We start from the raw sequence: 139,083 nt of genomic DNA on the forward strand, positions 1-139,083 counted from the left end.
ATGGCTAGTGATAATGAACATTTTTTCAAGTGTCTGATAGCCATTTGTATGTCTTCATTGGAGAAGTGTCTGTTCATATCTTCTGCCCATTTTTTGATTTGATTATCTGTTTTGTGTGTGTTGAGTTTGAGAAGTTCTTTATAGATCCTGGATATCAACCTTTTGTCTGTACTGTCATTTGCAAATATCTTCTCCCATTCCGTGGGTTGCCTTTTTGTGTTGTTGACTGTTTCCTTTGCTGTGCAGAAGCTTTTGATCTTGATGAAGTCCCAAAAGTTCATTTTTGCTTTTGTTTCCTTGGCCTTTGGAGACATATCTTGAAAGAAGTTGCTGTGGCTGATATCGAAGAGGTTACTGCCTATGTTCTCCTCTAGGATTCTGATAGATTCCTGTCTCACGTTGAGGTCTTTTATCCATCTCGAGTTTATCTTTGTGTACGGTGTAAGAGAATGGTCGAGTTTCATTCTTCTACATATCGCTGTCCAGTTTTCCCAGCACCATTTATTGAAGAGACTGTCTTTCTTCCATTGAATATTTTTTCCTGTTTTGTCGAAGATTATTTGACCATAGAGTTGAGGGTCCATATCTGGGCTCTCCACTCTGTTCCACTGGTCTATGTGTCTATGCATACAGAATTTAACCTTCAACAAGGAAGACAAAGTAAAGACATTTTGGATAACCGAACACTAAGGGAATGATCCCAGTAGATGCACAGTTAAAAAAAAACAATACTCACTATTCATGCGAAAGGATGGTGAGCTCAGATGGAAGCACGAGGACACAGGAAGGAAGAACAACAAGCAGGGTCCTGCTTCGAAGGGGCAAAAGCTTCGGATCAAATGGAAGCTGTATTCTCCACCTGAAAATCTTGCTATTTTAGGACAGAGGTTCTCAAAGTGAGGTTTGGGCGGTCCCAAGGACCCTGGGGATCAAAACTATTTTCATAACAATGGTTAAATTTGGTGATTTGTCTTCTTTGCCAGAATTATCTCACAAGTGTTCTGTGGAGTTCTCCAGAGGCCAACTTGTGACGTCACAACAGAATGAATACAGAAACAGATATGGGAATCCAGCTATCTGCCATGAAGGCAGACATTTAGAGATCTACAAAAATGTCAGAGTGTCACTCTTTGCACACATATAGTGACTTTTCATCGAAATATTCCCTTTAACACCAAATGGGTTTATTATTGTTATTTTAAAATGAATAAGTGTCTCAGCTGTAATTCCTAATAAAGTAGATGCAACTGACATGAACAAAAGCTCTCTAGGGGCTTCGGAGTGTAATGGGTCCTGAGATAAAGACCTGGTTTCTGAGCCACTGTCTTGGGAAAGAATGTTTGAGACTTATAATATGGTCGGAAACTGATGATGACGACAAGCATTTTAGGAACAACTTGGGAATATCATCATCATCTATGCTACCAAAGGTTTTGAACTTCAAACTCTGCTTGAGATCAACAGAATTTTCATGTTTTTTGTTGCAAAGCCAAAACACCCTATGAAAAATACATCTTCAAAGGAAACATTTGAAGACAGGGCTGCCCCAGATTTATGCCGAGTGCAGAATTCCACATTTTGCAGCTGAAAAGGTCAGAGAAGACATGAAGGTTCTTGGACACAGCTCCTCCCACTTTGTCAAGAGTGCTGCTTGCGGGCACCAGCATCATTTGTCCTTGTCTGAGCTGCTTGTTTTCCCTTTGGGTCTGTGACTCAAGCCGTTCTGCAGACGCCAATATGCAAAACCTTCACCAAGGCTCATGGCTTCCTCTGTGCTAGGGTCTATACATCTACAAGCCGACTGAGAACTGTCAGACTGTCTCCTTCGACTTTGGGCAGGAATGCAAGATGAGCTGTGCTGAGTATGAAGCACTGAGAACTACCATTCAGACGAAGGGGGTCAAAGCTATTCTCTGTGATGACACAGAATGTTAGCTACTACTCAGGAAAATGGCAATGAAATGAGAACAAGTTTTGAAACTGAAGCATCAGGTCAGTCTTCTTGTACCGCAGTTAAAAACTCAAGACTCCAGACTGAAGGCTATAGTAACCTGAAAGGTTCAAAGAACACAGGAAGAGCCTTCCAATCACCTTACACGGGTTACAACGACTAAAATAAAAAAAGACAAGAAGTCAGTGTTGGCAAGAGAAACACTTGGGAGAAAAAGGAACCCTTGAACGCTGTGGGTGAGAATGTAAATAGGTGCAACCACCATGGAAAACAGTATGGGGGTTCCTCAAGAAAGTAAAAATAGAAATAGGATAGGATCCAATAATTCCAATATTGAATATTGACCCAAAGAAAACAAAAACACTAATTTGAAAAGATAATGTTCCCCTATGTTCATTGCAGCACTATTTGTGATAACCAAGAAATGGAAACAGCTCAGGTGTCCACTGATAGACAAATGGATAAGGAAAACACACGTACACACACACACACAGGGCTATTACTCAGCCATGAAAAAGGGCGAAATTGTGCCATTTGCAACAACGTGGATAGACCTAGAGAGTATTGTGCTAAAATAAATAAGTCAGAGAAAGGAAAATACTGTATGATTTCATTTATATGTGGAATCTAAAAAAATGAATAAAGCAACAAGCAGAAATCCACCTGTAACTACAGAGAACAAGGTGATGGCTGCCAGAGGGAAGGAAGATTGGGTGAAATGAGTGACGGGGAGTGGGAGGTGCAGGTTGCCAGGAATGGAATGAATAAGTCATGGGAGTAAAAGGCACAGTGCAGGGAATATAGTCGATGATGCTGTCATAGTGTCATGTGGTGACAGACGGCAGCTGCACGTGTGGTGGGAATGGCGTCACATCTAGACGTGGAATCACTGTGTCACACACCTGAAACTACTGTAACATTGTGCATCAACTATGCTCCAATAAGAACAGAACAGGCCCCCTGGAAAGTCTCGGGAAAGGAGAACTCTTTAAAGAGTTCTGACAAGGGATGATGCGGTATGGAGTGTTAGGGCCAATTTAATATTAAAACCTGTTTAACCATTAGGGCCTGCTTAGCCAGAGTGACTCCATATTGCCTGGGTAGCCATATTGTTGTTTATATCCGCAGACTTCATTTCGGGAATAAACGCCCCCATAGTTCCTGGTATGGTTCCGGGTATCGATTCCGGGAGTAAACGCCTTAACAATAGACGCCACGTACCTTGGGTCTGTGGTTATGCCCTATAAAACCAGCCTGTGAGATCGGGAGGCGGTCACTCTCTTCAGAGGCGGCCCTGGCCGGTCAGTCTGACTTCTAATGCTTAGCATAGAATAAGGCTTTGCATAACTTTCACTTTGTCTCAGTCCCGTTCCTTTGATAATGACCCCAACATGGAGACACAAATGTGAGTTTTGTAGTTGTCTGAAGTGGTTTTGATGTATTTTGGGACATTTAGAACACGTGCTGTCCTTCAAAGTATCAGGTTACAGTGTATGACCTGATACAGTGTATCAGGTTACAGACGAATGACATGCCGAGAGTCTCCGGGACTTGATGATCATTTTCGTGACTCGATGATCATATTTTCATTTATTGCAGAACAGGTTACTTCCCATCGCCAAAAGGATGTAGGTGTGAGGGACACTTCTGTAGGCTGCGGTGTTCGGACAAGTCAGAGCAAGAGGGTCAGAGTCTGTGATAGAAACTAGAGATGTGGTCAGGCTCGGGACCTGGGACCCCTGGCCCCGAACCGGGCTGGGCTCATTTTTCTGTGAAACACGGAGAACACTCCAACCCCCTGGCCCGGGCCCAGGCTGCCTTCTGTCCACGCTGTCCTGAAGTTGACCTCTTGCTTGCCACTCTCCAGCATTTTCCAGTCCCTAGCCAGACTTCCCGAGGTAGGTCAGCGCCACACTCAGATCCTTCCCGCACTCTTTCACAGTCTTTCCAGCGTCCACGTGGTGCCAGGCTCGGCGCTGACAGTAGCCAGGCGACTCTCCTGGCTCTCCCTGCTGTCCTCCTTCCTTTGCGTGTCCTGGCCGCATTCCTCCACCCCCGCCTCATCTTCCAGCCTCTTTCCTGCGGTTCTGCCCTCCGCCTTCACTCTTCTGGAGCTCAGCCTGTGCCGTTTCAGCTGCCGTCAGGGTCTTACCACCTTCCATTCGCCCACGACCACCCAATCCGTGCCTCTCGCCACCGCCTTCCCTCTAGCGGCGTGGAGGGCGCTGCCCGTCCCATGCGGACTTAGGGGAGAAGATGAATTCCATTTACTCATGCCGCGGCCCCACGGCATTCCAGGCTCAGTCCCGGCCTTCGTCCGTGGCGTACCCTCCCCTGGGAGTCGTTCCCGCCGGTCGCCCCTGGCTGCCTCGTTCCTGGTTACCCCGCCCGCGTCCACGTTCACGTGCTTCTCTCCCACAAGTCTTTTCTGACCTTCTGGCTCCTGCCCCCAGGTCAGGTGCGAGGTGACCCAAGGCAGCAGCCAGCTGCACACCTCGACAGTACGCACGCAGACCCACTCCCCGCCGTGCCTTCCGTCTCCCGCACCGGGGAACCGCAGCAGGCGCCCCGGCAGCTCCGCACCGGGGCTGGCACACCGCAGGTGTTCAGAGTCCGTCCCTTGTCGGCCTGCAGCGCGATGCCGCGGACTCGAACCTAGAGGGACAGGTGGAGAGCGAGCCCGGACTTAGTTCTTCCACCCCCTGGGGGCTGGGGCCGGGGCCCCCAGAGTGTGCAGCGGGCTGACTCTGGGGTGGCAGCGGGGGCGCAGGCCTGCCCCGCGCGGAGGGGCGGGGCTGGCTGCACGAGGTCCTGGCTGCGTGGGTGCCTGCGTGTTCCGATTGGACGGCTCGGGCGGGGCGGGGCCGGAGGCACAAGACTCGTGGCGCGTGGGCGCTGGCGCGTTCTGATTGGAGAGCCCGGGCGGGGCGGGGCGGGCAGCACGAGGTCCTGGCCGCGTGGGCGCCGGCGCGTTCTGATTGGAGGGCCTGGGCGGGGCGGGTCGGGTCCGGAGGCACGAGACTCGCGGCACATGGGCGCCGGCGCATTCTGATTGGAGGGCCCGGGCGGGGCGGGGCTGCGCTCCCGCCGTCGCCACGTTGCGCAGTCGCATTCAGGCCGACATCTGCTCCGGCAGCTCCGCGGGGCCGTTGAGGCGGCGTCGACTCGGCGGGCGACATGCTGCGCAAGCTCACGGTCGACCAGATCAACGACTGGTTCACGATCGGCAAGGCCGTGGCGGATGTGGAGCTGCTGGGCTCGCCGCCCGCCTTTCCCGCCGAGGCCACCAGGGATGAGGCGCAGCGCCGGGACGCGGGTCCCGTCGTGGGCGCCGAGGCCCAGCCCCAGCCGCAGCCCCGGAGGTAGGAGGCGGCCGTGGGTGCGCGGCCTTCGTTGACGCCGCGCGACCCCGTCCCTGGCCTCCCGGCCGCCGCAGAGCGAGCTGGCGGACCCCGGCCCGGGGAAGTCGCGCCTGCCAGAGGCTGAGCCGCCCCAGACGCCGGTCCCGTGTCTCGGGGTCTGGGGACGGGCCTCGGCCGTGAGAGCCGGCGGGGTTTCGGGGGAGTCAGGCGAAGCCTCGCGTGCTGTGTTCCCGCCTCGCCCGGCCCACAGTTCCCGGCGGGGTGGGCGAGTGTTCGGACGGACCGGCCCGCGCCGGGGGCTCCCTCCTGGAGCTGCTTGGGCCCGGGTTGCGCGCGTGTCCCTGCCGAGCCCTAGCCCCGCCCTGGCCGCCGCTGGTCCTGCACCTGGTCCTGCACCTGCGCTGCGTTTCCGGGGTCTCGTGGCTGGGGGCCGGCTGCTGTGGTTTCGCGGCGTGGATTTGAGCTTCCCCCGTGGTTTCCATGGCCTGGTGGCCCACGCTGCGCGGGGTTGTCCCGCGGGCTCTGCGTTCAGCCGCGGGAGCCTGCCGCGGGGCTCCCGCGTCTTGGCGGTTATGCGTGGCGCCGTGGGAGCCGTTTCCGTGGGTCAGAAGTTCTCCGCCCGTTTGGGTGACTGTCGAGCAGCTGCGCCTTAGCGCCCGCCTCCCTCTGTTTTCGACTGAAGCGGTGCTGTGGGTTCACCCGTTCGCGTGCTTTCGGTGGAAACAGGCCAGGGGAGGCCTGCCGTGTCCAGAAGACCCGGCTCCGGCGTGTGCAAACAGCTGCGCCCACTGTGAAGCAGGCCCGGTACCTCCGTGTCGGAGCCTCTGCGTCGCCGCTTGGGGCTCCCCTCCCCCGGAATTCACACCGTTTACAGCGGAGACGCTCTCGTTCTTTACTTTTCAACAGAATTCCTCTTGTTTTTTGGCCCCATCGAGTTTTCATAGGTTTGTTCCAAGCATCTGTAGACAAGGGCAACTTGGGATCTTTGCTGAATTTTTTCCTTGGATACAGGGAGGGGACAAGGAGACCCTTGTGAAGGTTGAGAGTGGCTGTTTTGTTTCTGTTTTTGCACACTTTGCTTGGATTACTCTGGCGAGGGACCCGATAGGCTGTCCCCGCTCTCTCACTCTCCCCTGCTGGTAATAGGCAGAGCAGTATTGCTTTCCAATAACCCACTGTGGTAGTGGAAGTAAATTATTGACCTTTTTAGAAACGGAAAGTACAGATTTAAATGTTCTTCTCACTACTAAGGATCAGTTTTTCAAATTTCTAATTTTTCATGGACTGAGTTTGAAATATCAATAAAAACGAAATTTCGGAGTAATGGAATGAAAACTGACAAAATATAAACCCCATCTAAAATATTGTTATAGTCAACATGAAAAATTATTTTGTAAAATTACCATAAACATTTCAACCTCTGTAGGTAACTAGAAACAGGCAAATAACTAGAGATGGACCGATACCGTTGAGGTTCGCTTGTCTGTACGGTGCTCTGAGTCTGAGGAGTACTTCTGGAAGTCCCATCCTGGGCCCTACCACATGCCTAATGCCAGAGTGCTTCCGTGTAGAAGCCATTCAAATATAGTTACATTACTGAATCATTGAAATAACCCCTTGAGATGGATGGCATTATCTTGATTTTATAGAAATCCGAAAGGAACAGACTTGGGTGGTAAAGTGCCTTTCTTAACTTCTTGTGATAAACAGTCATCGTAGGTAGAATGTTCACCCCCCCCCCAAAGATAACACTGGAACCTGTGACTACCTTATATTAGATGGCAAAAGCGATTTTGCTGATGTAACTAAGGTTATAGGTCCTAAAATAGAGGGAGAGTACCTGGATTGTCTAATCACGTGAGCTGTGTAAGCGAGATTGGATACATGAGCCGGACTTGATCAGTTGCTGCTGGACTGGGCCACAAAGGAAACAGGAGGAGAATGTGGGCAGCTGGGAACGCAGACGGAGTCCCCGCTGACAGCCATTAGGGAAATGGGGACCTCCGTCTTACCACTTAAGGGAACTGAATTTGACCAACGAGCTGAATGAGACTCTTGTAGTGAACGCAGCCTTGCCAACATTTATTATTTTTTTCTTGAGAGAGAGACAGAGGGAGAGAGGGAGAGGGTGCAGGGGTAGGGGTGGGGGACAGAGGGAGAGGGAATTACTTAAGCAGGCTCCATGGTCAGCATGGAGCTGGATGTGGGGCTCAGTCTCAGGACCCTGAGATCATGACCTGAGCCGATATCAAGAGACAGAGGCTTAACCAGCTGAGCCACCCAGCCAACATCTTGATTTTGGCCTCATGGGACGTTAAGCAGAGGACCTAGTTGAGTCCCCCTGAAGTTGTGATTTACAGAAACTGTGAGGTAACGGATATGTGTTGTTCTGAACTGCCGGACTGCCGAGGTTGTGATACTTTGTTAGGGCAGCCCCGGAAAACGAATACAGTGGTAGAGCTGGGATTGATTTGGGGGGAGCTGACCTGAACACCAGCCTCAGCCACAGTGACTGGCTGGTTGACTGATGTCTTTCCAGAAAGGAGAGTTTGAGTGAGGTTTTGACATTGGTGAGAAAACACTGGTGTAGAGGAAGGCAGGCTTTACAAGCCTAGGCGTCCCACAGCGAAGCCGGGTCTGAGGACAGAGCCAGAGTGGCTTGTGTTCAGTCTCTGGGGTTCAGCCCACACGAGCATTGTTAAATCGGTTTGACGGGTCCCGTGAGTGGTGACCACCAGCATTAAAAGGAGAGAAATAGAACGTATCAGGCCCGTTAGCACCTTAAAGTGTACTTTGTCCCAGAGAAAACTTTCCCGTAGAAACTCACCATTTCAAATCAGCGTATCTGGTGGCTCCTTTTTACGGAACTCAATGTTTCCTTCTTGGTACATGGGTTTAGTGCCTGCTGTGTTGATCTTTGTGTCAGGGCACGGGCACACAATAGTCTTGGTCCTTCTGACAAGGAAGGTCGCACGGTATAGCTGAGGGTCAGATAACGGGTTGAGAAAGTTACCCTGTCCGCTGAGTTACTGTGTTGTAAGGATGGTTGTGTCTGACTCCAGAGTATCTTACTTTTCCCTCTTTGCCTTGTTGCTTCTCAGAGGGTAGGCTTTGTGCAGATGTTAACGATGTGTTATTCTCCAGGGGTTCCTATGTTCTGTTCACTCACAGAGGCCATGTTTTTTTAAAGACCTTATTGTCTGTTTAGCAGATTTAAGTTGGTAGGTCACTTTGCCATTAATTAGAGTGTTCGGTGTCTGCGTGCAGCTGGAGTGGAGTGGCTGTGTGAGAGAGAACGGGGGGCTCGGAGAAGGACCTGGGTCTGGAACTGTCCCTGAAATCAGGGAGGGCTTCGCTGCTTCATCTGAGGCTCCTGAGAACCGCGGGAGGGCACTCTGGGGTTTTGAGCAGAGCTGTGACGCGACTTAGGGCTCTAATGATCCCTGCTGTGTGGAATGGACTGGAGCAGGCCTAGGGCAGAAACAGGGACATCAGGGAAGAGTCTCTTGGTATCATCTGTGACATCTCCTTTATGTGTCAGCTTGGCTGATCCATCATGCCTGTATTTGGGCCAACATGATTCTGGATGTTTCTGTGAAGGTGCTTTATGGATGAAATTAAGTTGATGGATTTTTAGTAAAGCAGATTACTTTCCAGATTATGGGTGAGCCTCATCAAATCAGTTGAAGACCTGGCTAGAGGGAAGACCTCTTGAAGCAAGAAGGAACTCTGCCGAGTTTAGCCTCCGACTGCCGCCCTTCCTGGGGTTCCAGGCTGCTAGCTCAGCTGATTCTTTCTCAAACGAATCTCTTTGTCTGTCTGCGCGCACGTCCTGTTGGTTTTGTTTCTTTGGGGGCACTAACACATCGAAGCAGAGAGCGCGTGGCAGGTTAGACCAGAACTGAGCTAGTGGAGGCGGTAGGCAGTCGTGTGGTCTGTGTGTATTCCTCAGGCGGAGGCGAGGGCTTTGTGTCTGGATCAGACACGGAACGTGAGTGGGGAAGCGGTCACGGACGACACCAAGGTCTCTGGCTGAGCAGCTGGGACATGCTGCCGTCTTCTGAGAAAGGGCTGCAGGAGCAGCTGCTGTATGGGGAAGCAGTAGGAGTTTGATCTGAGCCCTTGGTAGGTGACAGTGAGCATAGGCAGTGTGGCGGTGAGCAGAGAAACCTGGCTGGAGCCCCGTGTTTGGCGGTTTAAGGCTTTGAGACCAGTGGTCTCACCCAGACTGGTGGATCCTAGTGGGTGAGTGCTGAGGGAGAAGAGCTCCAAGGGCCCAGGCCGGGAGCCCTTGAACATGCAGAGACTGATGAGTCGGAACGAACAAAGGAGGGTGAGAAGGGACAGCTGGAAGGCTCAGAGGAAAACCAAGCGGGTGACCCTCCCTCCTCTAAACAAGTTTGCTTAGTACCCCTGTGTGCATCTCTTAGTACTTGTGTGGAATTCCCCACATACGAGCTTCCTGCGGGAACAGATTATCCCCAAGTCCCCACTTCCTAGCACCAGGCCTGACATAGGGTAGGAGCCCAGACACTCGTTTGCATGAACGACCTGCCTTGGTGACCCGCAGCTATCGACTGGGATGCGCTGCCGGTGAGAGCGGCTCCTGCCCACGCCTGCCCCGAGTCACGCGGTCGGCCTTCCTCCTCTGACCACGGCCGACTTCGAGGGGTGCGGGCGTGTGAGCAGGCGAGCAAGCTGGTGAGTGTGTGAGCGGGCGAGCAACAGTATCCTGAACTGCGCTGTAACATGTTTCCGGAATCAGAGGAGCCTTCCCTGTCACGCTTTGGCCAGCCTGGACTGCACGAGCCGCCGTCCCCCGTTGCCGGGCCGTGGCGGGAGCCGCCTCTCTCCGTTCTCCCGCCCCGCTGTGGCCCCGGCGGCTCATCCGGGGGCTCGGAGGGTACCTGCCGCCGTTGGTTAGTCTGCTGAGCGGACGCGTTCTTGGGCAAACAGTCACTGCTCAGCTTCTTGGGGTCGGCGTGCGGCTTTCTGTGCACGGTTGCCGTCAGACAGGAACGCAGGCTGTCCCGGCTTGGCCGGCCTTCCTCCGTCTGGCGTCTGGCCCCGCGGGCGTTCTTCCTGTGTCTGGAGGACACGGAGCTCATTTCTGCCTTGGGGCTCCCGCACCCACCCCTCTACCTGCAGCGCACCGCCCCCCCCCCCCCCCCCCAGTCCAGTGTCTTCCCGTGGCTCACTGCCTCCTGCCGGCCCGGGCCCCGGGCCCTGTCTTGCTTCTCACACGGGTCTCCCAAGGCCTCCGCAGCAGCAAGGCCCTCCCACACCTCTCTCCGCCTCTCGAATCTCTTTCATCGTTTTCCCTCTAAAGCACTTGCCCTGTGCCCCGCTCTGTCTTGTGTGGGAGCAGCTCTCGGCCCTCGGCCCGCAGGACGGTGCTGCGGTTTCTGGCGCGGAGAGCCGGGTGGCTGGTGCTGGTTCCCTCCGAGCTGAAGGTTTTGAAGAGCCGCGTTTTCATTTGTGTGCGTGTGTTTTGATCCCTTTGTTTCTTTCTTGGTTTTTATTTATCCTTCCAGAAAACAAACCTCTGTGTCTTTGCTTGCCCGTGGCCATCCCAGAGGAGGTGTCAGGTGGGCCCTTGACTGCCTTTGGAGCTCAGAGGGGAAGTCGGGGCTGGAGGCGTGCAGGGGCCTGACAGAGAGACGACAGTCCCCGCCCCGGTGTTCCCCGACACCGGACCGGCCGGCGGATGCGCCCAAGGCTGCTTGTTCGTCTGTCAAGTGGGAGTAACATTACGTGCCGGCGAGGACTGGATGAGGGGCGGCGTGCCGTGCTCCGCGCGCGCCGGACGGTGGCCGAGTGACTTCACGGTTAAACGGCCGGGCTTCCCGCAGCTGCGGACTCCCGGAGCTCGCTGTGGGTCCCATACGCGGGTGCTGGTGGGGCTGGGGCTGTTTCCAACTCAGGCTTTTAGCCCCTGAGCCGGTCTCTCTCTCTATAGAACAGGCCTGAAGCTCTGCTGTATTCTTCTTCCCCATCCGCCCCGCCCCGTACGGTTTTGACCTTCATCTTCTTGCCAGCTTTATGGACTGTGAGCAGCCCAGCATGTAGAGCGGGAGCTGTTAAGATTCAGGAAGTTACTTGTGTTAAAATTCCCATTTGGTTTGTAGATTTTCTCTGGACAAATGTAGTTTTAAATGACCCCTGGGCTCTCGCAGGAAATGTGGTTATTAGGTTATTGCCAGAATAAAGTGAGAGATGGAGGCTTTGCATACCACAATGCCGTGCATTTCATCTGCTGCCCTGAACGTCTGGTTGTGGCCTTGAGCGACTGTGTCGTGGGGCCTTGGAGCAGCGAGGGGGTCGTGCGCCTCCCGGACTCGGGGGTCGCGTAGCTGTCTGCCCCTTCCGCGGCTGCAGGAAGCTTCGGACGAGAGGGACGGAAGAAAGTCCTCCTCTTCCCGGCGGGACAGGGAGAGTGGGTCCTCTCAGACGGGTGGTGGGGCTGGTGGTCTTGTGTGGTGGCTGACGGAGGTGCTTTGTGGGGAGAATGGAGTGTTTGGGGCGTTTTGTGGTGTGTGTTCACTAATCCACGGGGCGGGGCGGCCCGTTCTAGTGCCACACGTCGCAGACTCCCTGTTGCTTAAAGCGGAAACTGTGTTATCTCCATTGAGGCAGTAATGATGAAACTGCTTTATCTCATGTTCACGGGACAGTAAGCAGTTATGGGCTTCTGGGGATACTTGGCTCTCCCACAAACAGTTTCCACTCTAAGGCTTTTATAGTGATTAGAGAGCCATAGTTAGCTCCTGAAGACAATCAAAGGGAGGAGGAGTGAGAGGTGTCTTTATTTTAGATCTGCTTAGGGCTGTGTTTCCACTTACCGTGTCTTACTAACTCCTGGTCCGGCCGACACCATTTATGACCCAGGATGAAAGACCAAACTGAGGCCCTTTCAGAATGGTGTAGGCGTTGGCCAAGAGGCCAGGAACAGACAAGTCGGAAGGGTTTTTTTGGAGCAGATACTGAATTCTAGTTTTGAATAGTTTTCCTTTTAGAGGGGGAAAAAACAAATCTCCAAATATAAAGTTGTAAATATTGGGTTCCTTGGACTTATTTTTAAGAATGATAAAGATCCGGGGCACCTGGGTGGCTCAGTGGGTTAAGCCGCTGCCTTCAGCTCAGGTCATGATCTCAGGGTTCTGGGATCGAGCCCCACATCAGGCTCTCTGCTCAGCAGGGAGCCTGCTTCCTCCTCTCTCTCTCTGCCTGCCTCTCTGCTTACTTGTGATCTCTCTCTCTCTGTCAAATAAATAAATAAATAAATCTTTAAAAAAAATGATAAAGATTCTCAGACTTTATCAAAAAAAGTAAATCCAATGATTAGTTTCCTACTTTAATGAAATTATGAAATGATGAATTCTGTATACTGAATATTTGCTATATTTTCAGAGAGAACTGGAGGGGCAGAGGCAGGGGGGTGTGAGAGAGAGAATCTTAAGCAGCTCCACGCCCGGCAGGGAGCCTGACCTGGGGCTTGATTCCATGACCCTGAGATCATGACCTGAGCTGACATCAAGAGTCCGAGGCTTAGTGGACTAAGCCACCCAGCCCCCCCCCCGGAATATTTGCTATTTTTAATGAACCTGCTCTGTTTCTTTTTATTGATACCATATAGAGCTCTATTTTTTTAACTTTCCCATAATGTTAATTGGGATTAAAAATGTAATTTGTAACAAATCTGAATGTTGGAGTAAAACACCTAACTTAGTCTTTAAACTGCACGTTATTTCCTCCGTCACAACCCATCTTCCCCTTCCCTGCTGAGAATGACTGAGCTCGAGTCAGTTCTGTGTTACAGTGTAAAAGTCCGATTCACATCAGTCATTTATTTTATTCTCTGCGTAGCTTCAGAATAAAAGTCAGGTTAATGTCTAATTTTCACACAGAATTTGTCCAATTCCATACTCGTCCCTGTGAGATGTTTGAAATATGAGAAAATACTTCAAATATTTTTTTCAAAATGTTTAGGAATCATTTTAGTTAAAAGTATACAGTTCAATAAACATTGCATTTTTAGAGCAGATAAAAAAGGGACACTATTTAAAACATAGGATGCATAGTTAAAAACTACGTAACATCTGACTTTGCAACAGAGAAACGTGAAATCACATTACTTTTTTGTATTCTTAATACTAAGAATTCTTCTAAAGATGGCCATAAAAACCCTTCCAGATATAAGTAACTTAACTCGATGGGTAATAATAGGGTAGGTTCCATATTCTATGTGAGAACACCGGGAACCTGTTCTTTGTGGTTTTGTCCACGTAGCTGGAAATCGTGGGTATTTCGTCTTTATCGGAACTCCTGGAGCTTGTGCCCAGGATCACAGACGGAATGGGACAGTCTGTGTCCCCTGACTCTTCTGGGCCTTCTTGCTGGTTACCTTTGCTAGTACTGGTTAGGAAGTCTTTCAGAACTTGCTTGAAGATGTAGACTATTTCCCATGGCAGTACATCGTTTTCTGCTAAAACTTCTCGAAATCTGCAGGGAAACCAGTAATGAATATTCAGTTCAGAAACTTTCTTTTGTCATTTCTGTGTATCTGCAAAGTACAGCGTAAATGCCGTGATCCTGTAAAAACTGTTGCTCACCGTTTTGCGTAATCTGCATATTCCTTTAAAATCATGCATCTTAGTAAAGAAATTCTGCATATGACTTAAACATATTTCCAACCAGTAAGATGTCAACAGATATTTCTGTCCAGTCTGTCCTTGGGGATTTTGGTTGCGGGTTTTTGAGACCCACGATTACAGAATTTACATGATAGAATGCAGTTTCCAGTCTAGCTGTATGAGGAACTTAGACTGGACAGTAGCAAAATACCACAGAAGAGAGCATAGTATTTTACCTGCTGAGAATAGTTCCAGTTTGACAAGGCTGAACTTGGGAGCAAAGGACTTCAAGTTGTCTCTGTTCGGTAGCTGGGATGGTCGTGTGGGGATTCTGGTAGTTTCTCAGCCAGCTGTAGTCCACACCTGTTCTTCTCATGTTCTGTTGGTTCTCGAGCTCTTGTGTTAATCTCTCTCGCTCCTGCAGGTGCCACTTCAGCTCCCGAAGCAGAGTCTTCGTCACTGCTTCGGAGCCGGGATAGTGTGTGGGTTTGTAGGAATCATATTTTGGCCACTTCATCCAGCCAAAAAGTGGCATTTTTAGCCTGTGGAAATATTCTCACTTGTTTATTTGCACCAAACGTTGTGGTTCTGATGAGCAAATAGCAAATAAATTTGCTAGAAAAGTGTATGAGTTTTTCACTGGTTAGGTATGCAGGTCAGAATGAGATTAGAGCATGGATTAAAGCTTTTCGTTTTCTAACTAGGTCAGTACCAAAAACCAAGCTTTGAAAATACATTTACGTGGCTAAGCAGCAGCGAAATCTACCAAGTCAGAGATGATCTCGGGGCTGAACATTCTCTGAAAATAACATTGACATTTGCTATTAAAAGTTCTTAGGGGGCTTTAAAACATTAACGGAGAGGGAGTGCTACCTGGAAGTGCCCCTCGGACTGAGGTTTGGTGCAGAAAGGGCTTCAAGGCATACCTGGTAAGTTGGGTCCGCTGTGGTGGTGCTGCCAGACTCTGCTTGACTTAGTGGCGAAGCTGTGGTTGCTCAGGCGTGCGCTGGGCTCCTGGCTGTGGCCCCTGTTGGAAGGAGTGAGCCTCCCTATTTACCCACGGAAGCTGTATTTGAAATAAATAAGTTTCTGTGTTAGGAATGAGGTTGTGATGTCTTCATTTAGAGAGACTGCTCATTAATTCACCTTGTAAGTAAGCTAGACGAAATGACAAAAATAACTCACTATTCTGCACGAATTACAGAACGGTCTACCTCCTGAATGTAGCTCCGTCTGTTTGAGAAAGATGCCGGCGGCAGTGGGCTCTGGTCCTAAATGCGCTCAGACTTCTGGTTGGTAATGAAACGGGAGCGACAGCGTGGGGCAGCACGGATGCGCTCCCGGCTACGGAGACGGTCGCGTGGTGCGCTGCTCTGCCGCGCGTAGCTGTAGGTCACAGTTTTGTGCTGTATTTTTACGCCTGTAGAGCGCTAAAAATAACCCCGCTGCTTTTATTCTTCAGCTTAACTCGCGGGCCATCCAGAAGCCAGGTCACTGTCCCCTCCCATGAAAGCAGGAAAAACAGATCAGTCTTGATGATTTGCGAAATGCCCATTTTGAGAACATTTGTTATGATTGAGCAAAGTAGGCAAAGAAGGCTTATATCTGGGGGCGCCTGGGTGGCTCAGTGGGTTAAGTGTCTGCCTTCGGCTCGGGTCATGATCGCAGGGCCCTGGGATTGAGCCCAGCACTGGGCTCCCTGCTCGGCGGGAAGCCTGCTTCTCTCTCTCCTGCTCCCACTGCTTGTGTTCTGTGTCTCTGTGTCAAATAAATAAAATCTTTAAAAAAATAAAAGAATGCTGATATATGCCTTGTGAAATATTTAGTAAAGGTTATTTTTTATACTCATTCTGTTTCTCTTTCTAAATAGTAGTTAAATTTATGTATTTAAGCGAGTCGTAACGCCAGAGGACATAAATGCTGAAGTAGGTGACTCTAAAATACACTTTATAATTTCTTTAAAAACATAGCAGTAGCAGATTAAGGTTAGGGGAAAATTAGACAGAGTTGAGAACAAAGTCTTATGATTCAGTACAGCAGATCTAACATTCCAGGCCTTTCTTCTGGAACTGAAGGTGAGACGCTCGCTCGTACTTACTGCTTGGGCGGGCGCCGGCGGGGCGGAAGGCTCTTACCCAGCAGGGGCGTGTGGTGTTGCTCAGGAGCGGACAGGCCTCTCGCTCTCCAGTTCTGTGTTAAGTGACTACATCGTGGCTTTTCCTTTTATAACATTTGTTTCTCGGTTGCCTTTTCCGACAAGTGAACCATGAAGAATAGCCAGGCTTTACATCAGACCCGAATGTCATGCCCGATCAGGAGTGACACGTGTGGTCAGCCCGGAGCTGCGGCTGCTTGCATGGGAGAGAAAGCCGCTGTCAGCCTGTGTTCTCGTCAACGAGAAGGATTTCACATCACATTGTGGAGAGTATGAAAAGGAGGGGAGAGGAAAGGTTTTCACGACACAAGTGTCCTACCGGATTTTCTACCAAAGTCACAAAGAATCCTGACATTTCTCCCTTTGAATAACCTCCGTGTTATTGCTTTAATTCCTAAGATTTTGGTCTCTGAGGTGGTAACAACAGCTATCAGACATACATCGGATATGGAAGATAAACCCAGTTTCTTTTCGGGGCTCTGTGCCGTCTTGCGTTGTCCCTCCCTCTGCCCGGCGTTCTGGGCCGCTCTGCCCCGGAGTGTGTCCTGACGCCTCCCGTGCCCGCGCGGACCATCCCAGGGGCTCACGCTGACTCTGTCTTTTGAGATGTTTATTCTCTTTCTCTTTTCCATTTACTCACATTATAATTCTCTTTCCCAGGACCCAGTTTAAATACCACCTATGCTTTTCTTTCGTCTGAGGGAAGACAGCAGCCTATTTTCCTTGGCTCTGGTGTTCCTTTGAACTTCCAGCGAGATTGGTCTGTGTTCTTGTTCGCTCTCCTCCCTGGTTTCTACTTCCCGATCAGGTTGTGCTCCGCCCTCTGCTGGAATTGCTGGCTTCCCATCACGCAGCACGTGCTTGCTGACTGTGCGGTGGCCTGATGCTGGCTCGGGACCCAGGGAGACGGGAAGACCTAGTCTCTTCCCTTGCGGTGCCCACCTTCCAGTGGGAGGACAAGTAGGAGCACACGAGTCATCAGTAAGCTGATCACAGATGGGGGGGTGTCGAACCCACTGGAGGCCCGTTCCAGTTCCATGTGGTGGTCAGGGAAGGCCTTTCTGAGGAGAGGGTGTTCTTTGAATGGAGATTTGAGGAGACGTGAGCTACCGCACAGACAGCTTCTCGAAGATCGTCGCCCTCTTAGTTAGCACCTGTCTTGCCATTGGGACGACTGCTCACGTCCGACCCTCGCAGAGCTTTTCTTACCAGTCCGATTACGTTCAGGACTCCTTCCTCTGATGTGTTACTTGTAGAAACCTGTGTCTCTCGTACTCCGGGTACGCTACTGGTATCGTATTATCCATTGTATTTTTTCTGTCCTAGATCCCGAGATTGTTTGACTGAAGTAGAGCTCACGTATTCTGGTCACGCTCCCTCCTACCGTACGACGGAGATGGGGAGTATAAGTATTTGTAGATCAGGGTAAGAGAGCGCCTTTGTGTTACTCCTTCCTGTTTGTTAGGCTGTGATCAGATTAACTTGTATGTTATGAAAGATTTTAGTAAGTTGAATAAATGAGTTGTTTCTAATGAATTACTACCTTAGGATATTTTGTGTGGAAGACATAAAACTGAAAACTCTGAAGCTGGTCAGTTTCTTTTTTGGTCGTTGTCATTGCCTTCTCACATGGTGTCCAGCAGCATTCCATAGCAATGAAAGGAAGCCTTATCGCTGTAAGGACACTGATAGCATTTTTTAAAAAAAATTCCTTTGCTACCGGATTTAAAGTTCTGGGTTATCGGCTGGTAAAGATGCGGTTAAGGGGCACCTGGTTTTGGCTCAGGTCGTGATAACAGGGTTGATAATCAAGCCCAGCATCCGGCTCCGTGCTCAGCAGGGACCCCGTCTCTCTGTCCCTCCGCCCCAATAAATAAATAATAAATAAATAATTATGTCTTTTAAAAAAAGATGCAGTTAATATTTTTTTATATTTAAAGATTTTATTTATTTATTTGACAGGGGAGAGACACAGGGAGAGGGAACAAAAGCAGGGGGAGTGGGAGAGGGAGAAGCAGGCCTCCCGGGATCATGACCTGAGCTGAAGGCAAGATGCTTAATGACTGAGCCACCCAGGTGCCCAAGATGCAGTTAATTTTTAAGGAGTCACTTAAATTGCGTTAAATTTCTTTTCCCGGTATTGTTTTTCTCTTTAAAATATTTAAAAAATACACGGATGCATGCACTTTTTAAAGTGAAAAGTTGCATTTATATTGGGTTGTGCGTATGTTCCTGATCTACGGGAATTCCTAATGTACTCCAGGGCCACGGGCGGTGGGTGTTTTGTGAGTGGCCCTTGCTCTCGCCCTTCAACCTGGCTAGAGACGTCGTTCATCAGCTTATATGGTATTCAGTTTGTCGATATGGTCCTTTTTGACTTTTTCTTTTCGTGCCCCTGTTCAGGAAGACCTTCTCCACTCCAGAGTTCTCGAATGTTGGAGAACATTAGCTTTACAGGCTTAAAACCATAAGTGCCTGGGGTTCGATCCCTTTGGAATGGATCTGAGGTTGGTGTGAGGTGTAGGTCCCCAAACTGGAGAGCTGGTATCCAAACCGAGCGGTCACGGCTCCGTCCTGCAGATCTTCCATGCTCTTCGCATGCGGAGTAGGCGTGTGTTTTGATGTGATGGGCCCCGGGGTTTAAGTCCCCTGGCGAGTGCAGCTGAGCAGCTCTGTGCCGGGGAGTTCTCCCAGCTGCCCCGGGGTTCGAGGGTTCCCGTCGTGTCTGTCCCGCGTGGTGCCACCTGCTGGCCGTTGTGTAGTTCAGCCCTGGGTCCTCAGTCCGGGGAGGGCTGTTGCAGGTCTGCGCATGCTCGCGCAGCCTGGGGTGGGGTCGGGGAGGTGGGCCCACTAGCTTATGGACAGCCTTGGGGGGTGGGTTTCGATTTCCCAGGCGCTCTCATTGCTCTGCTCCACACACCCCTCCCCCCATTGCATTCACCTCTGGGGTCAAGCAGTGGGAGGACCCAGGAGAGAAGGCAGCCAGGGTCTTCCCTATCCTCTAGGAGATGAGGTTTCCCCTCCTTAGAGTCTGAGGCTCTTGCTGAGCCCTGGAACATAGAGAAAAGAGAAAAATTGGGGACTGCCAGCACTTTGAGCATTTGGGGTCCCTTTTCTTGCTCCTCAAGGCACAAGGGCACTTCCGGGGTGCTCCGTCCGTGCCAGGACCTGTGTCTGCATTTGGCCCTGTGGTGAGTTCAGCTCAGGGGATGGCAGAATTAAATGGTGGCAGGTGGGCCGCTGGTGGCCTGCCGATGCTCGGGACGCTGGTCTTGCTCCCCTTCTGCCCGTGGCTGTGCTTCCAGAGGCTCCAGTCCCAGCCCTCGAGTTCCGGGTGGGCTCGGCAGCGTCATCCTGCGGGGCGTGGGTGCAGCCTGCGCGTCGGGTCTTCCCAGCAGTGGGGACCAGGGGATCCTTCTCGACTCTTGCTTTTTCACACCCAGACCTAGTTCGCCGGCGTCCCCGGCACCCCTCACCTGCTGCCGCTCTAGTCCAGGCTGCCTGTCTCTGGCCTGGGTTGTGAGCTAGGGTGTCTGTGCTCTCTCCGCTCTGGCGGCATCGTCCCGGGCCACCTCACCCGGCTTCAGGGGCCGGGAGCTGGCCCGCTCGAATAGGAGTTCGGTATTGCTGTTTCTCGTCTCCGCTTCGGACCGTCGCCCTCAGAGCAGGAGTCCCACTCTTTGTCATCAGCGCCTGTGCCCCCTGCCATCCGCCGGAAACTCCCCACTTTCCAGTACCTCTGGGTTCCCCCGCTGCTCCTGGCTTCCTCTGCATCCTGACTCCAGCTGGCACACTTGCCCCAGGCTCCGGCTTCCCGCCGCTCTCCCTCAGGAGTTCTCTTCCCTCCTCGGGGTGCACGGCCCTCCTCTCGCTGCTGATCTTCGCTCCGATGATGTCAGCTTGCCATCAGTTACCCTGGCAGCCTCCCCACCCGTCTCCTCTCCTGGCTGGACTTGTCTGTCTGACATACTGTGTTTTCCTTGATTTCTCTTTCCCCGACTAGACTGGAAGCTCCGTGGGGACAGTCTGCTAGCTGCTTTTTGGGGGCGGGGGGAGGAGCGGTGGAAGAGGGAGAGAGACTCTTCAGCAGGCTCCGTGCCCAGTGTGGAGCCCCGTGTGGGGCTCAGTGTGGGGCCCGGTGCCACCGCCCTGAGATCGTGAGCCGAGCGGAAATCGAGTCATCACTAAACTGACGGAGGTCCCCGGGCCTCCCTGGGGCTGCCTTATCCCAAGAGCTTAGGACAGTGCCCTGATGAAGGAGTGTCAGGTAAACGGTGACGAAAGAGTGCCGCTGCTAGCCACGAGTACCAGGCCGAAAGTAGAACCTAATGCAAATAGCATCTTATTAAAGTAAATCTCCTGTTTCAAGAATTGGTCTTACACAGTCTTCTGTGAAGCAGGGGCATGAAGTATTGATAACATGTTACAACTGTTACATATCGTATTGCAGTTTTCTTTCTTTCTTTCTTGACATCTTGGACGTTTTTACCTGCTGGTGTGGACGCAGCTGTGGCAGGGCTTGGAAAGAAAGCTCGGCGCTCGGGGCACGTGGTGTTCAGGTCTGAACGATTACAGATACTGCGGAAAGTTCCTTCCTTTCCTCCTGTTTGGGCCCTTCCTCCCTGGAGTCCTTCATGCCCCTGCCGTTTAAATGTCCCCGGCACTAACGAGGATGTTGTGTCTGTTACGGCTCCTCCACTGGTTCTTGAGGGCCGGTTCGTTGTTTTGTTTCCTGCCGTGTCTGGTGTCCAGGCAGGGCCTCGCCCGAGCTGGGTGTTTGGGAGCCGAGCTCCGGCTGAGTGAACGCGCTGAGCCTGTGCGCGCCCAGTTTCCCTGTCCCCACGCCACTCGACTGGGGGGAGGGGCCCCACTCACCACTCTCCGCTGCGATGGAGAACGTTCCTCTTTCCGCCACCCCGAAGGAGGAAACAGGTTTCTCCCGGTTTGAATTTGCAGTAAGGGGCAAGCGGCCGTGGAGCGGGCGCGCTCTGTCCATGACAGACCGTCGCCGCCTGCTTCCGTGACTTCAGGCAGGAGGAGCCATTCAAGGACCCCGGGCCTTGGGTTTCTTGGCTGCGCAGACGCACTGCACTGACTCTGCGGTTCTTCGCAGGCCGCTTTCCCCGGAGCGGCTCGGAAGTGGAGTACATCGACGCGCTCCGGCCGCTGGAAGCGCAAGAACTGGACGTGTGCGGCAGTGCTCAGCCCGCCCGCAGGCCCGGTGAGTGCGACTTTAAATGGGGAAAATTAGTTACAAATAAAACATTGCAGTCTTTAAAGTCTGTAAGAAATGTACTGTCTCGCTCAAGAAAGAATCCTTGTTGTTAGTTAATTCAGGGTGATTGTATATTGGGTTGTAAATCATCTTTTTTCTCTTTTATTTTTTTTATTTTTTATTTTATTTTATTTTTTTATTTGACAGAGAGAGATCACAAGTAGAGAGGCAGGCAGAGAGAGAGAGAGAGGGAAGCAGGCTCCCTGCTGAGCAGAGAGCCCGATGCGGCACTCGATCCCAGGACCCGGAGATCATGACCTGAGCCGAAGGCAGCGGCTTAACCCACTTAGCCACCCAGGCGCCCCTTTTTTTTCTCTTTTAAACGTAGTTTTAAATAGTCTGTTTTTTGGAAGGACTGCTGCTGAGCCCCAAGATCAGGAGTTGCTCACGGCGCTGACGGAGCCATCTGGGCACTCTCCAGAACTGCCTAAAATTTTCACTGAAAAATGACTACAGTTTTTTTAAAACAACAAACATTAAAACAAATTTAAGTAATGTTTAACCGTATAAAGTAAGTTTGTTTCTTCTTAACACCTTCTCCCCACTTGGCTGTAGCTGGCAAGTCCGGGTTGAGCTGCTCGCTTTCTGCAAGCGCGCGGTGTCGTCTTCTCAGCTGGTGGCTGGTCCGTATGTACAGAGGAATATTAGTCAACAGAAGGAGCGCTTACTTACCATTTACATCGACGTGGATAGAACTGGAGGGTAGTGTGCTGAGCAAAATGAGTCAGAGAAAGAATCATCATATGGCTTCACTCCTGTGGCACATAAGAAACCCCAGAGGGTCATCGGGGGAGGCAGGAACACTGAATGGAAAGTCATCAGAGAGGGAGACAAACCATGAGAGACTCTTTTTAAAAAATATTTTTTTTTTATTTAAAAATAGCTGTAATAAGGTATAATCAACACACAATAAACTATATACAAAAGAGTACCATTTGGTAAGTTTTGACGCATGTACACATTCAGGAAGCCGTCAGCGCAAGATCCGAGCTGCCCCGTGCCCCTGTATGCTTTCCTGTAATGGCTTTGAGTTTGTTCTGGGATGGAGTCTTCGGCTTGTGATTAAATGCTATTGCCCTTTTCATGTGGTGATGTTTTTAGTTGTTTCCATCCCACTCAGAGCTTTTCTTTTGCCTTTAAGAGAATGGCGTGTGTGGAATATAGACTGACTCCAAAGGGAAACACATCAAGTTTAATTTTGTATTCAGAATGCCATTCCGTACTTGAAAGAGTGATGTACAATGACTTATTTTGAAGATTTTTAATTGGTGATGCAGTAATTAAACTCACTTCTCTAATGTACGGTGTCTAAAATTTAAAGAAATGTTATATTCTCCAGTTCGCATCCGTTATATACTGTTGGAACCCCTGACTGCTGGATTTTGCTTAGACTTTTATATACGCTTGATGAGGATATGGTGGGGCGGCTCAGTCAAGACAAGCTAACAGTTTTTATGGTGTCCTTCTTTTTTCCAGTTCATGTAAAATATCTTAATGCTAATAACTGAGGAGAAAAAGATAACAGGAAAATTATTGAATTTTGAGCTTGACGTGTTTCTCATGGCACTTTTGGATTACCCTTTGCCTTTTGTAGTTTGCTGATTTTCCCCTAAATCATCCATTTTCTTTTCTTTGAGAACTTAACGAGGGATGCTTTTCCTGGTCGCCTCCCTTTGACTTTGTTGCTGCTGCACAGATGAAAGAGCCAGGTGGCCGTGGACAATGTCCTGTTTGGGTTCGTGTCCCCTCTGGCGGTGGCCGTGGGGACAGGACTTGATTTGTGCTGGGTGTGCTTTAGCCAGTGACCTGGAAACGTCCAACTGTGTTTGGGTTCCGAGGAGGGAGGACTAGGTTTTAGACAATAGAGTCAAGACTTCGGTATTTTTTTCTTGTAAGATTTCTGTCTTTAAGTAGCAACCTTCAAGATGCACGGGATGAAGGGAAGTAAGTCACATCAGTGTTGTCAAAGTAATGGCTCTGTTTGCAGCAAAGTGAACTACGCCTTAAAGTCGTAGCAAACAACCTAGCTGCTGCCTTTTTGTAATTCTGAGTTTTTTAAAAAACAGTTTTTAAATTTTTATTTTTTAAGATTTTTTATTTATATATTTGACACAGAGAGAGACACAGCAAGAGCAGGAACACAAGCAGGAGGAGTGGGAGGGGGAGAAGCAGGCTTCCTGCTGAGCGGGGAGCCTGTTGTGGGGCTTGATCCCAGGACCCTGAGATCATGACCTGAGCCAAAGACAGAGGCTTAACCGACTGAGCCACCCAGGCGTGCCTGTAAGTCTGAGTCTTTTCCAGCTTTGGCGCTTCTTTGCCGAGCTCCTCCTGCATTTCTCAGTCCCACTCTGTGCACACCACGTGTTCTGTCTGGCAGGGGTGTCCTGGCTCAGGAGCCCCCACTGCTGTGTGGGTTCTCATCCCTCTTCTCTGTTCGTTAAAAGAGGCCTTTAATTAATTGATAAACTACCAGCATCAAGCATGGGGGAATGTGTTTATTTTCTCCCCATTTGTGGGTTGAGCTGGATACCCAGCCACCATTCATAGTTCAAAATAATTTAATGAACTGTTGGAACCAGTTTTAAATGAGAAACTGTCCAGGCATCGAATTTTGCTCCAACTCAATGTTTGGCAGGTAGTGTGGTTAATTCTACAGAGTCCTTAGTTGAGGGAACCTTCTGGAGGGGTGAGACCAGCGGCAGGGGTGCACTGGGGAGACAGGGTGGCATTGGCGATGGGGTTCTTTAGAAGCTGAGCAGATTGACGGGAGGAAAGCGAGACGGGAGAATGGAAGAAGAATGCGTGTTTTTGAGAGTCTGACCAGAAGGTCGGAGAGTGGAGGGCAGGGTTTGCCGAATTCTCCTGTGGCTGTGGCCCCTGGTGCCCTCGGAAGAGCGCTGCTGGCTGTAGAAAAGCTACCTTTGTTTGGCGAGATTGGAACAGGTCCAGCTTCTTTGTTTTTAAAATTTGGTATAAGTACTACACAGCTCGATTCAAATAGAGTAGAGTAGTTATATTTTAATTATTATTGGACTAGTTATGAAGCTGAGAACGTGTGTATCCGGTGGGAAGGGACTGTGGCGTGGTGGGTGCGAAGGGAATTTCCCGGTTACTCTGCTTGCGTTGTTAGCTTGTAGGACGTACTTTGCGTTTGTGTGTGTGAATGTGCACGTGCTGTGAGTGTAGCTACACATAATGTTGGATTGTTTACATCTTCCTTTTCCAGATACTTAATAGCATTGTATTTGTTCTGTCTGAACACAGGTCCAAGGCCATCCTCGGCTAAATTAAGCAATGTGACGTGCATCCCAGAGACCAGCTATAAATATCCTGATTTGCCTATAAATCGGTGTAAGGAAGAGGTAAAATTATTTTTGTCTGATAAGAATTCTGCTGTTTGAGTAAATGTCTGCGGCCCAGCATTTTGGTTGATAGTTTGAATGTGACGAGGCGCCCGGCAAGCACACCCGGCTTCTGCCGGACTCCGGGGCCCGTAGGAGCATGTGCCCGGGCCTCTTCGTCACCGTGTTGGTGGCGTCCCTTTCAGCTGCGCTTTCGTTGGTTCAGCCTCCTCCTCGGAGATCGGAGATCGCTGGTTGGAGGCGCCTCTGTCGTCCCGGCAGAGCTGCTTTGGGGGAAGCTCCCTGCTGGGTCTTAATACTCCGGGCCACAGCCCTCTCCAGCATTCTGCTGCCCTGTTAATTGATTTGATCAGTCATTAATACACCGTTTTTTAAACAATGCTGGGCCAGATATCGGAGCAGGCTGATTACGCTTTTCATTAGTTACACATTATTAAACTAGGTCAGAAATGAGTGTGTTGGAACCTTAAATATACTAGTAGAAGGGTCAGTTATAGGTAAAACTAAACCATAAATGTTCCAAATTTAAGTTTTTTTTGATTTTAGTGAGCCAGAAGCTTTTGTAGGGTAGATATCCTTCATTAATGTTCAGAGGCCCAGACGCGAATTAATTCGTGTTCCCCGACCGCAGCAGGTGCCGGAGAGAGCAGAGCTTAGATAGACTGAGGGGGAATCGGGGGGTGGGGTGGGAGTTGAACTGCAGTTTAAAAATGCCCCATGAGGTCTGTAAGTGGAACAGTGGAAGTGAGTCTGCAGGTTTTCCAATGAAATTTTAAGACCAGATCCTGACTGGCTCAGTGGGTTAAGCATCTGCCTTTGGCTCGGGTCATGGTCCCGGGGTCCTGGGATCGAGCCCTGAGTCAGGCTCCTGCTCAGTGGGGAGTCTAGTTCTGCCTCTGCCCCTCCCCCCAGCTCGTGCTTGCTTGCTGCTCTCTCTCAAAAATAAATAAAATCTTAAAAAAAAAAAAAGGTTTTTAAACCACCTGAGGGTAATAAGAGCAGTGCTTTCATGTTTCTCAGGAGAATTATGTAAGATTCATTACACAGTTTTAAAATAATAGACCTTTAGACTTAGCAAGAACTATAGAAATCCTTGAGTGTTTTCATTTTTTTAAAAAACATTTATTTATTTATTAGAGAGAGAGAGTGCGCCAACACAAGCCAGGGGGAGGGGAGAGGGAGAAGCAGACTCCCACTGAGCAGGGAGCCCGAAGCTGGGCTCGATCCCTGCACCCCGGGATCATGACCCGAGCCGAAGGCAGCTGCTCCACCGACTGAGCCACCCAGGCGCCCCAGGTGTTTTCGTTTTCAGCTGGAGCTGTGGAGGCCGGAGCGCTGTGGCTGACCTGCCTGGCTTGCTGGCCTGTTGACCCGTTCCTGTGCTCTGCGGCCAGATTGGTTTCCACAGCAGCAGCCGTTTAGCGGTCTTCTTGCTCTTACCTGTGATGTCTGGATGGTGAGATCAAGATTTAACTTGGAAGATGAGAGGAAGCCCAGCGCTGAGCGTCCTCTGACTACAGGCTTCTGTCCTATAGGCCAGAGTGATGCCAGCGCTAACTTTGTTGCAACTTCAAAAGGATTTTTTTTTAAATTCTAGGTCATTTCTCTGATAGAAAGTAATTCTGTGGTGATCATACACGGTGCCACCGGCAGTGGGAAAAGTACTCAGCTCCCACAGTACGTCCTGGATCGTTGCATTCAGCGCTCCGCCTGCTGCAACATCGTGGTGACGCAGCCCCGCAAGGTCGGGGCCAGCAGCATTGCCAGGTGGATCAGTACAGAGCGAGCCTGGACGCTGGGCGGCCTGGTGGGCTATCAGGTGAGACTGAGCAGGCGTCCCCTCCGTGTGAACTTTTTACTCCATGCAAGTTGATGATAGGGTGTCGTTATTTTCTGCGGGAAATGGAAATGAAACCAATTATTTAAAGAACAGAACTGTGGTGCAATTAAAAAAATAGTGAAACTGAACCTTTTAGCCAATTTCTTTTAAATATTGTATCTATTCATTTCAAAGAGAGTGAGAGGGAGTGTGTGTGAGCGAGTGCACGTGCGAATGGGGGGGAGAGTAGAGGGAGAGGGACGACGTGGCTGGATTTCAGGACCCTGAAGATCACAGCCTGAGCTGAAACTGAGAGCTGGACTCTCAGCTGACCGGGCCACCCAGGGGCCCCCCAAAACAGTGAAACTGAATTTGTTTTTTAAAGATTTTATTTATTTGACAGAGGTCACAAGTAGGCAGAGAGGCAGGTGGGGGTGGGGAGCAGGCTCCCCACTGAGCAGAGAGCCCGATATGGGACGTGATCCCAGGACCCCGGGATCACAACCGGCACGGAAGGCAGAGGCTTTAACTCACTGAGCCACCCAGGTGCCCCCATACGCTGTTGTCTTAATGTAAAAATGATACAGATGAGATAGGAGTAGAGAAGCCATATTCCGTCACCCCTGAAAAAGAGAAGGAAAAAATCAACTTGAGCAGTTTTTGTTTTTGTTTAAAGTAGGTTCCACACCCAGCGTGGAGCCCAATGTAGGGCTTGACCTCATGACCCTGAGATTGAGACCTGAGCTGAGAGTAAGAGTCAGATGCTCAACGGAGCCGCCCAGGCACTCCAAAAACCATAGTTTTAAGTTCTGTATTTTTTACTCCTTTTCTTGCTTCTCTCCAGTAATAACTGGACATAGCCTTTTTGGGTAGGTAAATGCAAACCATCTAAACCTGAAAGTTGTCTCCTTTCTCTTTTTCTTCCCTACTTTTAGGTAGGCTTAGAGAAAGTAGCAACAGAGGACACCAAGCTAATTTATATGACAACAGGGGTCCTGCTTCAGAAAATTGTTAGCGCTAAGAGTTTGATGGAATTCACCCATGTCTTCATTGATGAAGTAAGTACTTCTTTCACGCCGCTGTGCTGATACTCGCGCTCCCGTTGTAGAAGAGAGCACTGCAGGTTACTGTAAACGTGCCCTACTTGTGAAGGGTCATAGAGCACTGTGGGTCTGTATTTGTCTTATTCTATTCCTGAATGTTGATTTTTTTGTTTTGCTCTTAGTTCTAAAATGCAGGCTTGGAGGTTGGGGACTCCAACCACATTCCTTGTTTAGGGTGGGGGTGGCAGACCACAGCTCTCCGGCCAGTTCTGGCATCTGTTTTGTAAATAAAGTTTTATTGGAACATGGTTTTGCTTGCTTGTTTATGGGTGTTGCTGCACTGCGGCCGAAGAGAGCGTGGCTGCGTCAGCCACCATGTTCTGCAAAGCTGGGCATCTTCTCTGTCTGCCTTTTGCAGGGACAGTCTGCATGACCCCTGGTTTAGAGTGTTAGCCCCCTCAGACGCTGCATGTAGGTATTTTATACGCATCACAGATATTTTCCGTCTGGTAAAAGAAGGAGAATAGCGTCTTTTAACAAAACCAATAAAGTATATACAAGATACTGATACATTCCTTACAAAAACAACTCACCCAGTAAAGAATCTTTGTGCTAGTCTCACCTTTCTGGGCTTTGCTCAGGATGGGACAGTTAATGGAATTTGTTCGTATTTTAAACAAGAGTTTGTTGAGGGAGGAGAATATTATATTCAGACCGTTTTCCCAGGAGTTTTGGAAATGCCTCCACCCCAAATTCTTGAGTTTTAAACCCCAGTAATTGTGCCTTACGAACCTTTACATACTTCTTGAGGCATGAGAAGCATCAGCAAAGAGAGAGATTCGTGGAAGGTTGAGATGGGGCTGAAGACAAGCTGAAATGAAGCCATCTGTGTGGGCATGGAGGGTCAGGCCTCTCGCCTCTCTAGAAACGTGTGTGACCATTAATAACACTGACGCACACTTCAGGGAGGGAGAGCTGAGTGCGTCCATGTGCTAGCTTGCGTATTGTGGTTTTACTATTTTTATTTTTATTAAAGATTCTATTTGAGAGAAGAGAGCGAGGGCGTGCATGAGTGTGGGGGAGGGGCAGAGGCAGAAGGAGAAGCTGGCCCCCCCTCAGCAGGGAGCCCGATGCGGGGCTCAATCGCAGGATCTCTGGATTGTGACCTGAGCTGAGGGCAGGTGCTTAACCCACTGAGCCACCCAGGTGTCCCTAAATGTGTTTTTAAGTACTAGAGGGTGTTTGGGAGAGTTGAAGGTAGGAAAGTGATCTCTTGTTCTTTGCAAAATAGCGTGACATGTACGTTTCAGGACTTTTCTTTATGATTTTTGGCGTTTTGAGTGTCTTTGCGTTGGGTAGAGAGGAAACGCAGATTTCATGTGCGGTGTACTCAAAAGTGGCATGGCCAAGTTCACAGAAGTGGCCGCTTACTGAGCCTTCCAGTCTGGGCTCCGTCCAGCATATGGCACTGTGGGTTCGCCCTGGGCAGTTTGTTCTGGAGCCCTCCTGCTGGCACGTGTGTTTTCTGACCCTCCTGGTGGCTTCTTGTGCGCCCATAAGTTTGCGGTGCAGACACACCCAGCCTCCTGTGGCCCTGACTTGCTCCTTTCCTGAAGCCGCGTCATCGCAGCTGAACAGGAGTTGGCCGGTTGTGGCAGGGTCTCGCTCTGCAGGGGCCTGGTCACTGGCAGAGGACTGTTGTCACCGTTACAGCAGCTTCCGGCCGTCCCGTACCCCGGGCACCTGACGGGCAGCTGATAAGTATTTGCTTCAGCCGATGTGGGATTGGCTTGTACTTGAAGTTTTAGGGCGATCAGCGGTGCCGTTCCTGTCCTGGGGGTGACCGAATGTCACAGGAAACCTGAGAGCGGAGGTTGGGGGTAGCCTGGCGGCTGAACATGGGCCGATCAGGTTTATGACTCTCAGCTCTTGAAGAACAATGGACTGGTTTTGGGTAAGCAGCTCGTTCAGGCAGCGTTTTCCCAGCGCTGCCCTCGACCGTCGGGAGCTGTGAAGACGGTGAGTCCCCGGGGGCGGTTCCGCTGCTGTTCGGGCGTGGGCGGGGGCGAGTGGGGTCCTCAGCGGTGGCTGCGGGAGCCGGGAGCCGTGGAGAGGCCGGAGCTCGGAGGCAGCCGGCGGGCGCTGCGGGGAGCTGCACGCCGAGGAGAGGGCGCTCGCTCCTCCGCGCCGGCGCGTTTCCGTCTCAGGCCAGAGGGTGCGCTTGTCGGCAGCTGCTCCGGAGTGTGGCGGGAGAACGCGGCGGGGATCAGTGTCTCTCGGGGTTTCTTTCCGCGGCTGTTCTGTGCTTGTCGCGTTTTCTCCGTCCTCCCCGGTCTCCGCCGCCAGTGGCCACCAGGAAGGGCGGCCCGGCCTGGCGCTGCGGCGGGACGGCCCGGAGTGGAGTCTTCTGTCCCTTAGGCCGTGCGGGGGTCCCGGCTAAGTGACCAAGCCACGGGCTCTGGCGGAGAAACGCCGCACGGGGACGGCCTTTGCTGCTGGCTGCTGCCGGTGTGGCCGAACGGCGCGGGGGGCCTGCGTCTCCGGGGCTCTGCCTCGAGGGCGCCGCCTGATGGGGCGGAAGCAGCTGCTTTCCCTGAGCGGTGGAGCTTTGAGGGACCACCCAGGGGTGACCCCCTTGACGCCGGTTCCCCAGGGTGCCCGCAGCGGCCCACGCGGGTCCGCTTTTCCCGCTTTTGGCTGACGGGACCGTTCAGGACCCCCCGGCGCCCCCCCCCCCCCCCCGCCCTGCGGCTCTACGGGGCGAGGAGGGACGCGCTGCCGCCGGGCCGCGGAGCTGAGCTGCTGCGACCAGCGACCAGCGCAGACCGAGGCCGCGGACTGCGCCTGGCCGGGGCGGCCCAGGGGGCGGGTCCATGGTTCTCTGCCGGGGCGGGTGTGGGGGCGGGTTGAGCTCGTCGTTAGAGTGACCGGGGTGGACCGGCACTGAAGGGCCAAGCCCAAGGGTGCGAGACGTCTCTCTGCCAGCAGGGCCAGAGAGAAGCTGGGGGACAGGGTTGGGGGTGGGGGCGGCAGACTGGGACCCACACGCCTCTTCTCTGTCCTCCTGCTGCTGCCCCCGTGTCCTGGGTCCTCTTGCCGGGGCACATCGGTCCCAAGGAAGTGTGTTCCGCAGAGAGAGCGGGTTTGGGCCCGGCTCCGGGCGCCATCGAAACCACGTCCCGCCTTCGCTCCCCTTCGCTGGACGGTCCCGCGTGTGTGGCTTCACGTGGGGGGCGCCCGCTTTTGTGTTTTGTAGGTCCACGAGCGAACCGAAGAAATGGATTTCCTGCTGTTGATAGTCCGCAAACTTTTAAGAACGAATTCTCGTTTTGTGAAGGTAAATTTGATTTTATGAGTAACAGAAATATGTGGGTTGAGGTTTATTATTTAGCTGCATTTCTCTTTATTTTTACAGGAAGAATTGATAGCAGTGACTTTTTTCTTTTTGGAAAGCAGTGACTCTTAAAATTTGTTGTTACATATGTGTCTCCATGTCTTGCTAGGAAGCGGGCTCAGGGGTCTTTTCTTTCTTTCTTTCTTTTTTAAAAAGATTTTTGTTTGTTTATTTGTCAGAGAGAGAGGGAGAACACAAGTAGGCAGAGAGGCAGGCAGAGAGAGAGGAGGAAGCAGGCTCCCCGCTGAGCAGAGAGCCCAATACGGACTCGATCCCAGGACCCTGGGATCATGACCTGACCCGAAGGCAGCGGCTTAACCCACTGAGCCACCCAGGCACCCACAGGGGTCTTTTCTTAGGATGGGAGTGTGGAGCGCTGTTCCGTCGTTATGTCGCTTCCCACTCTGACGTTCTCTCCCGGCAGGAAATGATGTGCGAGCGGCTGACTGCGGTGAAGGGCTGCGCATGGCAGCGCTTGTGTGGAGAGTGACCACAGCGTGAAGGCGTGAGACCGCTCTGCTCTGCTCTGCAGACAGCGCGAGCATGGGAAGCCTGAGTGCGGTTGTGGGCGCCGCCGTCCTGCAGATTCTAGGTCTGGAGCTAACAGAGTCGGTGCGGTGTGAGCTTTGTTTGCGTCTTACCTGAGCGAGGTGTGACCCGGACCAAGATAACGAGCGCTTTTGACAGTTGTGCGTGGTGGACACAGCCCCTCCCTGTGTGTGGGGACAGGTTCCCGAAGGGCAGCCGTGGCTGGGGCTGGCGTCATCGTGTAAAGACGGTGGCAGCGTTTGCTGCTGGAGAGCTGCTTTCTAACCCTAATGCCTGCTGCTGTGTCGCCTCTGCCTTTGCTGAGGGAACGCTGCTGCTCCGTGGCCCGCCGCCAGGACGGGCCGCTGACCGCTTTCCCGGTGGGCGCTGGAGGAGCGGAGCCTGACGCTTGCACAGGGTCGTCTCACTGCTCAAGCAGGAACGGGGCTGTCTTACTCCGTTTTGGACTTTTAAAAGACGGCATTAAAGATTATTGGACAAATTGGGGCCTTTCTTGGTTGTCCTCTGAAGACTTTTCCTTTCTACTTGTAGATACTAATTACATTCTTTTAAAGTTCTCGGTAAGAAAGAATGAAGAGTACTAGTGCATTTGAAAAGCTACCCCACTGCTGGGACTGGTGGTCAGGAATTTGGTACCCATCATAGAAATCGTAGGAAACCATTGCTTTCAATATTTTCTTGATTCATTAAGAAACATACGAAGCAGAATATTTTCTGGGCCTAGAAATTAGAAGTCAAGTTCTAGATGCGTTGTTCCACGTTTTTTGAAATGTTCAAAAATTCTTTTTGTGTTACTTTTTACAAAGAGAGCTGCTGTCAGACACTTAGTTCAGGATTGTGAGCAGACGGGCCTGAAGGTCTCCCCTTCTGCCACACAGACCCAGCGAGGTTCCTGGCTCTGTGCTGTCCCCGAAGCTGCTGACCATGCTCAGCTCGGTCCCACCCTGGACCAGCAAGTGTCTTGGGCAGGCTGCCATGTCTGTCAGAGGAGAGGCTAGTGGCAGTATGGAATCTTGGTTGCCCTGAGCAGTCCGATTTTGCCTGATGTCCTCATGCTGCCTCCGCAGAACCAAGGTCCTGCACGTCATTAGCCTCACTGTGCGCCGGCACACAGTGCAGAGATCCTCTGTGCCTGGGAGTGCCTTGGGCGCCACTCCTACACCCGAGTGGCTCCTCTGAGCCTTTCTTGCAACATCAGGCATCTCTTCTTAAAGTGAATTCTGGTTAATACACTTTTTACCCTTTCGACCTAATGTCAAAGGAGAAAACAGGCATGGCTTGTGTGCCCACTAACCACTGATAACGCTTGTAGAAAGTTGCTACTTTTCTGCTGAGATGTGCAGGGACATCCTGCTTGCCAGGACCAGGTGGGCAGTCAGCAGCCGGCGGAGCTGTGTTTACCTCTGCTGAGCGTTTGCGAGGCTGGCAGGTGGTGGACATCCTTCATGGAGCCGCCGCCTTGTCTAGGGCATGTGTGATGTCCTGTGGGGGCTGCTCCTGGTCTTCACGGCTGAGTTTCTTAAAGGTGTTGTCTCGTACTGGCTTTCTGGCAAGACCAGCACCTGAGGTGGGTGCCCAGACCTCTGTGTCCTGCTCAGGTCTGGACTGGTTCCTCTTGGCTTAGAAGCAGGGTTTTCCGACTCCGCGTCTTTGCCGCTCTGCTCCCTCACTTTCTGTGACACCTCGTCTGGTAACGTACTCTGTTCTACTTTTGTTTCCTGTTACGAAGCTCCCTTTTATATATGCGGCCATAATTCAGCTTTACTGGACGTAAAGCTTTACTGGACGTAGTTTCTCACTTGATAAAATTATTTAAGATCATAAATAATTTCAGTAATAAAAGGTGGCGCTCTGAGGGGCGGAGTCTCCCAGCGTTCTTCCAACTGCAGTAATTCGTACTATACTCGAGAGGAATCAGTGTGTTCTGCTAAGGTTTTGCGGCAAGGTTGGCATTGTAACAGTATTTCTTTTCAGTTGTTATTATGACGACTTCATTTACCAGTTTCTCTTATTCTGTAGGTAATCCTGATGTCGGCCACCATCAATTGTAAGGAGTTTGCAGACTACTTTGCTGTTCCTGTTCAGAACAAGATGAACCCCGCATATGTTTTTGAAGTGGAAGGAAAGCCCCATTCAATTGAAGAGTATTACCTCGATGATTTGGGGCACGTGCATCACGGCAGGGTGCGCTGGAGTGCATAGTTTCTTTTACAGTGAATGGAATCTTGTGTTTGGTCAAACCTGCATTCATGGCTGTGGTTGTTAGACCGTAGCCGAGCTGGAGTCCGAGCTGGGAGATGCTGCGCGGGGGTGGGGGTGGGGGGACTGGAGAAGAATGAGTGGAAGGAACCTCCTGCCTTTCTTGTAAACTGAGCGTGTAAGCGCTCACATTGTATATTCTGGTGAAAGTAATCAGACTGGCTTTCTACTTTGTTGCTGAAAAATGTCAGATTTTGGTCATCTACAGAGCTGTAGATTCAGTTGAGGGTGGGAAGTAATTGTATTTCAAATTTTATTTTGATTGAACTGCTTTTATTATTTTTAAAAGATTATTTGCGAGAGACAGCAGAGTGAACGAGAGAGAGACAGCACGGTGGAGCGGGGGCTGCAGTGGGAGAGGGAGGAGCAGGCTCTTTTCTGAGCAGGAAGGCCGGTCCCGGGACCCCGGGAGCATGATCTGGGCGAAGGCAGCTGCTTGACTGACTGGGCCCCCCAGGCGCCCCTAAACTGCTTCTTGTAACATAAGCGTCACTGCCGTGGCCTAGAGGAGGGCGTGTGGCCGCAGGAAGAACCCTGGCAGCGTGTTCCCAGGAACCGCTGCAGCTGAGTCCGCGTGATTTTCACGTGGGCGAGACGTTCACAGGATTTGAAAATCAGAAAGTATGAGCAGGTGTAAACTGTCTCCTCTGGCTCCTGTCCTCTGCCCAGCTTCCCTGCCGATGACAGGAAACCTGTTACTAATTTCTTAGGAAAGGATAAAAAAACAAAAATCGGCACACCCGCGTGAGCTGATGCGAACGTGCTGCTTCCCTGCACGGAAAGGGCGGGCTCCTCCGCACGCGCCTGCGTTCTCGCTCAGCTTCTCACGTCCTTTCTTGTCTGTGTGTGGTTTCTTCGTTCTCTTTCTAGAGCTGCGTTCTTTCCAGTGCAGGTGCTGTTCCCTCTCTCACTCGTCTCTGGTGTTTCTGGGCTTTTTTTTTTTTTTTTTTTTAGAAGATTGATTTATTGATTTATTTAGAAAGGGGGCAGGGGCAGCAGGAGAGGGAGCCGACTCCTCTCTGAGGGCAGAGCTGGGTGCAGGGCTCCATCCCAGGACCCGGGGATCCCAACCTGCGCTGAAACCGAGTCTGCCCCTTGACCGACTGAGCCTCCCAGGCGCCTTGGGCTTCTCTTACTAATGACAGTGCTGCGGGAGAACAGCTCTGTGCGTGCGACAGTGTGTCTTAGAGGCCAGGCTCTCGCAGCCTCAGGGGCCCTGGTGACATTTTAGGCTACCTCTGTGTGGTGTGCGGTGGCGGTGCTCTGTGCATTCACTGTGGGATGCTTAGTGGCATTTCTGGCTTTGACCCACTAGAAGCAAGCAGGCCCCCCCTCTGTGACGACCAAAAATGTTTGCAGACCATCCCTGGGGAGTAAGCCACCCACGTGGGAGAGCCCTATGTAGGTGAGGCCTTCCTAGATCAGTTCCCGGAGGCGGCATTGCTGGGTCGGCCGGTTCGGGCGTCTGTAATTCCCACGGGTGGGCTGGACTGGTCCGTGGAAGAGCTTGACCTTCGTTACACACACTTGTGGTGCGGGCGTGGGCCGGGGCTGGACTGCAGCCGAGTCGGCTAACTAGGTTCCACCTAACGTAAGAAGGCGCAGCTTGTCAGATCTGATTATGTCGGAGGAGGCCAGTGCTGGGCGTGAACATGCAGCATGTCTTGTTTCTCCGGCTTTCTAAAGGACCTGCTTCAAAAACCAGGAGAGTTAAAAGAATTTTAGAACGAACGCCTCCATACCTGTCACCGGGCTTCTATGGATCGCGCTTAGTTCGTAGCATTTAAAACCCATCAGACTGAAGAAACTTACATTGCTACAACTGAACTTGTATTTATTTAGATTTTACTGGTTTTCCCCCAGTTTCCTATTTCTGTCCTAGGGTCGCACATCGCTAAGACTTGTCACATGTCCTTCGGCTTCTCTAGGTTCTCTGATGGTTTCTCAGATGATTCTTATTTTTGAGGACCTTGTAGTATTTAGGAGTTCTACTCAGGTTTTCATAGGACGCCCACTATGAGAATTTTATTTTTATTTTTACTTTTTTAAAGCTTTTATTTATTTGACACAGAGAGAAAGAAGACACGTAGGCAGAGAGGCAGGCAGAGAGAGAGAGAGGGAAGCAGGCTCCCTGCTGAGCAGAGAGCCCGATGCGGGGCTTGATCCCAGGACTCTGAGATCATGACCTGAGCCGAAGGCAGAGGCTTTAACCCACTGAACCACCCAGGTGCCCCCGCTATGAGAATTTTTCTGATGTTTTTCTCAAGAGTGCACTTGGGGCCATGTGTCTGCGGAGGAAGCCCCCAAGGGTGAGGTCTGGTATTGTCACTCCGTGACCACCACATGGGTCATCCCTGGTGATGCTGGCCTTGACCTCCTGGCCAAGGAGGTGTTTGCCAGGCTTCTCCCCTGTAACACTACTGCCCCTTGGTTTCTCGTGTGTGTGTGTGTGTGCGCACTGTGTACATGTGTGGTTTGTTTCTTTGCTCTTTGCCGGTCACCCTGGTGAGATGTAAGCAGGGTGAGGAGGGACATGTTCTCTTCTTTGCTCTTTGGGAACAAGGCGCTAAGTGCAGCCCATATTCAAGGTGGAGGGGAGAGGGCACTGATTTGTCATATTTAAAAGTCTTCATTTTCTTAAAATTTTTTTTTTTTTTTTGCATTTTCTGACCCCTTTTGGCAATAGCAGTGGTTTGCAAGTCTCTTTTCAATTGGCCGCTAAGTGTCGGAATCACTTAGATGATTACTCCGGGATGTGCAGAGAAGCTGGGTTAGGCCTGAGCATTTGCCCTCTGAGTCTGCACGATGTGGGCAGCCAGGGCCGCTCACCAGCCAGTGGCTTGTGTTCCACAGCTGGAGAACACTGGGTCTTAGCATTCTATACCAAATAGCGTGGTGCTTATAGGTGCTCAGTAAATACTTCTATGAATGGAAACTTAAGACCTAACTAGATATTAACTTTAAGCCTTACTAAAGTTGTGTTTTGTATAGATTCTGCTAGATGGTTTTTTTTTTTTTTTTTGGTTTTGGTTTTTTTTTTTTTAAAGATTTTATTTATTTATTTGACACACAGAGAGAGATCACAAGTAGGCAGAGAGGCAGGCAGAGAGAGAGAGAGGGAAGCAGGCTCCCTGCTGAGCAGAGAGCCCGATGCGGGGCTCGATCCCAGGACCCCGAGATCATGACCTGAGCCGAAGGCAGCGGCTTAACCCACTGAGCCACCCAGGTGCCCCTAGATGGTTTTTGAGGTCAGAGGACTTTGGTTATAATTCTCATTTTATTGTTACTCTTCTTTTTTTAAAGATTTTATTTATTTATTTGACAGAGATCACAAGAAGGCAGAGAGGCAGGCAGAGAGAGAGGAGGAAGCAGGCTCCCTGCTGAGCAGAGATCCTGACTCGAGGCTCGATCCCAGGACCCTGGCATCATGACCTGAGCTGAAGGCAGAGGCCCCAACCCACTGGGCCACCCAGGCGCCCCTGGGTGTACTATCTAATGTCACTAGGAGAAGCACGCAGGCTTTCACCTTCCCACCTTCTTAGGGACCTTTTCTGATTCACTATTTCCCCCTCCTTGCTTTACCCTAACTAGCTCCTTCTCTCCTGTCCCTTTCTTGTCCCAATTTATTTATTTAAAAATTTTTTTAAAATTTAAATTCGGTTAATTAATATATGCTGTATTATTAGTTTCAGAGATAGAGGTCAGTGATTCATCAGTCTTGTGTAATGTGCACTACTCATTATATCACGGGCCCTCCTTAATGTCCATCACCCAGTTACCCCATCCTTCCACCCTCTTTCCCTCCAGCAGCCCTCAGTTTATTTCCTGTGATTAAGAGTTTTTATGGTTTGTCTCCTCTCTGATTTTGATTTGTCTTGTTTTTTTCTTCTCTCCTGTGCTCCTCTGTTTTGTTTCTTAAATTCCACATATGAGTGGAATCATAAAATAATTGTCTTTCTCTGACTGACTTATTTCATTTAGCATGATACCCTCTGGTTCCACCCACATTATTGCAAATGGCAAGATACCATTTTTTTTTTTAAGATTTTATTTATTTATTTGACAGACAGATCACAACTAGGCAGAGAGGCAGGCAGAGAGAGAGGAGGAAGCAGGCTTCCCGCCGAGCAGAGCGCCCGATGCAGGGCTCGATCCCAGGACCCTGAGACCATGACCTGAGCCGAAGGCAGAGGCTTTAACTCACTGAGCCACCCAGATGCCCCTGCAAGATACCGTTTTTTGATGGCTGCATAATATTGCGTTGTGTGTGTATGTGTATCCCATATCTTCTTTTCTTTATCTTTGGGGTAAATACCCAGTAGTGCAATTGCTGGATAGCTCTATTTTCAGCTCTTTGAGGAACCTCCGTGCTGTTTTCCAGAGTGGCTGCACCAGCTTGCATTCCCACCAACAGTGTAGGAGGGTTCCTCTTTCTCTGCATCCTCGCCAGCATCTGTCATTTCCTGACTTGTTAATTTTAGCCACTCTGACTGTTGTGAGGTGGTATCTCACTGTTGTTTTGATTTGTGTTTCCCTGATGCCAAGTGATGTTGAGCATTTTTTCCATGTGTCTTTTGGCCGTCTGGATGTCTTCTTTGCAGAAATGTCTGTTCAGGGACACCTGGGTGGCTCAGTCTGTTAAGCCGCTGCCTTTGGCTCAGGTCATGATCCCAGGATCCTGGGATTGAGTCCCACATCGGCTCCTTGCTCGGCGGGGAGCCTGCTTCTCTCTCTGTCTCTGCCTGCCACTCTGCCTGCTTTTGCATGTGCTCTTGCTCACGCGCTCTCTCTGACAAATAAATAAAATCTTAAAAAAAAAAAGTTCGTGTCTTTTCCCATTTCTTGATTGGATTATGTGTTCTTTGGGTGTTGAGTTGGGTAAGTTCTTTATAGATTTTGGATACTAGCCCTTTATCTGATACGGCGTTTGCAAATATCTTCTCTCGTTCTGTCACTTGTCTTTTGGTTTTGTTAACTGTTTCCTTTGCTGTTCAAAAGCTTTTGATCTTGTTGAAGTCCCAGTAGTTCATTTGTGCCTTTGTTTCCCTTGCCTTTGGAGACGTGTCTAGGAAGACGTTGCTGCGACTGAGGTCGAAGAGGTTGCTGCCTGTGTTCTCCTCTAGGATATTGATGGGTTCCTGTCTCACACTGAGGTCTTTCATCCATTTTGAGTGTATTTTTGCGTGTTGTGTAAGGGAACAGTCTAGTTTCATTCTTCTGCATGCAGCTGTCCAGTTTCCCAACACCATTTGTTGAAGAGACTGTTTTCTGTTGGACATTCTTCCCTGCTTTGTTGAAGATCAGTTGACCATAGAGTTGAGGGTCTATTTATGGCTTCTCTGTTGTGTCCTATTGATTGCTGTGTCTGTTTTTGTGCCAGTACCGTACTGTCTTGATGATGACAATTAGAAAAGCTTCCACTTTCTGCACAGACGACAAGTTGGAAAAGCTCACCTCAAAAAAGAGAACAAGAGGCAGTACAGATTGCCAGACACCTAGTCAGTATGGATATAAGTAAGGTGTCGGAACTAGAGGTCAGAATAACGATTATGAAGATACTAGCTGGGCGTGAAAAAAGCATAGAAGATACTAGAGAATCACTTTGTGGAGAAGTAAAAGAACCAAAATCTAATCAAGTCGAAGTCAGTCTACTAGTGACATGCGGTGAAAAATGGAGGCTCTAACTGCTAGGATAAATGAGGCAGAAGAGAGAATCAGTGATACAGAAGGCAAAATGATGGAGAATAAAGAAGCTGAGAAAAAGAGATAAACAACTACTGGATCATGAGGGGGTAGTTTGAGAGATAAGTGATACCATAAAGTGAAAAAATACTAGAATAATTCGGATCCCGGAAGAAGAGGAAAGAGAGGGGCAGAAGGTACATTGGAGCAAATTACAGTGGAGAACTTCCCTAATCTGGGGAAGGAAATGGGCATCCAAGTCCAGGAGGCACAAGAGAACCCCCCTCAAAATCAATGAAAATGGGTCAACACCTTGATGTATGATCATGAAACTTGTAAATCTCAGAGACAAAGAGAAAACCCCCAAAGTAGCTTGGGACAGGAGGCCTGTAGCCTACAATGGTAGAAATATTAGATTGGCAGCAGACCTATCCACAGACCTGGCAGGCCAGAAAGGACTGGCAGGATGTATTCAGGGTGCTAAATGAGAAAAATGTGCAGCCGAGAATACTTGATCCACCTAAGCTGTCATTCAAAATAAGAGAGATAATAACGCTCCCAGGACAGACTAAAAGAATTTGTGATCAGTAAACCAGCCATACAAGAAATTTTAAAAGTGACCCTTTAAGCAAAGAGAAGGTCCCAAAGTAACAGACCAGAAAGGGACAGAGTCAACTTATAGGTAATACAGTGGTACTAAATTCATAGATTTCAGTAGTTACTCTGAATGTGAATGGGCTAAATGCCCCAATCAAAAAGACATTTTTATCCATCAGAATGGATAAAAAAGCAAGACCCATCCATATGCTGTCCGCAGGAGACTCATTTTAGACCCAGAGACCCCTCCAGATTTAAAGTGAGGAGGTGGAAAACCATTTACCGTGCTAATGGACATCAGAAGAAAGCTGGAGTGGCGATCCTTATATCAAAGACTGTAATCAGAGATGAAGGAGGATGCTAGATCATAATTAAAGGGTCTGTCCAACAGAAAGATCCAACAGTTGTAAATATGCCACTAGCATAGGAGCAGCCAACTATATAAACCAATTAATAACAATTAGAGATACACATTGATGATAATACAATAGTCGGGGACTTTAACACCCCCTCACTGAAATGGACTGATCATCTAAGCAGATGATCAATAAGGAAACAAGGGCTTTGAATGACACACTGGACCCGATGGACATCACAGTTCATTCAGAGCATTTTGTCCTAAAGCAGCAGAACACACTCTTCTCTAGCGCACATGGAATGTTCTCCAAAACTGATAACATCCTGGATCACAAATCAGGTCTCAGTCTCAACTGGTACCAAAAGATTGGGATCATTCCATGCATGTTTTCAGATGACAGTGCTTTGAAACTGGAGCTCAGTCACAAGGGGAAATTTGGAAAGAACTCCTACATGGAGGCTAAAGAGCGTCCTACTGAAGAGTGAGTGGGTCAGCCAGGAAATTGAAGAATTGAAAAAGCTCATGGAAATGAGAACACAGTGTTTCAAAACCTTTGGGATGCAGCAAAGACAGTCGTAAGAGGGAAGTATATAGCAATACAAGCCTTTCTCAAGAAACAAGAAAGCTCTCAAATACACAACTTAACCCTCCACCTGAAGGAGCTGGGGCTAGAACAGCAAATAAAGCCTAAACACAGCAGGAGAAGAGAATTAAGATCAGAGCAGAAACCAATGAAATAGAAACCAAAAGAATAGAACAGATCAATGAAACTAGGAACTGGTTCTTTAAAAGAATTAATAAGATTGATAAACTGGCCAAACTTATCAAAAAGAAAAGAAAAGAGAAAGGGTGCCGGGGTGGCTCCGTTGGTTAAGTGACTGCCTTTGGCTCAGGTCATGATCCCAGAGTCCTGGGACCAAGTCCTGCATTGGGCTCCCAGCTCCATGGGGAATCTTTTTCTCCCTCTGACTGTCCCCTGTCTCATGCTTTCTCTCTCTCTCTCAAATAAATAAAATCTTTAAAAAGATGTAGAAAAGAGAAAGGACCCAAATAAAATCATGAATGAAAGAGGAGAGATCACAACTTAACACCAAAGAAATACAAACAATTATAAGAACATATTATGAGCAACTATGCACAAGCAAATCTGACAGTCTGGAAGAAATGGATGCATTCTGAGATACATATAAATTACAACTGAACCAGGAAGAAATAGAAAACCTGAACAGACCCATAACTAGCAAGGAAATTGAAGCAGTCATCAAAAATCTCCCAAAAACAACAGCCCTGGGCCAGATGCCTTCCCAGGGGAATTCTGTCAAACATATAAATAATAATTAATACCTATTCTTCTGAAGCTGTTTGAAAAAACAGAAATGGAAGGGAAATGAGGCCAGCAGTACCTTGATCCCCAAACCAGAGACCGCACCAGAAAGGAGAACTAACAGACCAATATCCTTGATGAATATGGATGCAAAAATTCTCACCAAGATACTAGCCAACGGGATCCAAGAATACATTAGAAGGATGATTCACCACGACCAAGTGGGATTTATTTCTGGGCTGCAGGGGTGGTTCAATACTCACATACATCAGTAAAAGAGAGGACAGAACCTTATGATCCTCTCAGTAGATGCAGAAAAAGCACTTAACAGAAGTACAGCATCCTTTCTTGATTACGACTCTTCACAGTGTAGGGATAGAGGGTACATATCTCAGTATCATAAAAGTCATGTTTGAAAAGCCCACAGTGAATACCATTCTCAGTGGGGAAAAACTGAGCTCTTCCCTAAGGTCAGGAACATGACGGGGATGCCTGCTCTCATCACTGTTTGTTCGAATAGTACTGGAGGGCCCAGCTGCGGAAATCAGACAAAAAGAAATAGAAGGTGTCTGAATTGCAAAGAAATCAAACTGTCACGCTTTGCAGATGACATGATACTCTGTGGAAAACCGGAAAGACTCCACCCCCGTATTGTAACTCCTACAGGAATTGAGCAGAGTGGCAAGATAGAAAATCAACGCACAGAATCTGTTGCATTTCTGCGCACCAACAACGATGGAGAAGGAAGAGAAGTGAGGGAGTCGCTCCCGTTGACAATCGCGTCCAGAACTCTCAGAGACCTGGGGATAACCCTGACCACGGAGACGAGGATGTGCACTCAGGAAACTGTAGAACACTCGTGAAGGAGATTGAGGAAGACACGAGTGGAAGGCCGTCCCGCGCTCATGGATTGGACTGGTAAAGGGTCGATGCTACCTAGGGCGGGCTACACAAATTCAGTACAGTTCATGTCAAAATAGCATCGGCTTTTTTCACAGAGCTGGAGCAAATAGTCCTAACATTTGTGTGGACCAGAGGAGACCCCGAATAGCCAGAGGAATGTGGAAAAAGGAAGAGCGGGCGGCGCGCCAACCTCACTCCAAGCCGCGCTACGAAGCTGGGGTCATCTTGTTCGCGCTTAAACACACTGAGTGTCTTTCACCTTAAAAAGTTCCCTCTTTAGTCCCACGTTTCTCACAGCCTCTGCCAAACTTTGTCAAAGCGTCAGGGTTTTCTCTGGCTCGTGTTCGTTGTGGTCTGGCCCCCAGGGCCCCTGCTCTGCGGTGGCATCTGCCAGAGCCACCAGGGACCTCCGTTCAGTCAGGAGCCCGCAGCCCTGCACTGGGACACTCAGCACGGCTGGCCACGTGGACTTTGCTGGAAGCCATCCGTCCCCCGAGGCCAGCGGTGCCCTTCTGGTCCTTCTGTTGCCGACTCTGACTTGCCTCTTAAGCGACGCTCGAGTCCTTTTTATTACTTGTTTTCAACTGTGTTTTTGTTTTTTGTTTTTTTCGCGAACCCTCCCCACCCTTGGCAGAGTACAGAAAAGGTAGTTGCGCGCTCTGGTGAGGCTGTGGCAGGGCCTCCGAGAGCCGCAGAGCGTGGCCCAGCCCCGGCCCCCCGCGTGGGGTTTGGAAGCACGCTGCTCCGCCCTGCGCCCCGCCGCCCGGCCTCCTGGTCCCCGGGCTGCCGTGATCGTGGGAGGGGCTGGCGGGGCTGCGGGGAGGCAGGTGGAAATGCCCTTCTTGCTCCGTCTGGGCGCCTGGCTGCCTTGGCCATTGGTCCCCACCACCCGCATGCCCAACCTCGGCCACCTCTCGCCTGCCTCCAGGGACGAGCTGACGGCCGGGGCACGGCCGGCCTGCGCGGTGGCGGCAGACGTGTGGGGCAGCAGCACGGGCTCTGCGTCCTCCTGTGACAGGCTCCTCCACGGGGGGTGGGGGGGGGAGACAAGTGTCCCCAGTTGCACCTGCGGGTATCAAAGTGCTTTGCTCCACGTTTCTGTCCCTGCTCCCCCACGTGGCCTCTGCCAGAGCTTCCTGTCGGACCAGCTGTCCGGCGGTCTGACTGCTCGGTGCCGTCCGGGAAGCAGCGGCCTTGGCTGTCGTGTGCCTCTGACTCCTGCGCGTGGACGGGGCCGGATTCCACCGTGGATAGGTCGGCCCAGACCTACCTACTTGTATCTCCTTTGTTGCCTGGGGGAAGCCTGCTTGGAGAAGGCGTGGCTGTTTGGTATCTTAGCGCAGAGTTTAAGCAACGTTCTTTGGGCTTGGCCTCCAGAACTCTGCGAATACTTTTGAACTGAGGGCAGGTCTTTTCTGTGGTTTGTGTGTGGGAAAACCGTTCTAGATGGGTCTGAATGCTACGTTGGAATTTGTGAAAGTTGTACTTTTTTTTTTCTATTTCTGTTTTGTACAAATTTGTTACAGTTACTATTTGGATAAAGTAGAAAATAATTTCAGGTAAAGGTTGGACAAGAACGGATTTATCAGGCACGCTTCCTCGCAATTACTGATTAAATAAAACTTTATTATACTTACATTAATAGGCTTGTAATAATAATAAAAAGTGGTTTATTGCTATTTGACTTAATTTACTCTAAAAATTGGGGAAGAGGGCGCCTGGGTGGCTCAGTGGGTTGAGCCGCTGCCTTCGGCTCAGGTCATGATCTCAGGGTCCTGGGATCGAGTCCCGCATCGGGCTCTCTGCTCAGCGGCGAGTCTGCTTCCCTCTCTCTCTCTGCCTGCCTATTTGTGATCTCTGTCAAATAAATAAATTAAAAAAAAATAAAATTGGGGAAGAAAGTTTGCAGTTGTGGCTAAGGAGACTTCTGATGTGTCCTCCACAAAGTCAGATACAACACCTTGAACATAGCACTTGATAAGTACGATGATTAAATTAAGCCTTCTCGCTCTCGGTGCAGGAAACCCAGTGCGGCTGCGGATTAGATTCTGTGCAAACGCTGCCGCGTCGGCCGTTGCAGAGAGACTCTTCTGTAGCAGCGGCCTTGGCCCCGCGAAGCCCACGGCTCAGGCCCTCGGGGCCCGCTCCTCTGGGGTTTTGCTGCTGTGGCTGAGCCCAGCATTGTGTGGAGGTGCCTAGAGGGCGGTTTTCAATTAGGCGGGCTCAGTTGGCGTTTGTTTTAATACACACTATGGAAAGAGCCGAGGTGTCCCTCTGCAGATGGATGGTAAAGACGATTGTGGTGTATTTACGCAGTGGACTGCTGCTCAGCCGTCAGAAGGAGGACCCCTTACCGTTTCCGTCAATGTGGGTGGAACTAGAGGGTGTTACGCTGAGTGAAATGAGTCAGCCGGAGAAAGACAGTTATATGATTTCTGTGACATGCAGAATTTAAGAAACCAAACAGGATCTTGGGGAAGAGAGGGAAAATAAGATGAAATCAGAGGGAGACATACCATAAGAGACTCCTTTTTATTTTTTTAAAAAATACTGCATTTGTGAAATAAGTCAATCGGAGAAAGACAACTATCATATGATCTCCCTGATATGAGGACATGGAGAAGCAACATGGGGGGGTAGGAGATAGGAGAAGAATAAATGAAACAAGATGGGATTGGGAGGGAGACAAACCATAAATGACTCTTAATCTCACAAAACAAACTGGGGGTTGCTGCGGGGAGGTGGGATTGGGGGAGGGGGAGCGGGCTATGGACATTGGGGAGGGGAAGCGAACCATAAGAGACTATGGACTCTGAAAAACAACCTGAGGGTTTTGAAGGGTCAGGGGTGGGAGGTTGGGGCAACCTGAGGGTTTTGAAGGGTCAGGGGTGGGAGGTTGGGGGAACAGGTGGTGGGTAATGGAGAGGGCACGTTTTGCATGGAGCACTGGGTGTTGTGCAAAAAGAATGAATACTGTTACGCTGAAAAAATAAATAAAATGAGAAAAAAAAAATACTGCATTTATTTATTTGACAGAGATCACAAGTAGGGAGACAGGCAGAGAGAGGGGGAAGCAGGCTCCCTGCTGAGCAGAGAGCCTGATGCGGGGCTCGATCCCAGGACCCTGGGATCATGACCTGAGCCGAAGGCACAGGCTTAACCGACTGAGCCACCCAGGCACCCTCAAAAGAGACTCTTAATCAGAGGAAACAAACTGAGGGTTGCTGGAGGGGAGGTGGGTGGGGGAAGAGGGTAACAGGGTGATGGGCATTAAGGAGGGCACGTGGTGTAATGAGCACTGGGTGTTCTAGAAGAGCGATGAATCACTAAATTCTGCCTCTGAAACCGGTGACAGTGTACGTTAATTAATTGAACTTAAATTAAAACAAAACATAAATAAAAGTAGTCCAGTGGTCCCCCCACCCTTGGCAGCTAGATGGCGTGGTTGTATTCTGACTGAAAGTTGGCAGGCGCACGTGGGCTGTTACCTGTCCCTGGTCCTTGTGGTTGGGGTGGTGTTGACAGCTCAGGGCGTGTTGGCGGGACGTGCTCTGGCGCCGGGATCAGAAACTCTGGGTTCCATGCACGCTTAGAGCACCTTGCTCCGTCTGCCCAGTGTCAGGGTCAGGGCCATCCTAGTCTGTCCCAAGGCTATAGGAGCCTTGAGGAGAGCTCGACACCAGCAAGTGTTCACATCTTGGCTGCGGGATGTTCTTTCACTGGGGTATTCGTCCCGGTGTCACTGCTAGACTAGACAGTCGCCCTTGCAGCCCCAGGTCCGCTTGCAGTCCTGCTCGGGTATTTCAGCCTCTCCCTTTTCTGTGTTTAGCTTCCTCCTCGCGTCCTGGAGGAGCCGGTGATCACTAAGGACATCTACGAAGTCGCTATCTCCCTGATCCAGATGTTCGATAACTTGGACATGAAAGAGAGAGGGTAAGACCCCCTCGGCGTGGCATGTGCTCCAAGTGGGATCTTTAGAAATGCAGTGATTGATGTAGCGGCGGCTGGTGGTGGTGCGGCGGTGAGATGGGATGTACGTAACTCTTCCCAGTCGCTGCTGTATTTTAAAATATTAGTACATTGTGCTTGTTTTTATGGAAATTTCCACTTAAAGTAGTTAAAACCAAGTACAGTTTTAAGACCGACAGTTTTAAAAGCCAGAAACTACAGCCTGGAGAGAGAATGGTTTCCAGACGTGCTGAGTCCTCTGACTCCTCGTCTGAGGCGAAATGGAAGGCACCAGGCTGGGAGAAGCCCTTGAGAGCCTTTCTCTGCCAGGGTTCGTGTTTGTTGGGAACATAGGCCCCCGACAGTGGGCTCCTTGTTGTCCGTTCTTCCGCTCTTGTGCGGAGCTGGGCCTTTCAAACCTGGAAGACAATTTCCCTTAGGAACAGCGGCAGGTTGTAAGGGGTGGGTAGAGCCTGCGATTGAAAACATGAACCGTTTTAAGAACCTTTCTGCGCTCATTTTGCTACAGTTCATAAACAGAATTCATCTGCCGGAACAGCAGACGGAGGACATAGAGTCCCCTCCTCACGACAACCAGAGTGTGACTGTGGATAGCTGGGGGTCCTTTTGGCCTGACCCCCACCCCCCGCATCTCTCCTTTGATGGTTAGTTGCCAGGTGTAAACACCTGCGGTGTAGAGTTACTCAGGGTCTTAGGGGCGAGTCGGCCGGAATCTAGGCTCCGACCCCTCCAGCCTGCGCACGGCTGCGTGGTATGTTCGCTGCGTGTCTGCGCTCCCGCCGGTTGTTATTTCCGTGTCATCTCTGTGTTTGCATTTACTCAGGGTGTATCAGTGTGTTTCCTCGCCATTCTGTCTTGCGTCTCAGACTTTCCTAAGATCATTTTCACTCTTCCTAAAGCACATCCTTCAAAAGTTTTTTAAGGAGTCTGTTGGTAAAATGTTTGCAGTTTTTAATTTTGCTAAAAATGTCTTTATTTCACTTTTTTTCTTGACATAGTTTTGTGTGGTTGTAAAACGTAGGTGGTTCTTTCCTTAGTTCTGCTTTTTCTGATTTTTTCACTTAAATGTAATTTACATGAGATGCATCATTTTTATTTTTCCTTCTGCATTTCGATGATGGCTCTGCAGAGTTTGGCCTCTCACCGCAGTGAGAAATCAGCTTTTGGTCTGAACCCTCCTTTTAGGAGTCTCTGCCATTTGGCTCCGGCTGACTGTCAGCTGCCCTCTGAGTCTTGGGGGACCTCTGGCATGACTTCTGTGAGCAGGTGGGGGTTACTCATCATTGATCTTGCCTGAGACTCGGCAGGCTCGAAGAGTGGGGACATCGGTGTCTCTGATGCTGCCTGGCCCCCTCTCATCCAGTAGTGGGGGCGGTCCCAATGACCCTGCCGCATGGCTGGTGGCCTCATGTAGTCATTCGTTCTTACTCCCCGGGGTTATTCTGTACAGAGGAACTCCCCTTTCGTTACCCGCCTCTTCTCGCTCTCTTTTAATGTCACAATGGACTTGTGGATTTTTTTTCCCCTTTTAAGTAGACTTTATTTTTTAGAGTAGTTGTAGGTTCCAGCAATACTGGGGAGCAAATCGCACAGAGTTCCCATGTATGTGCCCTGCCCTGCTCCACGCTGTCCGCTTCTTGCACTGCGGCCACACCTCTGTTTTCACGGACGCGCCGCCGTCACCCGCAGGCCGTGGTCGACTTTAGGGCTCACTGCTAGCGCTGCACGTTTCATGGGTTTCGACGAGCGCATGATGACGCCCGGCCAGCATTGTCGTATGCAGAATGGCTCACTGCCCTCAGATGGCCTGCGCTCTGCCTGTTTGTCCCACCCGCCCCTGTCACCCATGACAGCCTTTTTTTTTTTCTTTCTCTTGTCCATGACAACCTTCTTAACGTCGCTGTGGTTCTGCCTTTTTCAGGATGTCCTGTAGTTGGAAATCATACATATGCAGTCTTTTCGGATCCGCTTTGTTCCCTTAGCAGCATTTACGTTTCCTCCGTGTCTTTTTATGGCTCGATGGCTCATTTCCTGTTAGCGCCGAACAGCCTTCCTTCATCAGGAGGGAACGGTTTATTTCTGCATTCACCACTAAAGGACATCTTGGTTGTTGCCCAGGTTGGGCAATTTTGAGTAAAGCTGTTGTAAATGTCTGTGTGCAGAGTGTGTGGGGATGTGTGTGTTCAACTCCTTTGGGTAAACACCAGGGAGCACGATTGTTGGATCGTGCGATGCGAGTTGCCTAGTTTGTACGGAACCACCCAAGTGGGGCGCCGGGGTGGTTCAGTGGGTGAAGCGGCTGCCTTCAGCTCAGGTCATGACCCCGGGGTCCTGGGATCGAGCCCGAGTGCGACTCCCTGCTCAGCGAGAAGCCTGCTTCTCCCTCTCCTTTTGCCCTCCCCCTGCTTGTGCGTGCTCTCTTGTGATGGAGATAAACAAATGAAATCTCAAAAAGAGCGAAACCAGACAAACCTTGAATGTCTTCCAGAGTGGCTGTCCCATTTCACCTTCCCACAGCAAAGGAACGAGAGGCCCTGCTGCCGCACACCCTCGCGGGACCTGGTTCTGCCGGAGCTCTGGGTTTTGGCTGCTCCCTGTCTTCTGGGCTTGCGGCTGTTGGTTTCTGTCAGAGTGCTGCTGTGAATTATGACCTTTGGCATTATATTGTCCCCTTCTTGGTCTTGCTTAATGCTGGGGACTGAATTTTACTTTGTCATGTTTTAAGATTGCAACCGCTGCTTTTTATTTTTGCCTCTAAAACCTTTGCAATCCCTTTATTTTCATTCTTTTAAAAATTTTATTTATTTATGTATTATTTATTTGAGAGCACTCAGGCAGGGGAAAGGAGCAGAGGGAGAGAGACTCTGAAGCATATCTTCCCTGAGCGCAGAGCCCAAAGAGGGGCTCGGCTCAAGACTGCAGGATCACGACCCGGATCGAAACCCAGAGCCGGATGCTCGGCTGACCGAGCTGCCCAGGCGCCCCGCACCACAGTTCGTTCTAGAACGTTTGCATCATCTCAGAATGAAACCATGACCCTTTGCTCTCTTCTCTCATCCTTCCCCCCACCCCCCAGCTCTCAGTCACCACTAGTCAACTTCCTATCTCTGTAGATTTCCCTATTCTTGACCTTCATGTGAGTGGAGTCTGATCGTGCGTGGCTGACTTCTTTACTGAGTGTAAGTTTTCAGGGTTCGTCCATGTTGCAGCACACGTCAGTGTTTCACTCCTTTTTACGACGTGTAATACTCCATGGTAGGGTCCGTACCCGCAGTCTGTTCAGCCGCTTGTGTGCGGATGGCGAGTTAGGTTGCCTTTCTCCTTTGGCTCTTATGAATGATGCTGCCGTGAAAACTCACGTGCAGGGACCCGAGTGGACGTGCGTGCTCGTTCCTGCGTGTCTGCACCCACGAGTGGCATTGCTGGGTCACACGGTCACTGTGTGACGTTCGAGGAAGCGCCAGACTGGTTTCCAGAGCATCTGCATCGTTCTCCATTCCCGCCAGCACCTGGGGGGGGGCCCGATTTCTCCACATCCTGACCTCTCCTGGTTCCTGTCTGACCTTTGCCTGAAGCCTTCCAGTGGCTGTGTGGTGGCGTCCCATCGTGGTTTCGGTTTCCGCTTCCCTCATGACTGATGATGTCACGCATCCTCTTCACGAGCTTATTGGCCATGTGCGTCCTTTTTAAAGATGTGCGTGTTTTAGAGACGTAAGTCCTTTGTCCAGATTTACTGGATTATCCCTTTATGATTGAATTGTAAGAGATCCTTATGCATGTCTGTACAAGCCGTTTACCAGATGCACAATTTGCAAATATTTTCTCACAGTCTGCAGATTGTGTTTTTATATTCTTGCTGGTGTCTTTTGAAGCACAAGAAATTTTTAATTTTGGTGAAGTCTGATTTGTCTACGTTTTCTTTTGTTGCTCATACTTCTGGTGACTTAGCTAAGGATCTGTTGCCAAGTTCAGGCTTAGGAAGATTTACCCTGTGTTTTCTCCCGAGAGCTTTATAGCTCAGAGCTCAGAGAGAGCTCAGGTCTCTCCCTAGAGCTTTATAGTTTTGGCTCTTTCGTTTGGGTCTGAGGTCGTTGAGTTAATTTTCACGTGTGTGTGAGGTGAGAGTCCAGCTTCGTTCTCTAGCGTGTGTCCAGTCCGTTTGTCCCAGCACTGCTGGTTACAAGACTCCTCTTGCCCTGTTGCATAGCGTTGGCCCCCTTGTTGGAAATGAGTTGGCCAAAGACGTATGGGTTGATTTCTAGACTCTAAATTCTATTTTGTTGATCTATATATCTGTCCTTGGGCTAGTAGTACACTGTCTTGATTACCGCTCCTTTTGGAAGTAATTTTGAAATTAGGAGTATGGGTCTTCCTAACTTTTTCTTATTGAGGATTGTTATGGCTGTACTGAGTCTCTTATAATTCCGCGTGAATTTTAGAATCAGCATGTCTGTTTCTCCAGAGAAGGCAGGACTATGAAGGAGATTGTGTGGAGTCTGTAGGTCAGTTTGGGGAGATTATTACCATCTTAACTATTACCATGTTAAGTCTTCCAGTATGGGAGTTTTTCTGTTTCTTTAGATTTTTGAAAATCTTTTTTTTTTTTTTAAGGATTTTATTTGAGAGTGAGTGAGTGTGTATGTGTGTGTATGTGTGTGTGAGAGAGAGATCATGAGCAGGGGCAAGAGGGGTAGAGGGGGAAGCAGGGTCCCCACTGAGCAGGGAGCCCGATGTGGGACTCAATCCCAAGGCCCTGGGATCATGACCTGAGTTGAAGGCAGAGGCTTAACCCACTGAGCCACCCAGGTGCCCTTGGAAATAATTTTTTTAACTTAGTAATTTAGCTTAGTAGGTTCAGTAACTTAGTAATTTTCAAAGTGCAGGTTTTGCAGTTATCTTGTCCAACTTCTTCCTGTGTTTTATTCTTTTCGATGTTGTTAGAATGAAATTATTTTCCTTCATTTCATTTCTGGATAGTTCATTGCAAGTGTCTAGAAACGGCAGCGGAGTTTGTCCACTGCTCCTCTGTCCTGCAACCTGCTGAAGTTGTCTCCCAGCGCTCACAGGGTTGCCTGTCTTCTGTACACAAGCTCATGTCATTTATAAACAGAGATAGTCTTACTTCTTCTTTTCCAGTCTGGATGCCTGTATTTCTGCCTTTGGCCTGATTGTCCTCGAACCTCCAGCGTAGTGCTCAGTAGAAGTGGAGGAGCAGACATCCCCGGTCCTGATCTGAGCGAAGGCACCCCGTTTCTCCCCTTGACGTGCGGGGTTTGCTCTGCGCGTGTGGATTACCGTTAGCGGGCTGAGGGAGCTCACTTCTGGTTCCGGTTTGTGGAGTTGTTAATTTCTAGGTTTATTTTTTTAAACTTGTAATGAAGGAGCATTAGATTTTGTTCAGTGATTTTACTGTGTCTGTTGAGATAACGATGTGAATTTTTTTCTTCTGTTGATGTAATAATGTATTATATTAACTGATTTTTAGGTGTCAAATCAACTTTGCTTTCTTCAGATAAATGCCACTTGGTCATGGTGTATAATTCTTTTCATGTGCTTCTAGACTTGGTTGGCTAGTTTTTATTGAGAATTCCTGCATTTGTATTTATAAGAGATCTTCAGAATTTTCTTGCGATGTCTCTGGTTTTGGTGTCAGAGTAATACTGACCTCATACAATAAGTTGGGAAATGTTTTGTTTTTTGGAAGTTTGTGAAGAATTGTTATCAGTTCTTTGAATGTTTGGTAGAATTCAGCTCTGGGCTTTCTTTATGGGGAGTCTTGAAATCTCTCTTCCTTGGTTGTGGGTCTCTTCAGATCGTTCCTTCCTTGGGTCAGTTTCAGTATTTTGTGTCCATTTCATGTCAGCCGTGGTGGGTGTACAACTGTCCATGGTGTTCCTGTATGTATCTTTCTCTCTTCTGTAAAGTCAGTAGGAATGTCCTCTCTTTCATTTCTGATTCTAGCTGGTAGTTTGAATCTTCTCTCTTTTTCTCTTGGTCGAACTAGGTAAAGATTTGTCCATTTCATTTCTTTTTTTTTTCAGAGACCCAGGTTTGGCTCTTGATTTTTCTCTGTTATTTTCCTTCTCTATTTTATTAGTTTTCACTCTAGTCTTTATCATTTCTTTTTTTTTTTAAGTTTTTTTTGGAAATATTTATTTATTTGACAGAGATCACAAGTAGGCAGAGATAGGCGGCGGGTTAGGGGAGGTAGTTAAGCAGACTCCCTGCTGAGCAGAGAGCCTGATGCAGGGCTCGATCCCAGGACCCTGAGATCATGACCCGAGCCGAAGGCAGAGGCTTTAATTCACTGAGCCACCCAGATGCCCCAGTCTTTATCATCTCTTGGAGGAGCCAGGCAACGACAGTTCAGGCCGTGCCTGGGAACGATACCTGCGGAGGAGGAGAAGGCACGTGCGGGTGTGGGCTGCGGACCGCGACAGAGCGGCTCCGGCCCCCATCTCTTCCCGCCGGCCGTCTGCCTCCTCGCCCTGCCGCACCTGCTGTGCCTGCCTGCCCTGCTCTGTCTCTCCAGCTAGAATGTGAGCTCCGAAGAGCAGAGACCTCATCTGTCTTGTTACCACCTCACCTGCCTGCAGGAGAGCGCACGGCACAGAGAACAGAAGTTCTGATTTCACTCAAAGAAGTATTCTGATGGGAGCGGGAAGGCGAGCTGGTGGTTTGAGTTGAAGTTTTACTTGTAGTTTTGTATTTTGAGAACCTGGATTATAGTAGCTAAGTTTCACGGGAAACTCTGGCAGGTAATGAGTCTTTACAGGAGAAAGCTGGGAGTTGAGGGCCTTAGGGCCCCTAGTGATTGTGGGGCCATATCCTGGGGCCTCTGTGATTTCTTATATGTGAAAAGGAACATTACAGCAACGGTCTGTAAGAGATTTTTGTGATCAGAGCCTGGCCCGCTGGGGCTTGGGCCAGCAGTGGCTGTGCTCCGGGGACTAACGTTTGTGCCTTCCCGTTCGCAACAGGAGCAAGACCTGGTCGGGGGCCCAGTTTATGTTGGAGCGGAGCAGCGTGCTGGTGTTCCTGCCAGGTGAGTGTCACACCTGTGGCCTGGAGTTACTGTGTCCCGGATGGAGGCTGCGCACGCGTCCAGCCCGTACTGTGAAGCGTGGTACTCGCTGTGTGAGTTGAGTGGTTCCTGGACCCTGAGAACCCGAACAACTGCGATTTGCGGTTTGAGCTCTTCCTGCAGCCTACGTGTTGCTAAAGCGGTTGGTCATGAAGAGTTTGGGTTTTTGAAGGCGGTCTTGCCCCCTTCACAATTTTCAGTGAAGTGATTGGCTTTCTTTCTTTTTTTTTTTTTTTTAAGATTTTATTTATTTATTTGACAGAGAGAGATCACAAGTAGAGAGGCAGGCAGAGAGAGAGAGAGAGAGAGGGAAGCAGGCTCCCTGCTGAGCAGAGAGCCCGATGCGGGACTCGATCCCAGGACCCTGAGATCATGACCTGAGCCGAAGGCAGCGGCTTAACGCTCTGAGCCCCCCAGGCGCCCGGTGACCGGCTTTCTTAAACTGTGGCTGTTTCACGTATAAGTGCGAGGTGCAGGGCCATCGCTGTACGTCTGAAGCTGTCTTAGCGAGAGCGCGGTCACCGGGACATCACAGGAGTCCTCGGGAGGGTCCTTCTGTCCCGGTCTTGGTATTTGAGAAAACTGGCCCTTGGATATCTGAAAAGATTAATTAATGTTAAATTGTACTTTTTCAAAATGACGTTTTAAAAAAATTTTTAATAAAGATTTTATTTTTAATAAAGATTTTTAATTAAGATTTAAATAAAGATTTAAATAAATTAAAAATTTTTTAATGAAGATTTAAGGGGGAGAGAGCGAGAGAGCATGAGAGGGGAGAAGTTCCATGGGAGAGGCAGACCCCCTCCCCCGCCCCCGGAGCTGCAGTCCCGATGTGGAACTTGATCCTGGGACTCTGGGATCATGACCTGAGCCAAAGGCTGTTGCTTAACTGACTGAGCCACCCAGGCACCCCAAAATGATCTTTATGATTTTTCTTAATTAAGTGGTATCGTTTGGTGAAACATGACAATAATTCACTTTCTTTTGTTGCCGAAGGTAATATAAAGCTTACGAGTGTTTGTGCTGGTAGATTTGGAGAACAAAAACCTGAGTGAAAGTAACTCACACTTAATTTTGCGGTACAGCATTTGAGCGTACAGCTTGGGTCCTGTCTTGTTTAGTTGATCTGGATTAGTCTTGTGGTCAGGCCTTTTTTGCAAAAGACGTCATATTAATTTAAAGGTTTTTTTTTTTGTTGTTGTTTTTTGGTTTTTGGTTTTTTTGTAATACATGTTCTCCCCCTCCACTTTCCTTTCTTCCCCAGGCCTGGGTGAAATCAACTATATGCACGAACTTCTCACAAACATGGTTCACAAAAGGTGGGTTTCACATGACGCAGCTTTGTTTTTACCGATACGCTATGTATCGTTTCTGCCTTAAATAATTGTGGGCGTCTCCGTGAGCAGCCGGTCATTTTGTGTGTCTCACGCGCGTCTACTCTTCATGGATGTTTTGTCTCATTAATCTGTTCTCCAGGTTACAGGTTTACCCACTCCATTCAAGCGTGACTCTAGAAGAACAGAATAATGTGTTTTTAAGCCCAGTTCCTGGGTACAGAAAGGTAGGAACTGGGAGGCAAGTTGCAAGCACTTCAGGTACATTTTCCTTAGAGACTCTGCCAGCCGCGAGCGCTCACATTCCTGCTGACTTGTACCCTGCGTTCTGTCGCTGCGGTTAACCACCCCCCCGCCCCCTTGCACATGAGTGCCCGATGAGCCAGGTACGTTGTTTAATTCTTTCATTTTGTAAGTCGGTTGCTAACATTTTTAAGTTTCCTCAACTTTTGGGCATTGTTGTGGTGGATTTTGATGCCTTTTACTTGCTGGTATTCCTCAAGCTGTGGGACTGCTCCGGCGCCTTCGGTAGGACCCACATCTCAGTCCTGGTTAAAGAAGAGCTCTTTCTCTCCGGTTGCGTGCGCACCATGGCGGTGTCTCAGCACAGCCCTCCTAGAGCTGCCCGAGATGGTCAGGAACGCCGCGTGCACCGTTCAGCCCCCTTGTGTCCAGTGCAGGTGTCCTGACTCAGGGTAGCTGGGACCTGGCCTGGTGTCCCAGTGCGGTCACAGGCCCAGCCCTGTGTCTGTGTGTCACCTTGGTTGTGCTTTTTGCCTCGGGGCAGTCCCAGCACCCCTGCGGTCCCATGTCTGAGGTATGGGACAGCTGTCTGCCTGGCTTCTTGCCGGGTGTTCTAAAGCACTGCTGTGGTGCTGGGCTTTGTGCGTGCGGGATCACATTGGGAAGAGGGCTGGTGTGTGTGGCCGTGGACAGAGAGCTGGACAGAGCCAGGGCCCCGTCATCTGTCGTCACGGGACTGTGAGCAGATCACCTCTCTGAGACTTTAGTTGGTTGAATGCCGGAGCGTTCAGGTGGTGAATTGGAGGAGTGTGTGTCCGGACTGGCCCCCCCACAGCGGCGCAGTGCCCAGGTGTGAACCGTACGAGGAGGTGGGTCTGTTTCTTGATCACGGTTTGTGCCAGCAACAGTTCTTAGCACTTTGCCCTTGATAACTCCTGTGATGGTCACAACAACCCTGTTGGGGCGGGCGTCGTCGTCGTTCCGTGCTCAGGGTGTCTGGGAACCACGAGGTAAGCAACTGGCCCAGCGGTGCAGCCCGGTGTAGGGCAGAGCTGGGAGCCGCCCTGCTCCAAGTCCTTCCACCCTTCTCCTGGCCCCTTGAGCAGTGTAGCTTGTTGAAAATAGAAAAACTATAATTTTAAAACTGGAGTCCAGTGTTTATATTAAAAAGCTTATAAATAACTTTTGAGCTTTTTTTTCTTTGCCTAATGTTTCCCGTACACAGTAGGAATGTCTGATGCTTTGTTTTTGATGTTTGATAGATTATCCTGTCCACCAACATCGCAGAGAGCTCCGTCACGGTTCCGGATGTCAAATACGGTAAGGTGCCCCTGCGTTTGCCCTAGAGCATCAGTTGTAGTGTTTGTAGGCGTATCTGCCCCTCAGGAGTCCGTCCTCCCCGTCTCTTCCACTCTTCGGAAGAAAAGTGGGCTCCTACAGTTTCTCTGTGCTTAGGCTTCACCACGTCGCCTCCTTTGGGGGCATTTTGAGGCTCTAATGGGCAGGAGGGCCTGGGGCTGCCCCAGCTGGGACCCTATGGCTGGAGGGCGGGGTGTGGGCAGGAGCTTGGCTGATCTCGGTCACTCAGGGTAGCTTAGTGGGTTACCGTGTCAACTCGGAGGGAAACTACTCATAATATGGTATTCTCTGTGTATGTCCTTGATTACTTTGCTTTCTAAGTTCCTTAATTCATTGTTGGAAGGCTGACGTGTGCCAGGCACTGTTCTCGGTGCTGGAGGAACAGTGATGGATAAGCCACAGCAGTGTCTCATGGTGGCCCTCTCTCATGGGAGAGATGGACAGTTACCAGGCAGACACAGGTGTCATTGCAGGGACAGCTGGCAGGACGGTACATCAGACAGAGGGTTACAGCTGTTGGGAAAAGTGATCTTGGGGACAGCGTGGTATGGGAACACCTCCCTAAGGAAGCTGTATTTGAACAAGACTTGAATGAGGAATGAGCCATGGGAAGATGTGGTTTGGGCTTAGGGAGCGGGTTTGAAGAGAAGGAAGCCGTTTGAAGAAGACGGCGTGCCTGGACAGATAAACGCGTGAACTTGGGGGAGTGACTGTGCTTGTCCCTGTGCCAGGGATGATTCTAGGTGCTGGAGAAATAGTAAACAGGCAAAGAGTCTTTGTTCTCAGATAGCTTCAGGGGTGGGTCATTGAAAGACGAAACAGAGACGTGTAGGACGTGAACTGATGGTGGGGGGGTGCAGGGAGTATTGGGGAAGGGCGACTGCAGTTGTCGATGGAGTGGCCGGGGAAGGGGTGGAGGTTTGAGGGAGAATGTTTGTAGGGGAACAGAGTGTGCCCAGTCCGTGAGCAAGTGCAGGAGACAGGGAGGCCGGGAGAGCCGGACCAGGTGAGCCGGAAGGAAGCGGCTGGAGGACGGGGTCAGGGAGGTATGTCGGGGGGTGCCCGTGGTGCACGGCCTTCGAGGGCACGTTAGTGAGTTCTGAGCGTAGGGATCACATCGCCTACAGTTCTTCCAGGAACAGTCTCAGGGGGGCAGAGCGGAGTGGGGGCGTAGTGAGGAGGGTGTGACTGGTGCGGGCAAGAAGCAGCGGTGTTTTGCAGTGCGATGTTGGTGGGAGGATGGAAGGAGGGGCCGGTTCGGGGAGGTGTGCCGGGGGGTCTGATGGGCTGTGGGGGACACACGGACGTAAGGTGCGGACACCTCTTGCATGTCCAGAACAGTGGGCCGTGCTCCCCAGCGAGTGCCCATGGGGAAGGCGTTGCTGGTGTCTCAGGGTGGGCAGTAATGAGCGCTGCCGGGGGGCGGCCGGCAAAGTCCTGGAAACCAAATCAGAAAGTTTTGAGGAAGATGGGATGGAGAAGCATGTCATGCTGATGATTGGTCAAGTTTGAAGAAGACTGGAAATTGGCTGTGGATTTAGCAACATGGATCACAGGTGACCTTGACCAGAGCAGTTTTGCTGGAGGTCACGGGGTGGGAGGAGAGAGGCATTGGAGGCCGCGAAGGCAGCACCCGTGAGGCGCTCTGCTGTAGAGCGGAACAGGGAAACAGGGCGGGAGCTGGACGGCAGCTGGAGACAGTCAGGACCCGGAGGCTGTGGCCGGGGTTGGGGGGGGAACTTGGAGGGGCTTCCGTCACTTGGGTCTCCCAGATGAGGACACTGAAGCCCGAGAAGTGGAGCAGCTGTCTCTTCGGCCCAGATTTGAGCCCCGGCACCCCGGTGCTGCCGTGCTGTGTCCCTCTGACCACGCTCTAGTGGGTGCCGTCCTGACGGGCTCTTGCATGGCGTGCTGGGTCCACGGGGCTCACGTCCTTTCTGCTCCCAGTCCCTAGAGGAAAGAACGTGAGCCTGGGTGGTGGGAGTGGCCCACGCATTTCCAGGGGTTTCTGTACGTGCTCTGATCCTAAAGACTGCGCGTTTCGGGCTGCTTTCTCACAGTGCGTTGTGATTATGACGCGCGGTTTCCGTCAGCATGGTGTTTACATTCCTTTTTTTAAATGGCAGTTATAGATTTTTGTTTGACTAGAACTCTGGTTTGCGACGAAGATACGAATTATCAGAGTCTGCGGTTGAGTTGGGCCTCCAAAACCAGCTGCGACCAGAGGAAAGGTAAGGCCTTCGCGCTCGAACGAATGGGGGCACATTCCCATGTCTTTGAACGTGTTTGGTCTTTGTTCTTTTCACTCTTATGTGTGACCGGAACCGGTTCTAACTTTTAAGCAATAATAACTTAGTGCGTCAAGACTCCTCCTTGGAACTTGGGGCGCTCCGTTTGTCCTTGGGATTAGGTGCCGGGGTTTGTACGAAGCGGAGAAGCATCTACCCATCCTAGCACTACCAGTTTTTTGCAGCGAATGCAAAAGTGTTTGGGGAAGACTTATGGAGACTGAGTTAATTTTTATAATTTTTAATGAACTTCTGGGAATCCTTCCTCTGGCTTCTCTCCGAGTTTGGATCTTTCTCGGGATGTTTTTCCTAAACCAGTTCCGCAGCGGGCTTGGCGCCCGCTGTGGTGTGTGTGAGCTGCTTCCCTGGGGGCCGAGGGTGCGGACACATCTGTCTGTCCGGGGCAGGAGGGCTTTAGCCACAGTGGACGTGCAGCTGTGATGCACTTGGACAGGTTGCTACTGTCACCTGTGGGGGGCGGGCCCCAGGGGACAGAGTTCTTGCCAGGGACGGAGCACTGGCTTTTGTTTTGTTGGAGAACTTCCTGGGAGGGTGGGCGATGGGCCGGCCCCAAATACCTGTGGGGCAGTGACGCTTTTGCCTCACAGATGGAGGAGAGGGACAGTTACCGACTGTCTACCAGGTGCCAGGCACGGTTCTGAGTGTTTGATGTGACCCCGTTCAGTCCTCGTCCCGCCCTGTGACGTAGTCCCGGCTGACACCCTCGCATCCAGTGGCGCAGCTGAGACCCAGAGGAGCGGCCATCTGGGCAGCTGCGGCCGCGTCAGGAACATGCGCCCCTGCTGCTGCCCCTGGGACGGTGCGCCCAGAGGGGGCGAGACCGAATGATCGGGCAGCCCCCGCGTCTGGGCAGGCGCAGCTTCTGCTTGGGCACCGTGGGAAAGCCGCAAGTGGAGTTACACCCCTCCCCACGCAGAACTGCCCCCCTGGACGAAAACCCACGCGTAGAAGAAATGACTAGAAATAAACACATGGAGATGTGGAAGGGATTGTCATTGGGGAAGTCTTGAGATTATAAGAGTTTTGGCCTTGGTCTGCTTTTCTGTGTGTTCAAAATTTCCGTAATAAAAATTCTTTGTCTTCTGAGAAGTTGCAGGCCGAGTCCATAGAGCCTTCAAGCGCTCGGTCGGTGTCTGCAGTGTGTGCGTGGGGCGCCCAGCCCGGAGCCCCCCTTGCCCCGGCGCGCCAGGGCCCCCCCGCTCCCCGGCTTTGCTGCTCTGAGCCTTCCAGCTGCACGCTCTGTGTTTAGGGCCGCGACCCATTTGAATGACATTTTCGAATTACTCTGTGAGGTCTGGGGTGAGGTTCGTGTCTTTGCCTGTGGATGTCCACTGGTCTCAGCACCACGGAATTTCCCCACGGAGTGGCTCCTGCGCCTGGTGGGGTTACTGGGCACCTCATGGCGGCCCGTCCCGTGGGACCCCGGCGTCCGCGTCTCCCCTTCGGCAGCACCGCTCAAAGTGGGACTCGCCTGAAAGTGATGGGTTCCTCCCGCTTTATTCTTTACTTTCAAGACTGTTGGGGTGGTTCTACTTTGTCCTTGGTACGGATTTTCGAGTGTGCTTGTCGGGGTCTCCAGAAGCGCTGTCGTGTGGGTTTGCTGGCAGCAGTGTTACACCCGTGGGCCGGTGTGCAGAAAGGGGCGGGTTTGTTCTGCTGGGTCTTCCCGCCCCGAGTGCGGTGTGTGTCTCCGTGTTTGGAGGTCGTCTTCGGTGTCTTTACTGAGCGATGCGTTGTTTCCAGCATAGAGATCCCGAGTGTTTAGTTTTACCTAGAGTGATTGTAAATGGCGTTGCCTTTTTCAAAAAGATTTCATTTATTTATCTGAGAGCAAGAGCAGGGGAGGGGCAGAGGGAGAGGGCGAAGCAGACTCCCCGCTGAGCAGGGAGCCCGGTGGCCGTGGGCTTGGGGCTGCACCCGTAGATGCTGGACTGACTGAGCCCCAGGCGCCCAGCGTTGCATTTTTAATTTCGGTTCTTACATGTTCATTACTGAGGTGTAGAAATGTGATCGACTTTTGTGTGTTAATCTCCTATTCTGTGACTTTGCCAAAGTTGTTAATTGGTTCTAGGAGTTGTTTTTGCTTTTGTTTTTGGTCATTACCTTGGAATTTTCTTCTTGGAGGGTCCTGCCCTGTGCAGCCAGGTGCGGGCTGGGAGCGATGGCGGTGCTGAAGTCTGGGCTCTCCCTGCGCTCCTGGGCGGGGAGGGCACCTACCCCGGTAGATGGGGAGGCAGGAGTCCACACGCGCCCTCCATCTTTCCTGACTCCACGTGGGGAAAGAAAGCACCTTTCTGCGCAGCCTCATTTTTTAAAGCTGGAGATTTATTCGGGACATCTCTCTCCCTGGCCCCGTTCTGTCTCCTTGGCAGATTTTACTATGTTTTGGGATAAAGGAGTTTTTACTCCATAAGCAATACAGTGGTGAGAGAGGAGTCATGGAAGGGTGGTGTGTGGGGCCAGACCTGGCTCTGAGCCGTGTGCCTGGGATCCTTCCTCTCCTGTGAAGCAGCTGTTGTGACGTTTGCCTTTGCTCGGGCCTGAGGACAGATGGCCACCGCGGAGAGCCCAAGGCATAGCGCAGCCCTGGCACTCGGGGGTGGGGGGCTGCACCCTCTCCCTCCAGCTTGGACGACTTCTTTGAGCTTTGCGTTGGAAGGAAACGTGTATTTGAGATGTTTTGATTTCCATTGCGCATCGGGACCAACGCTGCTTTGGAGATGCGCCTTGGATCTTGCGCTGCAGAGTCGCCGTCCGCACTCAGTCCTCCCGTAGGAGGCCTCGTGACACCGATTTATTCCAAAGCGCTGACTGACATGGTCTGCTAGGAGAGAACAGAGGTTTTCCTTAGTATTTAGTAGTTATTCTTACATACTTAGGCTAATGTTCAAGTGATTCATGTCACATGGTGCTTGGATGTGTCCCCTTTGCAGGCCGCGCGGGGCGAGTATCCAAAGGGTACTGTTACCGGCTGATCCCCAAGGATTTCTGGGACAGCTCCATCCCCGACCACGTCGTTCCGGAGATGCTGGTAATACTCTGCTCATTTTCAAAGTTTATTTTTTGTAGACAGAGCCTTACTGAGTCGTCTAAGTAATATCATCTTAGGTGTTCTATAATTTTGATTCCAGAAAAGTCATCGGACCAAACCAGTCTCTGATCATAGTGCTGGCTGGCCATGCACTTAGCCCCGGGCACTATGCTAGAACTTGACACGAAGGTTCCGTTTCTCATGGGAGGAGTGGTTCCTCGCGCCTCTGGGCTCCACAGCCCCATACAGCTCACGGACATGGGACTGGCTGCTTGCTTCCTTTTCTCTGCCTCTCCTCTCCTCTCTCCGTCCTTCTCTGCTTCATCTTTCTCTTCCTTCTCTCTTCCCACTCCTTCCCCCATTTCTCTTCTCCCCTGCGCCTGTCTCTCTCCCCATCTTCTGTCTCCCCATCTACTCTGTCCCCCATCTTCTCCCTCCTCCATCTGTCTCTCCCACTTTTCTCCCTCCCCCATCTGTCTCTCTCCCCACTCTTCTCCCTCCCCATCTGTGTCTCCTCCCTCTTCCTACTAAGTCTCTGCCGGCTCCTCTCCATGTCTTGCCCGCTCGTCTCCCTCCCCCACGTTTGTCTCCTCCTCTTGTCTCTCTCCTGCTCTTTCTTCTTCTCTCATCCCCTGTCTCTCTCTCCGTCTTCTGGTTTTCTTTATGTTTCTCTCCTCCTCTCTTCTGCTTCTGTGTCTGAAGTCATGTGGGTAGGTTAATTATTTTGTTATTTTATTATTTCTGAATTTTGCCCTTTTCAGCGTTGTCCGTTAGGAAGCACAATATTGAAAGTGAAATTGTTGGACATGGGCGAACCAAGAGCTTTGCTGGCAACCGCCCTTTCTCCGCCGAGTCTGAGTGACATCGAACGAACCATCCTTCTGCTAAAGGAGGTATGTCTGTCTGACGTACGTCAGTGTTGGGAAAAGCTAAGATTTTGTTGGGTAAATTTTAGAAGTTTTGAGATGTGGAGATCGTTGAAGTATTTTGGTTGTCGTGAATAGTCGGCCTTTGCCGGGAAGAGCACGTGTTGTGATGCCGCATGGTGGTTGCAGACTCCACACCTGCTGTCGCTCTGGGTGTGTCAGCTGTTCTGCCAAGGTTCACGGCTCGCAGCCTTCCGAGGCTTCCCCCCTCCCGGCCGGCTGTGCGCTGGGTTCCCGCGAGTGCTGGGTTGGGGGAGAGACGCGTGCGCAGCTGCTGAACGGCGTTCCGGCTTCCACCTCCCTGCGCGGGAGTCATTGCCGCCAAACGCTGTCTGCGCCTTTCTTCTGCGGAGGCCGCGCGATGAGGGTCTGAGCGGCGTGATTATAGGCTGATGCCTGGGGACTCCTGGGGCAGGCGGCATCAGCCTGTGGGGCCGTCGGGTTCTGCGCCCTCTCCCTGCGGTTCCGTCTCCTTCCCTTGCTGGAAACTGCGTTGCCTCCCCGCGTTGGCCTTGAAGTTGGGCTGCTCTGGCATTTGCCTTTATTTTGATTCCTGTGTGGGTTTCTGTGAAATAGACTTTGTCACGCTAAGGAAGTTGCTCCCCACCGTGGCATCGTGAGCGACCACGGTACGGAGTTAGGCCTTTGGTTTCGTTTGGCGCACGCCATGTGTGTTAGAGTGCGAGTAGGGTCCCCTCGCGGTGTCACCCTTCTAAAAAGTAATGAGACGCATTCTAACCTCCTAAGAGCAAATTAAAAGAACTTTTTGGTAGCATCAAGTTTTCATAAATCAATTTAGATATCTTTTAGAATCTTAATCACCAGAATTTGGTCTTCATTTCCTGTTTAGACTCCCTCCCTTAAGGGAAAAAAGAGCAAGAAGTCGTCGGGGCTTGCTAACAGGCCTAATTTATTTCATCAAGGTTGGGGCGCTGGCCGTGAGTGGGCAGAGAGAAGATGAGAACCCCCATGACGGGGAACTGACCTTCTTGGGCAGAGTTCTAGCCCAGCTTCCCGTTAATCAGCAGCTCGGTAAACTCATAGTCCTCGGACACGTATTTGGATGTCTGGACGAATGTCTTATTATAGGTAAGCGTGAGCCCACGGGAGTTTGCCGGAAGGGGTTGGAGTGCCACTCCAGCGACCTCGCCTCGTCTTTTTCTGTTGCTAGCGGCTGCTCTTTCTTTGAAGAATTTTTTTGCAATGCCATTTAGGCAGCATCTTGATGGATACAGGTACGCAACATTCATATTTTTTAAAGTCAGTTTGTTCGAACGGTATCGCATGACGCTGTTTGTTACCTGTTTGTAGGAACAAGGTGAATTTCTCCGGCAATAGTAAGAGCGACTGCATCGCACTCGTGGAAGCGTTTAAAGTAAGTGACCTCGGCGCGAGCGCGGAAACCCTGCCGCGGGCTGTTGGTCCGCTTCCTGCCCTCTCCCTGTCTCTGCCGAAAACCCCGTGAGGCTTGTTGCTGTCCAACACGAAAGACCATGTTGGAAGACGTAAATGGGGGTGAGAGTCCAATTTTATGAAACTGATTGGAAAAAATAAATGTGTAAGTTTTCTGTGGTCAAAATATGTTGAAATGAGACTTTAAAAATTTTTAATCAGCTAAGAATAAAGTGTTTTTGCAACGGGGTCATTTGTTTTTAGGCTTGGCAGACTTGCAGACAGAGAGGAGAGCTGCGGCACCCGAAGGTTGGTTAGCTGTTTCCTTCACTTGCAGCCGGTTGTAAGTGACCTGGGGAGACTGTCCAAGGCTTCTCTTCTAGGCCTGATCACCGCAGGGGACACAGGAGAGCGCCAAGCCTGTCCTCAGAGGGGCAAGGCTGTAGCAGTGAGCAGGCTGTCCAAGGGCAAAGAGCCTGCTTTGCTGGCAGTGGACCCTCGCAGAGGCGGCTCTTGGGGCCTGTGGCCAAGGCCGGCTGTGGGCCTGGCCTTCCGCCTCTGAGTCCCCGTGGTCCTCCATAGGGTCAGGAGCTGCCCCCTCGGCTGCCAGTGCTTCGTGCCTGTGGGTGTGGACCTCGGGGCATCTGTTCCCCGCTGAGAACTCTGAAGCCTTTGCTTTTGGTGCTCTCAGCTCAGTTTTAGAGAATTCAACACATAGGCCTCCTTTCTTGGGACAGGTTTGGTTCTCCTTCTAAACTGATTAGTTTCAAAGACTGTTGATGGGTTTGTGTGTTTAGATTTGCCAAGTCTAGAGGGACTGTTAGAACAGATACTTATGTTAAGGTTAAAGCTTTCTTTTAAAACGTCAGCCATGGTTTTTCTCTGGTTGGTGTCCATGTTCTTTCTGACTTACAATTCTGATGACGTAGATGTGTTATGGTAGCCGCATTTCACTATAACTTGTTCCTTAACGTTGTGCCTTTATTTAAAGGATGAACTTGACTGGGGGCGGTTAAATTACATTCAGATCAAGAGAATCCGAGAGGTGAGTCGTGAGTTCTGTGGGTGTTTGTGCAGGGCCTGGGCTGGGCAGCATGATGGTGAGCACGCCGCCTCGTGTGGGGTCTGTGTCCGTGGCACGTGTTCATGATGCAGTTTTCGTGGTAAGCAATATGAATATGCATTTTTTGCTTTTTATGCAAATGTATATGTATTTTTTAATTTTTTAAATTAGCATATAATGTATTACTAGCCCAGGGGTACAGGTCTGTGAATCGCCAGGTTTATACACTTCACAGTACCCACCGTAGCACATACCTTCCCCAATGTCCATAACCCCACTCCCCTCTCCCCCTCCCACCCCACAACCCTCTGTTTTGTGAGATTAAGAGTCTCTTATGGTTTGTCTCCCTCCCCATCCCATCTTGTTTCATTTATTCTTCTCCTATCCCCCAAACCCCCCACATTGCATCTCCACTTCCTCATATCAGGGAGATCATATGATAGTTGTCTTTCTCCGACTGACTTATTTCACTAAGCATGATACGCTCTAGTTCCATCCACGTCGTCGCAACTGGCAAGATTTCATTTCTTTTGATGGCTGCATAGTATTCCATTGTGTATATATACCACCTCTTCTTTATCCATTCATCTGTTGATGGACATCTAGGTTCTTTCCCTAGTTTGGTTATTGTAGACATTGCTGCTATAAACATTCGGGTGCACGTGCCCCTTCGGATCACTATGTTTGTATCTTTAGGGTAAATACCCAGTAGTGCAATTGCTGGGTCATAGGGTAGCTCTATTTTCAACATTTTGAGGAACCTCGATGCTGTTTTCCAGAGTGGTTTCACCAGCTTGCATTCCCACCAACCGTGTAGGAGGGCTCCCCTTTCTCCGCATCCTTGCCAGCATCCGTCGTTTCCTGACTGGTTCATTTTAGCCATCGTGAATGTGCATGTTTAAGTATGATACAGAGTGCACGTGTGCTTGTAATTTCGAAAGTGATCAAATCATTTGCTTGTCTGGATACTGTGTACCTGTGCCCTCTCGGATTCTTGATTAGATTTGTGTGTTCGGGGGGTGCCCGAGACCACCCTCGGCTCAGCGATTGGCTAGAAGGACTTCCAGATCGCAGAAAAGCTTTTCTACTCATGGCTATAGTTTATTAGAGCTAAGGGATACAGGTTAAAATGAGCAAGGGTGAAAGGCACAAGGGGAGGGTGCCTGGGTGGCTCAGTCATTAAGTGTCTGCCTTCAGCTCAGGTCATGATCTCAGGGTCCTGGGATCGAGCCCCACATCGGGCTCCCTGCTCGGCTGGAGGCCTGCTTTTCCCTCTTCCTCTCCCCCTGCTTGTGTTCCCTCTCTCGCTGTCTCTCTTTCTGTCAAATAAGTAAAATCTTAAAAAGAGAGAGAAAGGCACACAGGGAGACGTCCAGATGACGCACGTGCGAGGCTTCCATGGTCTCCCCTGTGGGTTTGCAGGCGCGGCCAGCTCTGCCAGCAGCCGTGGGTGACAGCCGGCGTGTGGAATTGCTTGCCAGGGAGGCCCCCTTGGGCCTTGGTGTCCAGGGTTTTACCAGGGGGTGGTTATGTAGGCCTGGGGTGCCCGGGGTGCCATCAGAGCTGACCCCAGTTATGTGGTTGTCCACCCCTGCAGAGCTCTCACTGGCTCAGCATGGCACCGGGCCTCCACCCTAAATCATGCCGCTGCCGCCTGCTGCTGGTCAGCGCCGAGGCCTCAGCCGCCAGGACACCGTTCTGCGGTGCTGTGTTCCATGGCCTGAAAGGCTGTGTCCCGGGAACCAGACCCGGAACCTGGTCGCTGCGGACAGCTGGGCCTGGTGGGTTGGCCCTTGGCTGCGCGCTTCTGTGCGTGCTTGCCTGCTCTGCTCTCAGAGGGCTGACTCTTGCTTCGTCGGTCTTCGATGTAGGGTTTCTTGGGCGAAGGGAAAGGGAGAGGTTTTTAATTGATTTTTGCTTGTTTCTGTTAATTAGTTCTTTGTCTCTTGGCTTAGTATTTTAGTCTTCCTGAGATGAATATTTAAACCATTAATATTTCCCAGTTTTTCTAGTTAAAAGCATTTAAAGCTATGTATTTCCTTGTGTACAGTTTGGTGACACCCCGTTGATTTTGGTAAGTAGGGATCATTGTTACTACTGTCTCTTTTTTTAGTGTCTGTTTCCTCCTCGACTGAAGAGTTTTTAAGTAGGATTATTTGAGTTTTCAGTTAGAAATATTTTTAGATATCTTGTTCTGTGGTTCATTTCAGATTTTTTTGCATTTTGGTCAGAAAAACTGATTTGCATATTTTTAAACTGATTTTAACTAGAGAAGTCCTGTGACAACAGCCTTAAGAAAGGTTTCAGGGACATGGAAGTACACAGGCTGACACGTGGGTGACAGGCTTGGCCCTTCCTTCATGTTCCTGGCTTTTCCCGCCTCCTCTGAGGTCGTGGCTTTTAAATTTTTCTGTCTTGGGGTGCCTGGGTGGCTCAGTGGGTTAAAGCCTCTGCCTTCAGCTCGGGTCATGGTCCTGGGATCGAGCCCCGCATAGGGCTCTCTGCTCCGCGGGGAGCCTGCTTCCCTCTCTCTCTGCCTGCCTCTCTGCCTACTTGTGATCTGTCTGTCAAATAAATAAAATCTTCCCTTGATCTTAGCCAAAAGGCTGAGAATCGATTAAAAAAATAAAATCTTTATAAAAAAATAAATTTTTCTGTCTTTCTAGTTCTTTTCAGTTGTTTTCCAGTTAATGGTCACACCTGTGGCTTGTAGGGTTTTTACTTTATTTTATTGAGATAATTTTGTGGTAAATTAGTTTATGAACAATTTATAGGTGCTGCGGGTTATGTGCTCTTGTGTATACTGTGAAGTTTGAGGTTTTGTGGGAAATGGTTTTTATTGCAACTGGGGGATTTTGTTCAGAGCAGCTGTTGAACATTTGTTCACTTGGGCTTGGGTTTTCTTTGTTTTTGTTTTTTATTTAAATTCTTGTTAGCTAACGTACACTGTGATGCTGGTTTCAGGAGTAGACATTAGGGATCACTCACCACCGGGTTCTCATCCCACAGTGCGCTCTGTAATGCCCCCTCCCACGTTCCTCCAGCAGCCCTGTTTGCTCTCAGCTTGTTTGTTTTGTTTTAAGATTTTGTTCATCTGTGGGAGAGAGAACGTGTGGGGAGGGGCAGAGGGAGAAGAAGGCTCTGCAGCGGACTGTGTGCTGATTGTGGGGCCTGATGTGGGGCTCCATCTCACGACCGTGACACCATGACCTGAGCCAAAATCAAGAGTCGGACACTGAACTGACCACGCCACTCGGGTGCTCCTGTTCTCGGCTTGTTTGTAATCACAGCAGCAGGACATGTCCGGGTGGGCGTTCTGAGGTGTGTAAAGGACTTTAAAGCAGAGGGTATGTTCTAGTCACTTGCTCTTGCGATGCCCAGAGGCATTGTGGGCTCATGTTTGTAGTGTGTGTGTGTGTGTGTGTGCGCGCGCGCACGCACATGCACGGGCCTGCTCTTACAGATGGGGATCGTGAAGCACGCGTTGCTGCATGTCCTGGTATTTTGTTAGTGTTGTACTGAGCATCCTTCCGTTTCTTTTGTTTTTTTAAAGATTTTACTTACTTGTTTGACAGCGCGAGAGAGCGTGTGTAGGGGAGAGGGAACACAAGCAGGTGGGGAGTGGGAAAGGGAGAAGCAGGCTCTCTGCTGAGCAGGGAGCCTGACGTGGGACTCGATCCCGGGACCCGAGATCATGACCCGAGCTGGAGGCAGACGCTTAACCGACTGAGCCCCCCCCAGGCGCCCAGGTCTCTCCATTTCTTACTCATTCCCCTTTAATAAGATGACTCTTAATAAATGGAGTGTTCAATCCTGTAAGTGTATGTCTTCCCCGTTGTGCACTTGTGTTCCAGTGTGTTCGTTACTCTGCGTGGCATGAGGCCTTTGAGACATCCCATTTCGGTGTGTTTTCTTAGGTGGCCGAGTTGTATGAAGAACTGAAGAGCAGGATCTCCCAGTTCAACATGCACGTTGACCCCCGGCGGCCCGTCATGGACCAGGAGTACACGTACAAGCAGCGGTTCATCCTGCAGGTGCGCTGGGGCCCCGGACGTCTGTTCTCATCCTTTCTCTTCGCCGGCCACCGTGGTGGAGAAAGCGCCCATGCCTTCTTTCTGATGCAAGTCAGGCCTCGAGAGATCTTCGGCCCATGGTGTTCACGCTGCGTTGGGGGAGAGCATAGTTCAAGTCCTGCCCGTCTCAGAGCTGGCCCTCCAGCCCAGTGCCGTCCGCAGGGGCGCGTTCTGGAGCCCACCAGCTGCTCATGCACTTTAGGGCACGTCCTTGCGTTTTGGCTCTTAAGAAACTAAAAATGTTCTTACTGTAACTCAGCATATGTAGCTCTTCTCTTACGCCGGAAGTACTCACTTTGGACGGCGGGATCAGGCCAGCTTGTTGGATGGGACCTTGTAGGGATTGTGTAGAGGGAAGCACGTCCCACGGAGGGGCTTCTGCTTCCGCATTCCGAGCAGGACCCCGTCACCCCTTCTGTCCACAGTAGCAGGCAGCGCTGGGTCGCAGGCGGGTGTCTGTGAACGAAGCGGTGCCGGAGGACAGTGTTTTCTGGATGTCACGTTGCTTTGCGGATGGGGACAGTCCTCCCTGAGTGTGTGTGCCGGAGGGTGTGTTTTGACGGAGGAGGGACGGTTCGCAGGGTGCTGTTGGAAGTGCGCACTGGGTGTGCTGCTCGGGGTCTGGGGAGGCTCCGGCCCGCAGAGGTGAGTGTGTCACACAGCGGGTGGGAGAACGTGCGCCGTCATTCGTGCCCTCACAGCTCACCGCTGGCTCCTAAACTTCCTCGGAGACGGGCTCCGGTTCCTCGAGGAGGGACATGTCCGCAGTGCTTCTGTTGGCGCCGGTGAGGTAACCAGAATTGTGACTTTCTGCTTGATTTGCGGAAGCTCTAGCGTATTCATATAAACTGCTCCTCAGCCTTCAGGTGTTCGGGACATCGTTCTGGGAAGAGGTCAGCGTGTCGCCGAGACAGGCCGACAGCACGCTGCTGCTTCATCAAAGTCTCATCCTCCCCCAGGTGGTGTTGGCCGGCGCTTTCTACCCCAATTACTTCGCGTTCGGACAGCCTGACGAGGCGATGGCCGTGAGGGAGCTGGCCGGCAAAGACCCGAAGACCACCGTCGTGGTAGGGGCTCCCCTTCTGTGTGGCTGCCACGAGCGCCTGTCCCTTCCGGGGCTCCCACTTTTACAGGGACCTGGTGGATTTTTTTCCCCCTACAGTGAATATTGTGACTTATCTGACCTTGTCACAGACCTCTACTTGCTCCTCTGTCTGACTTCCTGTTTTGCAGACCTGCCCTTGAAAGAAAGCCTTGAGGAATTATATATTTATGACCAATGCTGATTGATCACGTGCTGTTTTGAAGGATTTCGGACACTTCTCCCTAAGTTTAAGAACTTTGAGCTAACAGTTTCTTTTCACACACAGTACAGCGTTAGCGGTTGGCAGCTTTGTGCTGGGATTTAAGCTGTCCTCCCCAGGCTTGAACGTATTCTAGTAGAATCGGCTAGAGAACGGGTATTTTTAAATTCATATGTGAGGGCCCCGTGCTCCAGAATCTGAACGAGAAGGAATGGCCTGGAAAGGAGTATTCAGAGAACACGTGTTTTCGGTGACTCTGATCCGCCACAGGTGTGGACTGTTCATTTAAACCTGAGCGCACGGTGACCTCAGGACGCACACCCAGAAGGAAGCGTGTGGGGCCTGCGCTTCCGTCGGCCTTCTCGGCTCCCTCGGTGTCCCTGACGGCGGCAGAGGGAGCCCTCGGCACACTGGCTGGCACGTGCCAGCTTTCCCTGTCGCTGTGGAAGTGCCCACGGTTACCGAGGAGATGGGGTGCGCGGGTCGGGGGTCGCGGATGACCGGCACGCTGTGCAGATCTTCGAGGAGCCTCGAAGCTGCTGGCGCTCAGGCTGGAGACCGGCCGCGGAGATGTGCCTCACATCCAGGGGAGGGGGTTTCGTTTACAAGGTGGTCGCTGGCCTTGTATTGCTGCTGGGGAGCCTGCCCTGTGACCTTCAGGGCCGACAGGCTCCTTTGCTTGGCTTCCTCAAAGCCCTCGTGGTGCTCTCCGCTGCCCTGTGCCGCTGGAGAAGGATCCTGAGGATTCTCCTGAGACCCGGAGCCGTGCTTGTCTCCCTCATCCACGAGGCAGCCTGCTCGCTAGGCACTCTGGGGGCCAGACTTGTCTTCCGTGTGAGCAGAAGCCAGACTGGGGCTGCTGTTGAGCCAGCACTTGCCCGAGATGCCCTTTGTGATGCACTTCCCTGAGCCCCGCACTGACCCCGCGAGCTGGGGCGAGGTGGGGGTTTACCATCAGCTCATTTCTGCCGGTGGTTGAGTCCCAGGGCGACTCCGTCCTTTGTCTCAGGAGACTTGCCGGGACAGCTCAGGGCCTCTCTCGTGGGGCCGGGGTGGGTGGTGGGTCCTGAGACAAGCAGGACTAGTGGCAGGGGGCTGGGACCTCGGGTTTTCTGCCAGAGCCTGGAAACGAGTCACTGGGACAGAAGGGGGAGAGCGAGACCTGGGGGCTGGGAGAGGTCTGCGCAGCTCAGTGCGCTTCATTTCCGGCTGTGGTGGTGGGCGTGCCCGGTCCCTAACCTGTGCTGCGCTCCCCCCCAGACCCCCATTCCTTACGTAGAAAGAGTCTTTTATTTTTTTTTATTTTTATTTTTTTTAAAGATTTTATTTATTCATTTGACAGAGAGAGATCACAAGTAGGCAGAGAGGCAGGCAGAGAGAGAGGAGGAAGCAGGCTCCCTGCGGAGCAGAGAGCCCGATGCGGGGCTCGATCCCAGGACCCTGAGATCATGACCTGAGCTGAAGGCAGCGGCTTAATCCACTGAGCCACCCAGGCGCCCCAGAAAGAGTCTTTTAAAGAGATGCATTTAGTCAGCTTGCTTACTTGAAAGTCAAATAAAACACAGCTCTTAGTTTTTCTGTGTTGGATTTTGGATTATTTTAACAGAGGAAGAATTATCTTTTATTTAACATATATTTATCATTAAATTTAGTTATTATGTAAAAGTCATTGGTCATTTAATATACCTAAGCATAGAGTCTGCATCTTACGGTTACAGAGAGTGAATTTCGTTTTTGTGAGCTAATGTGCAGCCGCCTTAGCTCACGGACACTGTAACCGTTGGGTTCGCTGTTGTGTTCTGTGTTCGCTGCGAGGCCTGCTCTGATGAACGCTGCCCCGTGTGTTACAGCTGAAGCACATCCCACCCTACGGGTTCCTCTACTACAAACAGCTGCAGTCGCTCTTCCGGCAGTGTGGTCAAGTCAGATCCATTGTCTTTGACGGCGCCAAGTAAGTCTCGTGTTCCGTAGCGGCTGCCGTATGTGTCCGGTGTTTGCAGGAACGAGATCTTAACACTGAGTGCTTGCGGAGACGGGTCCCTATCCGGGCCACTCCACATGGCCTCGGAACACAGCTTGGGTTTATCTTGTCCGCACTGATTTTTCAACCAAGTGAGCTCCTAGAGGAGCTAAGCTGGGAGCTTGGTGGTCTGATCCCAGGAAGGCTCGGTGGTGCCGTGTGGTGCTGGGGCGGGCGCTTGGAGCGTGAGCCTGTCCTTAGGTTTCCATGGGGGTGTCCCTAGTGATATGTCACTTTGTCGGTCACAGAGACGCCCCAGAGTAGGGTTTATCTGCTCGCGTTTCTGGAAGACAGCTCCTGTGAAAACCCGGTCGCACCGCACGTGTTTTAGTTGCAGATAGGGGAGACGAGACGGCAGGTTTTGAAGTGTCACTTTGAATTTTTATTTCCAAGAGGGACTGCTGATGTGCGGAAAGGACTGTTGACGGGTTCAAATTGAATTTTAGTTTTCAGTTAATAACTTTTTTCTGATGTTTTATAAACTGTTTCATTTATAAAACTTTGTAAATCTAGGGAGTAAGAAGCACGTGCACTCTTGTCTTGACTGATGTCCAGTAACTCACGCTGAACACATTCAGTCCCTTTTCCATTTGGGTTAATTTCCTCAGACATTTTAAGTTCTGTTGCTATGATTTAGTATTTGATGTTCTTGGTAAGCATGCATGTCTTTCCCCGGCCCTGTGCGTGCTTGCGCGGCAAAGTCATAGCCTGAGGAAATCTTCCTAAGTTCTTGTAACAACTGTTACCGATTGAACTAATTAAGCTTTTATAATGTCTCTACTTTTATCAAATATCCTAATACAGATTACATGGAAATTCTTGATCACATTTACAAAATCACTTCATTGACACTGGGCTCACGGGAAGTTCTTTTTCCCGAATGCGCAAGTCGGTCTGCCTGGGCTGCCGAGGTTCCCGTTGCGGCAGGTGCTCTCTGGTGGCTCGAGCGGCCGGCAGTCTGGTCTCTTGCGGATCTTCATCTTGGGGTGGGTTCTGTGTTTGTTTCACAGGCTTCCTGTCTAAGGCTTTGTTGGAGGGATTCCGATTCTATTTTGCATGGTTCCTTGTATTTCTGGCTCTTTAGTCACCGTGGTGACGTCCTGGCAGCTCCCTGGAGAAGGAGCGGTTCTCGCACACCGAGCGTTCAGAGGCAGTGATGTCGGTCACTGTTGGATGGAGTCAAGGCTGTGTTCCTTCTGGGACCATGCAGGGCCCACGGGAGCAGGGAGCCTGTGTCACATGTGAAGGGCATCCGAGCACAGGTAGCAAGTATAGGGGTGCACCGTTTCCTCCCATACGAAGTTTCAACCCAGTTGTGGGGTTCTGTAGATGAAACAGGGGGGCCTGTCATGAAATGTCGTGGGAGAGGCCCGGGAGGTCAGAGGACCTTCTTTCTGGGCCTCAGGAGCAGTAGCATTTGCTGGGACTTCCTAAGGAGGTGTGTGAGGTGGACAGCAGAGGGACTGGCGGGGCAGGAGGGGGTGCTGACCCTGTAGGAGCCCAGCGTGAGGCCAGTTGGGACTTTGGAGAGTGTGGGGTGTGTGCAGGGCACAGCCAGAGGCCTTTTTGCCAGCGGCTGGCTTTGTGTTAGGTCTGTGTGGTGGGGGACCAGGTGGTGTGCGCTGCGTGGTCCTTCGTGGCTGCCTGATCAGTGTGGGCATGAGCAGATGGCTGAGTGGAGACCCTCGAGTGTTCCGGGCTGTGCTGTTTTGCGGCACTTGGTCAGGGACGATGAGTTGTCCAGATGATGTGGTCAGTAGAGCAGAGGCAGCGTTGGAAACAAAGGAGGTGACAGGTGAGACGAAGCTCTCTTGGTTTGGCTGTTGACGGCCTGTGCGGGACAAAGAAGAGAGGAGGGCCCAGGGGGGCAGGTCTTCGAGATCGCATTGTCCCGAGAGGGGCTGGGAGGAGTCCACTCCGGGCAGGAGGTATGGGGGGTCCCAGCGGGACTTCGGGGTCCTGCTGCAAGCTGAACGTTATGGAAGCGTTGAGTGCGATAGAAACTGCTTCTGAGGGGGTCTCAGGAGCCCTCGAGAGAAGAAGGCTGACGTGACGGCTGGGGGCCTGTGAGCGAGCGGGGCACAGACCTGGGGGAGGTCTGCATGCTCAGCAGGGAGTCCACCACGGGGCGGGTTTAGGAGGGCAGAGGGCAGAGGAGAGCCCGAGGTCCCTGCAGAGAAGTGAGGCGCAGGGACGCACACGCCTGTAGGCCGGCAGAGTTAGGGGCTGCCTTTCTGACCTGCTGGACGCTCTTCACGGGGTGTGTCCTTTCCAGGACTCAGGGTACACATTTCCATGCCGGTGCTTGTCGGGGTCATAGGTCTGTTTGCGTGAGTGTGATGTTTTGACCCAGGAGCGTTCATGTACAAGCAAATGTGAACTTGAAGCTTGCTTTCTTTATACGAGGAAATGCCCAGCAGACACCTTTGCTTGCTTGGTTCTCGTCTCCCAGAGAAAGGGATGGGGGGGCGCCCAGGGGTGCAAGAGAGGGGTAGCGGGGGGTGTTCATCAGCACGACTGGTGGTGACCTGATGGGGTTTGTAGAGGGATGGGGGGCGCCCAGGGGTGCAGGAGAGGGGTAGCGGGGGGTGTTCATCAGCACGACTGGTGGTGACCTGACGGGGTTTGTAGAGGGATGGGGGGCGCCCAGGGGTGCAGGAGAGGGGGTAGCGGGGGGCGCTCATCAGCACGACTGGTGGTGACCTGACGGGGTTTGCAGAGGGAGGTCACAGAGATCACTGCCCTCGCTTGCGTGCTTTTATCTTACTGGGTTCTATTTTACAGTAAAGTAGAAAAACCCCCAAACTCAAAAAGCTGTCTTCCTGTGTGCATTTTGAGAATTAAGATTCTGAAAATCTCAGTAGTGTTGGTGTTTATTCTGTGTTACCCGCATTTGTAGAAGGCTGATCCCTGGTTTTACTCTAATGGTGCACTATCGTAATTTTCATTTCTCTTAAGTAATCTCACCGAGGGAAACCCTGCTTGGTTAATTATAGAATGAAGAGTTACTGGTATTGCAAGGGGAGGTGGAGCTTAAAGTTTCCATCTAGTCTTGAGAGAGATTCATATGCACTTAGCTTCTTTTTCCCAGATGCCCAATCAACTAATTTTTTTCTTTCTATTTGTGGAGCAGAGCCTTTGTGGAGTTTTCTCGTAACCCGACAGAGAGGTTTAAAACCCTTCCTGCGGTGTATATGGCCATTAAGATGTCTCAGCTGAAAGTCTGCCTTGAGCTGAACGTGCACTCCGCAGAGGAGATCGAAGGGAAGGTGCAAGGCGGGGCTGTCTCGAAGCTCAGGAGCACCAGGTACCCCAGGGGCTGGCCGCGCGGGGCTCTGTCCGCCTGCTCTCACGGGGTCAGAGGCCGTGTTCGCATGCGCCTCGCTTGCGCTCACATGCACAGCACGGGCTGTGCAGCCCGAGTCCTGGTTTCCTTACCTCCTGGCTGTGTGTACTTAGGCACATTCCTTGACCTCTCTGAACCTTGGTGCTCTTTTCATTTGTTTGCTTTTGCAGCTCTGTGGCAAAATAATCGCCGTCCATCTCTGTGAAAGTTTCAGGTGTCCAGGAGGTGGTTCGATTTCCCTGTGCGGTGAAATGACCACCACGATATATTCCGCTAACACGGAAACTTCTCTGTGTGACGAGGACACTCAGTGTTTGTTCTAATGACTGTCCTGTATGTCCTACAGCAGTGTTAGCGGTAGGCACCGTGTTGCACAGTCTGTCCCTGGGACTTGCTACCACAGCACTCGAAGTTTGTATCTTTGACCATCTTCCTCCTGCATCCCCTTCTCCCACCCTCTGCCTCTGGTACCACAAGTCTGGTCTCTTTTTCTATGAGGTTTTTTTTAATTCCACACGTAAGTGAGACCACACAGTGTTTGTCTTTGTCGGACTTACTTCACTTAGCACATTGCCTTCGAGATCTACCCGTGTTGTCGCAAATGGTGGCTTTCTCGTTCGCGTGCGGAGCGGTGCGCAGTGCACGTGTGGCACAGCCGCTCTATCCAGGCCCGGTGAGGGCCGCTGGGCCTGTTCCGCGCCTCGGCTGTCCGACCTGAAGCCGCCGCGCGCAGGATCTTTCTGAGGTCGTGTTTTTGTCACCTGTGGACATATACCCAGAAGGAGAACGCTGCGTTGTTTGGCGGTTCTCCTTTTAATTGCTTTTTAAAGATTTTATTTATTTATTTGACAGAGATGACAAGTAGGCAGAGAGGCAGGCAGAGAGAGAGAGGGGGACGCAGGTTCCCTGCTGAGCAGAGAGCCCAATGCGGGACACGATCCCAGGACCCTGGGATCATGACCTGAGCCTAAGGCAGAGGCTTAACCCACTGCCACCCAGATGCCCTCTCCTTTTAATTTCTTGAAGGTCTTCCATACTGTGTCCCATAGTGGCTGTACCAGCCTCCAGTCCCACCAGCGCGCAAGGGTTTCCTTTCCTTCTGTGCCCACGCCAGCGTTTGTCTCCTCGATGACGGCCATTCGGACAGCTGCGAGCTGATACCTTGTCCTGGTTCTTATTTGCATTTCCCTGATGACTGAATACCTTTTCGCGGACCTGTTTGCCTTTTGTGTATCTTCTTCGGAGAAACCGCTATGCAAGTCTTTTTGGCCATTAAAACATTGTTTGCCTACTGAGTTGTGTCTGTGCAATAGAAGCGGCACCTACCGTGCAAGGCCGTTGAGAAGGCCTAGCGGGATCATGTAAGTGGTGGTTGGTTTAGACGGCAGGGAGTAGGCCTGATTTTGGTTTCCTTTCTTTGTCGTAGAGTTCCTCATCTCCTCTGTTTAAGCGCAGCGGAGTAGTCTCTGTTCTCAGCAGAGCGGATGGTGGGATGGAACAGCGCGGGGGGCTGGCTGGCACGAGCTGCCCCTTCCTTGCAGAGGAACAGGGAGGCTGGGTGGCCGGCGTGGCTGACCCTGCGTGGTGGCGCTTGCCATTCGGCAGCTGTCAGGGGGTGTGTGGATTTTCTTCTCTTGGACCAAATTAAATCCCCCTTCCGGGTTTAGAATGGATTCCTTTGCTTTTTGGTCATACTTTCCAAGTACCATGTGGAGGAATTCTCAGTCTTCCTTTCTTATTTGCGATCTTTTTAATTCCATGAGGAATTTGACAGGAGTTTGGGGGAATTGGTAAGAAAGGGAAATATGTCCCATTGAGTCTCGTCCCGTGGGGGAGAGTTAGATTCTGCGACTCTGGAGTGCCCCGGGGTTAGGTCTGTAACACAGGGAGGAACTTTCCTGCCATTAGCCTTGCCTGAGTCACTCTCACTTCAGAAATGGATCTGGAAGCTGGGACAAAGTTGGGTCAGGGTCTCTTGTGTAATTCTTCCTCTTCACCTTCGTTATTAATAAAAGCACTAGGTAAGGGACATTTCGTTTTTATCAAATTTGTATATCACTTTCTCAGACTTGAGCATTTACTATGTTATTTTTTTTAAAAAAGAGAATGTATTCTCATTTTTTTTTAATGTTTTACTTATTTATTTGACAGACGGAGATCACAAGTAGTCAGAGAGGCAGAGAGAGAAAGAGAGAGAGGGAGGCAGGCTCCCCGCTGAGCAGAGAGCCCGATGTGGGCTCCATCCCAGGACCCTGAGATCATGACCCAAGCTGAAGGCAGAGGCTTTAACCCACTGAGACACCAGGGCGCCCCACTGTGTTATTTATTCTTTTAAGAGATGAATGATTAACTCCTCGGTTTATTAGAAAATCATGTATGTCTTTTCTAACAGCATTGAGCCGGGCATGGATTCTGGTACTTGCCGAAAGGTCAGGGTCCCGTTTGAAGCCGGAAGTCAGGAAACGCTGCAGGTGTTAGATTTAGAATGTGAACCCTTAGAAGTCAGCCTTCTGTCAGCGTCTGGACCTCTAGAACCCTTGTGGAAGGGTAGTGTGTAACTCTGGGGCGCACAGACCTCCAGGGCAGCTCAGGAAGCCACTGAAAACTCAAATTTGGGAGGAAATCAAATTAGTCATCTCCAGGTTAGGTGTTTTCTTAAAATGTTCTTTTCTCGTATGAGCAATGGAATAGTTGGGGCAATGACTTCACATATGTGAGCATGTTTTCTTTTACTACCTGATTTTTATTTTTATTTTTTAAACCACATTCCCTAGGGTGAATGTGGACTTTCAGAAGCAGACAGTAGACCCTGTGCAGGCCTCCTTTAGCGGGCCAGACCGACCCCGGACGCTTCCGGATCTCCTCCTGACTGTCGACGTCACAGAGGTGAGACGCTGCGGCTGAGCCGTTAGGGCTTTTCTGTCTTCTCAACCGAGCACTGTCACGTTGTAGACATGAAGTTGGTCACGTGCACCTGTGCTCACGCAGCCTGAGCACCCTCGTGATCGAGGCAAGGCGGGTGGGTTTGAATTACTGTACTTGTTACATTGAAGTGTGGCTACAACACAAAATGAAGCAGATCTCATTCTAGAATCAGAACATAATTTTTAAGACGTTAGGTACTGTTTAAAATGCTAAAACCTTAGTTTTGATGGCATAATACACGTGAACGTTCTACCTGGCCTAGTGAAGTATGGCCGTGTGATTCAGTTCACGTCAGCAGAGCCGGCCTCGGCATCGTTGCTCTTTAAGGTGTGGCTTTTACTCATTCAGATACAGCGTCGGTGCAAATACAGACCTGCTTCCTGGTGAATCTGTGACTACACTCACCAGCGGCTTTACCCAGAAGCCTGGGCTCTGGCCCATTGGGAGACTGTGGCCGGCCTGGTTCTGCATGGCGGCCCAGCAGCGTGGGTGGGAGGTGCTCAGTGAGGCCCTTTTCCATGGAACACCCACTCCTCCTCCTCCCACTTGTTACTGCTCTTTCCCGAGCTACGTTCCCACCAGACCTGCCCTTGCTGCTCTCGGGCGCCTGCAGTCTGTGGGCTGGGCTCACCCCCCCAGTCAGACGGTCTCACAGTCCAGCCTTCTGTGCCCTTTCAGAGCCTGACCTGTGTTCGTGGGCTGGCAAGTCTCGTACCTCTGAGAGAGGGGTCTGGGACACATGTTTCCTCACTGTGGGGACCAGGGAACCCCCTTGTTTGTAAGCACGTGTTAAAGCCTGTAGAATTACTTGAGTTCCGGGGAATCCAGTTTGTGAAGTGTGGTATGCATTGTCAGTCCTGCAGCGTGAGCTTCTGGGAACCTGCACATCGAAATCCTTTCTGGATTTCATCTCTGCTCCTTTCCCTTCTCTTTTAGGTCGTTGAGGTGGGACACTTTTGGGGCTACAGGATTGATGAAAAGAACTCGGAGATTCTGAAAAAGCTCACCGCTGAAATAAACCAGCTGGACCTGCTGCCCTTGCCTGTCCGCCCGCACCCAGACCTGGTCTGTCTGGCTCCTTTTGCTGATTCTGATAAAGAAAGCTACTTCAGAGCTCAAATCCTTTATGTTTCTGGGAATTCTGCTGAGGTACGTGTTTCTCTGTAACCAGTTGCTTGAAGGGAAATGAGCGGTTTATAGAAAACCTTTTCTAATTTTAAGTGGAATCCTTTCAGTTAGAAAACTAGTCTTGTAAAAAGTTATTTCCAGCACTTCTGTGTGGATGTTAGCTGCTGTCGTAAGACTGCCAGATTCCAAAGCTAGAGAGAGCCTTGTGAGGCCACCGGCTGGGTGGTGTGTGATCCTGACCCCGTTTTAAAGTGTGTCCTTTCCCCATTCTCTAGGTGTTCTTTGTAGACTATGGTAATAGATCTCATGTAGATCTGGATCTTTTGATGGAGATGCCCTGTGAACTTCTTGAACTCCCATTTCAGGTAAGGTGGGAAGGCTGCTGTGGTGTGGACGTGGAAGCTAGAAATGATCCTAGAGGTCACACGGTCTGCCCGCAGCCCACAGATAGGGCCAGTCTCTGAGTGACAAGGGACTTTCCTGGTCGCACAGGCCAAGTTTGATTTCTGCTTTTCTCCAAAAATGTATTGCCACAGATCTTTTTGTCAGTATTCTCTGTGGACTGAGTTAAAAATACATGGAGTGTGGTTTCACACTTAGCAAAAAGTAGCTGTTGAAGTGAATTTAATTCCAAACACTGTTTCTGAGGGTTTTGGTTGTGTTGTAAACAGCTAGAACTTGGGTGAGCTAGATGTGCCCGCACGCCTCTGTCAGTGTGGAAACCGTCCAGAAGGTGTTGCAAACTTCTGTTCGGGTTGAAAAGCAACATCGAATTTCTTTACCTGTGAAATCCTCACTTTGTGAAATCTACCCCCCACATTGTTTTTTTTAAATACATATAATCATTTATGTATTTATTATAGTTGGCACAGAATAGGACGTTAGTTTCAGACATTCAATATAGTGATTCCACAACTCTCTACTCTGAGCTGTGCTCGCACAGAGGTAGCTGCCGTCCGTCTGTGTCCCCGCAGCGTGAGTACGGTCCCACCAACGACGTTCCACGTGTGGTCACCTCTTGCTTCCGGGACTTGTTCGCTCCAGGACTGGAGGCCTCTATTCCCTACGCCTCTTCACCGTTTTGCCCTCCTCTCTTCTGGCAGCCCACTCTGTATTTGGGTCTGTCTCTGCTTTTTGTTTATTTTTTTCGTTTTCTAGATTCCACATATAAGGGAAATCCTACGGTGTTTGTCTTTCTTTGACTTCACTTAGCTTAATATTGTCTAGCTCCATCCTGCAAATGGCAAGATCACATCCTTTTTGATGGCCGAGTAACAGTCCATTGTGTGTCTACATCATGTCTTCCTCCTCCACTCACCTGTTAACGGACCAAGATTGTTTTTAGGAGGATTTTAGGAGAATGTCGGTGAAGACCCGCGTTTCCGCAGTATTCGGGTGAGTGTTCACTCGTTTCCCGAGCCGGTTCAGCCACGCTCTTCTGTCCTGTAGGCCTTGGAATTTAAGATTTGCAAAATGCGCCCATCGGCGAAGTCGCTCGTGTGCGGTGAGCACTGGAGCGGTGCGGCCAGCCGGCGCTTTACCTCCCTGGTGAGTGGCTGCGCTCTGCTCGTCAGGATCTTCTCTGTGGTGCACAGTGTCCTGCACGTGGACGTGTACCGCTACGCGGGGGCCCAGGACGCCATCAGCGTGAGAGACGTCCTCATCAAGGAGGGCTACGCGGAGCTCGCAGAAGAGCCCTATGAGTCCAAGGTACCTGCCTTCACCCTTGTCGGAGTGCGCGCGCGCGCGTGCGGCAGGGGCCTTGGAGAAGCGGGGGCGCGTTGTCCTCCCACGGCGCAGATGGGAGAGTAGGTGGGTGGAGGTTGTGCAGCACTTGAGATGCCTCTGGGTTTCTCTGGCGCTACGGGACTGGGTGTCGATTTTGTTGAAGTTTCCCTTTATTAGGCTGTTTTTTCCTTAGAATGCAAATTAGAGGTAAAAATGTTCTCTGGGAGTTGTTTTTTCTGAAATGGATTCCAAGACTTAGCTCCTAATGAAAATAGTAAGATACTAGTTTCAAGTATTTCAGGTATTTCAAAATGATTTTCAACTCTTCCTTTCAAAATCAGTTCTGAAGCCATTTTTCTTTGAAGGTCTCAGAGATGCTGCCTCGAGTCAGATGTTGAAGGCCGTTGATTGTCCTGTGGTTTCTGCCAACAGTGAAGGGTTTAGGGAGATGGGCAGCAGAACAGTAGCCGGAGAGCGGCCGGCTTTTGTGTTTCCAGGTGTGAGGAGCCCTTTTGGGATTCTGGTAGTGTTACCTGGTGTGGAACCGAAGTTTCGTGTACAGGAAGGTCTTTTTAAGAGCTGTTTCTTCACTCTCTTCAGTTTTCTGATGACTGAAAGGTAGTAAAGGCTGATGAATTGACCCTTTAAAAAAAAAAAGATTTTTTTATTTATTTGAGTGAGCAAGAGAGAGCACACAAGCCTGGGCGGGGTAGGGGACAGAGGCAAAGGGAGAAGCAGACTCCCTGGGGAGCAGGGATCATGATCTGAGCTGAAGGCAGACACGTCAATGACCACGCCACCCAGGGACCCTGGTGAATAGAGCCTTAAATGAATCCTATCTTATTTCTTTATTTGATTGTTTAAAAAGATTTTATTTATTTATTTGTCAGAGTGAGCACAGGCAGACAGAGAGGCAGGCAGAGGCAGAGGGAGAAGCAGGCTCCCTGCTGAGCAAGGAGCCCGATGTGGGACTCGATCCCAGGACACTGGGATCATGACCTGAGCTGAAGGCAGCCGCTTAACCAACTGAGCCACCCAGGCGTCCCATTTCTTTATTTTTAAAAAAGATTTTATTTATTTATTTGACAGAGATCACAAGTAGGCAGAGAGGCAGGCAGAGGGAGAAGCGGGGGGGGGAGTAGGCTCCCCGCTGAGCAGAGAGCCCCATGTGGGGCTCAATTCCAGGACTCCAGGATCATGACCTGAGTTGAAGGCAGAGGCTTTGACCCACTGAGTCACCTAGGTGCTTCCTTTCGTATTTCTTTAATTTGGATTTTAAAATGTACTTATTTGATAAAATTTTCTCCTGAACTTAGTGACCCTAGTAATCAGATAAGAATAAGGTTGTGCCTATGAAATCTTTGATTAGTTTGAAATTAAGTACTTTTTTTTTTTTTAAAGATTTATTTATTTGACAGAGAGAGAGACCACAAGTAGGCAGAGAGGCAGGCAAAGATAGAGAGGGAAGCAGGCTCCCTGCTGAGCAGAGAGCCCGATGTGGGACTCGATCCCAGGACCCTGAGATCATGACCCGAGCCGAAGGCAGCAGCTTAACCCACTGAGCCACCCAGGCGCCCCTGAAATAAAGTACTTTTAATACAGTTTTTTCTTTAAGCAAAATGAACTTTGTTTATTCTGCTCAGCAAAGCCACGAAGCTCTCAAGAGTCTCTTCTCCACATCCGTGGAAAACATGGCAGAGCTCTCTACGTCTTCTCCCGTGAAGGACGATGAAAAGTACCTGATCCGGGTTTTGTTAGAGAGCTTTTCTTCTAATAAACTCGGTACCCCCAACTGCAAGGTAATCGGTAGGAACGGGTTTAAAATCCAGCTTAAAACTTGAAAACGTAACTAGTAGTCACGACGGACGTTTCTGTCCTGGTTTTCAAGGCCGGTACTTTTTTCACAATGGTACCTGTCTAGTGAGGGGAGGACCTGGGGTCTGGTGTAGGGCAGTGCTCAGACTGTTCTTCTGTTTGAGCCTTTCCGAAGGCAGCCTGTGCTTGTTTGCCCAGGTGCAGGAAGCAGTGTGTGGGCTGTTGGGAGCCAGGCGCGTGTGGAGGCACCCCAGCCCGGGAGGCGGCCCGGCCCCAGCGGGCACTGGGTCGGTGCACTTGCCTGTTTCTGAGAAGAGGCTGCTGCGTGCCCTTCCCCTGGTTGGCGGCCCCGCTCTTGCCACCCTAGCCCGTGGCCCCGTGCTCTCAGGGCTCACTACTCAGTCGGATTAGTCTGATGCAATGGAAAGAATGATACTTCTGCTGAAGTATTGGGCGGTATTTGTTTTTGTTGTCCAAATTCTTCCTTAAATGTATCTGTGGAGGAGTGATGGTGAAACAGTTGAAAGAATCGCTCCATCCCAGAAAAGCACCGTCAGGCACGTTTTCCCCACTGCAGCTTGAAGATGTTACAACTAACGTGTCGCTGCTTGCTTTTCCAAAACATGAGCTAACTTTGGGATTTTTAAAATGTACATTAAGTGATCATTTGCCTGTTCATAACATTGTGTGTGTGTGTGTGTGTTAATCTGCAGGCGATACTTCATGGGCCTTTTAACCCTTACGAACTGAAGTGTCATAGTTTGACCAGAATATCCAAGTTCAGGTAGGAGTCCCCTTGGATTCCTTTTTTTCTATGCTCCTCTATTTACAGAGTTTAATGGAAACTAATCTTTCTTTAAACTGTTGGAATGTTTCCTCTTCCAGCTCCTTCTCATTCCTCTCCTAGTTCCAAATCTGATATACTTTTTCTGTCGTACATGGAAGCCATTCTAAGACATTCTTTTTTTAAAAAAAAGATTTTATTTATTTGACAGAGATCACAAGTAGGCAGAGAGGCAGGCGGAGGGGGCATGGAGGAAGCAGGCTCCCTGCTAAGCAGAGAGCCCGATGCGGGGCTCGATCCCAGGACCCTGAGATCATGACCTGAGCCGAAGGCAGAGGCTTAACCCACTGAGCCCGCCAGGCGCCCCTGTCTAAGACATTCTTGAGTATCTTCCAACAAGGACCTTGTTTTTTCTCTCCTTATTATAATTGTTTTTCATTCAGTACACCTGTGAATGCTTGTTGTGTTCCGGGAACAGGGTATGGTGTGAGGGGAACAACAGTGAACAAAATAGACTCAGGCTGATCGCCCCAGTTGCGTGTCCGGTGGGGATGGTGGGCAAGGGAAAATGGGTCCTCAGAAGAAGGGTTGATGAGGCTCTTGAACATTATGGAAGGGGCTGTGGGACATTATGAAAGCATCTCGAGGGGCCCGAGTACACCGGGGCTGTAAAAGGCCATGGAGGTTTCCAGAGGGACCTGGGATGTGCAGAGGAGTTGGCTGCAGTCAGTGAGTGGGGCGGTGAGGACCAGCTGGAGGGCGTTCCTCGGCGTGGGCCTGGCCTCAGTTTGACTTTGCACTTCAGAACGAGCATATGGTGAGAGAGGAGAGCGGGTGGGGAGCAGAGGGCCACAGCGCTGTGACAGATGGGGACAGTCTTCACAAGCAAGATCGAGACTTCATCCGAGGACCCTTGGAAAGCCTGACGTGTATTTTACACGATCGCTTCGGCTGCAGGGAAACCCTCCAGGAGTCTCTTGGAGCCCGTCAGAAATGCAGAGCCCGGGCCCTTTTGCAGAGAGCCTGCATTTTCCTAAGATCTGCAGGTGGTCCGTAGGCACCTTGAGGCAGGCAGACCCCAGTGTGAAGAACGCGTCGGGTTTGGGAGGAGAAGGCTCCTCGGGTAGCAGCGTAGTTCTGAGGCTGGTCACCACTGTCATCCTGGCTGGGGACGTCGTGACCACGCGGCGCCCAGGGCAGGAGGTGCAGAAACGGACGGCTTTATGAGCGCTCCGGCCGTGGAGTCAGCGGTGACGTGTGACTAGACTCAGTGACGCGGGAAGGGGACGAGTGGAGGCTGCCCCTCCTGCGCGGCGTCTGCTGAGAAGTGCAGGGGCGGGGCGGGTGGCCTGCCCGCCGGGTCAGGAGCAGGGCGCGGGCCGGACGTAGAGGCGGCGGTCTGGGCGCTGTCAGCGTGTGGCCGGCGCGAGGCCCCGGAGCAAGAGAGACACGAGGGCGGAGGGGGTGGTCCGGGACCTCGAGGGCAGGCGCGCCAGACGGGGATGTTGAACAGCTTTCGCCGGCCGCGCGCGGCGCCTGCGTGTGTGGCCGGGTCTCTGGCACGTGTGAGCTGCCCGGCGGGCGCGTCAGCTCCGTCTCCTGACGACGCCCCTTCCAGGTGTGTGTGGGTGGAGAAGGAGAGCATCAACTCTGTCATCATCAGCGACGCCCCCGAGGACCTTCACCAGAGGATGCTGGTTGCGGCCTCCCTTTCCGTCAACGCGACCGGTGAGCCGGGGCCGCGCTCGCTCCTCGGCTGCCCTGTCTGCCTCCGTCCCCCGGTGCTGGGGTGACTCAGCCGGCGGGCGGCGGACCCGGGCCTGTGCGGTGTGTGCGGGGCGTTTCCGAGCGCCTTGGCGGATACGAGAAGAAATGGCGCACGTCGCCTTCGCCTTGCACAGGGGTGTGGGGATTGAGTTCTGGGTCGGATTCCTTCCGTCAGCCCGGCCTGGGTTCTTGGCCCCGGGCCGAACCTGAAAGGCGGACGGGGAGGAGGAGAAGGGAAACCACCAGACGTCCCCGGCAGGCCGAGGCCTGTAGCGTGCGGCCAGGCGGGTGCCGCGGCGGCCCTGGGCTCGGACTGGGGGGCACTGGGCTGGGGGCTGCCCCCCCCGGGCCGGACTCCGCAGAGGGGACGAGGAGTGTGCGGGGTGCGTGCGGCGCTCTGCAGGGTGGAGTCCGTGCCTGACGTCGCCTCTGTTGACTGTCCGACAGGGTCCACCATGCTGCTGAGAGAGACGTCTCTGCTGCCGCACGTGCCTGGCCTCCCGGCTCTCCTCAGCCTGCTGTTCGCGCCGGTGATTGAGTTAAGGTTCGTCCGTCCGTCCATCCAGCCTGTGTGAAGTGTGAACCCGGTGGGAGAAGGGGGCAACTCTCCGGCCTCCCCCTGAGGGAGAGGAGACACTTAGGGAGCGCCTGGCCGGGGCCCTGGTGGCCACTTGCGGAGCTTCCCTGGGCTTCCGTGCGGCCAAGGTGGCGTCCCTGTCACCAGCACACCTGCCTGACACAGACGGGACCGCGTGGGGGCTTGGGGAACAGCGGGGCCGGAGGCAGAAGGTAAGGAGCGGGGAACAGCTCTGGATGAACAACGTGCAGGTGGCCGTCCTGTCGCTAAGGGGCCGTGAAAGTGTCAGTCCGTCGTCTGGCCCCCCGCGTCAGGCTGCCTGTCCGTCCCCCTGGCGACAGAAACCGGGCGACGAGAAGGCAGACCGCTGTGCCTGCTGCGGCTCTTCCTGGTGCCCAGACGGCACAGGGACTTGTCCTGAAGGCTTTGGCACAGGGAATGTGAGTGGGAAGAGAGTCCTCGGCAGCACCCGACCGTGGGGACCGCTGTGCCACGAGTCTTTGACACTTGGCGTGTGCAGAGCGTTTCCCCTGGGGAAGTGCCTGTGGGCTTCTGTGGAGGGGCGGCTGCTGTGGAGAAACAAGGTCTGGTCTCCGGGCAGCTCACAGCTCTGCGCGGCTGGCTGGGGCGGCTGGTGGCCGGCGGCCCAGCCCTCGCCTTGCTTAGCCCCCCGCGCACCCGTCAGGGCCTGGAGCACGGTCGCTTTTGGTATAGAAGACGGTTCTGTATGTTCTTTTTTAGCACTGGAAATCCATCCTTCTTAGAAAAATTTGGAAAAAGCTGACTGGGAAGAAACCCAATCATTTTTTAAACATTTAGTGTATTTTCGGAATTATTACATAAATTTTCTGATTTTAGGTTTTTCTCATACTACGTCTTTTCCACATATACGTGCATTTTCGTATTATGTCTTTGTAAATATCTATGAAAATAAAATTTATTAGAATAGAATGTTTACTAAATAGAACAAGTAAGTAGAGTATTTAGTAAAATATTAAAATGCATCGTATGGCACTGAGTGGACATAAATGGCTTGTATAGACACTGCCCCACTTTATTTACATACGCATTTGTTTGTGACCTGCTCTTGTCCCGAAGGGATTTAATATGCCTTTAAATGTTGGAATTGGGCTTCTCCCTCATTCTGCAGTAGTGACGAGCATCTTGACGATGTTTCTCTTCTGAGTCGTCACAGGGGAGACAAACTTGTAAGAACTGCGTGAGATGGTCTGTCACGGAAGAAAGCTGCCGTGTGGCCGTAGGGAGGCAACTCGGTGACGGTGTGGTTGCAGCCTGCTCACCAACACTGCTGGCGCTTGCTTGCTCCTTCACTGGACTCAGGGCCTGCTGGGCTTTGTGGTGTGCGCGACACGGTGTGGCGTGTAGGTCTCCGAAGCGCCAGTAGTTATGTTAGAGACACTCAAACCCCGTGCGAGTATTTGGTAGTTAAAATGCCGTCTTTCTGGAACAGAGCGTACTAGGAGAGGCTGACGCAGAAACAGCGTTAGCGCTTCGCACGTAGCTGGCCGTATTCAGTTTGTTGAGTTGAAACGGGCCAGGGGGTAGGCTCTGCGATCACGTGGGTGACGCTGAGTGCCCAGCAGGGGAAGCTAGGGCTGGGCCTTTGTCCTCACAAGTCCGCTTCTGAGTAGTCGGGTGAGCTTTTTCCAATTTGGTGAGTCCGTAGGAGCCATTATTCGAGGAGCTTTGGAGGGAATGGGGCCCGACGTGGGCACGCTCCCTCCTGTCACCCGAGGCCTGGGCTCCAGTGGTCCTTCTGGGTAGAGAGGCCCCCGCGGTTGCCTCAGGGGCTTTTCCTCCCGGGCGTGGGCCATGGGGCAGTGGCAGCTGGCAGGCCACTGTCCCAGCACGGGGCTGTCGCAGCCCACGGCCTCAGGCCCCACTCTGTCACTGTCCTGTCAAAAGTGACGGCGAACTGAAGACTGGAAGGCAGTTCCGCCGCCCCCAGCGTGCTGTCTGCAGAGGCGGGGGGCGGGCGGCTGCTTATCTCCAGCAGCAAGCGGAGCCACAAGAGGCCATGGTCCCATCTGGCACCTGGGACCACTGGCTGGGCCGGCCGCCGTTCCCTGCCCCTTCTCTGCACCTCTTGCCCCCTCCCTTTGCTTTCCGCCAGCCAGGGGCCCAGGCCCGACTGGCTCTGTCCTCACGAAGGGCACGGGTTTCCTGTCACTGTTGCCTCCGGCCGGCCTTCAACACCCCAGCCTTCGGCGGGCTTCAGCTCTCCTGCTTCCGCGGTCCCTTCCCCGACGTGCTTCCTTGAACGTCCACTCTCGTCCGCTCCAGGCTCCGGGTGCTGATGTCCCCGGTGAGAGGGACACGCTCCATAGTAGCGAGCCCGACATCTGCAGGAGGGGCAGCGGGGGTCGGGGAGTAGGTGCTGTTAGTCCCGTGGCCCTGACGCATCCCTTACCTCCCCACTGGGGTCCTGCCGCCGGGGCTCAGCTGTTGCGGCCGGGGTGGGGTGAGAGCAACCCGGGAGGTCTCGGCCTGGCCGATCTGGTGCCTTTTCAGGGCAGTGCTCCAGCCCCGGAAGCAAGGGAGGGGGACTCCCCCAAAACAGTAATCCGCCCCGCGGGGCCGAGTGGCTAGAAACCAGCGGGAGCAACTTCCGAAGGAGCTTGGGCTTTGTTACTGTCCGTTCCACGTTGGCTGTGCGACAGTTACTCCCAGTGGCCCTCGCGGTGCTGTGCGAGGAGCTCAGACGGGGTCCCCCAGGGACAGCTGGTCCCACTCCTTGCCGTCTGGGTCTTCAGCAGGAGGCCCTGGCGGCGCAGGTGTGGGAGTCCTGCCTGCTCTGTTCACATGTCTGGTGGTTGACTCTGGCCTGGGGCTGGAGGCCTCAGTTTCTGCCCCCAAGGCTCCCGAGGGCCTCCCTGCTGGGGGTTCTGCGTCGGCTCGCCGGGGCCGCCTCCAGCATGGTGGCTCGGTGCCCAAGGTCTGAGTCCGAGAGAGCGGGGGCGCAGCTGTGTCCTCTTAGGACCAGTCTCAGAAGTGCCCCTGTCCTACCCAGATCCAGGCTACGGGACCACAGGCCCCACGTGTCTCGCGAAAGCGTCAGCTTGCCATCGTGACAGCGGCACATGGGATGGAGCTCCTAACCCCCCCCCCCCCCCGCCGGTACGGCGTGCCCCTTTCCTGCCGGTGACGTCCTGAGTGTTTACGGCGCAGTCATGTACTTCTCTTTAAGCAGATCTTCATCTAACTCTCATGTTTTTAAGAAGCCTTAGAAAACTTGAGAACAGCGCAGAGGTGCTTTTACATATTGGGAGCGTGAGGTGCTGGGAGTGTGGTAGGAGGGAGCTCTCTAGGGGCTGCTGGGAAGGCTGGGGCAGCAGGTGGGCCTGCCCCAGCTCTCAGGCTTGCTGCGTGCTGCCAGCCACAGGCCAGCGTCTCCCGCCTCGGAGGTTCCCCTGTCTGGAGGGACGAGGGATGGCTGTTGGGAGCTCATGGGCCCGCTGGGGCGGCGGGTGGCTAGCTGCGATACAGAGTCTGCAGCCTCCCGGGCCGGACAGCGCCCTACAGGTGCTCGGTGCTGTGATGGCGCGTCCACCCCACTCGGATGGTTCCGGCAGCATCGCAGGGCACGTCCTTCCCGCAGAGCGGCCGCAGCGGGATTTGGAAATTCCAGTAGACTTCTGACACGCGCAGCTGTCCCTTGACCGGCAGAGCCTGCTGTTGAGGGGAGGCCATACGGAGGACCTCGAGTCGGTGGACCCGTACTCTGTAGGTCACGTGTACGTTACCCCGCGTTCTTGTGATTAGGTGAGCTAGCAAAAAGAAATATTTTCCCAAGTTTCCAGAAATTTTCTGGTGTATTCGTGGAAAAGAATGCACGTATAGCTAGAGCTGCACAGTTTAAGCCCGTGTCGTCCGGGCTCAGCTGAACTCCGTGGATGATCCCAGTGTGACTGAGCTGCTTCCCACTGACTCGCATTTAAGTTTTGAGGAAGCGCATTCCCTCCTTGGCTCACGGGGGGAGTGTTCTTCTCGATGACTAGCTTTCAGTGCGGGTGGCTCTTCTCTTGTATTTATTTTAAACCTGAGTGTCTGGAGACGTTAGCTCTTCCGAGCGCAGTGGTTGTCAGCTTGCGTAAGCTTGCGTTCCTTTACGTAAGTTGTCTCAGAATGAATTAGGTCTCCGGTGTGCCTTGGGCCGTATCTTCATGGAACACACTCGGCTTTTGTTCCGTGATTTTGGCAGTTCTCCATCACAGTTCAAAATGGTTATGATAAAGGAAGGAAGAATATGTCTGTGGCCCTAATGACTGCACATGAGTTTCTAGGATCCCCAGAAGAGAATTAAAGCCGGTGGTTGCTTAGCTTTGTTGGCTGAAGGTTTAGAGCCAATGAGCAGAGAATTACTGTCCTGCCGTGGGTCAGTTCCAGGCTGAACCTTTTGGGACTGTCCTTGTTGATAAGCATTCGTTAGCACGTGTGAGGGGGCCTGTGAAAGTGTCAGTGGCCATTACTGAGGTAGGGGCGGTGTGGCGTTTTATTAACCATGCTGAAAGCCGTTAGTCTTACCGTCGGTGACCCGGGGCTATTGCTTCTTTTCTGGAAGGATTTTCTAGAAATGGAAAGAAGAGTAAGTGATGTTGTGTTAAAGATAACGGGGGGAGCGCACTCTTCAGAGAGACACTTTGGTGGCTGTTTGCAAGGTGCTCTTTCTGGAGCTCATCTTTGTACTTAACGTGGGATTCTCTTTCGCTTTCATGAAAGTGAAAAAAGAGTCTGTGTGTTTGTGGATGTGTGTCTTTAGGGCTAAGAAGAAAGCTCTATGTTTGCCTGGATTATTTTCATCAAAACTTTATTGATCTAGATTATGGGGAAAAGTCTGAATTAAGAGTCAAAGTTAGCAGAATATTTTAGAAGGTGTTAAGTGACGGACACCTGGGGGGCTCCGTGGGTTAAGCTGCTGCCTTCAGCTCAGGTCATGGTCCCACGGTCCTGGGATCGAGTCCCGCATCGGGCTCTCTCCTCGACGGGGAGCCTGCTTCCCCCTCTCTCTCTGCCTGCCGCTCTGCCTGCTTGTGATCTGTGTCTGTCAAATAAATGAATAAAATCTTTTTTAAAAAGGGTATTAAGTGTTAATATCTGTTTGCTCATTTTATAATTACTTGTTGATCCTGTTCTGGGCTGTGGTGTTGGCATTTAAACTAACGCCTGGGACAGGAGAAGGAGCCTGGGGACAGAGGGCTCTGGGGGCATGGCAGAGGGAAGAAGGGTTCCCCCCTGGAGGAGCCTAACTGACCTGTAGGGAAGCCAGAGGGGCTGGAGCCTGGCGCAGGGCTACGGGGGGCGGAGAATGTGATTTGAGATGACATGGGGGAGCAAAGCAGAGACTGGACGCTCTGTGGCTCAGAGTAGCTCAGGTTTTGCTTAGAATGCCACAGGAAACCACCAGAAGCCCTTAAGCAAGGGGTAGGATGATGACTGGAGTTGTTCTGAAAACTAACACTCTTTGCTGTGTGGGAGCCAGACTCGAAGGGGCAGGAGTAGGTGTTGGGAAGATGGGTCCGAACGTGGCCGCTTGGGTGCCGGTGAGACGTGGCCCGCAGCCGAGATGGAGAGGATCATGAGATGGAGGGAAACTTTGAACGTGGAAGTGACAGGACATGGTGCTGGAGAGGAGCGGGCAGGCTTCGGCTATGGTTGCTCCAGGGTAAGAAGGGGGGACAAACATCTTGGGAGCTTTTACTAAGTGCTAGACTTCTTTCCCAGCCAGAAATATATGTGTATCACCCTTTCTGCAGAAACGTCCGTAGTAAGAATTTAACTCATGGGAAGAATTTGAAGGTAGGGAAAATAACTGATGCAATAAAATATACTTTGTTATCTGGCGTAGAGAGAAATGTAGAAATGTAAATGATGGATCAGTAAACATATTTACTGTCCTTATAACCGCATACACTCTATTATTTGCACTATGAAAACTGGAAGAGAAAATGCAGAGATGAAATCAGTTGCCGGACTGGGGTTAGCCCAACTCAGGGTGATCGTATTGGCTGGTGCCTGTGATACTAAAGCAGTGGTTTAATCACTTTGAAGTAGTAACTCTTTGTAAAAACTTCTCATTTAGGGTCGATCGGGAAGGAAAATGCTATACTGGAGTCCTCTGTGGTTTGGGGTGGAACCCGACTACGGGGGCCCCTATCCTGCCAGAGCATGACATCGAGCTAGCCTTCGACGTGCAGCTCAGCGTGGAGGACATCGTGGAGGTAAGATGGGAGCGTCTGTCACGCTGGAGCAGCCTTGTCTCTCCCCTGGTTGGTTTGCACAGGCATTTATTTATTTACTTATTTTGAAAAGATTATTTATCTATTTATTTGACAGAGAAATCCCATGTAGGCAGAAGTAGGCAGAGAGGCAGGCAGAGAGAGAGGAGGAAGCAGGCTCCCTGCTGAGCAGAGATCCCGATGCGGGGCTTGATCCCAGGACCCTGAGATCATGACCTGAGCCAAAGACAGAGGCTCAACCCACTGAGCCACCCAGGCGCCCCAGCACAGCCGTTTAACAGTGAGTGCGGCGTCGGACATGGTGCTCTGCTACAGACCTGTGCCTCTGGTCCTGGAGGGCCTTGCTCTCTCTTCACCTGCCTGTTTCACTTTTCCCTTCGGTCTCTGACCATGATTGGTGCTCTCAGAATTTCTCCCGTGGGCTCTCCCGGCACAGCAAGCTTTTCTGGGCAGTGGAAGTAACCCCCGGACGGTAGCAGTGCTGCGACTCTCTGTCCGGGTCTCCTGCCCAGTCCAGCCCAGCTGCACATCCTTGCTGGGTCGGGGTCGGAGAGGGGAAGCGAAGTCTGGCCCGGCTTCCCCCTGCTCACGGGCGTGGGGGGCCTGGTGAGTGGAAGACCCAGGGCAGTTAGAGGGTTAAGCACTCAGCAAATTAGGAAGCAGCTTGACAAAGTAATTTTATGGCTTTTGAATCTAATAATGAAAAATTTGGGCTGGTATTTCATATGCTTTTATTCTTGTATTTCATTGTCGTGGTGATTCAGCTTTATTGCATGTTACAAAGTGAGAAATAAAGCTGGCCCTCCGCTCACATAGTCTGAGCAGCGCTGCTGCCGAGCGCCTGGCCCCTCCTTGTTCTCAGGAGTTGCACAAAGTAGGTGTGGTGGGCATCGCCGCGTCCAAGGGCGTGGGGAAAAGGCGGAGCTGAGGGCGGCCACGCCGGCCTGTCTCCCAGAGGCCACGGCTCCTAGCGCTGGGCGGCTTCTGTGTCCCTGACTCAGCTCTTTCACTTACTGGTACTTTGGGCTTAAAGATGTAAATGTAAAATGTTACTGTAAAATGTAGAACGAGAGAACTTCAGGAAGGGAATACAGGAGAAGACGCGTGTGGTCTTGGGTTTGGCGGTGAGTGTGGAAGCAGTACCAGAAGCGCAGTCCGTTAGAGAAAAAACCGGGAAGTCAGACTCGGTCAGAATGAAAAGTTTCGCTCTGCCCAAGAACCTGCTAAGAGGATGGAAGGATGGGCTGCTCACAGGAGAAAACACTTGCCGGTCATTTATGTGATAAAGGACTTTTGTCCGTAATATGTAAGGAAGTCTGAAGACCTGGTCATTAAGAAAAGTAACTAAATGAAACTCTGGACAGCAATGAGCATGGAACAGGAACAGCAACAGGAACAACGTCCTGTTGATTAGGAAATGCAAATCAAGACCACGAAGACATTCCTCTGTGTGCCTGTCCCAGCAGCTTCCATCTGGAACCCAACAGTAACGGCAGCTGGCGAGCATGTGGGGCAGTGGGGACTCTGCCCGGTGCTGGGGGTAGGCAGAGCGCAGCTCCTGTTTTGGAAGACGAGATTTGTAGAAGTTGAATGCATCTACCATGAGGTCCAAGAGTCCCACCTCCGAGGGTTTATCCAAGAGATCGGAACAGTTACATCCACATGACGTCTACAGGTGAATGTTGGTGGCTTCACTTTTTTTTTTTTAAAGATTTTATTTATTTATTTGACAGAGAGAGATCACAAGTAGGCAGAGAGGCAGGCAGAGAGAGAGGAGGAAGCAGGCTCCCTGCGGAGCAGAGAGCCCGATGCGGGGCTTGACCCCAGGCCCCCGAGATCATGACCTGAGCCGAAGGCAGCGGCTTAATCCACTGAGCCACCCAGGTGGGTGGCTTCACTCTGAATTCGTACTTGCTGGAGACGGAGCCATTGAGATGTCTCTCAAAGGGGGATGCTTAGAGACCACGTGCGATGGCCACGCAAGGCAGCACAAAAGCAGGAGCAGTGATTCGAGGAAGTCTTAAATGCCCGCCTCCGTGGGAGAGAAGCCAGGACTCGGAGGCCACATGCTGTATGGTCCCATTCACATGACACACTCTGGGGACGGCTGGGCTGTAGGACAGCGAGCAGACTGGTGCTTCTTGCAGAAGGGGCTGCTCTGTGGGTTGCTCGGGTGCTGGATACACGACCCCACGTGCTGGTCAACCCACAGACCGGTCCCCATGCAGGAGGGGCACTAAGGTACCCGATGGAGACAGACACACAGACGTTGCGCCATTGCACTGAGGAGGAAAAGAGCTTTGGAAATTGTACAGCTGCCGCCAGAAAGCAGCTGCGTAAACTCTGTCCCCGCCATGGTCCAGCTCCTCCACGCTGCAGCTGCTGTCCGTGGTGCTGGGGCTGAACCAGCCAGGGCCTGCACGAGGGAGCCAGGCCCGGGAGCAGCTGCAGACAGGACAGGAGGGCTGGAGTGGACCTCGGGCACGGCATGAGCCTGGCAGTCATCAGTGTGAATTCCTGTTTAACTTATACATGCACAGATGCGTATCATGTATGTACATGATGGCTTCACATGCAGACATCTGTCACCAAGCTGTGTGAGGGCCTCGGAGCTGTGACCCCGTTTGCCTTGAGCAGACCTGATACCCAGACTGTGTTTCTGATAGGATTTACCAGTGACAGGAACCAGGGCTCCTTGGAAAAATGGCTTTCTCTAGGGTTGGAGCAGGGAGAACAGAGAAGGAGCCTTGGAGCTCCCAGAAAACTAAAGGACGGGGCACGTCAGAGGGACGTGGGTCCGACTGAGAGCTCGTGCTGGTCAGAGCCGGGACCGTCTGCTGTCGTATCAGACCGTAACTCGGTGTCAGGTGATTGTTGGTCGTCTGCACGTCCACAAGGATAGAAATGACTCAATAAACAAACGAAGAGACATGCCTGTGGACACGGCTCCGGGAAGCAGAGCTTTATCTGCCCACGATGCCACCTGGAGGGTGGACTGGACTCACCGACGTGCTTCCTAGCAGAAGAGGAGGGGCCTTGAAGGGGGAGGGTCCGGTGGGCACCACCTCAGCGGGGTGCTCAAGGCCTTCGTCACAGTCCTCTGTCATGGTGGTGGCACCCACCATGGTGAGGGAAAGTACCTCACCTCTGGGGGCTGCTCCCCAAAACCCATCACCTCAGTCTAACCGTGGAAAAGTGTTGCACAAACCCAAACTGGGGACATCCCATGAAAGACCTGCCCACAACTCCTTAGAGAACCGTCAAGGTCTGAAAAACAAGGAAGGCTGAGAGAGTGCTCTCGATCAGAGGCCCTGGGGAGTCATGGCGCAGGTACAGGGCGGTGCCCTGGGTCAGCCTGGAGTGGAGCAGGGACGTGCCGGGAAGCCAGGCTGTCCACATGGAGCCTGGGCTTCTCAGCGAGACGCTTGTGTTGGGGGGTGTGGCTGGGCGGGGCCAGCTTCGTTGTCCGGCTCGTCTTTGCAGCTACACTGCAGATCTCGGGTTAGGATGGAGAGTTTTCTTCCGGAACTGTGACAGAGACTGTCACAAAACATGACTTGTCACACCTCTGGGGTGAGATACTCCCGGGGCTTCAGCAGAAATGTTGCGAAGCTAGAGGAGTACGTATGATACAGGTAGGTTTTGAACTGTGTGACCCCACGAGTTTAACAAGGGTGAGTAGACTGAAAACTCTGAACCTTTCTTGCTGATTTTTATTTCTTTGTTCGGTTACTACTGTTTTCAGATTAGGGGAGTGGTTATTGATGTTATTTGTGTTTTATTTTATTTTATTTATTATTTTTTAAAGATTTTATTTATTTATTTGACAGAGATCACAAGTAGGCAGAGAGGCAGGCAGAGAGAGAGGAGGAAGGAGGATCCCTGCTGAGCAGAGAGCCCGACGCGGGGCCCAGGACCCCGGGACCATGACCCGAGCCGAAGGCAGAGGCCTCAACCCACTGAGCCTCCCAGGCACCCCTTTCATTTGTGTTTTAATAATTTGCTCCAGAAACCGTATCGATGATAGTCATAAGAATGTGAACACTGGGGGCATCTGGGTGGCCCAGTTGGTTGAGCATCTCACTTGATTTTGGCTCAGGTCACGATCTTGGGGTCCTGCGATCCAGCCCCATGCTGGGCTCTGAGTCTGCCTGAGATTCTTGGTCTCCCTCTCCCTCTGCACCTCCCCCTGCTCACTCTCGTTCAGGTGCGCACACACGCTGTCTCTCAATAAATAAAATCTTTAAGGAACAAGTATGAACAGCTTTGAATGCTTATGAATTACTTAAATGTAGAATGAAATTCAGTTACCGTAGAACCATATGAATATTTGTGCTGCCGTTTATTTACAGATTAATATTCTCAGGGCTGCTGTCAACAAGCTGGTATGTGATGGGCCAAATGGGTCGAAGTTTCTTGGGCCAGAAAGAATTGCACAGTTACAGGATAATGCTCGTCAGAAACTTCTAGGGTAAGTTGTACCCTTTCTATAAAGGTGTTAAATATCCAAAGCTGCCTTAGCAATTGTGAGAAAGGCTGACTACAGTTTTCTCCCTTCAGTTCTGTACATGCAAATATTTTTCTGTGGACTTTGCCCTGAAGTTTGATACCTGCACGTGCTCAGGCCATCTCAGGGTAGTTGCCTGAGGCATGGGCACCCAGGTCAGAAACAATGCTGGAAGACATGAAACGTCCTTATAAAACTGAAAGAAATCCACCCAGAATGTCGGTGGGAAGGTGTGGAATGTCCCCAGTGGGTCAGACTCCCCAGGCCCGGCCCAGCCTGAGTCCCGGCAGCGCCGGAGCCTGCCTCGGGCGAGCTGGGACCAGCGGCCGGTGCTCTCCTCCGCTCCTTACAACCCCTGTCAGCAGGAGTGACCACGTCCTGACGCGTTAGGCCTTCGGCAGGGGGTGTCGCATCACAGTTCAGTGACGGTAGTAAGTACGTTTGTAGAGCTGTGCTAACCCTGACCGCCACTCCGTCTCACATCTCATCCGCCTCCCGAGTTCACGCAGGTATTTTGAAACTAAATTGTGATGGTTGCACAGCATATGTTTACTGAAACTCTTGAGTCGTGAACTTAAAGTTGGTGAGTTTGATAGCAATAGATGATATCTCAACAAAGCTGTTTTTTAAAGATTTACTAGATTGCGTGAGCAGGGGGAGAAGCAGAGGCAGAGGGGGATGCAGCCCCACCCCGCACCCGTCGAGCAGGAAGCCCGATGTGGGACTCGATCCCGGGACCCTAGGGATCATGACCTGAGCTAAAGGCAGATGCTTAACCCACTGAGCCACCCAGGCGCCCCAATAAGGCTGTTTTAAAAAAAACCGAAGTTATTCCTGCCAAGTTGGAGGCACCTGCCCATTCCCGCCGCTGGTGACTGTGGCTGTGCGCTGGGTCTCTGGATTTGCCTTCCCTGAAATCCTGTAAATGGCATCATGGTGGTTTAATCTGGCTTCTCTCACTTAGCATAGACTGTTCGTGGCTCCTCTGTGCGGTAGCACGTTCTGTTCCGTTACGGGGAGACACCCACTGTCTGCATGTGCACCGCGTTCTGTTACTCGCCGGTGGGTGAGGCGTGTGGGTGTTGCCGGTACTGGCTGTGCTGAATGGCACTCCTGCGGGCCGTGCCGTGGTCTCTGGGTGAACACGGATTTTCAGCTCTTTGGGGTAGAGATCCGGGAGTAACCCTGGAAGGTCGTATGATGAGTCCATGTTAATTCCTTAAGGAACAGTCAGACCGTTGTCCTCGTGTCTGCCTGTCCCGTCCCCGCCAGCAGTCTGTGGCGCCTCCCGAGTCACCACGTCCTGCCGGCACGCGCCGTCGTCCACGTACTTGCCAACCGGCTGCCGAAGGCGTGGTGCTCACTGTAGTTTTAGTTTGCGTGTCCTTAGTGACTGATGATAGAGAGCGTCTTTTTCTATTAACTGGTGATGTATTTTTGGGTGAAATACTTGTTTTAATCTCTTACCTGTTTTTAAGCGAGTTGTCTCATTATTGAGTTGTGGAAGCGTGCGTTCTGGCTGGAAGCTTCTCTGCGGATGTGCTGTTGGTGGAGCTTGTCCCGGTTGTTCGCCTCCGTTGTCTTACTGGTGTCCCCGAAGAGCACGGTGTTTAGTTTGGATGGCATCTGCTTTGTCCTCTTTAAAAAACGGATTAAGCATTTGGTGTCACATCTGAAAAAACTATGCGAAGCCCGAGGTCATAGAAGTTTCTGCTCTTTTTTCCTCTCTCACATTTGCTTGGTGTATTTAGGTTTCGGTCTGTTTTGAGATTTCACTTGTGTGGTGTAGATGTGAAAATCTAAGTTCATTTTGTCACAGACGAACTCGTTACAAGCCCATCGGCTGGGAAGCCCCACTCTCCCCCCGCTGACCTGCTTTGGCACCTGCGGCCACAAATGTTTTAGAGGTTTATTTCTCGACTTTCTATTTTGTTCTGTTTATGTCTGTCTTTTTAAAAAAAGATTATTTATTTGACTGAGCGAAATAAGTCAAGCAGAGAGAGACAAGTATCATATGGTCTCACTTATTTGTGGAGCATAACAAAGAACACAGAGGACATGGGGAGATGGAGAGGAGAGGGAGTTGAGGGAAACTGGAAGGGGAGATGAACCATGAGAGACTATGGACTCTGAAGAACAACCAGAGGGTTTGGAAGGGGCGGTGGGGGGGGGGTGGGAGGTTGAGGAACCAGGTGGTGGGTAATAGGGAGGGCACGTACTGCATGGAGCACTGGGTGTGGTACAAAAACAATGAACACTGTTATGCTGAAAATAAACAAATAAAAAAAATAATAAAATTAAAAAAAAAAGATTATTTGATAGAGATCACAAGTGGGCAGAGAGAGAGGCAGAACCCACTGAGCCCCACAGGCGTCCCAGTTTACGTCTGTCTTATGCCAACACTGTACTGACCGGATCGCTATAGCTTTATGGCAAGTCTTGGAGTTGGTCAATATTAATCTTCCTGTTTTGTTCTTGTTTTTTCACAATTATGCATACTATTCTAGATCCTTTCCACGTACATTTTATTTCTTTATTTTTTAAATTTTTATGTAATCCCTGTATCACACGTGGCACTCAAGCTCAACAACCCCAAGACTAAGAGCTCTGCGTCCCACTGCTGAGCCGGCCGGGCCTCCACATCCGTTTTAGGACCCGCTTGTCGTCTGCGGCCGGCCTGCTGAAACTGTGGTCGGGATTTTGCTGGAGCCGCCGCCAGTTTGGTGAGAATTAGCAGCTTAGCCGTACTGACTTGTGTGCTCCACGAAGAGGGCATGCTTGGTAGTTCCCTTCTTGTTTTTATGTTTTTATGTTTTCAACGTGCAGGTCTTGTACTGTTGCTAAATTATTTCTAAGTGTTTTAGTCTTTTGGATGCTACTGTGAATGAAAGTATTTTATTTTTGGCTTGTTCGTTGCTAGAAATGAGGAATTGATTTTCACGTCCTGATCTGTATCCTGTGACCTTGCTAAGCTGGTTTATCAGTACGGGTAGTTTCTGTAGATTCTCTGCCATCTCTCTCTCATGCACGGGATTGTATCTGTGAGTGAGGCAGGTTTTCTCCTTCCTCACCGACCTGTGTGCTCCTCACTTCTCTCCTGCTCCGTACCGGCTGGAGCTCGCAGTGCGCTGGGCGTGGAGACAGCGCAGCGGAATCTTGTGTGGGTCTCGGCCGCCCGCTAGGAGGGGGTTGGCTGCGGCTTCTGCACGGAGGCAGCTTGCCTGGCTGCGCACGTCCCCCCTGTCCGTGGCGTGCTGAGAGCTTTTGTCAGAAGGGACGTTGGATTTTGCCAGATATTTTTTCTGTCCTTGAGGTCATCATGTTTGTTTTCTTTCCTTTTATCCAGTTTATATGGTGTATTTTATTATTTGCTTTTTGGGTGTTCACACTAGCCTTACGTTTCTGTTTTGAATCCCACATGGTGTGCAGATCTCTTCTTAGAGACTTGTAGACGGTTTGCAGTGCATTTTTGTTGAAGGATTTTTCCTTCTGTGCTCATGAGGGTGGTTGGTTTGTCGTTGTCTTGTGATGTCTTTGGTTTGGTATCAGGGTAACACTGGCTTCCAGGAGTGTGTGAGGAATGGTTCCCTGCTGCTCTTTCTGCGAGGTTGAGTACAACTGGTATTATTTCTTCCTTAAACATTTGACGGGATTTTCCAGGGAAGCGATCTGAGCCGGGACTTTGCTTTGCGGGGAAAATTTTCAGTTAGTAAATGAATTTCTTGTGTTTAGGTCTATTCAGATTTTCTGTTTCTTTTTAAGTCAGTTTTGGTAGTTTGTGTCTTTTAGGGATTTGTTCATTTGATTGACTAGTTTATTTACATAAAGTTGTTGAGAATCTTCTTTTGTATTCCTTTTCTTTTTCCGAAGGTTTACTTTTAGAGAGAGTACGGGTGTGCGCGTGCACGCGTGGAGGGGAGGGAGAGTCTCAAGCAGACCCCCTGCCGAGTGGGGCTTCCCGACCTGGGGCTCCTTCCCACCACCCTGAGACCATGATCTGATCCAAAATCTTAACACTTGGCCGCGCAGCGACGGAGCCACCCAGGCACCCCCAGACTGATTTCTGTCTGTATTACAGGCGCTGCCGCCGGACTCTGCCATGCCGGGCCTGCCTGTGTGGTGCGCTGTAAGGGCGTTTCCGTTTCAGTCACTGTACTTTTCAGTTCTAGAATTTCTCTTCCAGGTTTTTCTTTTGTGTAGTTTTTAATTCTTAATGCGGTTATCATTGATTCGTCGTCATATTTTCCTGTATTTAGAAGTGGTTCACCTGAATTCTTCGTGTGTGCTCACGATGGCGGCTCTGTAGTCTCGTGTGCTAAACCCACATTCAGGCCTGCTCAGCTGATTTTGGCTGCTTTTCTCTCCTGGGTGTGGGTCATACATTTCTATTTCTTGCAAACTGTCTCAGTTTTTTGCTGGAAAGTGGCCATTTTATTTTTTTACTTTTTAAATTTTTTTTTTAGTTTCCGGGGTAGAATTTAGTGTTTCGTCAGTCTTGTAACACCCAGCACTGGTTCCATGAAGCACGCTCCTTAATGCCCACCACTCAGCTGCCCCATCCCAATCCCCTCCCCTCCAGCAGCCTAGAGTTCAGTGTCCTTTATGGTTTGCCTCCCTCTCAGATTTCATTTTATTTTTCTTTCCCTTCCCCTTTGTTATATGTTTTGGTTCTTATATTCCATATATGAGTGAGACCATATGGTAGTTGTCTTTCTCTGATTGACTTATTTTGCTCAGCATATTACCCTCTGCTTCCGTCCACGTCGATGTAACTGCTACGTATTCATTCTTTCCGACGACTGAAGTTCCCTTGTATATACAAACCACAGCGTCTTTATCCATTCACCTGTCAACGGACATTCCGGCTCTTTCCTTCCACAGTTTGGCTGTTGTGGACGTTGCTGCTATAAAGACTGGGGCGCACGTGCCCCTTCCGATCACTGTGTTGTGTTCTTTGAGTAAGTACCCGGTGGTGCGATTGCTGGGCCGTGGGGTGGCTCTGGTTTCAACTTCCTGACGATCGTCCGTGCTGTGCTCCAGCGGCTGCTCCAGCTCGCACCAGCAGTGCACGAGGGTCCCCGTTCCTCGCACCCTCGCCGACACCGGTCGCTTCCCGAGTTGTTAACTTTGCCATTCTGGCTGCTGTGAGGTGGGATCTCGCTGTGGTTCTGATGTGTGTTTCCCTGATGCCGAGACACGCTGAGCACTTATCCGTGTGTCTGTTGGCCGTTTGGATGTCTTCTCCGGAGGAGCGTCTGCTCATATCTTCTGTTTCTGGAATGTTGCATAGTAGTGTAGGGACTGAGCCCCATACGGGGTTCTAGCAGGGCAGGCTTCCCGCCGTGTTGTGAGGCCACTGATGCCTGTGTTCTGTTTTGTTTCAATTCCCGTTTCTGTTTTCAGCCGGGCTTTAAGGACTTGTCCCTGGGCGTGCATTGCGTAGTGCTCAGCTGGTGAATAGTCAGACATCGCGCTTGAGTCCCTGAGCCTTGAAGCTCCTGCCCTCTGCCAGGAGATTCATATGTGGTTTGGGGAATGCAGCCACAGTTCAGACAACTTTGGACTCTTGCCAGTTTTTACTCCCCCCAACCCCCGGGACTCTCCTGTGCGCACCCCCCACCACCTGGTCATCCTGGGCTGTGTGGCTGGCTCAGGGCCGTCTGAGTCTTGTCTGCATGTATGTGGCCTTCTAGCTGCCCAGGGGATGTGTGGGGGGCCCGTGTGGGCCTCTGGTACTCTCATTCTCAAACCTCCATCTCGGGCTTTGAGATTGTCCATCGGTCTGCTCTGCGCCCAAGCAGGACCGTGACCTCAGGCTGGCAGGGCTGTGGGCTTTCCCTTTTCTTTCTGACCAGGTTTACTGGTGCTGCTGGTGCTGCCAGGCAGGAGCGTTTCTCTCTCGGCACCTGATCAAGTGAGCTCAATCTGACAGTGAGGGCGCCGGCTTCCGCGGCTGGTCTGGCCGGGCCGCGCTGGGGTCCGAGGCGGCGCTGGTGGGGGGGAGGAGCTAGGCCCCCGGCAGGAGCTGCAGCCCGGACGCCGTTGTTCTTACCTGCATTCGGGAGTGCTCTGTGAACGAATGCTTCTCAACTTACTTGTTTCTGGTGAATTTCAAATGTTTGGGGGTTTGTGGGTTTTTGGACAATTTTGTCAAATTTTACAGTTGTTTGGGGGTGTGAGATTTCCAGACTTCTTGTTCTGTCATTGCTGGAAGGCTCTACCTCTCTGTGCCTTTCATGGCATTCCCACCTGACACGGGTGTCTAGGAGTAGAAGGCGTGACACACCGAGGTCCCCTCAGGCAGCCGTGTGTGGGACGGGGCAGCGCTGCTCACTGCGGAGGCGTCGGGGGACGTGGGCTGGTCTCCTGCATCTCCTGCGCTCCGCTCTTCTCGTTTTCAGTGGACAGTGGGTTAAAATGTTCTCTGGTCATAACGACATACATCTTGACCTTTTAAAAACGTACTGCAGTTAAATCAGGTCATGATCTCAGGGTCCTGGGATCGAACCCCACGTCGGGCTCCCTGCTCAGCGGGGAGCCTGCTTCTCCCTCTCCCTCTGCCTGATGCTTCCCCTGTTCGTGCGCCCACTTGCTCTCTCTCTTTTACAAAAATAAATAAATTCTTTTAAATAATAGTGTTTTCAGTTACTGACGTATAATGAAGATGATTTAATTTTTTTTATTTTTTTAATAATTTTAGTTTGTTCTGTCAGTTGAAGCCAAGACAGAGAGTTGTCCCTAAGTGGCATGACAAGCCCTATGAGTGGAATCAGGTGAGTGAGAAATAGCGCCACGGGGACAGCCTGCCCTGGGAGTGATGGGCTGGGCAGGTGCAGAGCCGGGGTTGTGGCAAGTCCTGAAGGAATAGAGAGGGACAGGCAGAGTGGACGGCTCTTTGGTTCATGGGGTGGCTGTGTCCGGACGCTGTGCTCTCTGTGAGCCCCGGGCCGACAGTCCTGCCACTTTGGTGGAAGCAGCGGGAGCGTCCAGGTGAGCTGTCCGGGCACGTCGGTGCTGCCCCGGGCTGCTCGGGCTCTCAGTGCACTTCGCCTGCGGATGGCTGTCTTCTCCTTCCGGCACAGCCGGGCCTGGATCTGGCGAGAGAGCCCCCTTCCCAGCTCGGAGACACGCGCCCTCGTGCTGTGTCCTCATGTGGTGGACAGAGGGGATCTCTCCCTCATGGCTTTTCTGAGAAGGGCTCTAAGCCCGTCGTGGGGGCCTCCCCCTTGTGACCTCATGTAACCCCACTCGCCTCCCAAAGGCCCCGTCTCCAGACACCATTGCAGCGGTGATGAGAGCTTCAGCCTATGGATTCGGGGCGCAGGTCAGTCCAGAGCAGTGGGGAAGGAGGGCAGGGCCCATCTGGGGCGCCTGGACATTTCCATGCTGAGTTTTGGAAACAGTAACATTTAACTCAAGGGGCAGGACCCTAAGGGAGGGGCTTCCCGCTTTACTTCTAGAGCCAAGGGTGTTTTTTGTAAATAAACCAGTTGCAGTAGAAGTGAGACGATGCCCCTGGGGGTGCTGTTTTCCCGCCCTGAGCCCAGAGGAAGCTCTCCTTCTCCAGTGTGCACGTGACCGGGGTCCCTTCTTAGAGCGCTCAGGACTGGACCCTGGAGCCAGCTCCCTGTGTCACAGGGCTCTGTCTGGGCGACAGCAGGGGCGCCCGCCACCTCTCCCGTGGGCTCTGTGAAAGCAGAACTTTATTTTGAGGTTGACGTGATTTGGAAAACCTACACATATTTAACGAAGTTGCAGTTCTCGCGCACACAGGAAGGGGTGTGCTTGCGACCTTCGAGTAAAGGTCACTGTATTGTTAAAGGAGAGTTGTCAGACGTGCAGTAGTGAGTGCTGGAGAGAAGGGCAGCATTCTGCAAATACGCTTGGAGACTCATAGACTCCTGACTCCCGTCCTACACGGCCGCGTGTCTGTGTCTAATTTTATTCACTCGTTCACTTACTTTACTTGATGTCTGTAGGGGTCCATTTTCTAGAAGGGTCTGACTGGTCCTTTTATCTGTCCCCAGGTTGATCCCAAGCTGGTCATGGAGCAGGCTGACCGGGAGAGCGGCCAAGGGAAGAACACCTTTCTCTACCAGCTCCACAAACTGGTTGTTCTCAGCACCTAGGTTCCTCCCGCAGGCACCGAGACTGGCTTTTCTCGGCATCTGGACGTTACAGTCGTTGCCCGCTGCGTCCGCAAGGTCTTCTCCACCCTTCTTCCTCTTCCTGCATCGGTGGAGGCTGGAGAGTGGTGTTTCTGTTCAGGTGGGAAGGACTGGAAAGTCTAGTCTTTTCTAGAAACAGAAAGTCACTGTGTTGGAGATTTTGGGGAAAACTGAACGAAGGCTGTGTGCGGCAGAAGAGCTCTGTTCTGCTCTAACTGTGTTAGGTACCACAGATAGCCGAGCACGCAAGGTTCCAGTCCGTGCTCCTGTGTTCTGTTTGTCACGGTCATACGGGGGGGGCCGCCACCCCCAAACCTCAGTTTACCACAGAGGGGAGCTGCATGGTTCTCAGAACCAAGTGGCAGTTTCTAATTTTTTTTTCCGTGGGGGAAAATATTTAATTTGGGTAAAACTAACTTTAGTTTTGTATATTTCAGATTTTTACCTAGGTTATAATTCTAAGTTTAAATTCTGGAAATCTGATTACCTGGCAACTAGTACATTTATGTTAAAGCAATAAAAGCTTTAGACTAAGTTTCTGTTTCTGGCAGTTTTTAGTCCTAGGAGATTACAGTGTATTTCATTCTAAAGCCTCAGAATTTAGAGAACTGACCAAGAGGGGTGCGGGCCTGTTTGTGAGAGTGAACTCCCATCAGGGTCAGGGTCAGGGTCAGGGTTGCCTAAGAACAGCAGTGACCATGAAGCCCACAGGAGGAGATCCCTGCTGGCTCGCGTGGGCGTCGGGGTGCTGCCGTGGGGGTGCGCAGGGGCGAGTGGAGGCATGAACAAAGCGGTCTGCCTCGTTCCAGCTGGGCAGTTGGAAGCGCGCGAGAAAATCCAAGGAGCACGTGTGCCGGGGGCCCACGGGGGTGGTGACTGGGAGCTCGTGTGGGAGCACTGGGAAGCCTGCAGTCTGGGGAGCTCCTGTAAACTGGGCGTCCAGCCAGCACTCTGTTGGGCCTTGTGGGCCCGCTGGGGGCCAGCGCTGTGTGCGTGTCACGGTGAGCCGTTGTGACCCGCCTCGCGCTGTTGCCCGTGTTTCCCTTGTGTCCCCGTTCTTGCTGAGCTGTGGGCCGAAGAGGTCCTGGTGGGGAGCTCCGCGCTCTGCCTGGCTTTCCAGCAGCGCCTCGTGGGAAAGGACACGGGGTATGGCATCGGCTGTTCGAGCAGCCGGGGTCTGCAGCGGGTGCTGCGGCGAGCCGGGTGGGGTCCCTGTGCTTCCTGCTTGTTTGCGGTCCAGTTAGGTGAGCAGGGAAGGCATTCAACAGTGCTGAGCGGCTTGCCCTAAATGAACCCAGCTGCTTTGTTTCTGTGATTCTAATCCTTAAAGGAAACCATTCTGACTCTTCTCTTTTTTGGTCTGGAATTGCCTGCATTTTGCTAAGTCTTGTGTTAAGTAAATCCGGATTCTTGATTTCCACCGTAGTCGTGATTGACTTGTTGCTGGAACCGGTGTAGGCTGAACGCTTTACGCGCTCCCATCCCTGCTTGCCCTCAGCCGTGCAGCCGCATCCACACTGCGGGGTCCCCGTCGTCACAACAGCGACCTCGTACATACGACCTCCTGCAAAAGCTTGATCTCCTCTCTTCCCCTCGTGGGTTGAAGTTGCTGTTCACGTGCACGCGTCTCTGGTCCTGTGGTGTTTTTAGAGTTTTTATTTAAATTCCAGCTAGTTAATGTGCGGCGTCATACCGGATTCAGGGGCACAGTACACGATCCCACAATTCCGTACGCCAGTGGGCGCTCACTTCACGTGCACCCCTTCACCCCGCCTCCCGTCTGCCGACCGTCAGTTTGTTCTCTGTGGTTAAGAGTCTGTTGTTCCCTGCCTTGTCTCTCTCTGGTTTGTCTCTTTTTTCCCCTTTGCTCATTTCTTTCTTAAATCCCACATGTGAGTGAGATCACGGAGCTGTTTGTCTTTCTCTGACTGGGTTCATTTAGCCGAACACTCTCTAGATCCCTCCGTGTTGTTGCAGATGGCGGGACTTCAGTTCCTTTTTGTGGTTGAGTAATACTCTGTTTTATGTGTATATATGTATGCACCACACGTTTTTTAAATTAGCATATAATGTATTATTTTCGCCAGGGATGCACGTCTGTGAGTCATCAGGCTTACACCATTCACAGTACTCGCCATAGCACACACCCTCCCCAGTGTCCATCCCCCAGCCACACCATCCCTCCCACCCCCTCTCCACCTCCAGCAACCCTCAGTTTGTTTCCTGAGATTAAGAGTCTCTTATGGTTTGTCTCCCTCTCTGGTTTTGTCTTGTTTCATTTTTCCATCCCTTCCCCTATGATCTTTTGTCTTGTTTCTCAAATTCTTCATATCAGATCATATGATAGTTGTCTTTCTCTGACTTATTTTGCTCAGCATGATACCCTCTAGTTTCATCCACGTCATTGCAAATGGCGAGATTTCATTTCTTTTGATGGCTGCATAGTATTCCATTGTGTATATATTACCACCTCTTCTTTATCCATTCATCTGTTGATGGACATCTAGGTTCTTTCCATAGTCTGGCTATTGTGGACATTGCTGCTATAAACATTCGGGTGCACGTGCCCCTTCGGATCACTACGTTTGTATCTTTAGGGTAAATACCCAGTAGTGCAATTGCTGGCTTGTAGGGTAGCTCTGTTTTCAACTTTCTGAGGAAGCTCCATGCTGTTTTCCAGAGTGGCCGCACCAGCTTGCACTCCCACCAGCGTAGGAGGCTCCCCTTTCTCTGCGTCCTCGCCAGCATCCGTCGTTGCCTGTGCTGTTGACTTTAGCCTTCTGACAGGTGCGAGGTGATAGCTCGCCGTGGTTGGGATCGGCATTTCCCTGATGCGTGATGGTCAGCATCTTTTCATGTGGCTGTGGGCCGTCGGGGTCTTCTTTGGAAAAGCGTCTGTTCATGTCTTTTGCCTGTTTCTTAACTAGGCTATTTTTGGGGGTTGAGTTTGATAAGTTCTTTATAGGTTTTGGATACTAGCCCTTGATCTGACAAGACATTTTGTAAATATCTTCTCCCATTCCATAGGTTGCCTTTTAGTTTTGTTGACTGTTTTCTTTGCCATGCAGAAGCTTTTGATCTTGATGAAGTCCCCAGGAGTTCATCTTCGCCCTTGCTTCCCTTGCCTCCGGCACCGTGTCTCCCCAGAAGCAGCTGTGACTGAGGTCAGAGAGATTTCTGCTTTTTGGTCTCTTTATGGTCTCCTCCAGGGTTTTGATAGTTTTCTGTGTCACATTTAGGTTTTTAATGCATTTTGACTTTATTTCGTGTGTAGTGTAAGAAAGTGGTCCGGTTTCACTCTTTGCATGGCTGTCCGGTTTTCCCAACATTTGTTGAAGAGACAAATGTCCTTTTCCTATTGATTGTTCTTTCCTGCCTTGTTGAAGAGTAGTTGACCATCTCTTCCCTCATTTTTAAGGAGTTATTTCTGTTCTTAGTAAATAATACACGTACGGTATGAAATGAGACGTGAAGTATTGGGAGTGAAAGGCCGTCCTGTCCCCACCCCGCCAGCGAGCCTCGGCCGTGGCTTCTCTCCGCGCTGCTGTGGACATGGCCGGTCGCTGGGAGTGGGGCACGCCGGTCCCCCTGCACTCGTGGAGCAGGCAGTGCAGCGGTGAGACCGGCGCCGGACGGCCACGCTGCGGGCGGGGACGCGGGTGAGGGAGGCAGCAGGCGTGTGCGGCCCTACCAAGGGCTGGAGAGGGGCTGCTCTAGGCTTTGTGGCCCACGTGGGGACTGTTGCCTCCGTTCTGCTCTGCAAAAGTCACCAGAGCCAGTGTGCCCATGAAGAAGGCAGGCCGTGGGCCCGCCGGTGGTGCTCTGCAGAAGCCGTGTCCACCCATGGCCTGGGGTTTGCTGAGCCTGCCGTAGGGGCAGGTGCAGGAGAGGGAGGGAAAGCCTTTCTGATGGGGACACAGCAAGCGGAGGCCTGATGTGACATGCGTGCTGGGATCTGGGGGAAGGGGCCCTGAGGAGGGGGTGTCCTTGGGGGAGCCAGCCAGGAGGCCTCGCTCTGCAGCTGGAGCAGCAGCCCTTGGGGGCAACGCGCACGAGAAGTCAGGTCTGGGGCCACGGGGTGGATTGTGTCTTGTACTGAGTGAGGGGGCCGCTCTCCGAGGGTTTCGGGCAAGACTGTACTGTGCCTTGACTGACTGACTGAGAGGGAGTCCTGGCTGCTGCGTGGGGTCAGGGTCAGCGCTCTGCAGACTGGGCCGCGGGCCAGGGGGGAGCGGGTGCACCCAGGCCAGGTCCGAGAAGTCCCAGAGAAGACAGTTCTCGGCCACCAGGGCTGTGGGCCGCATGGTGGCCTCTCAGAAGGTACTTCCACGTCCTGACCTCCTGAATTGTCCGTGTACGGGACCTGACTTGGGAAATAAGGTGTGGGGTCTTCTGGAACCACTTTGAAGGTGGGCTAGGTGAAGGATCTTGAGATGGGAACCACCCTGGATTTGGGGTGGTCCTACAGACGGGGGTGCGTGTCCTGAGAAGAGAGGTACAGAGGAGACAGCAGGTAGAAGCCATGTGAAGACAGAGACCGAGACTGAACTGAGCCCAGGAGCGCCGGCAGCCCCGCCGGAGCTGGAAAGGGCCCCTCTGGAGGGAGCATGTCCCTGCCGACACCTGGATTTCAGCCCCTGGCTTCTAGAACCCGGAGAGAACATTTTTCTGTTACTGTAAGCCCCAGTAAGTGGGGCCTGGTTGTGGCGGCCCCAGAAGCTCACCCAGCTTTCCAGAGATGGTCTCTCTGACACACGGATGCAGGCTCCGTCGGTTTTCCGGGGTGTTTGCTCGGCACAGACGCTGCTTTGTCCCTCAGTGTTTCCGCTTGCTGTTGGGTGTGGATTGTGTTCCTGATCTCCACACACGCTTTTTAAGTGGGCCATGGTGTAGGTGTGGTTTACTGTTATCTCGTCGTTGACTTTACAGCCTCACAGTGGACATTCGGGTCGTTTCTAGTCTTGCCCTTGTGCGCAGCGTTGCCGTGAGTGTCCTTGTAGGTTTACAGAACGTGTAACGTGTTCCTAAGGGAGGAGTTGTGGGTTACGGGCACTTAATAAAGGACCGAGTTAGTAGATGTCACTCAGGCTGCCTTCTGTCCCGTTGGTACCGGTGTGCATGCACTCCCGCCGGCGACACGGGGGTGCTCCTGTCCCCCACGGTCGCCCCGTCGCAGTGTTTGGACAGCTCGGGGTGGCAGGAGAGACCGCTTCTGTCAGGTTCGTCATTTTACGTTGAGTGTGTCCTTACGAGTGAGGCCTGCGTCTTGACACACCCGAAGCCATGCTTTTTCCTGTCACAGAAATGCTTGTGTCCTTGTGTTGGAGGTCCTGCTCTGAACTGTTTGTGTGAGGAATCAGCTCTTCGTGACACGAGTTACTAGTATGTCCCACTGTCTTCGGACTTTCTTATGTTTTCCTCTTCCCGTGTGAAATCTAGCCTTTCGTTTTGATGAAGTCAAGTGTATGGATCTTCTCTGTCTTCTGAAAAGTCTACTGGAAATGTCCCCCACGCTTGCTTCTAGCGCCATGATGGTTTCATTCTGAAAACTAACTGTATAGAGGTCGGACTCGCGTACAATACAGCGTGGCCGTTCTCAGTGGGCAGTGTGAGCTCGGCCACTGTTGTCCACATCCCGGAGAACACTAGCTCAGTTCAGTCAGCGTTTCCATCGCCCCCGGACGTCCCCTCATGCTTACTCCGCTGTGGGTAGTTCCCCACTCCCTCTGAAGCCCACGGCTGCCACCGCACCGCTTTCTGTCACTAGAGAGCCCGCTTCCTCACTGTCACCCTTTGGGGTCAGGTGGCTCTTCATCGTGACCACGCGGGAGGCTGTCATGTGCTTTTTCAGCCCCACCGCTGGCTCCACCACCAGCTGCCACGACCCCTCCAGTGTGACAGCAGCAGCGCCCCCAGACACCGCCACTCTGGTGGAGAGCCACAGCTGTGGAAGACATTGCCCCTTTCTAGAACTTCACGTGGTGGATTCGCACAGGCTTTCTTCCACGTGTCCGGGTGTCTTCACTCAGCATGTTCCGGAAGTCCCTGTGCAAGACCGTGTGTGGCCGCTCAGGGCCTGTTGCATGTTGTATGGGTCCGTTTACCTTTCAGTGGGCATTTGGGTGGTTTTCAGGTTTGGGTTAATTATGACTAAAGTGATGAATCTTTGTGTATTAATCTCTAGGAGGACACACACTTTATTCCTCTAGGGGAAATTCTTCGGAATGAAATTATTGGGTCGTGTGGTAAGTAAACAGTTTTTGAAAGGTTTCATCTGTACTCCCAGAGTGACCAGTGATGTTTAGCATCTTCTCATGGGCTTGTTGGCTACTCGCATATCTTATTTGGAGGCGTGTCCGTTCAAGTGTTTTTTCATTGGGTTGCCCTTTTTTTCTTAAAGATTTTATTTATTTATTTGGCAGCCAGATCACAAGTAGGCAGAGAGGCAGGCAGAGAGAGAGGGGGGAAGCAGGCCCCCCGCCGAGCAGAGAGCCCGATGTGGGGCTCGATCCCAGGACCCCGAGATCATGACTTGAGCTGAAGGCAGAGGCTTAACCCACTGAGCCACCCAGGCACCCCTGGGTTGCCTTTTTGTTGTTGGGTTATAGGGGTTTTTAATATATCCCAGAGGTAAACCCTTATCAGAGGCATGATTTGTAAGTATTTTCTCCCATTCTGTAGGTTGTCTCCCTGAACTCTTTTTTTTTTAATTTTAAAAAATTTTTTATTAACATATAATGTATTATTTGCTCCAGGACTACCGGTCTGTGAATCGTCGGGCTTACACACTTCACAGCACTCACCATAGCACATACTGTCCCCAGTGTCCATAACCCCACCACCCTCTCCCTCCCCCCTCCCCCTGGCAACCCTCAGTTTGTTTTGTGAGATTAAGAGTCTCTTATGGTTTGTCTCCCTCCCGATCCCATCTTGTTTCATTTATTCTTCTCCTATCCCCCAAACCCCCCACCTTGCATCTCCACTTCCTCATATCAGGGAGATCATATGATTGTCTTTCTTCGATTGACTCATTTCTCTAAGCACAATACCCTCTAGTTCCATCCACGTCGTTGCAAATGGCAAGATTTCATTTCTTTTGATGGCTGCATAGTATTCCATTGTGTATATACAACATTTTCTTTATCCATTCATCTGTGGATGGACATCTAGGTTCTTTTCGTAGTTTGGCTATTGTGGACATTGTTGCTATGAACATTCGGGTGCACGTGCCCCTTCGGATCACATTTGTATCTTTAGGGTCAATACCCAGTAGTGCGATTGCTGGGTCACAGGGTAGCTCTATTTTCAACTTTTTGAGAAATTTCCATACTGTTCTCCTGAGTGGTTGCAACAGCTTGCGTTCCCACCAACAGTGTAGGAGGGTTCCCCTTTCTCCGCAACCTCACCAGCATCTGTCATTTCCTGACTTGTTAATTTTAGCCATTCTGACTGGTGTGAGGTGATATCTCATTGTGGTTTTGATTTGTATTTCCCTGATGCCGAGTGATATGGAGCACTTTTTCATGTGTCTGTTGGCCATCTGGATGTCTTCTTTGCAGAAATGTCTGTTCATGTCCTCTGCCTATTTCCTGATTGGATTATTCTTTGGGTATTGAATTTGATAAGTTGTTTATGGATTTTGGATACTAGCCCTTGATCTGATAATGTCGTTTGCAAATATCTTCTCCCGTTCTGCCACTTGTCTTTTGGTTTTTTAACTGTTTCCTTTGTTATATAAAAGCTTTTGATCTTGATGAAGTCCCAGTAGTTCATTTTTGCCCTTGCTTCCCTTGCATTTGACAATGTTCCTAGGAAGAAGTTGCTGTGGCTGAGGTCAAAGAGTTGTTGCCTGTGTTCTCCTCAAGGATTTTGATGGATTCCTGTCTCACATTGAGGTCCTTCATCTATTTTGAGTCTATCTTCGTGTGTGGTATAAGGAAATGATCCGGTTTCATTTTTCTGCATGTGGCTGTCCAGTTTTCCCAGCACCATTTACTGAAGAGGCTGTCTTTTTTCCACTGGACATTCTTTCCTGCTTTGTCGAAGATTAGTTGACAATAGAGTTGAGGGTCTATTTCTGGGCTCTCTATTCTGTTCCATTGATCTGTGTGTCTGTTTTTGTGCCAGTACCATGCTGTCTTGATGACGACAGCTTTGTAATAGAGCTTGAAGTCCGGAATTGTGATGCCACCAACTTTGGCTTTCTTTTTTCAATACTCCTTGGCTATTTGAGGTCTTTTCTGGTTCCATATAAATTTGAGGATTATTTGTTCCATTTCTTTGAAAAAAATGGATGGTATTTTGATGGGATTGCATTAAATGTGTAGATTGCTTTAGGTAGCATAGACATTTTCACAGTATTTCTTTTTCCAATCCAGGAGCATGGAACGTTTTTCCATTTCTTTATGTCTTCCTCAATTTCTTTCATGAGTACTTTATAGTTTTCTGAGTACAGATTCTTTGCCTCTTTGGTTAGGTTTATTCCTAATTGTTTTGGTTTTGGGTGTAAGTGTAAATGGGATTGACTCCTTAATTACTCTTTCTTAATTACTCTTTCTTCTGTCTTGTTGGTGTACAGAAATGCAACTGATTTCTGTGCATTGATTTTATATCCTGACACTTTACTGAATTCCTGTACAAGTTCTAGCAGTTTTGGAGTGGAGTCTTTTGGGTTTTCCACATATAGTATCATATCATCTGCAAAGAGTGATAGTTTGACTTCTTTGCCGATTTGGATGCCTTTAATTTCTTTTTGTTGTCTGATTGCTAAGGCTAGGACTTGTAGTACCATGTTGAATAACAGTGGTGATAGGGGACATTCCTGCCGTGTTCCTGACCTTCGCGGAAAAGCTCTCAGTTTTTCTCCATTGAGAATGATATTTGCGGTGGGTGTTTCATAGATGGCTTTGATAATATTGAGGTATGTGCCCTCTATCCCTACACTTTGAAGAGTTTTGATCAGGAAAGGATACTTTACTTTGTCAAATGCTTTTTCAGCATCTATTGAGAGTATCATATGGTTCTTGTTCTTTCTTTTATTAATGTGTTCTATCAGATTGATTGATTTGCGGATGTTGAACCAACCTTGCAGTCCTGGGATAAATCTCACTTGATCGTGGTGAATAATCCTTTTAATGTACTGTTGGATCCTATTGGCTAGTATTTTGGTGAGAATTTTCTCATTTGTGTTCATCAAGGATATTGGTCTGTAATTTTTTTTGATAAGTCTGACCAGGGTTTATCAATCTTATTAATTCTTTCAAAGAACCAGCTCCTAGTTTCGTTGATTTTTTTTATTGTTTTTTGGTTTCTATTTCATTGATTTCTGCCCTGATCTTTATTATTTCTCTTCTGTTGCTGGGTTTAGGCTTTCTTTGTTGTTTTTCTCCAGCTCCTTTATGTGTAGGGTTAGGTTGTGTATTTGAGACCTTTCTTGTTTCTTGAGAAAGGCTTGTATCACTATATACTTTCCTCTCAGGACTGCCTTTGCTGTGTCCCACAGATTTTGAACAGTTGTGTTTTCATTATCATTTGTTCCCATGAATTTTTTCAATCTTCTTTAATTTCCTGGTTGACCCATTCATTCTTTAGTAGGATTCTCTTTAGCCTCCATGTATTTGGGTTCTTTCCAAATTTCCTCTCGTGATTGATTCTAGCTTCAGAGCATTGTTGTCTGAAAATACGCAGGGAATGATCCCAATCTTTTGATACTAGTTGAGACCTGATTTATGACCCAGGATGTGAACTATTCTGGAGAATGTTCCATGTGCACTAGAGAAGAATGTGTATTCGTTGCTTTGGGATGGAATGTTCTGAATATATCCGTGATGTCCATCTGATCCAGTGTGTCATTTAAAGCCCTTATTTCCTTGTTGATCTTCTGCTCAGATGATCTGTCCATTTCAGTGAGAGAGTGTTAAAGTCCCCTACTATTAGTGTATTATGGTTGATGTGTTTCTTTGATTTTGTTATTAATTGGTTTATATAGTTGACTGTTCCCATGTTAGGGGCATAGATATTTTAAATTGTTAGATCTTCTTGTTGGACAGACCCTTTGAGTATGATATAGTGTCCTTCCTCCTCTCTTATTATAGTCTTTGGCTTAAAATCTAATTGATTGGATATAAGGATTGCCACCCCAGCTTTCTTCTGATGCCCATTAGCATGGTAAATTGTTTTCCACCCCCTCACTTTAAATCTGGAGGTGTCTTTGGATCTAAAATGAGTTTCTTGTTGACAGCATATTGATGGGTTTTATTTTTTTTTCCATTTTGATACTCTGTGTCTTTTGATTGGGGCATTTAGCCCATTAGCATTCAGGGTAACTATGGAGAGATATGAATTTAGTGCCATTGTATTGCCTGTAAGGTGACGGTTACTGCATGTTGTCTCTGTTCCTTTTTGGTCTGTTACTTTTAGGGTCTCTCTTTGCTTAGAGGACCCCTTTCAATATTTCCTGTAGGGCTGGTTTGGTGTTTGCAAATTCTTTCAGTTTTTGTTTGTCCTGGAAGCTTTTGATCTCTCCGTCTATTTTCAATGACAGCCTAGCTGGATAGAGTATTCTTGGCTGCATGTTTTTCTCGTTTAGTGCTCTGAATATATCATGCCAGCTCTTCCTGGCCTGCCAGGTCTCTGTGGATAAGTCTGCTGCCAATCTAATATTTTTACCATTGTATGTTACAGACTTCTTTTCCCGGGCTGCTTTCAGGATTTTCTCTTTGTCGCTAAGACTTGTAAAATTTACTATTAGGCGACGGGGTGTGGACCTATTCTTGTTGATTTTGAGGGGGGTTCTCTGCATCTCCTGAATTTTGATGCTTGTTTCCTTTGCCATATTAGGGAAATTCTCTACAATAATTCTCTCCAATATATCTTCTGCCCCCCTCTCTGTTTCTTCTTCTTCTGGAATCCCAATTATTCTAATGTTGTTTCATCTTATGGTATCGCTTATCTCTTGAATTCTCCCCTCATGGTCCAGTAATTGTTTGTCTCTCTTTTTTTTTTTTTTTTAAAGATTTTATTTATTTATTTGACAGAGAGATCACAAGTAGGCAGAGAGGCAGACAGAGAGAGAGGAAAGGAAGCAGGATCTCCGCTGGCAGAGAACCCGACGCGGGGCTCGATCCCAGGACCCTGGGATCACGACCTGAGCAGAAGGCAGAGGCTTTAACCCACTGAGCCACCCAGGTGCCCCTGTTTGTCTCTCTTTTGCTCAGCTTACTATTCTCTGTCATTTGGTTCTATATCACTAATTCTCTCTTCTGCCTCATTTATCTTAGCAGTAAGAGCCTCCATTTTTTTATTGCACCTCATTAATAGCTTTTTTAATTTTAACTTGGTTAGATTTTAGTTCTTTTATTTCTCCAGACAGGATTTTTATAATATCTTCCATGCCTTTTTCGAGCCTGGGTAGCACCTTGAGAATCGTCATTCTGAACTCTCGATCTGACACATTACCAATGTCCATATTGATTAGGTCCCTAGCCTTCGGTACTGCCTCTTGTTCTTTTTTTGTGTTGAGTTTTTCCGCCTTGTCATTTTATCCAGATAAGAATATATGAAGGAGTGAATAAAATACTAAAAGGGTGGCAAAGACCCCAGGAAACTGTGCTTTAACCAAGTCAGAAGAGACCCCAAATCATGGGGGGGGGGGGTGGAAGAAAGGGGGTAAAAAGTTCAGGAAAAAAAAATGAAAAAACGAAAAAAAATAAAGAAAAAATATAAAAAAGAAAAAATGTATATATTAGACTGGTGAATAGAACAGGGTCATCCACTTAATTTTGGGAGTATTTTGGTCTCTTAGAAGAAACTACCTCCCAAAATGTTAAAGAATGAAAAACATATATAAGGGTAAACACAATGAAGGAATGGAATATGAGTGTAAAGGTGAAAATTTTTTTTTAATTTCTAAAAAAGAAGTTGAGAAGATAAGTTGGTTGGGAGAATAAAGAAAAAGAAGTGGAGAGAATTTGTTCAGGCTGGAGACTAGAACAAAGCCCTATGCTAGATTTAGGGTATATTTTGATCTATTAGAAGAAGTTGTATCCCATATTTTTTTAGAAGAAAAAAACCCTATGTGTATACAAAAAATAAAGTTAGGTACAATGAAGGATAAAATATGACTATAATAATGAAGGTTCAAAAAAGTTTTTAATGAAAGATATTAAGATAAACTAGTTAAAAAAAGTTAAGAGAGGAAAGGGTAGAAGTAAGAAATAATTTTAGCAGAAGAAAAATACAAAATTTAAAAAAATTAATTAACTGCGAGACAAAAGAACCATGGGGAGAAAGCCATGAATTCCATGCTTTGCTTTCTCCTCCTCTGGAATTCCGCTGTTCTCCTTGGTCAGTGAACTTGGTCTTGACTGGATTTCTTGCTGATCTTCTGGGGGAGGGGCCTGTTGCTGTGATTCTCAAGTGTCTTTGCCTGAGTGGCATTGCCCCGCCCTTGCCAGCGGCCGGGCTAAGTAATCCGCTCGGGGCTCGGGTTCGCTTTGGAGACCTTTAGTTCCCTGAACGCTTTCCGTAGATCCATAGATCCGTAGAGTTCCAGAGGCGGGAATGATAACGGCGATTGCCCAGTCTCCGGCCGGGAGGAGATAAGAGCTCCGGCCCCCTCCTCACTGAGCCCTCAGAGAAAAGCGCTCAACCACTCCCGTCTCCCTGGCCTCCGGCCACACTCCGAGCTCACCTGGTCTGTGACCCAGCGTGTCTGTCTCTGGCGAACAGCCCCGCCTGGAGCCCTCGAACCCAGCAGATCCCAGCGCTCTTCCAGGGGTCTCCCCGGATCTGCCTCTTGTGGGGACCCCACTCACAGAGCCGTGGCCTGTGCCATGGATTACGGTTCAAGGTCACCCCGAGCTGAGAGCTCAGTCCTCGCTCCGTCTCTGTAGCCGGCTTCCCCGCTCTAATACCTGCGAGCTCTGCGGCACTCAGGCACCCCCGATCCTTCTGTGACCCCGCGGGACCTGAGACCACGCTGTCCCCGCGTGGGCTTCATTCCGGCTTAGCCCCTGGAGCGACATCCCTCCGTGGAGCAGACTTTGAAAAGTCCTGATTTTGTGCTCCGTTGCTCCGCCGCTTGTCGGGAGCTGCACGTCCCCCCACGGTCTATCCTCCCGTCGCTTTGGATTCACTTCTCCGCAGGTCCTACCTTTCAGAAAGTGTCGATTTTCCGTTTCCAGACTTGCTACTCTTCTTCTCCTAGATCTCCTGTGTTCGGAATGGTTCGATAAGCTGTCTAGCCGGTCTCCTGCTACCTGATGTCTCAGCACGCTACTTCGCCGTCTTGACTCGTCCCTCCACAGACAGTCAGTCTTTCTCGGCGCCACAGTAAGGCCACCATGGAGCAGTGCCAGAAACTGTTGGGGTTAATGGTGAGCGAGTGGTTGTCTCCCTGAACTCTTGATAATGTCCTTGGATGCACAAAAGGGTTTAAATTTTGAAGAGGTCTGGTTGTAGCCGTTCTTTTGTTGTTCATGCTTTTGATATTGAAGACGCCTCTCAAGTCTGAGTCATGAAGATTGACTCCTCTGTCGTCTTCCAAGAGTTTGATCGGTTCTGCTTTCATATTAAGTCGTCTGTCCGTCTTGAGCTCATGTTTGTATGAGGAGTTAGGGAGGGGGCCAGCCTTTAGCTTGCCGAGGAGAAAACAGAAGACACAAGTAAGTCAGAAATGAAAGCAAGGACCTTCCTCCCAACCTTACAGAAATGAAAAATCTTAAGAGGTAATACTGTGAACCATTACAAACCAGCAAATTAGATAATAGCTTTTCAGAAACACACAAGTTGCTAAAACTGAGTCCGGAAGAAAGGAAATCTCAGCAGACCTCTGACAAGAAAGAGATCGTATAATCGAAACCTCCCAGCAAAGGAGAGTTCAGGAACAGATGGATCCCTTCCAAACCTTCTATGAAACATGGGCAGAGAGTTCGCACTGGTCCTACTCAGACTCTTCCAAACAATGAAGAGGAGAGAACACGTCCTCACACATTCCAGGAGGCCAGCATTACCCAGACAGCGAAGCCCAAGACAAGGAAAGTGCAGACCAAAAGCTCTTACGGGTATCAACACAGAAATCCTCAACAAAATAGTAGCAAACGGAAACAGCGCACTCCGAGGGTCGTACACGGTGACTAAGTAGTGTCCTGCCCTGATTCCGTGTGCTTTCACTCCTCGGGCAGCAGAGTCCTGCCTCTGGTCCCTGTGAACCTGCCATTCCAGACCGCCTTCTGCACGGAGGCCGAGGCCGGGGGACTGGGACTTCGATGCTGACAGTCGTTGGTTTGCCGGATCCCTGGTTGTGCGTTGTGATTCGGCCGGCGGCTGCTTTGGGTAGTTTCTGATGTGGGTGTTACAACTGAGCGGTGCGGTTGTGGAAGAATGGGCACCTCAGCGTCCTCTGACAGAGCCGTCTGGTGGCAAGAACTCAGGGTTGTGTAGGAGCTGCCGTTTTTGAGGCCAGATGCTTCCTGCTGCTTTTCTCTGCAGGGGACCGTGTGTCCTTTGAGGGGTGTGGGCAGGCCCTGCTGTCCAGTCGTGGCTTTCGTTTGGTTGTGGTGAGAGGAGGGGGCGGCGGCCATCTTGTTCTGAGACTCGTGGTGTCCTTGTTTCCGGTCCCGCCGAGGCACACGCGCCTTGCTGTTGGCCCTTGCTGCCGCTCTCTGGTGACCAAGCAGAGTGGACACAGCCTCTTCAGTGACGGAGCGCGTGGGAGCGTGTTGGTAGAGCCCGAACATGAAACACAGGAGGCTGTGAAAACGCATCACAGACGACCAGAGATCTACATCCAGTTGATGATGTTGAAAACTGCTACAGTTTACCTGGAAGAAGTGAGCTTGGTAGGAATGACCCTGATGTCCCCCTCGGTGGCAGTTGCTACTGTCGGAAAGTGACTAGAACAGTCATGCTCATGACACTTCAGACAGGAAGAAAAACATGGCTCCACGGAGCGTCAGGGGCAGAAGTTCCGACTGATCAAATTAGAGATGGGACCCGCTTCCCCAACGTTCTCCCAGCGCCTACGGTCTCTGACCTAAGGAGGGATAAGTACTTTGTTTAGAAAATCGAGTGGGGAATACTTTTAAAAATGCTTTCTCAGGGGACGCCTGGGTGGCTCAGTGGATTAAGCCGCTGCCTTTGGCTCAGGTCATGATCTCAGGGTCCTGGGATCGAGTCCCTCGTCGGGCTCTCTGCTCAGCGGGGAGCCTGCTTCCCTCTCTCTCTCTCTCTCTCTGCCTGCCTCTCTGCCTACTTGTGATCTCTCTCTCTGTCAAATAAATAAAATCTTTAAAAAAAATGCTTCCTCAGTGAAAATGAGGAATTAGTAATTCAGTGCTAATTAATACACTTCAAGTTCACACACACACACACACTTTGTCAAGATGCTGTCGGGACGGCTGGGTGGGCACTGCGGAGTCCTGGTGGCTGGGAGCTCAAGTCCCCGCCTGATCTCTAACTACTGTCCCTTCCCTCCGTCACCAGCTGGCTCAGTTCTGTCCCCCTGTGCCCGTCACCCTCTGTGCCTCAGCCTCTGTGGGCCCGGGAGGCTCTCCAGGTTCCGCGCGGGGCCCGTCTTCCATGGCTCTGCCGCGGCTCAGCCCCACAGCCTGGGTCCAGCCGCACGAGGCTGTTGCTCAGCGTCTGAAAAACTCCCGTCCTTGCACATTTCCCTCCTCGCTCATGCCATTGTTCTGCTGCCCCCCGAAATCCTCCCCTTACCCTGGAGGCAGCCCTTCCACTGCAGACTTTCCACAAGTCTCTGGACAGAATTGACTTTCTCTTTCCCTGGGACCCCCACGTTGGCCTATGCCACCAGAATTAATGGTTTGTTTAGGCCACAGTCCGTGTCGGGTTGCTTTTTCTGGCTCATCTTCAGCAACCAGCTCCTGAGTAAGTACGAAGCCTCGGAAGAGAGAAGTTTCACGTTGTGTTACAGGTCTCTCGAGGGTCGGACCTGTGTTGTATTCACTCCGGATCTGACATTCCTGATGCGCAGGTGGTCTTCAAATACAGTTGGCCTGGAGCCACACCAGCCTGGGGAGGGGGCTGTGCGCAGGGGGTCCTGCCCGCGACCGTCCGGAGAGGAGAGGCGTCCGGAGGCGATCTTATGTATTCCAGGCCCCCTAACTTGGGTGGCCTGTGGCTCTGACCTGTGGGCCTCGGTGTACTTCCCTCAGGGCAGCTGGCAGCCCCCATCTCTGTCACTGGGCTCCGTGCCGTGGCGGTGGCAGACACGCGGAGGTAGGAGGGTGGCTTATTAAATGATACGTCGCTGTCATGGCAGTTGACGGTGAAGTACAGAAGCAAATCATTATCCACGTAAGTCGTGTTGGGAAAGGACAGCTTTCTCAGCCTTCGAGTACCTCCTGGTCCCAGCTAGAGGTGCTACAGTTAAAACAGAAGAAAGAGGATGTCTGCCCAGACGAGCCCACGGGACCATGGGGAGACAAACACACAGAATACTGAGAAGGGGCGGGATCTGTGCTGTCCTCGAGGTCGAGGCTGTGGCGGGAGCTCTCACGGAGGCCCGGCCTTGACCCGGAGGAGGTGGGGTGTGTGGGGAGGTTTGCTTGGGAAGTTTCCCGAGGTGTGGCATCGCAGCTGAGCTGGGAGTGAAGGTGGAGAATCGGGTGACAAAGGAGGTTGGGCCGTGGACAGGGCATTAGAGCCCCGCGGAGAACCTGCCTGTCAGAGGGAAAAGGGCCCAGGAAGGCCAGGGTCTTGGATCAAAGGAAGGAGAATTGGCCAGAGGGGAGACGGAAGAAGCAGGCAGCATTTAATGCTTTGTCTGCTTGTTCCCGTCGCGACCTCCCTTCTGAGGACCCGGGGTACTGAACACCCCATTCTGAGCGTGGCTTCTCTTGCGCCAGCTCTGGAGCAGCGCCCGCACCGATCCAGAACGGGCACCTGCGTCACCGGAGCAGTGCTGCCTGCGGGGGCGCAAGCTGGCCGTCAGGGTCGGACCCTCTCCCTCTTCTCCTCTCCCCCTCCCCTCTTTTCGCTGAAACCAGTAAGTGTGGCTGAGAAGGCCAGCGTGATGGCTGAAGGCGCTGTGCCCAGAGCAGCAGGGACAGGAGGAGCTGGAGTGGGGGGCCTCGATGGACGTTTGAGTCCTTCCGGTCACAGCCCTGCCCCTGGGTGGGTTCCGGAACGCGGCTCAGGAGCCTCACCATAGACTCTGCCTTTTATGAGGGGGATCAGGGTGGGTTTCTGCAGGAAGTAGCGTCAGTAGACAGCAGCCAGCGTGGAGAGAAGCGGGGGCAGGTCTCTGCGGGGCAGCGGCGTCACATGTGGGAGCTTGCTTGAGATTCTCTGCCGCTCTCTCCCTTGTGCACACGCGCATGCACTCTTGAGGAGGAAAAAGTACGAAAACCAAAATCAATAGCAAATGTTCTCTTAAAGAGCAAAATGGTGAAACCGTGAGTTAAAATTCGGAATGGCTGCTGTCACCACTGCTAAAATCACGGCCGGGCTCGGGGCGGGTCCAGAAAAAGCAGGTGCGAACGTCTGAGTCCTCTCCCGCTGCACACAGGTCACGTGTGTGGTCACCGCGTCTGTGGATGGTGTCCACCTGGGAAGCTCGTTGGAGGCTCAGGGCCCAAGGGCCTTATCGGAGCTGCTCACTCGGCACCCTCTGCCCAGCACACGGAAACTGCAGACTCCCAGTTTGGCATCAAGCACATTGTGTCGGTAAGTGGGCACAGCGAGCCCACATAAGGCTTCTGGGACAAAGCTCAAGATACAAAACTCATTCGCGCTCTCCACTGTGGCGGTAAGAGCCCGTCAAACATTTATGTATACGGTAAAAAAATAGATTTCAGAATAAAGGACTCAGATGAAGAAAACAGAAATCCCGCAGACATCTGTGCAGGTGTGAAAGCGTACTTAGGAAGGTGTCACAGCATAAAAATGAGTTAATGGGAAAACATGATACAGTCCCAGTTAGGGTCCACAGGAGGTCTGTTTTGGGAATTGGATAAAAATATCTTAAAATTTATATGAGTGAATAAATGCCCAAGGATAGAACCGCACCGTGGGTGGAGGGGAACCCTCGCTAACCCGGATGGCAAGACCAGAAGCTACTCAAGAAGACAGGAATGTGCTTGAGCATTAGAACACTTGGTGTGCAAAGATGCCGTAACCCTCAGTGGGCGGACTGGAAGGCATTTGTAACGTAGATGATAAGGGTTAACACGCGCTATGAAGAGACTTCTTAAAAGGTTGTCAAAAAGAGCACCCGTCAGAAAAGCAGGACAATCTCATGAAGAGAAGGTCTGTAGGAGAGCAAATTCTAATGGCTGAGAAACACGAAAGGGCCCAAATTCCTCTGGAATAAGGGAAATAGAAATCAGCTCTGTGGCCCTGGACTGGCCAGACTTCCAAGAGGCTATGATTTGCTGTGGACGGAGAAGGGGAGGCCAAATACCCCGTGCTGGTCAAATAGAAAGTGGGACGGCTTCTTTGGAAATCAGTCCGCCAGTATCTGCAAATCGACAGTGCCCCCCCCCCCCCGACTTCCCAGTGTCACGGGAGAACACTAGGAGTCGTGAATGCCCATCGGGGGGACCACGGACATCAAGGGAGAGTGCGCCACGGTGAGAGGAAGGGGGCGGGGAGTACAGCGGCTTCCCTGCAGGGATTTCCACGAGGGGTGGCCAGTGGGCAACGGAAGAGGCCGAGCTGCGCCCAGTACGTCATGTGAGAAGTGGTTAACGGCCGATGCCTCGGACCGGTGCGCACACCACTGTGGGTTTGTGCTTAGCCTGCGCGAGCCGAAGAACCGGAGGAGCACGTGGACGGATGTGATCCGCATAGTGACCTCCGTCATCTGTGACGGGACATGCACGCCCTTTGGGCTTTCTTCCTGCTGCTCTCCTGGAACGCCGGCCTGAGACGGGCGCTTGAGCAGCCATCTTCGGCCTCAAGAGCACCTCGATGTGGAGGCCACCGCAGTGGCAGGACCGGGCTTCCCGTGGGACTGTCCGCCGTGGGACCGCCCGCCGCAGGACCGTCCCGCTGGACCGCCTACCTCCAGACTTCCTTTATGTGGGAGAGGCCTGAGCTCTTTAAAGCCTCTGTTAACTTCAGCTTGTGTCGCAGCCAGCCACACATCATTCCTGTCTGACGTGTGCACGACAAGCACGTGAAAAGTAAGTCGTGCATAACAGTGCTAAGTGGCAGAAGGAATATTAAAAATCACAAGAGACCAAGGCACATGGATACATCTAGATCAGTCCTACATTCCTGCGGTCGCGAGCGTCCGCTTCTGGCCCGTCCGTGCCAACTTGCCTGGATCAGAGCGGCTCTTGACCCCATGCCCACCGGTCTGCAGAGTCCGGGCTTCCCTTTGTCGTCAGAGTTCGAGGGCGTCAAAATTACAAAGCCTCCTTTCTCTCCACCGTGGGGCTACCCCCCTGCTTTAAGGAGCGTGATGGACGCACCTGACCTGGCGCCGCCAGCGTCAGATCACCCGGAAAGGAGCACCACGGCAGAGTGCGTAGCCGCGTTCCCCGGGGGCAGCGGGGCAGAAAATCGTGCCCTGCCTGCGGACGTGTTCTGGATTGTTCCCTGCTTCTGTACCGCTTTGCTTTTGTGTTGGAACAATGACATCAGAACATCAGCTTGAAAAGATTTTTTTAAGATTTTATTTATTTATTTGACAGAGATCACAAGTAGGCAGAGAGGCAGCAGAGAGAGAGGAGGAAGCAGGCTCCCTGCTCAGCAGAGAGCCCGATGCGGGGCTCGATCCCAGGACCCTGAGATTATGACCTGAGCCGAAGGCAGAGGCTTAACCCACTGAGCCACCCAGGCGCCCCTGAAAGATATTTTTAAGCGAAAGACAGGAATGCTCTACCTTCCGAGAAGTGGCACCACGACGACCGACGGTGTGCCCGGACGAGTGGGGTGTTACGTTCAGCTGTGCCTTGAAGACCCGTAAGCAGAAAGTGGCGTATTCTCTCCCACATAAAACGCCCTTGCTTCGGTTGCAGGGTGTGCTGTGCGGCGGGGCTCACAGCCCAGCACCGGGGCGGCTGGTTTCCCTCCCGGCTTGGGAACGGTCTGCAGGAAGCACCGCCGCCTGGTGGTCCCGCTCAGAACTGCAGGCGACCCTGGAGGCTGGTCCCCACACGCTTGGAAGCTGGTCCTAGTGTGTGTGCTCGGAGATGCAGACAAGTACAGCTGGAAACGCTGATGGGACATCGCAGCAAAGCAGGGCTTCCAGGTCTGGGAGCCTGTTTACAAGCACCTCGGGGAGCCACGAGGGCTGCTGCCTGTGCACCGGTTCAGGTTGGCCCTGAGGGACTTGAGGTGGGACCAGGCAAGCCCCGGGCACCGCCGGCTCTCCTGCGTCCCTCCTCGGCTCCCGCAGAGCTCTCAGTGCGGGGCCCCTTTCTCCCTGTGAGGAGTGTCGGAGGTCCAGTCACCTGCAGGGAAGGGCCGGATGCGCCACGGGGAGGCGAGCAGCCCGTCTCCCTGGGGACGGGTGGGGCCTGCCGGGCAGTGGCTAGAGACGGGAGCCTGTGGCCGGCACCCTTGTGTAACGCCTCACAGGGGCGTTCGTGGGTCGTGTCGGTCCGCGATCTGTTGGTCCACGATCTGTCCTTTCATTTCCCGTTGCACAAACACGCCGATTTCCTCCTCCTCGGGCTGGTGGGCCCGTGCGTGGTGTTCAGGCGGGGCCGGTCAGGGATCCTGCACGGTTCCCTGGGAGCCTGCCCATCCCCACCCCACCGGGGCTCCTGGCGTCCCTGCCCTTCCTGCCTTCACCGCAGCTGTCTGCACCTTCCGCCGCTGGCCCTCCGCCGCCGCAAACCCTGCGGGTCCCCTTTGACCCGCTTCTGCCTTCGCGGGGCCCAGGTGGGGCTTGCGCATGTGGGGGCGTCACGTGTCGTCCCGAGCTGTAGGACTGCGTGGTTTCCCCATGTCTTGTTCAGTGACGTCTTTTGTCGGATGCGTGCGTTTTGATCGTTTTCTCCTCCTCTGTCCCTGCCTGTTCATTTTCTTGTGCTAAAAAAAACAGCTCGTAAAGTTTGCCATTTTAACCAGTTTTCAGTGTGAAGTAATCCACGTTGTCGTGGGACAGTTGTTGTGGGACAGACCTCGAGAACTTTATGGTCTTGCAGACCCAGAACTCTGTCCCTCCCCCTGCCCGCCGCTGTGCGTCATGTCTCTCGGATGCTGGGTCCTGCGACGACTCTGGGTCCCTCCGACGAGACAGTTGCGCGGGTTGCCTATTTTCGGTGACTCGTTCGTATCACTCAGCCCCATGTCCTCCAGGTCCATCCGTGCCTCCATGGCCGCACCGGTTCCTCTGCAAGGCTGAGAGCCGACCGTTGTGCACACTGACCGCGCCCGCGTGCCCTGCATCTCTGGGGAACGCTGGTCGCTCCCGGCTCGGGGCCGCATGGACAGCGCTGCTCTGGCGTGCTCGGGAGTGCGAGATACAGGCGGACACCTCTGGGAGACGCTGCTATGAATTCTTCGGGTAAGAGCCAACAAGCGGGGCCAGGGGTCGTGTGGCGGTTCTGTTGTTAATTATGTGAGGAACCACCATACTTTTTTCCACAGCGACTGTTCCCTTTTCCAGTCCCATCGCAGCACGTAAGGGTTCCAGTTTCATCACGTCCTCGCCAGCATTTGTGGTTTTCTGTCTGGTTGGCTTTTTCAAACAGTGGACATCTTACTGGCTGGAGGTCGCGGCTCACGCGGGCTGTGATTGGTGTTCCCTGGCGATGAGGGAGCTGGACCGTCTTCTCTACATTCACTGGCCGTTGGCACACAGCCTTCGGAGAAGTGTCTGTTCAAGTTCTTTGCCCATTTTCGGAGTTGTTTGGTTCTGTGTTGTTGACTCATAGGGCCCCTTCATACGGTGTGGGTATTTAACCCCACGTCAGGTACGCGATTTGTGTTTGCCCTGACTCTGTACGTTGCTTTTCCCCTCTGCGGATCCTGCCCTTTGTCCTCTGAGGCACACAAGTTTGTGAACTTGACGTCGTCCCGCTTGCCTTGTCCTTCGTTGCCCCTGCTTGGGTGTCGTCCCTGGGAGATCACTGCCGACTCCGGCGCATGAAGCGTCTCCCCTGTGTTTGCCTCCAGGGCTTCGGTAGTTTCGAGCCTTACGTGGAGGTCTCTGACCCACGCTTCTGTGTGTGGTGGATTCATGTCTTAACTGTCTTTAGACCAGCAGCAGTTTGGGATTCTGACGAAGTTTATTTTATCATTTCAAAAGTTTTATGGTTCGTGCCATGTTTCCTTAATTAAGAAACGTTGCCGGGGGCACCTGGGTGGCTCAGTGGGTTGAGCCTCTGCCTTCGGCTCAGGTCATGATCTCAGGGTCCTGGGATCGAGTCCCGCATCGGGCTCTTTGCTCAGCAGGGAGCCTGCTTCCTCCTCTCTCTCTGCCTGCCTCTCTGCCTACTTGTGATAAAGAAACCCTTCAGTGTTCTCTCCTATGAATTTTGTAGTTCTAGCATTTATGTTTGCGCTCAGGACCCATATCAAATCCATTTCTCTGTCTGGGGAGAGGGGGGCGAGCTTATCTTCCCCACGTGAGCTTCTGCTCCGAGAGCTGAGGACTCCCCGTCCTGCCGGATGGTGTGGGCGCGGGGCCACGCACCCATCAGACCCCCCGGAGAATGACAGATGTCCCCCTCCGGCCGCCGGGGGCCGCTGGAAGACGGCCCTCGGTGGGCAGTCATCTCTGGGGATGTTCGCCACCCCCCCCAGATCACGCCGTGCTCCAGGGGATGGTGCGTCTAGTGACTGACCCACACGGGGCTCGAAGCCTCCCTCGCCCTGACTGGACGGCTCCGGAGGTCGTCCCCGAGGCTCCAGGGCTGAATGAGATCTTCTGGGGGGAGACTGCCAGCCACCCTCCTCCCGCCCCTACAGGCCGCCCCCCAGGGGCACTTCTTATGGACGGGCCACCCACCGCCCGCTCACAGGCCGCCGTAGGGGGGACCTGGCCTCCGACAGCTGTCACATGTCAACTGGCCAGTGCCTGAGGCTTTGCCTCTGGGTCCTGTCCTGTCGCAGCGATCTGTCTGGGGGCTCTGCCGCACCTCACCCCGTGACCAGGCTTCAGAACTGAGTGTGTAGGGCGCAGGGGTGTGGGCTTCCACTGCCGGGGGCTCGACTCATGGGGGAGGAGGAGGAGAACTGGCTCATTGTTTTTAGATCCCCGTGTCACACACGTGTCCACCCGTGACATCAGGCCCACGTGGGCTCGGCCTTGGTGCTGTGTGGGCCGCGGACCTGCCGGAGAGGCAGGACATGCGTGCGTGGGAACAACCCCCAACACGCTGGGTTTGCTGAGGGTCTGCCTTCTGCAGGGACGAGCCGTTCAGGACACGCGTGGCACCGAGGGCCCCCCTGACCCTGTGGGGTGGCCTGGCAGCCCAGCCGGCTGGGGAAGAGTGTGGGCACAACCCGCACCCAGACCCCTCCTACGAGAGCTCTCCCCTCCTCACCGCTGCCCTTCTCGGCTGAGGCAGCAGACTGAGGTCACGGGGGCCACTCCCCACCTGCCTTCCGACTGGCGCCGGCTCCCACCAGTGAGTTCGGGCACGGGGTGGGGCGGGTGCGCTGGTCTGCAGGGCCACAGAGGCCACGGGGGCCCGGATAGGTCTCTGAGCCATGCTGAAGTTGGCGCAGGGCCTGGACCTTTGCCTCCAGGACATGGCCCTATGTCCCCTGCACGTCGTTCCCTGCCAGCGTCCCGTCGCACGGCCAGCCTCGCTGTCCACCACAGCCTGGGCCAGGCCTGCTTCCTTCCCTACAGCGGTGCCGGCCGCGTGTGGCTGTCCCTGGCTGTCCTCAGGGCCCTCACTGGGCTGGCGGGGGCATCCTCAGGGGCCCCCCGCGGGGAGTGGGCGGCAGCAGCGTCCGTCGGGGCTTCTGACAGGGCCTGACTGGGAGGCCCCACGCAGGTCTGTTCTGGTGCCCAATGCCCCCCGCGTTAGCAATATTGGCCCTGGAGACCTGAGGGGCATCCTTCTGCGACCTCCCACCATCAGCAGGACCTGCCTGGCGTTGCCCAGGGTGCTGTGAGCGAGTGTGCCTGCTGGGCCCTCTGGACCTCGCTTGTCTGGAGCTGCCGGCGCTCAGGCTGCCGCTCAGACCACCGAGGCCTCCAAGCTCGGGGGGAGGTGGTGCCCGGGGAGCCAAAGCCTGGCCCCATGAGGGGCTTGAGGGCACAGACTGGGTAGGAGGGGTTCCCTTGGACCCGTAGTTGGCCCGTTACCCGCAGCGCGACCACCAGGGCCCCTGCTCACCGCTCTTTTCCTGGCCTCCTGCCAAAGTGAGCGGCATCACCGTTCCCATAAAACCTAATTTACAACCTGGGGGCCGCATTTGGCCCTGAGTCTGGGCTGCCGGCCACCGCTCTAGCCCAGGCTTCTCCAGCTCGTGTTTGCGTACGTGTGACGTGGACCCCTCGGGTCCCCCGACCTTCTGGGTCAGGAGGCCTGGGGAGGGGGCCCAGGGGAGGCGTCTCCCACAGGCTCCAGGTGCGGCTGCTGGATGGGTGCTGCGTTTTGAGAACCAAGCCCTAGAAGAGGAACACGACCCGTGGCACACAGAGCGCGAGGCTGACGGGGCTGCCTGGCCCGGCACGCCGCTGCCACGGGGCAGCTTCAGGTCCTGCTCTGGGGGGACCCTGGAGCACCCCGCTGTGTGTGGAGGGAGTGGTGCCAGCAAGGGTGTGCGTGGGATGTGAGAGAGAAGCGTGTGTTCCAGGCACCCCCGGGGCAAAACATCGGCGCTCCTCTGAGCAGCTTGAGAGAGAAGAGACAGGTGGGCGGCGACCCTGGGGAGGACGGATGGTCCGTCCAGGTCCGCCAGACTCAGCTCCCAGTCTCGACACCACGGTGAGACTGTCCCCATGGAGGAGACTTGGGGGATCCTGGAACAGCCCCCCCCAGCCCAGGAGGGGCCCACAGACATCACCCCAACCCAGAGTCAGGGAGCCAGTTCCTGCGGGAGACGTGGGGCCTCCAGCAGTGGGGGAGCTCAGTGGCCCATCGAAGCAGCCCTCCCGTGGGGCGTCTGTCCCCTCTGCTCCATGCTGGGGGTCCGGCAACCCAGAGCCCCCACTCGCTCAGTGCGGTCAGGGCCTGCGCGGCCGACACTCCCGCCCTGGGCCTCGGTGTCCAGCTCCCCTGCCTTCACCCCCGGCTCTCCTGGCTTCTCCCCTTTTCCTGGCCTCGAGCTGGAAAGCTGGCACACGCTGGGCCTCCGTGTCCCCTCTTCCGCTCCTCGGCAACCTCGTCAGGCTCCCCGCGCCGTCCCTGTGTTGGTGACTCCGGAAGGTGCAGCTTTCGTTTCTTCCGGGCCGCCCAGGCGCCAGGTCAGACACAAGGCAGCCGGCACAGCTCGCCGCCTCCTGGCCCCACCACGTTCCTCCTGCCCCAGGTTCGCTTGACCCGGTCAAGAACTCGGTCCCCATTTAGTGCGAAGCTCTGGCCAAAACCTGAGCTGTGCTGCCTGGTCTCTGTTACAGCCAAGCGTCCCAACGTGCTCCCAGTAGGACTGCACTGCGCCCCGGCCGCTTGGCCTCCTGATGGCCCTTACGACCCCTCGCCTGCCTCTCTCCATGCAGCAGAGTTTAAGACAAACCAGCGCAGGCCAGGACTGGGTTTAAATCCCAAATCCTTCCCGGGGCCTGACCCCCTTGGCGAGTGCTCCCTCCCTCAGACCGCCCTCCCTTACCCTCCTGGGCAGGGTGCAGACCCTGGGCTCCTTGCTGCCTGGGGCCCTGGGACCCAGCCCCCATGTCAGCTCGTCAGAGAGATGGTCCCTTGCCACCCTGCCAGGAACAATACCTTCCTTCACTCAGTTTCCTTATTTCTCCTCCCAGCACTGGTCACCAGGAGATGCTTGGGGGGCGGGGGGGCGTCTCCTGCTGCCCCTGCACTGGGAAGGGAGCTCCAGGAGGAGCGGGTCCCCGGTGCCTGGAGAGACCCACAGCAGTCCTGGTATATACACAGAAATGGCTCCCGGGGCACCTTGCTGGCTCAGTTGGTTAAGCGCCTCTTGATTTCGGCTCAGGTAGTGATCTAGGAGGAGGCCTGCCTGGCCCCAAACTCTTTTTCCCAGGACGTCTAGGATGCTAGTGGGCAGGGTAAGGGGTGGCTTCCTGAAAGGGTGACCGGGGAGCTCCCTCCCCCCACGACGAAGGGCCCCGGCAGGTGTCAGGACCGCTCAGAGCCGCCCAAGAACAAGCACCTTTACAGACCCGAACAGTGATGCGAACCAGCAACGGAGGGAACCAGGTTTTGCCGGTGGGGGCTGAACTTTGTCCCTCCCACATTCACATGGTGAGCCCTGACCCCGAGCCCCTCTGAAGGGGACTGTATTTAGAGACAGGCCTTTATGGAGGGGATGAGGGTAAAAGGAGGATATTCGGTCGGAGCCCAGGGTGGCCGGTGTCCTTGTAACAAGAGGTCCGGACTCTGGAATCTGGCAGAGGGACAGGGGCACAGAAGAGAGGTGGACACCTTGGTCCCGGACTTCAGCCTCGAGGACGGCGGGACCCTTGACACCACCAGCCAGAGCAGACGGACAGTTCCCCGGCACCAGGAGGCACTTCTGCATGGTGGGCGGTTATCACAGTAGCTTCCCTGGACCGTCCATCAGATAGGCGGAGGGCAGCGCCTGGAGACAGTGCTGTCCCCGTCCCCCATGCCGGCGGTGGCGGTCCGGATGCCGGCCTCGGGGGATCCAGCCTCGGGGATGAGCCTGCTCCGGAACCGAACCCGAACCTGAGGCTCCGGTGCCCTGCAGGGCTGCGTGCGGGGGCGGCGGGGCGGGCCTCTAGCCCCGAGGGGTTCCTCCCGCCCTCCACCTGGACCTGTGTGCGTGGGCGGTGGGGGTCTTTGCCTGTACCCCCCCCCAAGGAGTGCAGCGCGGGGTGGTCACGGCACCGGCTTTGCCCGGCACCGGCTTCTGCGGGCGCCGCCTGGGAGGGGAGGGGGCGGCCCCCACTCTGCGCTGGGGGTCCTCAGGCCAACCGTAAGGCGCTGGCTTGTGTCCCACAGGCCCCAGCCACTCCAGCACCGGGGGCCACTGCACCTGTCGGCGGCCCTCGGAGCCCCAAGGCCGCGCAGGCCCCGCCCCCGCCCCGCCCCGCCCCGCAGGCCCCGCCCCCAGACGGCCCCGCCCGCCGCCGCCGCCCCCCCTCCCCAAGCTCTCCGCGCCTTCCGGCCAGAAGCACTGCCCCGGGCAGGTGGATGCCCGCCCCTCCCCGAGCTGCCCTTGGCGCCCCGCCACCTCCCCTTCGTCCCCTCGGTCCCGGTCCCGGTCCCGTCCGTCCTTTGGTCCCGAGGTCGGCATGGCGCGCGCACTGGGGCCCCAGCGGCGGCTCCTGGCCGTCTACACCGGCGGCACGATCGGCATGCGGAGCGAGCAGGGCGGTGAGTTGGAGGCCTGGGGTGGGGACGGGGTCGTTCTCACGCCCCGTGACCTTTCTCAGGCCAAGGCCGGGCACCGGGGGCTCTCTGGGGCGCTCTCAGCTCCCCTCCCCTCTGCTGCGGCTGGAACCCTCAGCACAGAGGTGTGCCCCCCCCACCCGGAGGGCCCTGCGGCTTCTGTCCCACCGCCTCCCCCCTTCCCCGTGGCCAGGGCGGTGGGCAGGTGTGCCGCTGCCGTCCAGGCCTTCCCCTCCCGCGACAGAGGCAGCGGCACCACGCCTCGCCTTCCCCCAAGGTGCTTGCCGGCTGCAGCGCTCCCGACGGCAGTGGGCGCACACTTCGGGGGACTGGTCAGGAGCGGCAGGGGGCTTTGGGGAGCCGCACATCTTGTCTTTGCCTATGAGGCAGTGGCTGCTGCTGGGGGCCTCGGGCCTCGGGCGGGGGTGCCGGAGCTCGCAGGCCACCCCGGGCCAGGATGCCCTCGGTGGGGGCCCCCATGGCACAGAAAGAGAAGGCCTGCCCACCAGCATCCAGAACACTCTGGCATTCCTGGGAGAGGGGGAAACGGTTCCCTAATGCCCAGGCAGGCCAGGACGAACCCCAGCCTCGGGAGTGGTGACTCAGACACCATGGCGGCTCCTGGTGGCTCCGGCCGCTCCCCCTCGGTCCCCGTCACTCCGTCTGGGACGCTGGCACTCAGTGGGGACATTCTTTGAGGCCCCACCAGGCAGAGCCCCAGGATTCAGGCCTGTGTAGACAGAGTCCTGTCCTGGAGGGGCTTGAGCCCAGGGACCTGGTTGTCCATCCGGCCCGCCCGCCTGCGGCTGCTGTGCCCTCCGCCTCTCTGACCCGGTTAGCTGGTGGGTGACCTGAAGCCTGGAGGGCCCAGCGGACACCACCGTGCAGGGGGCTGCTGGGGTCCCTTGCCACCCCACCCCCCAGGCCAGAGAGGGGCGGACACTGAACCAGCGGCAGCATGTGAGGAAGGTCACAAAGGCCGTGTGCCAGCAACATGCAGGGCTGTGGGTGCCTGTCGGGCAGGACCCTGCGTCCGGCTCCCCGCTTCCCTGGAGGGCACGGGGTGGGGGTGCTTCCCGGGAGCTGGGAGAGAGCCGGCGGGGCTGGGAGGAGGGAGACGGGCCCAGAGCGGGTAGCTGCCCTGCGCCCACCCCCACGCTGCTCCCCCAGGCTTGGCACGGGGCCAGCTGCAATTCCGTTGCGCTCAACACAGAGCTCCCAGGGTCTGGGCTGCAGGGACGGGTGGACTCCGACCCCCTCCCACCAGCCATGCCTCCTGCCCTGCTTCTCCCGGGAGGCCTTGTGGTCAGAGAGGCGGCACACGCACCTGTTCAGAAGGTGAACTCGAGACCCTGACTCAGGAAAGACCGCCTGGGGGTGGGGGTCGTCTTCCCTACAGGGAGGAATCTTCCAGAATCCCTTAGGGCCTGCCCTGGGCCTGGGGCCGTCTGGCCTGGTGAAGGTGAGACCGCCAAGCACCTTCTTGTGCCCAGAGCGGCCAGCCTGTCCTAGCCGGCGACGACGCCGGTCCTCAGAGCTCTGGCCGAGCTGCTGGCTGGGGGGCGGGCCGCCTCCAGTCTGGAGCAGGGTGCCTTCTCCTCTGCGAGCCACAGCGGCCTCTCTCAGCTCCTGGCTGAGGGCTTTGCCTTCATGAGGCCTTCCTCGTCCCCAGCCCCACGGCAGCTGCCAGTCCTCCCCCTTCAGGAAGGCTTCAGGGAGCCTGTGATTACGGCCCAGAGGACAAAGGAGGGAGAGGTGTGGGATCTGGTCCCTGCTGTCCCTCTCGTGTCATGCAGCCCCTGACCCCCGGCTGCTGAGACCAGGGAGGGTCCTGGGCCTGCTCTAGTGCGTGACTGGCTCTCCGTGTTCTTGAGGGACACGCATCTCCCGCCAGCTTTTTTGGCTAAAAATGTTGTAGAGTGAAAAGGTGTCTGGGGACCAGGGCTGCACCCCAGGCCAGGGCAAGAGCAAGACGAGGACGGGTGGAGGAGCCGGGCTCCTGGCTGCTCCAAGCCCTGCCGGGGTCGTTGAACTCAGGACTCCGGGCCGTTCCCCAGGGTTCTGATGGGAACCCCATCAATGATTAACTCGCCCAGCACTGCGGACGGGGCTCCAGCGGCGCGAGGGTGGCGAGGGGCGGCGAGGGCGCAGGCCAGCCACAGCAAATCTGTTTGGGTCGTCACTGGTGGTGTTGCTGGCCTGCAGGGCACATGGCACCGTGGGTCTGAGTCTGCCAAAGGTCAGGGCGGCCAGCGGAGGGCAGAGGCCGTGGCCACTGGGGGCAGCCCTTGACCCGTCCCATCTCTGGGTTCAGGAAAGATGTCACAGGGCAAGGGGCATCATGAAAAGAAGTCAGATGAGGACCCCGAGCCCAAGGCTGAGCAGCACTTGGGGCCTCCTCCCACACAGCCGAGGAACCCAGGAGCCCCTCCCTGCTTGCCCCCACCGCAGCGGCCCTTGCGGGCACTCGCACACATAGCCCAGGGAGCAGAGCTTTGGGGCCGGGCGTCTGAAGGCGCCAGGACAGCCTGGCGGGTCGCAGGAGCTCCTGCCGCCGAGCCTTGCCACCAGACTGCGGCATCTGAGCCCTCGGCCCGGCCCTCCTTCTCGATCACAGTTTCACGTGCTCACAAGCTCATGCCTGGAGCCTAAGCCATAGGTTGTCCTAGGGGGCTCTGCTGTCCTAGGGTACACACGGGGGGTTTGGTGGGCACAAGAGTGCATCCCCTTGCCTTTGGGGCCCAAGGACGAGACCACATTCTGGTTTTATAGGCGCCTGGTGTGGGGGCCCTCGCTGAGAAAAACAACATGATTTACAAAATCCGAGTTCAGCGTGAAAGTGAACATTGACTTGGAATGATTCAGGAAATCGTAACAAATCACCAGTTTTAAAAAGCCAAGAATATCAGAAAACCGTTTTGTTCATTAACTTGCTGACGCGCTCTCGCGGCGGCGCCCCCCCATATCTTTGCTGGGCATTTCCCCAGGCTCTTCCAGCGCGGCGGCAGCCCCCAGCCGGCCACAGGGTCGTGCCGCGAGAGCAACAGGAGGGCGAGGCCTTTCCTCGGGGCGGTTTGGCCTGTGCTGCTCCCTGGCTGGGGGGACAGCGGGTCCTGTCCTTTCCGGGGGCCCTGCAGCCCGGCCCCTCCCCACCTCGCGGAAGCAGGATGTCCCTGGCAGCCGCTGCCCCTTCAAGGGTCAGCAGGTGACCGCCCACATCGTACGTGTGTCCCAGGAAACCCACACCAAGTGCGTCCCCACCTCACCTGCCCCACCCTTGGACCCCCGGCTTTGCGGACTGCCCTGCGTCACCCACCACAAGGAGCTGCGGTGGAAAGTGGCCGCGCGAGCTTCCCGGGGTTGTTCCAACAAGTGAGCAGGAGGGTGGCCCCCACCCCTGCTCTGGGCAGGCATCTGACCTCGGGCAGGAAGGGTCCGTCCTTCCCGCTTCCTTGGCCGTGGCCGCACCGCGGCAGCCTCCGTGCCTCTCCCTGCCCGGTTCCTCCGCGGCCGTTGTGTGCTACTGTCCCCTCTGTCCGCTTGGCCCCATCGGCATGACGCTTCTCGCCCACACGGTTTACTTCTGCGGCAGGCGTGAGCGGAGCTCCTGCTGGGGCTGCATGCGGGGTGAGGACACGTTGCTCACGGTGCATCCCCACCAGGGTTCCCTCTGCCACAAGCATCCCTGAGCAGCCATGAGGCCCGTCTGCCCGTGCTGGCCAGGGGACTGGCAGGAGCTGGGGCCTGGGCGTTAATGGGCGGACGGACACTCCGAGGGGTTTTGGGGCGGGGAAACAGCCCCAGTGAGATCACAGCCCGGCTGACGCATCACCGCCCGCCAGTGTGAGATGAACACAGATGTGCTTCTTTCTTGTTTCAGCTAAGCGCGTCTCAAGGAGGGGCACCCTGTTGTCCTCGTCGCCGTGTCCGGGGGCCCGGCACAGCCGGGCATGTGGGAGACGCCCAGAGAATTTAGCTGACCTGTCCAAGGTCACGGTGCTGGTAGGAAGCAGGCTGGAACAAAAGGTTAGGACCTGGAAGCCTCTGCCGAGGCTTGTTTCTAGGAAACACACCTGTAACGTATTAGGGCTCTCCTACAACACAGCACCATTTCTGTCCCGTGCCTCAGATGCAGGTTGCTAGGACACGGAGGCTGCAGGCGGAGGGCCTGGGCTGCGTGCGTTGTGGAGGCCTTGCACGGTGTTCTAGTGAGGGTACAAGGGCAGCCGGGCAGTATGTGGGAGGGGCAGTGGGCCTGGACATCAAGGAGGGCTTCCCGGAGGTGGCAACCCGAGCCGGGGCGAAGCACCTGCTGGACTTGAAGGGGGTTGGACCAGGGACTTGCAGACAGAGCCGACAGTATGTCTGTGAGCAGGAGCTGGTGTGGGCCTTCTGCGAAGTGGGGAAGAACCGTAGGTCCTGGCTGTGCGGAGAGAAGAGGCGGCAGATGGGGTGACCTGGCCCTGGGTGGAGGGGCCAGAGCCCCTGGCAGGGCCCCTGGGGCTGTCGCACTGGCTCCACAGGAAACTGTCCGTCCGGACAGAGCAGCTGCCCATCCTCACCACATTCTCCCCCGACAAACCCCAGCCCTGCCCGGGCCTGGCCCCCAGCATGTCGGGTGGATGTCCCAAAGCAGAGGGAGGAGCCAGCGGCTAGAGGAGTCAGCGGTGGCTGCTGGCCCTGACCCACACTGCCCCCAACCCGGCTTCTGCCCATAGTGCTCGTCCCTGGGAGTGGCCTGGCCGCTGTCTTGAGGTCACTGCCCATGTTCCATGATGAAGAGCACGCCCGGGCCTGCGGCCTCCCGGAGGACACCCTGGTGCTGCCGTGAGTGGGGGCTCCGTGGGGTCCCAGGTGGGGATGACCACCGGCTGTCAGTGGGTAGAGCTGTCCTGAGACGGCTGCCGCAGGGCCCGCAGGGCTGGCTGTGGTCACTGATGTCCTTGCACACTTTCCCGGCTTTAGAACCGACCAACAGCCCCCTTTCAAGTGAGCCTCGGACTCCCCCCACCTCGGGGGTCCCCAGCCACATGTGGATGCAAGCTCATCAAGAGAGGCGGGGGCTGTCTCCCCTAGTGTAAGGGTCCCCTATCTCTTAGCTCTCGGCCAAGGCTGCCTGGTGCCCTTCACGGCTGTCAGGCTGGGTGGGGGGGTCACCCTCCTGGTCCCCGAGCTCCCTCCTGCCGGAGATCCTCCTCCCAGGGTCGTCGTCTGGCCCATGGAAGGCAGCCACACGCTCCCTCTCAGAGCTGGTTCTGCGAGGGTGCAGACCGACCTGCCCCATCCTTGAACCCTCCTGAGGACCGAGGTCCCTGTTCCCGGGGGCTCAGGGGGGAGGCCAGGCCCTGTCCTCCGGATGCCAAGAGACTGGATATGTAGAGCCCACTGAGAAGGCCCTGGGTGCAGGGGTGGGCAGGGTGGGGTGGAGGGTGCAGAGCTGGGCGGCGGGGGGCAGGGGGCAGAGCGGGAGCCCTTGTTCTGCCTCCCGCAGGCCCGCCAGCCCCGACCAGAGAGTCATCTACACGGTGCTGGAGTGCCAGCCCCTCTTTGACTCCAGTGACATGACCATCACTGAGTGGGTTCAGATTGCTCAGACCATCGAGGTAGTTGGGGAGTGTGGGCGTGGCTGGGAGTGTGGGTGGGGCTGTGTGTACTGGGAGGGGCTGCGAGTGTGGGCGTGGCTAGGAGTGTGGGTGGGGCTGTGGGGGGCGTGGCTAGGAGTGTGGGTGGAGCTGAGCGTACTGGGCGAGGCTGGGTGTGGGCGGGGCTGGTGGGCTGGGCGTGGCCAGGGCTTCAGAAGCACTCCCCTTGGGGTCTGGGGTGGTAGGGTCCGCTTGCCTGGCCTGAGACTTGGGAGCATCAGGAAGTGGCAGCTTCAGG

General features: G+C 52.4%; 3 protein-coding genes across 9 annotated transcripts in view; 2 read left to right on the plus strand and 1 right to left on the minus strand.

Annotated features, from left to right (window-relative positions):
* Positions 1-13,517: 13,517 nt before the first annotated feature.
* Positions 13,518-14,481, minus strand: RD3L (RD3 like). The gene is made up of 2 exons (XM_046007219.1): positions 14,183-14,481; positions 13,518-13,815 (listed from the first exon to the last, which is right to left on the minus strand). Exons 1-2 carry the CDS (start codon positions 14,479-14,481, stop codon positions 13,518-13,520), a joined length of 597 nt encoding a protein of 198 aa, XP_045863175.1.
* A 6,509-nt stretch (positions 14,482-20,990) lies between these two features.
* Positions 20,991-106,238, plus strand: TDRD9 (tudor domain containing 9). The gene is made up of 36 exons (XM_046007907.1): positions 20,991-21,056; positions 21,103-21,322; positions 24,641-24,738; positions 26,336-26,557; positions 27,493-27,615; positions 30,857-30,937; positions 33,563-33,727; positions 46,496-46,599; positions 53,616-53,680; positions 54,984-55,038; positions 55,196-55,280; positions 56,559-56,616; positions 58,782-58,886; positions 61,898-61,995; positions 62,757-62,888; positions 63,845-64,010; positions 64,093-64,156; positions 64,233-64,296; positions 64,578-64,622; positions 65,305-65,358; positions 69,294-69,410; positions 70,409-70,516; positions 72,604-72,704; positions 75,907-76,080; positions 78,894-79,005; positions 79,981-80,193; positions 80,448-80,537; positions 81,622-81,882; positions 83,544-83,699; positions 84,429-84,499; positions 86,118-86,227; positions 86,714-86,810; positions 92,944-93,082; positions 97,453-97,571; positions 104,308-104,380; positions 105,635-106,238. Exons 1-36 carry the CDS (start codon positions 20,991-20,993, stop codon positions 105,734-105,736), a joined length of 4,113 nt encoding a protein of 1,370 aa, XP_045863863.1. The 3' UTR covers positions 105,737-106,238.
* Positions 106,239-133,007: 26,769 nt separating this feature from the next.
* Positions 133,008-139,083, plus strand: part of ASPG (asparaginase) — a 20,738-nt gene continuing 14,662 nt past the window's right edge. For 4 of the 7 annotated variants that reach the window (XR_006818816.1, XM_046009839.1, XM_046009840.1 and 1 more), the window contains exons 1-3: positions 133,008-133,188; positions 137,922-138,030; positions 138,695-138,806. Coding sequence is in view for 5 of the 7 variants with exons in the window: in XM_046009839.1 (XP_045865795.1) it covers positions 133,107-133,188; positions 137,922-138,030; positions 138,695-138,806 (303 nt within the window). In the remaining 2 variants the exon portion in view is untranslated. Of the gene's footprint in view, positions 133,189-135,476; positions 138,031-138,694; positions 138,807-138,960 lie in introns of those variants that run through there. The other 3 variants (XM_046009842.1, XM_046009843.1, XM_046009844.1) reach the window with 3 other exon arrangements.

This window comes from Meles meles, chromosome 6, assembly GCF_922984935.1.
Source record: "Meles meles chromosome 6, mMelMel3.1 paternal haplotype, whole genome shotgun sequence".
Classification (NCBI taxonomy): domain Eukaryota; kingdom Metazoa; phylum Chordata; class Mammalia; order Carnivora; family Mustelidae; genus Meles; species Meles meles.

Bases quoted from the DNA above. Each gene is read 5' to 3' on its own strand.
- RD3L (XM_046007219.1), bottom strand. From the start codon at position 14,481: ATGCCACTTTTTGGCTGGATGAAGTGGCCAAAATATGATTCCTACAAA. The intron at 13,816-14,182 runs GTAAAATACTAT...GTTTCCCTGCAG, and splicing joins ACTGGAACTATTCTCAGCAG to ATTTCGAGAAGTTTTAGCAG.
- TDRD9 (XM_046007907.1), top strand. From the start codon at position 20,991: ATGGAGAACGTTCCTCTTTCCGCCACCCCGAAGGAGGAAACAGGTTTC. The intron at 64,623-65,304 runs GTTGGTTAGCTG...CTTTATTTAAAG, and splicing joins GAGAGCTGCGGCACCCGAAG to GATGAACTTGACTGGGGGCG. The intron at 69,411-70,408 runs GTGCGCTGGGGC...ATCCTCCCCCAG, and splicing joins AGCAGCGGTTCATCCTGCAG to GTGGTGTTGGCCGGCGCTTT.